The sequence below is a fragment of the Vidua macroura genome, chromosome Z, assembly GCF_024509145.1.
Source record: "Vidua macroura isolate BioBank_ID:100142 chromosome Z, ASM2450914v1, whole genome shotgun sequence".
Taxonomy (NCBI): domain Eukaryota; kingdom Metazoa; phylum Chordata; class Aves; order Passeriformes; family Viduidae; genus Vidua; species Vidua macroura.
Window position 1 is genome coordinate 52,881,640 of NC_071611.1, and position 102,177 is coordinate 52,983,816.

The 102,177-nt window shown below is 41.1% G+C and overlaps 1 protein-coding gene and 1 long non-coding RNA gene across 5 annotated transcripts; one reads left to right on the forward strand and one right to left on the reverse strand.

The window, feature by feature from the left end:
- Positions 1-5,117: 5,117 nt before the first annotated feature.
- On the reverse strand, positions 5,118-100,604 carry LOC128821670 (A-kinase anchor protein 2-like). 2 transcript variants are annotated; one of them, XM_054002858.1, is made up of 5 exons: positions 100,573-100,604; positions 24,761-27,149; positions 17,893-18,071; positions 14,660-14,698; positions 5,118-8,621 (listed from the first exon to the last, which is right to left on the reverse strand). In XM_054002858.1, the coding sequence occupies exons 2-5, from the start codon at positions 27,039-27,041 to the stop codon at positions 8,529-8,531; spliced, it is 2,592 nt and encodes an 863-aa protein (XP_053858833.1). In that variant the 5' UTR covers positions 27,042-27,149; positions 100,573-100,604; the 3' UTR covers positions 5,118-8,528. The 2 variants fall into 2 exon arrangements, with proteins under 2 accessions (XP_053858833.1, XP_053858832.1); XM_054002857.1 differs by lacking the exons at positions 14,660-14,698; positions 100,573-100,604 and adding an exon at positions 44,881-45,019.
- On the forward strand, positions 45,087-48,306 carry LOC128821673 (uncharacterized). 3 transcript variants are annotated; one of them, XR_008441201.1, is made up of 3 exons: positions 45,087-45,147; positions 47,504-47,641; positions 48,240-48,306. It is a non-coding gene; the product is annotated as an uncharacterized LOC128821673 (long non-coding RNA). The 3 variants fall into 3 exon arrangements; XR_008441200.1 differs by having other exon boundaries at positions 45,108-45,320; XR_008441202.1 differs by lacking the exon at positions 45,087-45,147 and adding an exon at positions 45,955-46,059.
- Positions 100,605-102,177: the final 1,573 nt, after the last annotated feature.

Sequence of the window (102,177 nt, forward strand, 5' to 3'; positions counted from 1 at the left end):
TCTTCCAGCCACTTTACCCATTTCAGCATGGCTTTGTACCTTGGTCACCAGCCTAGAACCAGTGATGCTCTTGAAAGGACTGCCAGCTATACTCACCTCCTGAAAGACTGCTAACACCAGTCATTGCAGGAGCTGAGACACTCTTGTTTGCAGAAGACCAACAGGACACAGCTGAGGGTCATGTCATGTGCCCTCCAGAGGACCGTGCTCTCCTTGCTCTGCTGTGGATGAGGTCTCTGCTGCCGCAGGGCCAGGACTTTGTGTGGGGATGTGGGACCATGCCTCTCATTGCCACATGTGATGTACTTCCACACCATCAGTCTCCAAGGGTAAAAAGCTGTCACTTTCAGGGATTTTATGTTGGACATCACCTCCAAGATGCCAGTGGGAACTATTAGCAGCTAGCAAGTCATGTCTAGCAATGAACTTTAGAGCACTCTCTGCAAGGACTCATAACTGGAGCAGCCTAGGGCCTGGAGAATAAACTGAGCTCCTGATATTTTAAAACCACGCTGATTTAATATTTCTGTACAGGAAGGGAACAAAAGATTAAGGAGGATTGGAAAAACAGAGTCCACTGGGGTACTGAAATGCTGTTTTGATCCTTTAGTGCTTGAGCATGTTTATAATAAATTCCTCAGAAACACCCAGCAAAGCATAGACAGACTATATTGACATATCTTTTAATTTATAAACTCCGAGTCCTCACATCAATAAATTGTGAGGCTCTTTAAGAATTATATTATTCAGCTATTTCCTGATTCCCTTCTGCTGAAGACTGACCCAGCAAACAGTGGCTAAGAAAGACAGCTGAGCTGAATCTTGTCCTGTACCACCACAGTCCAGATCTGGCAGCAGGTAAGACTTATGCCGTAACTGACAAGAGGTTTTTTTGTGGTTTCCAGAGCTTTTTGCTGTATACTTTCCACCCCTGCTGAAATATTGCCTGATCATGCTTTCAGCTTGCTTCTGAAATAGCCTCATCCATGAAAAATTCCCATCAGCAAGATTTTCACCTATTAATCTTTCTGTTTTCCACTGTTTATACCACTCTGACCTGCATTACTAAACCTTACTTTCTTTATACAGCAAGTCCCACAACTTGAAATTACGTTTTTCTTTGAAAACTGCCCTCTGCACCATATACAAGCTCAGCCTGCCTTCTGTTCAGCAGTTGTTTTCCTCAAACACAGCATTATAGAAAAGCAGAAATCATGCCCTTTTGGCATGAGCAGTACAACAAAAAGAATTTTGTTTCATGTGGCTCTCCCCTAGCACCCCTTCCAATCAGTCCCACTAACATATCCTCATCATTTTATAGTACACTGGCACAAGCTCAGTCCATGAGCTTCCAGCTGAGTTGAGTCCTGTGTGGCCCTCAAAGAGCAAGGCCCTTACAGGTATATATAGAGCTATTTAAGTACTTTGGTACATTTGGATTTACTCCATTTAAGGTTTAACTCATGGTTCTCAGTTTATCCATCTTCCATGGGATAGATAATGAGATGATTTGGCAAAGAAGTGTAAATCCAGTAAAATACCTGAGGAGAGGAAACCAGCCTGGGAGGGAGTCTGTCTGGAAGCTGATGGGGCCTTGCAGTGGTGGTCAGTCAGGAAGGCTCAGTGTAGGCGAGGTGAGGTATGTCTGTGCCCATAGAAACCACCTAGTCTTGGTGCCCAAAACCAGCCATATTTTGGGGGTAAATAGCATCATGTGGAAACCAGAAGGGAACAGCAGAAGGCAAGGAGATGGCAGCAAGCAGGAAAGGGTAATACTGTGAAAGTCTGGGTCCACCTTGGGCTGGTGCTGTACCCCAAAACCATGCTTCTAGAAGCAAACAAGCCTCAGAGAGTGAGCAAGTGCCCTACTTTAGCATCTTCCTTCTTTCACTCCAATTAAATAGGGCTGAATACTTTCTGCCACCTCCACACAATGTGGGGGTGACAAAGCTGTCCAGAAAGTCAACTCCCATTGCATATCTGGAAACTCCACCTTTCTCCATGGAGATAATGCTTCACCAAGACCTCTTTTGCCCTTTCTAATGACTGCAATAATTTTGAACACTGCAACATTGTTGCCAGCAACACTTTGGAAGCCTTATGTGAGTCCTGTGAAAAGCTGTTTCATCAAGGTTGTGTCATTATCCATGTGTTTTTTGTTAACATTTTCCTGGTTTTGTATGTTTCATTTGCAGCTTGAGGACTTGATGTTCATTTTAATATAAGAAAGTTCAGGTTTCTCAGATACTACAAGAGGAAGAAGTACTTGTGGGGGTAATTCGTACATAAGCATCCTGGCTCACTCTGGGTCACAGTGACACCCCACTGGGGATAGCATCGCCCTGGTCTGTCTGCTGCGGCTCAGTAAAATCCTCCCCATTTTGTGGAGCAGTTTCCAGCCTCCTGGTCCTTCCTCCTCCTCTGCATCCACCTTCTCAGCCAGTAACAGTCTCCCTACAAGAGTTCAGTGCAGTAAGGCCCCTTGTCAAGTGTTCTGTGTGTCCAGCTATGGTCCTGCACCAAGCTGCCTGCCAAGGCAACACAGAGCCTGCAGTTGTTCCCAGCAGTGGCTTTCTGGCAGAGCTGGTGTGCCCCAGGAGCTCCTGTAGGGAGGGGCATGACCACTGCATGCTAAGCACAGCAGCTTTTTCTGATAGGATGCAACATGGGACCCCATCCCAACTGTGTCCCCATGTGAGGCTTGTGAGATGTGCCATGGCTCTCTTCCTGATCCTCTGCTGGCTGCAGGAGGGCTTCCTGCATTAGTGGCAGGCATGCTACTGCAGTGAGCTCGGCACTGAACGGGCCCTGGGACTGGGGCATCACTCAACACTCATGTACTGGCTGCCCCCAGAATCTGACTTCCAGGGTCCGTGCTTGGAAATTAAGCTCTCACTACAGTCAGTGCAGTTCCCCCCTGCAGATGTCACTGCTGCCACACAAATCCCCACCACACAATGCTCCCCATGCTGTTTGCAGTAACAGAGAATGGGACAAGGTAGCTTTGCACATTTTTCTTTCTTCATCTATTTTTCTTGCCACTGCTCCCCACTCTAGATTGGAACAAGGCCTGCATAATTTCCAGCTCCTGGTGGCACAGCATTCTTAATTCACTGCAGAGCTGACACAGGAGCTCTCACACTACTTGCCATATTTAGTGCTTAGTGCAAAAGCTCTCTCCCTAAAGACCCGATTGATAAAGCAGTGGGTCACGATGCCAATTAATCAGTGCTCAGCCAGAGCTAGCAGCAGACCATGAGGTCTAGATGGCATTCTGGTTATTTTTCTGTGTTGTTTTTTTGTTGTTTAGTGTTCTGTTTGTTTGTTTTCCCTCTATGCTATTGCTGAAGTAATAGGATAGCTCTTGGATCTCAGTCTTGAGCCATGTGAAACACCAGGATGCTTTCAGCCTTTAGCCTGGGAAGGAGTGGAGGGCTGGATGCAGACTGCTAGTAGTTTCCTGCACTGCTCCCCAGTCAATTCAGCAGCTAGAACAGAAGTGGAAGTCTTTAGTGCTGAAATCCATGCTTATATTTGTAGTTCTGTCCCTACTTAGCCCTGTCCCTCCACCCTGTTACAGCTTGTGGTGCTCTGACTTGCTTTCCTTACACTACAGATCCCTATTTGTATGTTTTTTTTAATCTCCTGTGCCCATTCACAACTGAAAACACTGTATTGAATGCTCTCCCTCCTTTTAAAGCAGTTTCATCAAACCTAGCTCTGTAGAGGAGATTCTTTGCCTCTCCCTCTGCTTTCCCATTGTTCTGGGGCCTCTTAAAGCCATCTGAAACTACATTAGGAGCAATAGCTTCTAATGTATGGGGCTTCTATGGGGCTATGCCAGAAATTATTGATAAAATGCTCTTTTATAGTCCTTACCTACATTGTAAAAAACACTCTAAAGTTTGGCACATGCCATTTCAGCTATGCAATGGGGTGACAGGGACTTTAAGTGTCCTGAGTGTGTTTTGAAACAGATAACAGCTGATAACAGCAGAAGCAACCACGAAATTCCTGACCTGCTGCCACCCACTGGTGTCATTGAATTACTTTTGCAATGTCTGAATGCTCCCTTGCAAAAGTCCGGTTTTCACTTTTAATTCACTTAAAATCCAAAGAAGATGCCTAGGATTTCCTTTTCCCACTGCGTGCCACTAAGTCCAATACACCAATCCTTCCTGGCACAGAGCAAGGCAAGGCAGAGGAAGACAGAAAGCCTCTCCTGTGTTGAGAAGACAGCAACACCTTTTTTTTCAAAGACAGAGGGATTGGAATTGGTGGGTAAATTTTCAAGCTTGTTATCTAGCCCACTTCTTGATTTCCATTTACTAACTGGAAAGTAAATCCACAACTGATTTTCTTCATAGGCATTTCTAATACTATCTGCACAAGGAGAAGAGGGCTGGTGTTAATGGAGATCATGGACTGGAGGCAGCACTTGTCCCTAGGCAACTCCCACCAAAATCACCAGTGTCCTCTGCTGCTTCCCAGATGGTTGTAATTAAATACTTGACTGTTCCTGGCACAGGGAGGGGCAGAGGTTGGCATGAACCTGGCTAGATCCCAACAACTCCCTGTGACCCTTTTGAGGTGCACCCAGTGCTCTGGCACCTCCCAGCTCTTGCAGAGAAAAGCTGGCAGCAGCTTCCTCGCAGAGGTATGAGAAGGGATTTCTCCTCCAGCTGACCATGAAGGGGGCATGAAGGCCAATGTGCAAGCAGCTGGTTGCTGCAGCCAGGTGAGTGATAAATGGACAACTGGCTGAAGGGGTGTGCTCTGCTATGCAGGACAGTGGGGTTCCTGCAGGGGTGAAGGAAGCAAGAAAGAAAGGTCATGAGATTCATCAGATTTGGCCTCTGCAAACCTCCACAAGCATGATAATGGGAAAGAAATATGCAGGGATGCTCTTGTTCCTGCAGTTGACACCACCAAGTGGGGAGAGATCTCTCCCACCTGTAGACAAAGAGAGAGACACCAAGTCAAGAACCACAGGAAGAGACAGACTGACTGCCATGGGAGGTAGGACACAGGCCACTCTCTTCCAGCTACATGCAGCTTTCATGGGCACACCTTCCTGCAATAACATGAAGAAACAGGCAGTTTTATAGAAACACAACACAGGTTTCTATTTTAATGAGAAAATAATTATATACTTGCATTGTAGGCCTCACAGTCACTATAAAACAGAAGCAGGATAACATTTAAGTGGTTAACATACAGAAAGCTAGGTATTGTTGAAAGTGGTTGATAAGTCATGACAAAGATGCTACCTTTTGGTTGCCAAACATGTCAATACTACTCTATTTTCCCTCAGAAATGTCAGTATAGAACAAGATGAAGCCCAAATCGGCAGCTTTAAAAACAAATTGTTCAGAAAACCTGCACTGTAACCTCAAACCAATTATAATCACAAAGGCTAACGCTTAACTATTTTTCAATACACAGTTTCATTAAAACCAGTCTTTGCCATGGGAAAGGATCTGAGCATTTCTTTTGTGGAGACAAAGTTAACTCTGCAATACTACTCTTTTGTTGCATTTGATATAGTAATATATAGATAGATATGTATTACTGCCGTATACTTATAAACGCCTAAGCTTGGTAGCATGCAAATGAAGTAACAGAGGCAAGTAAACTGCATCTCACTCTTGTTACCACAGCACTAAATGTGCTGCTGACTCTGTCCATAATTTCTGGAAGAGAAAAACTGCTGGGTGAAAAGTCTATCTGTCCTGGGCTGAAATACTTTTGTTGCAGGGGCTGAAAGCAAATGCTTCTATCACACAGAACAAAGCAAGAAAAGATGTCTTATGATGGTTGATTATTGTCAGTAGCTTCCAGTGAGAAAGCTGGAGGGAAAAAACAGGCTTCTAGACTAAAGAAAATAAAGATGCAAATTCCTGGGAAGGCAGTCCAGGGCTGACCCAGGTTTTAGGAGCAAATACTGGGAGAAATGCTGATGAGCGCCACTTAATGCAAGACCACCACACCACAGAGGCCATCTCCTAGTCTCAGAAAACTCCTTTTTCCCAGTCTCTCTTAGCTCTCCCCAAAGGCCAGGAATCTTCTTGATAAAGGTGTGTGGAGCTCACATCTGCAGCTATGTGACACATGGTCTCACTACTGCTGCACTGGTGCTGGTGCTTTTCCTACAGCTGTATGGTAACAACCAGCCTTGAGACGGGAATTACCCTTGATTCACCTGTGATTACCATGCCTGAAAAACAGGTCCACTTCATTCGATACGTAATTCTTTCACAGGCATGGAACATCCCCATGGTGCCCCTCCTTGAGATAAGCTTGCTGCCCTCATCACAGGGAACTCTTGGTTCAGCAGGTTTTCTTCAGTTCAGTAGCACTTACAGAGAAAATGGAAAGAACTGAGTCAATGGGTAGATATAAATGTATTTACTACAGTTCCCTGAAAATAAGCCTGAAAATCCTAAGTGTCCATGGACAGAAATCACATGCTGGAGGAACTGAAGGGTGGTGGTGGTAGTGAATAATTTGGTTGCAAGCTCTGTGTTTATTTTAAAAAAGCACCAGAAGTATGTTCACAGTAACAATACTCATTTTAAATGAGCTCACTGTTTCAGGATAAAAAAGCACAGCATGTCATGAAACTAAGGAAAGGCTTAGGGAGGACACAGTATCCTGACTGATGACTTTTTAAAAGCCATCAAAATAATAACTGATTATATAAAAAAAAAATATTTTTTTAGAGAATAATGGTTTGGTGTTTTTTTCCCCCATCATCTCCCAAACTTTTTGGTTTCTAGTCCAGAAATTATGGTTCCCAGTTGTAAAATATTCCTATTGTATTGCTTGGTGATAAGAAAGAGTAAACCCGCAGCCTCTATACTACATAGAAATACAAAGCACAAGAATAAATACCACATTTCTTTTCCTAATTGTCAGCTTACAAAACTGGTCAATACTTTGCAATTGCAACTCATGCAAATATCATGTTGGGTCAAATTTTAATATCACAAATACTGCATTAACTCAGTGCCTTATTTTTATATCCCCTTTCAGAAAAAAAAAATAGCAATCACCCCTATAGCTGGTAAACAGCTGTGGAGAAAATAATCAGTGCACGCACTGCCATACACTTTATGGTATGCCAGCCTCATGCACTCCCCCACACACTCACTCACTCACACACACACACCCACACAAATACTTCACTGCTGCTGATCCCAAGCCTAAGCAATAACTAAAGGCTCTATGGTTTGCTTGTAGCGCTGAAAACACTGGCTTAACGGCTAAAATAGTATTTTCTTCCCTTGTCTGTTCTTCCTTGCTCATTCCTTCCAACTTCTTATGCCCTTTAGCTTTTTTGTTGCCTGGAAACATGAAGACTGCCACAAAGCACTCTACTTCAAAGGCTTTTTAAGTTGTATAAATATAGTTGAAGACATAACTCTCTTTCTTCTTTATTTCATACCTCTTTCTAGACCAGAATCTGGCTTAGTTCATTTATTGCCTCATTTAAAAATTAAATGTCCTTTATTTGTATCCCTTTCTCACTACCTTTCTACTTCATCTTCAAAGATTTTACACACATGCCATTCTTTCCCACCCCACCATCAAAAAATAGTTGTCATCCGCTAAATACAGATTTTGTACTTAGAAACTTTGTTGCGTAAATATGCTCTGAGAACCTGGAGTTCAGGTGATATTGCAAGCATATAGTATCCTAAAGCTAAGGTAATCCATTTGGCTTAGCTCTCATCCCCATCTATTCCACTCCTAAATTGTGATGGCTTGTGTTTGCAACACAAGGACTGTTTGAGTATGCTGGATTGTACATTTGCAGTAACTGCCTCTCTGTTTGTTGGGTTTTTCTTGTTTTAAACAGATAAATTACTAGAAAGGGGAGCAGAACCCACCCCCCCAAAACCAACCCAATCCCAAACCCAACCCTTCAGTCTCGTCAAAGAAACAGAACAGAGGGCAGTATCTTTGTGTTTTGTGGCTGGATAACAGTATGCCGAATTAATGCTGATGGTCTTGTGCAGTGGCTGTGGGAAGCGAAGGAATTGCAGGAAGTTCTGACAGGAGCTGCTGGGTGGACCGTGGTCCTGCGGGAAAGCAGGGCTGGCAATTCAGTCAGCGAGAAATACAGGTGTGAGCCCTGGCCACAGACTCCTCCATGAATGACTTCCTGACAGATGCCTGCAGCCTATCTGGTCCATGGGCACAGTCACCCTCCTGTGCCCACCCCCAAGGGCTCCCACCCCCTGCACCCTCTCCATTGCATTATTTCAGACGGGAGATGGAGGGAAGAAGAAGGGGCTGTTTTCTAGGTGTGTTTTTCCTGTAGTTGTAGGATTGCCAGGAGCTGGATCATTTCTGTGTCTATGTGCATCGAGTTTGTTGTATATTTAATAAATATTGGGCTAAAATGGTGCTGCTTTCATGGTGGGTTTTTGTGATTGTGGTGGTTTTTTTTTTTTTTTTTTTCTTCCTTTCTCTTTTTTTTTGGTTCCGGCGTGCCTGGTTGCTGTCTTCACACTGCAGTGTGTTTACTCGTCCTCCTCTCGGTTGGCATAAATGCCAGCTTCCCAGCGCAATGCCAGAGCACTCTTCCTGCGGTTCACCCTGGTTGCCTCGAGGACCTGGTCAAGAGAGAAAAGGAAAGCACAGGATGTCACTCAGCTGGACCTGCCCTCAGGGTGTCCCACATTGTGCACCCAGGCAAGCAGATACCAGCCAGGTGGGCAGGGACCAGCCAGGCCAGCCCTCCCCACAGGGCTCCAGTGCTACACCCTGTGCAGAAAAGGAAGACATGCAATGGAAACACTCGCTGATGTGGAAGTGGGGGGGTGGCACACAGGAGCAAAGCCACACCACAGGAGGACAGAAGTGGTAGGAGTTGTCTGGCAGCATCCAGCTCTCGGCCCTCTCCCCAGGGCCAAATTTAGTTTAATTTCAAACTAAAACTGCACACCTTGAGTACCAGGAGCCAGCAACCACCCTGCAGCTGCGCATGAGGCCCAGGAAGCGGAGAGCTGCCTATTTCAGCACATCACCCTCTCAGGCAGGACTAGGCAGCGCCTGCCCCCAGCCCCTGACCCTGCCCCTTCTCATGGTCGTGGGGCTGCAGCTACGGCACACTGTGATCAAAGTGCTCCTGGAGTGAAAAATCATTCCACATACATGTGAAAGGAGATTTACACGAGGAAGGCCTACAAAGCCTGGTACGCAATGGGCCCAATACATTTAAATGTATTTCATATGCACACATCATACACACGGGTATATGCACATACTATGTATCTATTTATACATATTTGCACACATTAACAATTAACTAAAAGAAACAGTTTTGACATGTGTTTTGAGAAAGGCAAAAAGAAAACAAGACAACACCAAAAGGCATTATTGTGATGTGTCTGAGGTACTCCTCAGCAGATAATGCAGAGCTGTGGGTGTTTTCCACACAGCAGAGTGAGATATAGAGAGGTCTGGAGCCTTCTTACAGAAGCACATGACAATGTTCTTTTCTGACCAACACTGAATAACAGCTCCATGATGACACTACAGAGCTGACAATGTCAATTGCCCTCAGTGTGTTTTAACCATCCCTCCCAAAGAAGCAAACTTTTGAAGCTTTTTATGTCAGTTAAAAAAAATCCCACAACAAATACGTGACTTTTCACTGAAGCAATACTGGCCATCCTCGTCCCTAATGCTTCCTGCAAGCTGCTCTGCACACTCTCTGACTGCAGAAGAGTAGATGACCTTTTGAGATAGGATGATGATATTTTATTCTTCCGTGAAGAAAGTCACGTGCAGTGAGGATTTAAGCCTTGACTAGAACAAAAGTAAATAATTAAAGACTAAAGAAATTCTTCTTCCAGCTTGTCACAAGCTGTGGTTGGAAGAGTACATAGGTGCTAGGCTCCTGCACAGGCAGTATCAGAAAATCAGCTCTGAACTCCATCTGAAATTACAGGCCACTGTAACCTTGCTTATGGGAATGAGAATGCACTACTGCATTTATGCCAATTGTAACCTCTAGATCTTCATTCAGGAGCTGAAGATAGGACAGAGTTTTGCCAGAGTTAGTATTTCTTTGCCCTCTGAGTTTCTTTTAACTATAACTCTAAACAAGCCAAAGAACGAATGACAAAATCTGGCCAACTGAGATGAATTTTAACAAAAGCTCCATCTCATTCACAGCACTGACCATGGCTACAAAGTTAGTCCAGGTCCACCAGAAGGATTTTGTTCTGAAATTTTGCTCAAAATCATGTCTCCTTTTTTTGCAAAACAACCACCAGAAGGAGGGACCAGGGCTGAATGGTTTCTGTTTTTCCTAGCGGAAGGGCAAATGTGCTCATAAACCTACCAATTAATTTTTTAAAAAGTAAATAAAAGAAAAAAATCAGTAGGAAAAAAATAAGTCTGAGACATCAGCCTAAAAGCTGTGTACTAGAGTTACTCCCACTGCAGAATGCCTAAACCAAAAAAAGACACTCCAAACCGAACAATGGAGAAGCAAAACTGGGAGTCGGTATCAGTGCATCATTCAGCATAAATTTCAAACTAAAACTGCCACTACATTTTAAAATAAGGTCTGTGGAATTTGGCCTGCAAAAATATGCCAGCTGAAAATGAAATGGATTTTACATCGTTTAGAACAGCCTGAAATCAGCAGCTTCTTTGCTGGACATCACAGTATTGTGAGAGTCTCTGGTGATGGATTGCAACAGTCAAGACACTTAAACTTTGAAGACTCCTGCTTTGGATCAGTCAGCTTCTATTTGTCTTAAAAGATGGCAGTAGGGTTTCTTCCGTTTATCCCCGGTCTGCACATCTACCCCAAAGTTTGTTGGCTTCTACAAATGCTGCTGGCTCTCCAAGCAAAACTGTATCCAGATTCATATCAGAGGTACCATGAGGGCATAGCATGTGGACTTGCACCTTGCAGGAAAGCAAGTCTGGCTCAGTATTAACACTAAATGGTACAGCATATAAACTAAAGAGACTTTTGAATAGTTATTCCAGAATTATTCTTCTGATCTATTGAAAAGAGTGTTTGACCTAAAACAACCCTTGTTTTTACAAGGCTGTGACAGTGTTAGACCCTCTAGAGGAAACAGTGGCATAATTATAGCATGCAACTGGAACGACTTGAATGGGGAATTGGGACTCCTCAATGAAGCACTGAAATCATGACCCAGGAAACTGCTTGCCTAAAAATAGCCAACTATCTCAATTTTAAAATAAATTTGGCTGGTAACAGGGCTGACTCTAGACCCATAATAAGTGCAGCACACCCAGGCTCTCCATAGCAAGTCAAAATTGCTATCTCAATGCTTTACAAGCACCCTCCTTGATAATGCCCTGCATCAGCTGAGTGGGTGCAGGCAGGGCCAGTCTTGGTGTTCAAGGTATCTGTCCTACGGCAGCCAGAGCCAGAACTTCACACAGCAGGAAGATCAGGAAGCAGAAACTTCACTTAAGCTTAGGCTACTTCAGCCTGTAAACTATGTCCTAATGAAAAGGCCACACTAGGGAAAAAAGCAATGTTACATAAAATGTCTTATTTGGCAGAGGTGATTTGAATACCACCTGTAGTAGAAGAGGAAGAAATTGGAGAGCAGAAGTAGGTGTGAGGGAAAGCCAAAAGATATGTAGGGCTGTAAGAACTGCTCTTCACCTCACTGCAGAAAATGTCTTTCTGGATCTTGTCATTGCAGCTCAAGGTCTCACTAAGAATTGCAGAAGGTTCTTTCCTTGAAGATTTAATTTTTTTTTTGAGGATCTTGGGGAAAAAAAATTTGAAACAGCTGCCACTTTTAGGTGGTGTATGAATAATTTTTCTATCCATCCTAGAGATGGAGAGTTTCTATTGTCATACTGAATTTCCCATGATCAGATTTAACAAATCCAGTACACAGCTTACAGCTATAATAACTGCTCTCTTACTGACAACAATAGTAAGCAATATATATATATATATATATATATATATATATATATATATTCTTTAGCCCATATTTATCACAACCACTGAAATAGTGGTGTTTTTTGAGTAGTCATAAAACTGACTGCTATATAGTACATGACAATTTTTGTTGAACAGTAGTAGTAAAACTGATGTAGAAGCAAAACAATTTTTCTGACGTTTAATACTTAACTGATTCTTCCCATCTGAATCTGGAAGAACTAAAAGAAGAAAAGAAAACAGAAGATGCAAAGGTCTGCATGTCTAAAATCTGTGAGTACTATGTGGTAAAGTTGCTGCAGAAAACACATTCATGGAGCACAGTGTGCATAAAGAGATGGAAGCACAAATGCAGGGATCAGGCTGCCTGTTCCTGCAGATGTGAGCATTCCTGCTCAGGAATGATAAACTAAATGCTTTAAATAAAACTGGAACTACTGAGAGAACATCTGTTTCTCCAGCATGAAGGTATTTTCTTTACTGTACCCACTTAATGCTGTTTACTGAATACCCAGACTGCTAGTAAACACAGTGAGGAGCTGGGTATCTGAGATTAAAATGTGTTTACTTGAGACAAGACAGTGGCAGTATTAAATTGCTGATTCTCAGTATTAAAACATGAACTATGTGCCCCATGCCATCAAATCTAGTATGTTCATCTTGTTTTGTAACACAAAAATTTTCAGCAGTAGCCTTTAATGTTGCATAAATGTCACCTTACTGAAGTTACCTGCTACAGTATGACTGGTATTAAGGAAACTGAAGTGTACATTTGAATATATGTATAGCTGTAAGGCCAAAAGCAGAAGGTTTTGAGGATAAAAATATCCTATATAGGGGCATGAACATAAATCTCTTTAAAAAGCAGTGGGATGTGCTTTTAGTACAGACTGCAGGAATCTGGGGGAGATGCAACATATCACCCTAATGAAGCAGGATGCAGTTGCTGTGGTAGCTGAACTTCAGCAGTTACTGTGCCTTGCTGGGAGGCTGTCTTCTGCTTTCCAGAGAGGAGCTGTCAGGATGACTGCATGGATGCCCCTGCTCCTAAGCCAGTGCAAGCACAGCTGGCACAGCTACTGTGCTGCCAACAATGATTAAAACTGAGCCACCTGCCTGCACCAGAGTGCATTTTGGAAGGCTCTGGTGAACAGGAGAAACAGGTCAGCTGTCGGGTTACTAGAGAGTAGGGGCATATCATGCCTTGAGTCTTGCTGCTGTGTCTGAAACAACCTGCCTAGTTTCAGCTGAAGATTTCCAGTGAGAATCACATTGTTTCTTCAGTCTGAGGTTGGACGCTGGGGAATAGCCAGAGAACATTCCTTCACCTGCGTGACGAATTGCTGTGTCCTACAGTCTTTTTTATTTCTAGCCCCTTTCCCATTCATGCAGACTCTTTTCCAGCTCCTTACTCTTTGTATCATTATCATAACACAAGGTGGACACAAAACTCTTCCCAGCAAAAGACCATGTCCTGGGCCTGTAAAAACTACACCTGAACTTCTGCCTCTCAGGTAACATCAAACACTCTGTTAACTACTTAATATTCACAAATCTTGATTTAAGATTATATGTACAATATATTGTGCATGTATTATGGAGGAGAAAAGGCACAACCTCTGTTTAAAACCAGGACTCTGAAAGCATACTGCTCTTACACTGATTTAATTATCTATAAATACACAAAGATCAATCACTGGCTTGTATCAGTGTGATAAAACCCACTCTAAGTTATTTAATGAATAGGTAATGGCATAGACTTGTCTTTGCTTTACTCTCCAGGTCAGAAAATATTCATGTACTTGTCTTGAGGTAGCTGATGTGGTCAAATATATTATGGAATAGGGAAAAAATTGAAGGTTCAGGTTTATAAAAAAGTGCTGATGAGTATCAGTTATTACCACAATCTACAGAGAAAGTGACATGCACTTGAAATATACATATTACTGAGCACCTCATTAACAAACATTGCAGAAGTGTAGTTAGTATCAACTATTGCTCTTAAAATTACTTGCTTTGGCAAAGTCCTGCTTTGGGGGTATAAGGACCATCCCGATTACTACTTTGCTAAAATACCAAATGTTGCTGTAAATACCCTTTATATGGCAGACTTGGGTTTATTCCACCCTGAGACAAACACTGATGCTAAGTTGTGGGACTGTGATCAGTCATCACATCACAACAGACAGGGACATGGAAAGGTTCACAACCTGAAACAGGCTGAGGCCATGCACTCAGATCTGACTGTTCCACGTATGAAAGGATGGTGTGAAGGTTTTTTTTACAAGATACTAGAGATTTTGATAGTATTAAATACATTGTAATCAGAGACAAAGGAAAGCCACAGAAGTTTCAGGCAGCATCTGAAGATGCTCAAACCCAGGTTTACCTTTGCCAACTAAATGGTAAGAGGGATTAAGGAGAAGTTCTCATTTCTCACCTCAGGAATGCTCCAGCCCAAGGCAACAGCTCCCATCCCTTTAATTACAACTCCTCCCATGGCAAAAAGTGTAACTAGAATCCAAGGGCTAGAAAACCAGCCACACAAATATTTGCTGATGAAAGATATAAGGGAAAATCACACACATTTTTTAATACGAAATGGCACTGGCACACACTATGAAAATGACAACTGCAGCAACATGCACTTGGAATCACCATGCAAGAAGAAGCAAAAATAAACAAGCACTTGAAAAGTACCTCAGAAGTAACCCTGCTAGACAGTAATTTACAGGTGTACTGGTAGAAAGGGAAAAGACCAGCATTAGTACATTGAACAAACATGTTATAACTAGGAAACAAGAACAAATTACAGAAATTCCAAGAACTGGCACATTCCACAGTATAAAACTTCAAGCAACTTAGTGTCATAAAAAATAAAAAAAGTAAATATTAGCCAGTTTGGTGTTATTTTAATGGTGTTGCTTGGCCAGTCTCAGTTTTGTTTACCATCAGTGCTTGACCTATTTCCTTGCTGCTGCTTTTTCTCTTTCACTCATCTGCTGAAACCTGTACTTCAACATCCTCTGGAAGAAACTGACCCCATTCCTGAGCAGCACAGCTCTTCCAAGATGCACTTGATTTGCCCTCTCTTTCTGAAAGGCATAACCCACAAGCCTTGACCAGAGATGCCACATTGTAGCCACTAAAGCCACTGAAGCCAGACATGAAACAGAAGGTGGTGATGCCTGAAGGAGAGACTACAGAGGGTAAATGCCCTACTGAAACCACCCTCCTGTCTTTTGTTGTGTCTAATGCAGGGCAAAAGTGGATCTCTGTACATCACTACTGCGGGTGTGCTCAGCACAAAAGGGAGTTCCCATGGACATGAAACTTTTCCATGGACATGAAATCTCTCCATTCAGGAGACCATGGCTGCTCTGCCAGGCACCCTGACTGCTTCCAGTACTTGAGGAAGTCTCTGGTTCTCCTCACTCACAAAGAGCAATGCTGAGCTACATTCAGCTCTCATGACATAATACTCCAAGTAGCAGCTGCCTGTCTGGTTGTTAGTTATGCTCCTTCTCCTGCTGTATTTAATGTATTTTTAAAAATAGTGCAGTGATTGGCTATTTCGTTTCTTTAGTTACAGAAACCCTTTTTGTTGAGAACACTGTTCAAATGCTCTCTGCTAACAAATTAAAGCTATTTGATTTTTAAATAAATAGTTGCTTAGCCTGGACTGTAAAATATTCACTCAAACTGACAGTGGTACAAGTGCAGCACTTCTTACTAAAATTATCTTTCCCTTGTCAATGGCAGAGTTGTTTACCAAAGGAGAGCGGACAAAGCCATGGGAAAGAAACAAAACACTTCTGCTGATCTCAGGAAGTTCTTCTTGGGCTCTGCAGGACACAAACCTCTAATAGGATTTTGGGTGGGCAGCAGCAAAAAATCTTGTTTGGCTTTATGCAGTGGGCTTACAGAAAAGGAGAATGACAATGAACCTCAACACTGTGGGACTTTGGTGTGCACTGGAACTTTGCAAATTCACTGAAGCCTTGAAAATTCATGCAAGAAGAAGATCTATTTCACAGGTTGTCTAAGTGGTACCAATTCTCTGGCAGTGCATCTTTGGGTCATCAGTGCCTGGGCAGCTTTAGAGGCAGTGGAGAGCTGAGATGGCAGCCAGAGCACACCTCTGGGGTCAGATACTGCCCAGACCACTGACCAGTACTCTGGACAGGACATCACTTCAAACTGTAGCAGAGACTAGGTAACTGTGGCCAGTCTACCTTCCAGGGAGCACATGTGCAGCTCTGCAAGCACTTGAGGAACTGTGCTCAGGTCAATAAATGAGCAGGACCTAAGATTCCAGCCACAAGCCACCACTTCACGGGCTGGCCAGGTCACCTTCACTCTTAACAGGGGTAGAGGAAGAGCACAGGGTGAGTACTCACCCAAGCTGAGTGCCACCCTATTAGCAGAGCAGCTGCTCTGAAGTTTCCAGCCACCAGGCTGATGGTCTCAGTATGGGACTCTAGTGCTGGTTTGCACAGTGGGTGTTTTATACCCAACTCTTTTTAATGTTCCTATCAGCTTTTGCAAAGGTCATGAGAGTTGCCCTGAAAGCCTCTGAGCACCTTCAGGGACAGATGCTTTGGGGAGATGGCAGGAAACAGCACTCACCAGAGCAGGTGGGACTACTCCATTTCACTGGGTGCTTTGGGGAGGGAGAGGAAACCAGAGAGTGGCTCCTTCCTAAGATGGGCCCCCAAGATGCCACTGCCAGAATGAGACATGCTCCTGTGCACAAACTGTTTTTCTATTTGCTGTAGAAGTCTGATGGACAACAGAACCTTGTTTTTCAGTGGCCTCAGTAGAATAAGGGACCAGAAATTTTCTGGTGTGCACTGGAAACAAATCTATCTGCATTTTTAGTTAGCCAACAACAGTTCAACAAGACCCCTCCATTGTCCATTCCTTCTGATTTTTACTGCCTTTTGTTACTGTGCAATATTCACAATTACTGATTAAAAGCTGCCACACTGGTGCAGTATTCGTGTTACAAACCTTCACTTACATCTATACCCCTAATAAGAACCTGCCTTTAGTGAACATTACTAGAAAGCAGTTTGTTGGAGCATCCTTGGCATTGTTCAGACATCTTTGGAAAATGTCTGGAGGACTTTGGCTGCTTCAGCAAACACTGTGTCCTTATAAGGAGTCTGGCACTGAACTTGTATCTTACTATCTTCTTCACTCATTGCACAGTAATAATGACTCTGAGTAAGAAACAGCTCTCTTAGGAAAAAGAGATTTTCCTGAATTTTGATACTTCCAGTTACAAAATCTGTAGCTCTTCTTATTAGTGTCTCTAATAAAGAACACCTTAATTCAGATAAACTCTACTACTGCTCATGTGGAAGGAAGACAACAAATCTAGCAACAACATGCTAGCTGTTGAAGGATCCAAGTTAACTTCTGAGACCCTCCCAGTCTAGTTCCATAACTGGTGGTTTCTGGGGAAGTTATCATCTTACAGTGAAGACTGAGCACACTTGGATTGGACTTTGCAGGGTGGGGGGTGGTCTACAAATCACATATATTCACAGGTGTGAATACATGCTTGATCCACAAATTTCAACATGCCACTGAAATAACCCATTGGAGGGTCTTGGTGATGTGTGAATTAACAGAACCTGCCAATTACAGAGTAGCTATACACTGCTCTTATTATTAGTTAACATAATTAATGAAAATTAAACATAATATGAGTTGCCTTTAATACTTGGAGTGACACACTCATCCTCTTCACTGGCCTGCATCCTTCCATTTTGAACACCTGCCCCTTGCAATGTGTTAAAATCCTTACCCACTTGCAAGGTGATCTGATCAGATTCTGGTGAAATAACCTGTTTCAGTGTCTGTTGGTTCTTGCAAGTCATGGTCTCTATCACAGGGCAAAAAGGGAGAAGGAGAACCACGCTTACCGCACTGTCGTCCATCCTTTCTCGTCTCTTGGTTTTGTGTGTTTCATAATCCTCCATGAGGGTCTGCATCAGATTCTTGGGGCGCTGGCCTCCTGCAGACTCCTCAGATGGAGGGTCCAACTGTGTAGCAGGGCCTTCTGTGGTGGGGGATGGAGGAGGCTTGATCTTCTCAATCTTCCCTGCAATGACATGAAAAAGAATGACCCTTTCTAAGCTGAGGACTCACAAGTTGCTTACCAAAGATGACAGCTGGAGAAGTATTTTCAGCAGATTTTGAATGAAGAAACAGTTTGGAATGAAGTCTATGAAACAATCTGGTAAATCAGGATGGCCATGGACTTTAAAAAACATTCTTCCTCTTCCTGTAACCTACTACACCAAAACACTACAAAATCTTTTTACAAAACCACTGTTTATAAAAGTACCTGCTTGAAATACCCCCATTTCCTCCTAGAGAATATATTTCTGTGATTTGGAGATGTTTGTAAGATTTTGGAAAACCACAAGATGATTTTTTTCTCACTCAGCCAATGCAACACGCAGGGACCACGCACGAGACATCCAAAGAAGGCATCTTGTTAACACAGCTGTCTTCTCTTTTTCCAGTGCTTTTTGTCTGCTTGGTAAGCAAGAAAGGCTTTGGGTCAATCCCCAGCCCTGCTCTTCCCTGCAGCAGTTTCCTGCAGGTTGCACAGAGTGCTCCTGTGGCAGAGTAGGATCAGGTCTCTGTTCTATAAACTCTTGGTTCAGATAGGGCCTTTGAATTCCCTCCTGGTTGAAGGAAAGTCAGAGAGAACTCATTTTGCTCTCTGGCTGAGTCCATTACACTCCATGGAAGGTCACTGTTTTGAGCAGAGTGACCCCAAAGGCAGGTAAAAAGCACACCAGGACAAGAGACTGCTGCTGTAAGCTGTAGGAGGGCTCACAGGTGGACAACTCATGCTTCTTTGGGAAGGACAGCCTGCCTTTCTCATCACTGACTTGGAGTGAACCATCCATCATGTCCTGCTGGGAAGAATGAGGATGACAGTAGCAGGTCATGGGAATGATATGTGGGGGTTCTCAGCTCTGACAGGAGAAAGAAATGCTGAACCAAAATTGCATTTCCTTTTCCACGAGACCATCATCAACTCTTTGAAATAAGACACTTCAATGAATGTAAAAAAAAAAAAAAAATCACGAAAAGAGAAAAATACCCACTGCAAATCCCTTAAAAATAAGTGAAATAATCAGAAGGATCATGCTGATTTTCAGGAAACCTGTTGCTGAAATAAAGGAAAACCCTAGCTGGTCCTTCAAAAACCGTCATGACAGTTGCAGCCACCAGAGAGCAGCCTTGAAATCTCCTGTAAAAATCAACATCATTTATTCTTGAAAGAAGTAGTGAGCCAACACTGCAGAGGTATTTTTACAAGAACTCCCCATGCCAGGCTTTTCCATTTCTGATCAGTGTTGAAAAACCCAGCATGATTAGTTTCTCATTAATTTAAGCTTAATTTTAGCTTAATTTAAACTGAGCAGTGATGAGGCTGGGAATCCATCCTCTTCATAACACCCTACCAGAGATTGAAGGGGGGGTCTCTGTGAGCACAGGTTCTTCTCTGGGTTGCATCAGGACTTGCTCCACAGATAAACAGGAATCCTGCTTCCAAAGCAGGGGCTAACAATAGGTCCTGAGCTGCCCAGCTGCACCCATGTGTGACTGCTTAGATTGCTCAGCAGGAGAAGACTTGAAACTACTGACACCCTGCCAATTAGGCCCAGTGTGTAAAAAACATGTGGTGAAAATGAAAGGCCTGATTAAGGGTCAGATATTTGCTGATTAAGGACTTTGTCCTTACACTAGTAATTGCCTTGGATGGATGTACATAATGGGGGAAGCATGAAGCTTCTCAGATGTCTGCCCAACTTGTATCTTCTCCAGGGATACTCACACCACAGGATGCCCAAATCTGTGGACAAGCCTAATGGCTGAAAAGAGATCCTTCCACTCCCCTTTGCCTGGAAAACAATGCAAATTGAAGGTTTTGGGGATTTCCATTTAAGAAAGGGGATCTCTTCAAGCAGGACTGTTCGTTCTGGATGCAAGGCCCAACAATTTTCATTATCACAGATGAGAAAAACATTAATGTTGGAAGAGACCTTCAAAATCATTGACTCCAAGCTTTGTATTGCATGTGTGCATATATATATATCAATCATATATAATATATATACACACTTATTATACATGCGTGTATTTATATGAAGGCTACAGCATCCCAAATCTACAAATACACATTTACTTTTTACTTAGAGATGCTGTTAAAATTTTTTAAGACATCTGCATAGCAGAGAAAAAAAATTCAAAGTAAGATATTTCAGCAGGACAGACTGTTTTAGGAAACTAGTCAGTGCTGGACTCAGGGGATTGCCAAAGTACATCCAAAAAAAGATCCCTCTAGTAATACAGAGCCTCATTACCACTCCAGGTGGAATGTGGGCTTCTTTGCTCTTCTTGAGCATCAGGTGAGCAATGCAAATACGCAAAACCACAAACAAGCAAACAGTAAATAAAGTGCATCTCAAAGATTCTCTCACTCTCTCACTTCATAGACATCCTCTACTAGGGAGGGAGTAAGAAAGCAGAGGGCAAATTAACTGGGTTGATATGTTGTTAAGGCACTCCTGGGGCATCCTGGGAGAAAATTATTAACTTTCTTTTTTTCATACCTGCCTATAAAGGGGTAAGGAAACAGCATCTTCCGTGAACATTTCTGCTCTAGCCTGTCTCAAAATTCTGATTTTAAAAGGGAGTTCATACATATGTTATTATATCTGATCCTTTTTCTGTACATGCATACTAGGCATTAAAAATTTTGCAATGACCACAAAATATCTTGCCCCAAAGTTTCTACTTCTCTTCCCACCACACAAAAAGTATCTGCAGGCTATGGCTGAACCTGAGAAGCTTCCTAAACATAGGTCTTTATTAGAGAAAAACTGAAGTGGAAAATGGTTTTGAGGCTGAAGCGGATTCTCTAATAGAGGCTTAAGCTCCACAGCTGCCACTCAGGGTAAGAAAGTAGAGAGAAGAAAGAAAAGCACAGCACATACACATCCCTCAGTTACCTACAGTTTAGAGGTATCTGACTACTTGCATCTCTAGTTCCCCACTAGGCTTACACCATCCACTGAAATTCTCTCATTTAGTTCATCAGCTGAGGGCAACAAAAGATGGGCATGGTGGGCAGTTCTCCTAGATGCTTGTGCAAGTGTTTGAGTGCCTGCACATAAGCACAATGCGCCTTATGCCTCACCTGGCAATATTTTAGTGACAAGCACCAAAAAGGCAGGTGTGGCACCTTCCCAAAGTATCTCTCAGGCATGGCTTCTGCTAGGTACTCCCCATCCCTCATCATAAGATAGCAGATATTGACAAAGGGTTTAACTCTAGGTGAAAAGCCTTCACTGAACCAAGACCTCCCCTATAATGATTTTCACATCTCCTTTTGAGGAACAGGATTACTCAGAGCCAGGCACTACAGGAACTTAGATACAAGTCCTTCATAGTCAAAGTTACTTCTAATTAAAAAGAGTACCAAAAAACATGGGAATTACATCACCATGCTTATGCTGGATTCCTCTCATGTCACACACTCATCATCCTGCTCAAATAAACTACAAGACAGCCCCAAATGCTCTGCCCAGGAGAGATGCTGTACCATCTTTCCTCCACGTTGTTGGACGAAACCACTATCTTGCTGTGAAGCTGCTCACACCATGCCACGTGCAGCAGGAGCTGCAGCACACAAAACAACACAAGAAACATTCAGATTTAAATAGGGAAATATTTTGGGATCCATGGTGACTATCCATACCGTAACTGTAGGGATACATATGGATAACATACTCTGGCACTTCTTTGGGCTTTCTTGAATCTCCTCATGCAGGAAACCCAACTTTTTTGGGAAAAATTCAGATAGGTTCTTCACCTTTCCAAGAGTGCCCTGGAGAAGAGTGTACATGTTCCATTGAAAGTACTCTGTGTCTCAGTTCAGTGATCTGAGATGGGTTAAAACGTTGCTTCAAAGCATCAAAAACAATTTTACAGGATAATTGTTAGCAGCTCAGAAGTTTATTACTAAGAAACCTTTTGGATTGTGCTGAGTGACTGGCAGACAAACTGAGTGTTACTATCATTTTTATGAAGTTGCATGTCAGGCTGAGTAAAGCCAGCCTGTTTGCTATATAAAGTAATTAGCAATTACTGCACATATACACCTACTTGAATTGTGCTAATCTGCCACACTTCAGTTAAATTACAGTGCAGTTCACTGCAGTCCCTTTTCGTGGTTCGTCTTTCTGTTACCTATGTCAGTATCCACCTGGTTCAAAGCAGTGAAGGGGAGCAGCAGTAATAAATAGTCAGGAAACACCAGGAGTCCTAGTAAAGCAACTCTGCCCAGACCACCACTTAAATACAGTCTGACTGTTAGGCCATTGTTAATTAAGTTTATTATTATGCCTTCTCAAAAGAGTAAGTGTGCACTTCCACACTTAAGGATTAGAAACAGATTTCTCAAATTTATACTTGACTCCTTAATCCCTTTCTGCTGAGGTATCCTGATGTTAGTGCCAATTCTTTCTTTGGAAAAGGCAATTTGCTGACAGAAATACCTGTTTCTTCTTTATTATTATTATCATCAATAGTAGAATTGCTATTATTTTTCTTTGTGAAACTAGATATACATACTACAGTACCAGACATATTCTACAGCATATTCCTTACTGGGCCCAGCAGAAGCATGTTTTCTTTTCTGCTCTGTATGGCACCTCTGCTCTGTTTATCCTAACAGCCAGATGTTTGTGCCTCTGCTAAATTGTATTTTGCCTCTTTTCACAAATATTGAAAAGATCCTGTAACTATTAAAAGGGAAGCTGCTGCAATCTTAAGAGGGATTATTACATGGTATTCCTCCACCCTATTTCTAAGGATGCCTGCAGGTGTTAACAGCAATACAGCTGGCTAAAGGGACAGCAAAGAAGAGATGAACTGAGGTTTATACACCTTCCAATGTTAAGGGTCCTGCAGCTGAGAGCTATGCTGAGCACATCTGCTGTTCAGCAAGCACCAAAAGCAGAAGAACTAGGAACTCTGGCAACGTTCTTTGTGGGTTTTTTGATCAATGATAGTCTTAAACACTGCCACATATTCATCTTTTCCTAAAAATTATTTCTTTGCCTTGCCACCACCTGCAAATTGCAGTAGCTTGAGTCATTGGCTAAGAGATCCCAATTTTCTTTCTTGAACATATGGCAGTTGGACATTTAAAGGAAACTATCTGGAATGATTCATTATAAACAGAAGTTTATAATTTTCTCTATGCAATTTACAACAAACATTTTTACAGACACAAAGTAAATGCCTTGTTGTGTAGAGAAAGCAGAAGTATGTTGTTTTCCCAGAAGCTCTGTTAAAACAAGTATTAGTGTCAGCAGCCCATCCCACACCACTTCTGAGAAAAATACAATCATTACTACCCCATTTTGAGTACTTTCAGCTACAGATGATGCTGTTCTTGAACACAGTCATGAGCACACCTTCATTCAAAAAGTCCTCCTAACTAACATCTGTAGTGCCCCGTATCTCACATCTTGTCAGACATTTCTCATAACACCTCAAATTAGAGAGGATCATTATGAAAAATGTTATATTAGAGGAGTTATAACAACAGTACTGCAAAGAAAACACTGGTATTTGCTACATTTTTTTTTTAATACATGTTAAGATCATCCTCTTTGCAGAAGAAACAAAACTAAATATTCACTATTTATGTGCTCCATAAAACTCCAAGTTCACAATCATATTGAGTAATGGGCTAAGTCTACATCTAATTCAAGCTTACCATGATTTTCAGAAGAAAATTACTATCACTGGCTTGTATTTACACAGTGGAAATAAAGACATCATTTAAGTACTCTTGGTAAAGTGAATACTTTTTCACAATGACCACTGTTAATAAACCTCACAGGCACTTGCAAAGCATATGCAGGTATAGGCTTAATAAAAATCACTACACAGTAATAAGCCTGGTGTGTGCTTCTGGGGTTTTTAAAAATGTATTTTTCCCTCTATTATATTTAGAAGGCATCAGTGCTTGACATTATTTCTTGAGAAAGGGAAGGAGGAGACAGATATGCTGTAACTGCTGTGAATGTCAGCAAAAGAACCCAGAAACTGATCGGTCAAGAGGACTTCCACTGAATCTATTGAACAATTTGTTGCTTGTTTAGTTCAGTAGTGAATAACACCAGCTAAAATACATGGCAACTCATAGCTCTGGATATCATTTTACAAGACAAAGCTCATTAAGACCAAGACCTCAAAATAGGAAGCAAAACAAACAGAAAAAGATATCTGATTCATACCCCAAAATCTGCACATCTTCACTAATTTTGCACTTCCCTAATGATGTGCAAGAGAAGAGGAAACCTATTAAGGATGGCCTTAGATGTTTGTCTTTCAAATAGCCACACAGCTGTAAAAACTGCTGCTGTGCTTCCTAGAGATGATCCTAAATTTCAGGGTGGTCTGAGCAGCACAGCAATGGACACGTCACCCTACAATGTGGCAGTGGGTGAATACAGAAGGAGGTTTACTAGGGATGATCAGCACCTCTGCACTGTATTTGTGAAAAACCAGAACCTTCTACAGGTGTGCTCACAGCTAGAAAATTAAGTTGTCCCATGCAGTTTACAGGTAGATTAAGTCATTTGCCCTCCCACCCCTTGCAAAACAATATTTTCATTAAAAATGACATAAAATGAAACCATACTTGACCCTTCAGTCACATTTCACTTCTGCTCTGACACTTTGGGCTCTTACCTGGTGTAGTTTTATAACACACGGTTCTGGTGGGCATGGGTGGTGCACTCTTTGTAACAGGGCTTGGTGCCATTTGTAGACCTTGCCGCTGCCTCTTCAGCTCCTCTTCTCGTTCCTGGGCAGCTCTGATCTCTTCTTCTATCATCGACAAAGTCCGCTGTTTCCTCGACCGTAACTTGAAAGGGCCCACAGTCACTTCAGGCTCCTGTGTGGCCAGGATGGAGGCGGTGCTCCGAAGCTCCGCTGCCTCTGAATACTTGCTGAAATAGCTGACTTCATGCCTGTTTTCCTCCACAAGGAATGGTTGGGTGGCTGAGTACATGGGTGACTGCTGCAAACTCTTCCCTTCCCTGAGTCCTGAGTCTTCCTCTTTTGAAGTCTTTGGTATGGTGTCCCTTTTTTCTTGAACTGGTGAAGACACCTGGGGTGGTTCAAACGTTGGGTTCTGATGCTCCTTAGAGGCTGGAGCTGGCCTGGTGCTGGCTGGCTGCTCTTTGGCTGAGACCTCTTTCTCTGCTGGGATTTCTTCTTCCTTCGAGTTTCCTTTATCCACCTGCTCAGCTATGGCTTGTTGGATGGCGTTTTGAACCAGCAGGCCAGCGTGGTAGTCCAGTTGGTCATCCATCAGCATGGAGTCTGCCAAAGTGGAGGAGGGGGAATCACAGCCTGGGTCACTGAAAGACTTGGAGATGCCTTCAACCCTGCACTCTGATGGAGTTTCAGCCTGCGGGGTCTGTGGCAGAGAGAAATCCGCTAGAGAACTTTCCTGCAGGGCGCTCATGGTCTCATTGGAGGCACCGCTGTCACTTACGTTATCCATGCTGAAGTCATTGGAAAGGGTCTCCAAGACGGTGGTATCCTGAGACCTGACAGACAAGTCATCCAAACCAGAGTCAAGCTCCTCTGGCGGCGAAGAGGCACTGCCTGACTTTGGGAAGTGATCTAGAATTCCCTGTCCATCGTCCTTCACCATTGTGAAGACCGCCCTTGCACTCATGAATTCTCCATCCTCTGACCACAGTTTTGAGGCTGGTCCAGCTCTGGGGCTATCACTGCAGGGTAACTCTCTTGCTGTGTCAGCTGTGGTAGTCTGAGTACTTTTGTCATCTTCTGAGCTACAGGAGACTTTCTGTGCTTTGACGACTGTGGCGTTGTTACCCTCAAGTGGTCCACTTTGCCTGCACACTGAAACAGGTCTTGTCACAGAGAACATCGGCCTGTCCACGTATGGAGAATTGAGGCTTTTGTAGAAGGGTTTGACGGAGAACATTTTGGGTGTTACTGACCGCCTTGGTGCAGCCTGACCCTGAGATGGACCTGAATGCTCCATCAGCTGGAACTGCTTCCTGGCAGCCGAGAAGTCAATTTGCTCTGTGACAATATCTTCTTTCTTGATATTGACTGGCTCTGGGGATACAAAGGAGCAGGTGACCTCTTTGGGGGATGTTGGTGTCGCACCTTGCTGCTGCTGCTGCTGCCTCTCCTTGCGCTCCTTGTACTTCTTGTGAGACTCCAGATGCTCTTCATCCTCCAGGGGCTTCTCCTGAGGAGGGTTCCACCATTTGGCAGCAATGTTGGGGTTTTTCTTGACAGCCTGGCTTTTAATGAGTTCCCTTCTTTCTTTTTCAAGTTCCATCATTTCTTCTGATGGCCTCACTTTGCGGACTCTGTATTTTTCCTTCTCTTCCTCATCTTCAAAGAGCTTTGAGGGCTTTTTATCTTCATGGAAGGCTCGCAGTTCAAACTTTGCCTCTTTCTTAAGGGTTGTAAGAGTTGTTTCTCCATCCTTAGAGGATCTTCTAGAACTGTTTGAAGAAGTGGGACTTCCTGGCACCTTCAGACTCTCCCTAGTGTCTTCTTTCAGACCACTCAAGGAATGGCCATTAGATTTCAGATTCTCATCTGTTATATTAGCTTCACATGGCTCAACCTCCAAGGATACCTGCTTGTCTGCTACATTTTTTTCCCTTTCACTAGATACTGACTCTTTATTGACATTAGCAGATGCTCCTGAACCATCCATAATCGAGACTGCACTTGGTTCAGGGGAGGATGTCCCATTAAATGTACTGTCTGCAGCAGAATCACAACAATTTGCCTCCAGCACTTCATCTAGGTATCTGATCTCTTTAGCAACTTCACTGTCCAGAGATTCATGTCTGTCCCTAAGTCCATTTTGGCTAGAAGCAGGCGAAAAGAAGTGGGTTGGATTGTCTATGGGATGTGGTGAAGCCACTGTGGTGATGCTTTTATGTTCAGAAACCGGAACTTCAATTTCCATTTTCTCTTCCTTTGTAGCAAGCACAGTAGATGGCTCCAAGAAATTGGCACAGTTTTGGTCTCTGTTTTTTCTTAACCTGATGTCATCCTCAGGGATTCTGGAAGATTTCTAAAATAAAAGAGAGAAAAAATATGAAGTCTTAAAAAATGAACACGTAAATTTTTGCAGAGCAAACGCCATCTGGAAAACAAATCCTAGCACTTCTTAAAGTTGAGATTAAAGCACTCTCTCAGAGTGTGGGAAAGCAAGGCAAGCCATTAACACAAAAAATAAGAAGTTACCTTACCATATGCTGGAAAAGGTACTAAAACAAAACAAACTTTCGTTTAAGAATCTCCCACTTGCTTACCATCCTCACTTTGTCGTTATTTCATGCCTGTGTCTTGGTCTGTTACTAGGAATAAGCTTTGAATTTCTCAGTTAACAGTAACTTGGCAGTTTAGATTCCTCAAAGATTTGCACATGCAGTACACAATACCTATCATCTTGGTACTCTAAAAATGCTTTCACATCTGAAAGAAATCTCATAATGCTTCTACTGATGAAAAGTATTACTACCTGTGCTTTGCAGAAACAGATGCTAATATGCTGAAAGAGTTGGTGACTCACACCAAGTTAGGAAAAATGATGTGGCAATGGTAGGGAATGTTCAATTCTCAATGGCTCAATCCTGATCATCAGACATGGAGTAGAATTACACAGTGCTGGAAAGACATGGGGTCTTTCTTCCTCCCATATGGAAACCCACACACAATTGCACTTGGAAGACAGGAAGCATCTGCAACTCCCATAGCATGAAGAACACCACAAAGACCATGACAGGGACCACAATCCTGGTATCCCCCCTCCCTCTTCTTTGATCTGTAATGCAGATGTACTGGATTCATGTGATGTGATGCCTCTGGTCACAAATAAGTTATTGACATAAATACTATTTTTGCTCATATATAGACAAATTTTAATGGTCAAGCAGCCTAACAAACTTACTGAGAGTAAAGTCTGAAGGAACTTCTCATTAAGTTGGTAACACATCAATTAATTTCTCAATAATTCTATACTGCTAAAAGGCAAAACCAATCCAAAACACCCCAAAGAGGACATTTTAAACATGGTTCTTCAAAAAGCACTTGGTAACTTCCTAAATCATGAAACCCAAAAGTGATACATTATTCACTTTCACTCACCTTTTAAAACATAAAGGTGGTATCTGAGCACTCTGTCCTGCTTTCCATATGTATTTCTATGTGTGAGGCATTGATCAAACCCCATGAACCCAGTGGCCACCAACAAGAGCACCATTGTCTAGTTGTCACCCCTGCCTTGCTGTCCCTTATCCAGCATGCTATTAACACACACCGCAGCAGCAGACCATCAACAAGGAGCACAAAGGCACTTACCAGTGACCTGAACAATCACACTGTTGCTGGATTTATATTGGCAGTCAAATGCATTTATTTGACACACCTTAAGGAATTACAGCCAGAAGAGCTCTTTCTAAAAACACTCTGGAGATCTTTCTAATTATGTAGTTGTACACAGTTGAAGATAATGATGGCTTCAGCCATTAGATATTTTCTTCTTAATTGTGCTTAAACACTGGAAAAAATCTTTAAAAACAAACAACCTGCTTTTCTCTACATATTTGACTTGACAAACTTCACTGATTTTATTTGCTTCATTTCTTCATTTTCTGTTGAACTTATAAATATTCCAGCTGAAGTTTATAGCAGTTCTTTTCTTAAAACATACTGTATTTTTCATCATTTAAATATCTAAATGTGGCCAGTTTCTTTTTTAGTCCTGTTAATTTTATATATATATATATATATATATATATAGTCCTGTTAATGATACATCAATAAATCAGATGCTCTGCAAACAAATATAGAGTAAGTGCAAAAAGTGCTTACTTTGTAAAATAGGCACAGATGGAATGAAAGAATCACAGATAAAGGCTTCTTTTAACCAGAAAGGGCAAGAATTGCTCTTGATTTGCTGGCAGAGCTCCATGTACACAACAGGTATTCAGGTGACAGGATTTAAGACTGCAATACCTTTTTGATATTTGAAGTTACATCTTCCCTGCTTGACTTGCTGGTACAAAAATGAGTATGGTGGCACCTAGAGCAGTCTGTGCAAAGTCCAGGACTGATAACTGTCCCCTTTCACACAAACCATGGGTATGCAATTATGCTCCCACTAATATTTGCTTCTGATCTGACAGATCAAAGCCACTAGTGACATTGGTAACTCTGTAGCTACAAAAACATATCTTGAATGGACAGAAAATCAGTTAATGAAGATGGGCTCTCCTGCCACCAAAACACCTCCCTGCAGAGCCAAGCCAGAGCCAAAAGGCCCTTTGTTCCTGTGCTTCTTGTACCTGCACACCATGGAGCTGGAAATACATCTGACTGTCCCAGAGACTGCCTTCACTAAAGCACATCTGTTTCCACCACTGCTCTAATGTGTGAACTACTCCAGTTCACATAATATTTGGATATTCAAGTTCAGTAAAAGAACCATAGGTGCAGTTTTTTTGCCAAAACCTCTTAGCAAGTAAGAGCCCACTCTGTCACCATAGCTGCAATCCATAACTCAGAATTAATGCACATGCATGTAACAGTCTAATCAGGGCGTGCACTTGTGACAGCATGTATTTCTGGAAGTGCATGTGTCTATGCAATTAGTGTGGGACATGTAATTATGTAGCAAAACAGAAAATTATGCAGTAAAACCTACGAGAAAACAGTGCTTCTTATTGGAGGAGCCTTTCTGGTCTAGGGCTTAGAAACTGAGCATGAAAAAGGACTCCCAGCATGGCAGAGGAGCCAGTGATGATTGCTAGGAGAGTAAAAAAAAAAAAACCATTTAAAAGAATCAACCATTTTATTTCCTCAAAACATTCTGCCAGAATCTGGAGATAACTTTGTGAGGTCATGGCAATGAAAATTAAGCTCTAGACACTCCTGCGAGGAGGAGAAATCAATCTACTGATGAATTACTTGAAGAAAAGAATTGAGATAGCTAAGGACAGAAGCAGATGGCAAAATAAAGCTTTTCAAAACAGTCCAGGCTACAGCACCTGCCTAGGACAACTGACTGTGTGTGGGAAAATGGCACATGTTAGGATGAGCCACCATGGGTGGGAGGAAGTGGGCAGTGGGATACACACAGACCCCCATGCTTTTGCTGTTTGGTGGAAGGAGGTGAGCTTTCCAGGTGGCTGCCTTTTCTCCTCCTCGATAAGCCTGGACCAGTAGCTTTGTATTTGCTGCCTACAGGAAGGCTTTTCAAAGCCTGCACCACTACAAAGACCTGTGAATGGGAAAAGGGCTGCATTCAAACCTAATTGTAGTCAGTCATAGGGCATTCACAGTCATGCTCTAAACCACTCATCTAGACCCAGATTTTCCAGAAGTTGCTGTTACATTTACACAGTCTCTGAATGTGCGTTCATTTCTGTCTAAGTCAGGATGCAACAGGGCAATTAGTGTTATTTCTACAAAGCTGCTGCACTTCAGTAAACTATAGTTATTAGCAGCTTAGAAAATTATTAGCATATTTTCTCTTTGGCTGAATTCTTCCTCTACAAAAGTGTAAGTGTTTGGGCAATCAGCTCTTTTAGAAGGAGTAAAATGTGGGTGTGCTACTAGCAAGACCCAACAAACGTGCTGCCAGTGTCTTCCTTTGATGCAACAAAAAATGCCTACAGAAACAAGTGGGAGGAAATCCTTCTGAGTCAGATCAACATTCTTCTGAAGCATCAGTGGGAAGGGAGAGGAAAGGATTAAACAACTAAGAAGTTTCATGGTTTAAGAAAATCTGGAAATTTCCTCATTGTGGGCTTTTACAATCACTCCAGCCAAGTTTCAAGACAGCTGTTGATGCTGTTGGTGTCCTGGCTTCATTAGTACTGTCTACCTTCCATTTCTTTGGCTTTCATAGGCTTTTGAAGACTCCCTGTACTTTATTTGCTCCTCCTCCCCCTGCTTCAGCACTGAACCAGTGTTTGGTTCAACCCTTTCCCTCTTCAATCTATCAGGCCCACCGTACATCAAGCAGTTTTAGTAGTAAAACCTCATTTGCAGATGGTTTACTGGTTAATCTATACCTCCTTGCTGATGTCAGTCATCTTCTCCCTCTTCACCTACTGTCTTGGCTGGCCTGCCTCTCTGATTGTCTTATTTGCAATTAAGAAGGAAGCAAACGATGGATTTGTTAGGAGATTGACTCTGGCAAACCTTCAAGAGAGCATCTGCTTTCATTCACCTCACCCTTTTAAAGAGCACAGTCACCACCTGCATAACAGATGGAGCCAATCTGAAACACTGCAAAGACACAAAAATCAACTGAACCTCTGTGGTTCCAGACAGACACACAGTCCAGAGACAAAACTCCTAGCCTGCAGAGGTACTGTCCCATGCTTGCTAGTGACAGTAAGTCTTTGCAGAACTCATTTTCTTTAGGACCTGAAGTGTTGCAGTTCATAATGAACCTGAAAAGCTACACTTGTAAAAGGTGATAGCATATATCCCTCACAGCCCATGTTCCCTATCACACAACAGGTGCCACCATCCTACCCCATCCCAAGTGGGAATGACAGTCCAAACCACTGTGGCAGCTCCTGTTTCACAATGGCTCCTGCACTCCCTCCTTCCCTCAGCAGGGCCTCATGGGGCAGCTGCCACCCCATCTAACTCCAAAAATGTGGTGAACACCCTTGACACTGGAGGAAGAAGAGTGTGACAGTGGGAGCCATTGCACAAAGGAATCTAAAGAAATGGGTCAAACATCTGTGTTTTGGAAACTACCTATTTGGGTGAGTTAAGAGAAAGCAGTAGCAGGAAAAAAAAGGTACAAAAAGATCCTAGAAATGGAGGGGGGAAGGGGTGAAGATGATGATGTGGAACTCAAGGAAAGAAAGGGTTTCTACTCACATTACTTACAGAAACTATACATTTTGATTAAAAAACCCCAAAACAAAACATAAAAAACCCCAAATCCAAAGTGTTGTCTTCTTACTTTTGTGCAAAAAGGTCTTCCTTTTTCATACAGTATTTTATATTGACACCTAAAGGTTTTTAAACTACTAAGGTAAATGTTGCCCAAAAAAATTAGAGCTTTTCTCTTAATGAAATAAAATTCAAGTTTCAGGAAAAAAAAAAGAAACCCAAAAAAAAAAAAAAAAAAAACAAAAAAAAAAACCAAACCAAAACAAACAAACAAAAAAAAAAAAAACCAAACAACCCAAACTCAAATCCTGTCACCAAATTTTGAATTTAAGACATGTCAGGCACATGCTGACACTGCCTTGAATTGTTCCACTCACAATCCTACTTGCACCCAAAAAGCAAAACCTGGCCTGTTCCTCTCACAGTGCATTATACAGTGTCTTCAATACAAAGACTGAAACAATAACTGGTTACTAAAATGTGTTCGTGTTGAGTGTCACAGTGACATTCTTTGCAAGCAGCTCTCTACCCTCTTCTGTGACTTTTCTGAGGCAGCCAGACAGTACAATATTTTCTTTGTGAAATGCTGGTTTGTCTCCTAAACACTTCAGAAATCACAAGAGTACATTCAAATGCAACAAAAATCAATGCAACTTCCTGATGGGGTTCACTCCCAGATTGGGGTGACCCCGAGAGGTGGAAAAGTCTTTTTTCTAACTTGTGCCTTCAAAGAAAGACTCAGTAGTCTTCAGTTGTCCGGTCTCAAGGTAGTTTATTGTATGTTATCTAAAAGATTTTCTTCCTGAACTGCTGTGGTCCATTCAGCAGGTCAGACAAAGGCACATACACACACACTGACACTGTCTCTGACACCCTCTGATTGCCCAGGGGGCTGGTGTCATCTTTTATATCACACATTACGTGTTAAATGTTTATAGTTTTTCCCCAATGCCTATCACCTATACTGAACAGTGACTTTCTACTCTAAACCAAATCTGTGAGTGCCAACATCACCAAGAACAAGGAGGATAGGAAGGAGAAAGAAGGAGAACAGGGCACGCCCAAATCCCTCCATCTTAGAACTTCTGACCCCCATGTACAAAACTTAGACCCCTCTGTACAAGGCCTAAAACCCCCCTGTACAGCATTCAAAGATTCTTCCTTTCACTTTGTGACTACTTCTATTATAATATCTAAACTTTTGTGACTTCTTGTTCTTCCTGCAAGGTTGGTAAATTGTTCCATGGATCAAATTCAAAACCACAGGGGCTTCCGGCTGCCTGCCAGGGTCTCAGATGCTTCTGACCTGAGCCCGGAACATCCAAGAGTGTCTGAGAGACACCTTGGGTTCCAACAACTTCCTATCACCTCCTCCTAAGAACCAGTCAGGAGCACTTTTGGACTACAGACAGTGATAAGTGATGGGGGGATACAGTGCCAAACAAAGCGCTTACTTGGAAAGCTTGCTGTGTGACATTTTTTACATGGTTTTCCTATTTCCTTTTTTCATGTTTTAGCAAAGAAGTTGTGATTGCATTCATTCAGAAAACATGTGAAAGGCTTTGCAATATTATTTTCATTCCATCTGAGCTATAGGCTTCAGCTTCCCCATGTGATACACTATAAAGCTCTTTTATCAAATCAAACTCCAATCTTCTTTTGCTGCTGTAATAAATTAAAGAGGGATAAAAATGGCCCAAGAATTATGACTACTTTAATGATAAACATATATTGTGTGACAGCATATTTTAATTATGAGGACATACTCACTTGATACTGTATTTTTCCGTATGTGCCTCTGTAGCTCCAGGTTTTATTTGTGCCCTCAATAACAAATAGGTGAATTTTTTTCTGGGTAAATCAGGATCCAAATTTGTAATAAACCTTACTATTTCCTACTAATTCCAGGGTACATCAATTGAAGAGGTATTCTTCTGATAGGAAACCAGCTGGTCTTGTATGCCACTTATTTTCTCTGGCTTCCTAAAAACACAGATCTCATCCCTCCATGAAAAATTTGCAACCCTAATAACTAGATTTCAACCAGTGCTAAAGCAGCAAGAAAATCAAGTATCTTCCTGTAATGCTTGTACGGCTGTTGCAAAAAAGCAACAATAAAACGCTGAGTTCTTTATACAAAATATTTTATTTCCTGCAAAGAACTGAAACTGCACAAAGCACCTGTATGGACAAAGTGATTTATACAGAAATTAATATTTAGAGACAAAGGGCTGCTAACTGCTGAGTGAAAGAAATACCACCTCTGATTAAGAAAAAACAATGCAGAGTTTATTACAGAATGATGGTTACATAGCTGGTAGTATGGAAAGCAATATATATTCAAGTAGTGTAGATGCAGATACTACTCTGTGTGGGGCTGGTTAGCTTTGCTATGAAAGCTCTGTTCAGTTTTACATCATCAAGATGGAAATCTGAAATTACAGGAAGCTGTGATTATGCTCTCATAAAGAGAGTGCAGCACTGTTTGGTACTGACACACTCCACACTCACACCCCATTTTCAATCACCTGCACATAGGGAGAACCAGGACCATGAAGAATCCAAGAGATCAGTAAATTGGCAATGATTTCAAGTACCAGAAGCTGCAGTCAAAAGGCCATTCTCCTGTTCTCTGCACTGTTGGCTTCTTGTAATGTAGGTCAGCTTGAAAGTGCAACTGAATTAGAGCAGTAAATGCGTGCAAAAGAATGCATTTCATCCAGAAAAATGTAGTTTTATCATCACTCTCATCAGTTCAAATCCCACTTCTGATGCTCCTTTCACCTGCAAAATTATTTCTACCTCAAATTAAAATGCACCAGTAGGTATTATTATTTCTCATACTGCTTCAATCAGTTTCCTAGGACAGAAACGACAGCACACTCTGTGTGCAGGCATGGGAAACAAACCAATGCCACTGAGGGATAGCACTAGACTCAAGGTCAATACAAACCACGTTAGAGTGTTAATCAAGCGCACCACCACAGATGGTTAGTACTTTTTAACTTTGTTACGCATTTTTCCTAAGGCTTATTTTTCCATGGCTTGTGTGTAAAATCTGTTTTTGCTGAAACAAGATTGAATTCCAACAGCCGGGATACTTGATTTAAAGAGGTTGTGGTGCTAAGTCACTCAAATTGGTAAATATGATCTTGTGAAGCAGCCTCCAATGCTGCCTAAGGAAGCACAATGGTCTGGTGGAGAAATAAAAAGCACCCCATCCAACTAACACATAAGGAACATGGCACAGTTAGAATTGCCTGTCCACACCTGGCAAGCAATTCAATTCACGATAAAATCCTTATGGAACAGGAGAATTTCTCCTTTACAACAGAAGGTCACAGATGAGGTCCTGTACCATTGCACTTACAGAGTCCACTTGGCTAGGCTCCCCACTCAGCTGGTGCTGGTGGAGCTGAGCTAAGGGCTTTCCTGTTTAGTAGCACTCTCTCACACTCAACCTCTGGTTTGACGTTAAATGAAAGAAGAGAAATCCCAGGTGAATGAGGAAAGAGAAATTTTCAGCTTAACAGAGAGCCTAATACTGATACTGAGTTGAGCAGAACATGACTTCTGAATGTATGCATGAAAAATCAGTTTCACAAAATGCTGCAGTTGAAATCTGCTCTGCGCATGTCAAGGATGGAACAATTGCTCTGATAGAGCATGATCTAATCCCAGCAGGGAGGGGAAAGGACGCTAAACTAAGCCTTGCTCTTAATACTCTCTAACCCATCTAGATAATGTCAGCACAAGGAATGAGTGACCTTTATGGTTGCTTGCATGAAAAAGAATAGAGACAAGGGAAAAATTCCTTAGTCTTTTCTTCAGGGGCACAGGGTTCCTGTTCCAACTAAAGAATGAATCTACAACTCCTATGTAAATGAAAGAGCTCAAGAAAAATACTGGCATGTTAATCATTTTGGTGAATAAGAAAGGGACCTCCTGAGGAAGGAATTTGTGTTAGGCAGGGGCAGGAAGAAGGCAGTAAATGGAGACAGAGGGCCATGTAGTTCACTTGCTCTCTGAACAGGTACTATGGTTGCTAGGAAAACCTGCTTTAATAAATGTAAGAAACAGAGATAAACCTGCTTTAAACAAACAAATAGGCTTTCTGAGATGTATTAGTATTAAAGTCCTCTGAGGACACAGTCTTTCATCAGTTGGTACAGTTTGGTAAATATTTCATAAATGACAGCCTAACCTGTATTTTCTGAAAAAAGATACATGATCTCTATGCTGGAGTTCTTTGACCACTTACTTTCAAGGGCAATAGAGTAGGAATTGAATGATTTAACTGAAACAACCACCTACAAACCTTTGCCAATGAAGACTAAGATTTTTCATTTTAAATCCTGTTTCACAAGTGTTAACAGTTGGAGGTAATACTGCTTTTAACTATTTCCTAAAGCCTAATTGATACTTGCTGTACTTCTGAAAGGCATGGCTGTTCAATACCTATTGGAGTTTGACAAGACTACTGCCGCAGAGGCTACACTGGGCTAAAGGAACAAATTATGCTCAGAAATGTATGGCCAAACATCTGTTTCTCTGACAGCTGAAGAAAGTTAAGAATTATTGTTGATGTTTTGTCTTTATCAGTAGGACTTGTTACAGCTGCTCTCATCCATTAGATTAAGACTCACGACAGCAAAATTTCCTTAAATGAAGATATGCCTACGTAACTGTGCTTGGTGCAGTGTGTCTCACCAGTGGTAGCCTCCTCTGCCAGGAGCACAAAGAACAAGGCAATGTTTGTTCACTGCAAGCAGTGAGTCTTGGGAAGGTTACAGTCTGAGGTCTCAACCAGCCAGCAGGATTAAGCACTCTATGGACTGCTTTCTTCCCAGTTTTTCAAGGAAATTGAATTATTTTAAAGCTAGAGACCTCTAAAATGCTCTACTGAGAGAGAGCATGTAGTGGCTTAAAAAGGTTCCTATTTAGAATTAGCTCTATCCAAAATGTATTTTACGCTGCTACCTCCAGACTCGGGCAAAAGCCCGTAACTGGAACATTATAAAAAGAAAACTGAAAGGACATGAAAAAAGAGGATACCTAGCCTAGTACTAGCTCAAAAATCTCATTATGTCAGTGAAGAGGGGGAAATATGATGGTGGTCCAAGGATATAACTCAAGTCTCTGCCATTAGCTGTTTTATACACACAACTGGGAAGAGAAGCCACTTCCTACAAGAGTGCCCACTGTCCATCAGGGAGCTACCACAGAAGAATGCTTTCACTCCCAGTCCCTTTTCCCAGAAACAGATCATGGAGAAAACAGCATTTGGAGACTTTAGCTGAAGATTTTATACAAGAGCCAAAACCCTTTAACTCTGATGCAGTGCAATTCGCAGGGTTCTCCCTCTAAGGGCATGCATGTAATTTAATTTTCTGGATGGTGCACATAGAAAAACCCCACTTTAAAGATATATATCAACAAAATGAAATTTGCTATCATTAAATGATGAATCCAATACAGCCACGATGTTGGACTTTGACATACCATTTCAGTGGACTTTGACACATCATTTTAACAAATATCCAGCAAATAAGTAATATTTAGCAGGAAGTCAGACTACAGAGTCTACAAAACAGTTTTGCTAGTGAGAGGCCAAAAGTGTACAGCCTGTAAGAAGGAGGATGTTGCTAAATTCTCCACATGCCATTGCTGTCCCTAGGCTATAAATATGACATACCATGTGAGTTTGGGGTTGTGAACAGTTAGCAACTTAATCTATGCTTTGCTCATAACAAAAACTACACACTTCAGTCACCTTACTATTTCCTGCAGGAGAGTATTTCATTGAAAGTGAGACTTGCATAGGTTGGGTTTTTTTTTTTTTAATTCCTTATTTGGGGAAGGTAGTTGAGAAATCCCTGGGATGTCTCCTTTCAGCACCTACCACTTCCTGTGCCTCTGCCTGTTTCCCTCCCCTCTTCCAAGCAAAAACTCATTATTCCTTCTTTTCCTGCTGAAAAGGACCTGATTAAAATTACCTACAGCACATCTGGACTACATTAGGATATTATTTGATTAAGGCATTCATTGCTTTCTCTTTGGGCACGTGGAGAATTAAGATAATGGTGGAGGAAAATATTAACTCTACTGGCTATTCCAGCTCACACTGCTCTGCTTTAAAATTCCTTCAGATTGCCCAGTCCCTCAGCTGTGGGTTCTTTTTTACTTAATAACAGAAAATTAAAATAAACAGTGGTTAATTCATTTAATGTTAGCAAGATCACCAACAAAACTGTTATATTAAGAGTTGCTGTATTTCTCAAACAATTTGCTATTTGATAGGAAATGCTTGCTTGGAGCTATTTTAAACAGTCCTAAAAAGGCTTGGCATTAAATAGCAAGCAGCACCTCGCATTTCTGTAGAAACACAAATTTGACACATTCCAGATCAAATTGCTTTAGAGGGGGGGAAAGACCAGACCTTCTCAAAAGGGTATTGTTTACTAGCATATCACATAAGCAGTAGCTTGGTTTTCAGCATTTGAACTGACTGCATGAGACTTCAGCTATTAGGAGTCTGTCTACCTGAAAGCCAAAGCACAGGCTAGTAGGAGACAGCAAGTCATCTTGGCTTCCAGATGCTTTCTCATTTCTCAGGAGTTAAAGAATGTGCTGTCCTCTGTGCATGCACAGAGGTATCAACTAAGTGCCACAGCATGCATCAAATGCCATAAAACCCAAGAATACTGTTGCTGCTAAATATGACTGCTCACAGTACTATATTTAATTTCCTCCAGTGTTAAAGAACTAAAAGATGAAGCTGCACAGACACCCTGAAAGCGTCTTCATGAACTGAAATTTGCTTTAGTGTCAAGAAGGGTAACACATTCAACTAGTGAGAAACATACCCCTTCAGAGCAACTAAAAGCTGAAGCCAGAAAACTTTGCAAGTGCTGCAAGAATACAGACACTGAATGTGCTGGGTGGTTCTCCTAGTTATCACATGCACAGGATATACAAAAGTGTATTTTCTCCTTAGAATCAATATCCTCCTGTATTATGTCTAGTAGAAAGTTGTAAATTTCACTACTGCTCACAATGAACAAACCAGCTACAATTCAAAAAATTCAACAAGTATCACCTGGAAAATGGTATTTTAAATACTCCTCCCAGTATAGAAAGATAAAGATTAAATGTGATAGATAATGTGTGGCAGGTCAGAAACCTTAGCTTGCCCTTTCTCTCTGTTTCTGTAAACTCTGAAGCAGACTCCAAAAATGTTGTTTTCCATAAAGGCCTTAGCTTTTTTTGGCTTGTTAAATCAAATTCCTTCCCTAGCTCATTACAGTACTGTGATGTCACAGGCTAAGGGAGACCTGGTTAAAAAAAAAAAATAAGCCCATAACCTCAGTCCTTTCACACAAAGAGTCTTTTTTACAAGGAAGATGCCAGTTCACACTAGTTGGAAAGTGCATGACTTCACTTAACCTGTAAAGGAGGCATCGCCTTAGAGATACTTTCAAAAGCACCGTGCTGTCAAGAGACCTGTTTTCGGGTAGCATAAGCAGGAGTTTACTGTTGTAGGTTTTTTGTGGGCAGGTTTGTTTGGTGGGGTTTTTTTTTTGTTTGTTTGTTTGTTTTTGTTTGGGTTTTTGGTTGTTTTAGTTAGTTGAAATTTTTGTTGTTGTTGTTGATTTTTGGTTTGGTTGTTGGTTTTTGTTTCTTTTTCTTTTTTTCTTTCTCTATTTTTTTTTTTTTTTATTTGGATGTTTTGGTTGGGGATTTTTTTTTGGTGGGAGGTGGGAGGCTGGAGGGGGGCTGACAGGGAGAGCCACAACTCAACAATACATCATGTGGCTGGCTTAGTACTAAGAAACAGCAATTACATGAAGGGCTGCTGTGAAAGACACAAGCTCCAAGTGGTAATTAGCAGTAATTTTTACTTACCACTAAACAAAAAAAAAAGGCTTGACTATATTCTTTCCAGAGGAGAGGCTGAAATGTTAATGGAAGCACTTAGGCCACCTTTGGTAAGCTGTTTCAGAAGACTCAGGTCAGGGCAGGGGTGCACAGCTTGTATGGAAAGTACCAGCCACATGGAAAAGAACTGGATACAAGGAGTGTAAAAAAATCCTCAAAACACAAACAAACAAAAGAAAACCCCACCCAAATTTGAAGAGTGATGGAGAAAATAGGCAGCACTTTTTGAACAGCACCATACCTGTTCATTACGGCTGCCTGTGGGCTAGTAACATTTGAGAACCCTTGGATTAAGTTTCCTGGAAGCTTGACAGTTTAAGGTAAAAACATGAGCTGTGCTGACCAGACATCCCCTGCAAAGGCCCTCTGGACTTTGGGTTAAAATGGCTTGAATTTAGGGTCACAAATGATGCTAAAAATGACATCGTTCAAGCAAATTTTACTCACTTGAGGAATTACATAATATATTGATTTGCTTTCTTACTACTAGAGCATCAGCAAAGGGAAGGCACAGCCATTCTTTACCAACAATGATGAAAGTGACATTTTTGACAGGAGAACCCTTGAAGGCAGTGGTAGCTCACTTCACTAGATGCTCCATGACCTGCCTGAGCCACATTAAATGAAGCATGTCAAGCCTCTACATTTTTTAAAATGGGTAGTAAGAAACTCTTTGTCACCTGTTGAATAAGTCTATTAAAAGAGAATGTAAATAAGTTTCTCAACAGAAAAAGAAAAAAAAATTAAAAAGGCACTCAACATCCCTGTCCTAAGCTAAGAGTGGCTTTGGTGAGCCTAAAGTGACAGGAAATACCATGTGTCTTCATGTAACACTTCCCAAACTGTCTGCACAGTAGAAGGATATATATTTTAATACACAGTTAAAGAACAGTATGAGACAACCAATATGAGACAGAAATAAAGATTTTACAATTTTAGCTATTTTACAGTATTAGCTAATATTAGCTATTTTATTCCCTTGGATCGTCCCAGAATTTTACACTATGAAGAGGGATAAGTGTCCCACAGAGAAATAAAATATTTAAATAAAGTGCCAACAGATTTAAAATGCAATATCTGTAGCTGATTACTGATTAAATACAAAGTTTAGGTAACCTTGCCTCATTTGTGGTCACTGAAGGAGCAGAAGGTCACATGATCTTTATCTTCTGTACTCTTTGTGACACCAGGTGTCTAAAGCCCCACATGCCTGGGAGGTCACTGGAGGACAGAGCTGTAACTGGAGCACTACCCAGGTGTGCAGGAGGATGGAGCTCAAGACCCTTGTTTGATAGAGACTCATGGGAATTGTCCATCTGACATGCAAATGCTCAGTTTTCACTGAACCCTAAAGGAGTTGCTCTATGTAATTTTTTTGTTTTTAAAATGACCTGTTTCTCATACCAACTAGTTTTGGAAAATATACTGGTATATTGCAAGACTGAATGGGCTAATTATAATGACGTGTGTTCAGTACAGCAGTGTAGCTTAGTAGCAAAGGTAGCAGATACCCTGCTAAACCCTTTTCTGCTATACCTGGCCTCAGATAAACCAACAAGCTTTTTCCCCTCAGGAACTCAGACTCACCATTGCCATCAACTTAAAGTAAGTTGAGGTTTTTATTATTTTTTGTTGTTTGGAGTTTTTTTTCCCCTTAAAGCATCAGTCACACTCAAAAGAACCCAAAGTTTATTTTAAAAAATAAATAAAATTGTAGTGTTCTTGGTTGAAACAAAAATTTGAACAGAAACTTGAAACAGCTGAATGATCAAGAAACAAATAAAAATAAATAAATCTAACTCAAAGTGGTCCAAGAATACTTAAAAATTATTCCTTTTAACTTCAGAATGATTCCTTTTAACTTCCTGAAGTGCAAAGATTCTTGACACATCTAAATTGTTAACCAACTCTTCTGCATGACTATAAGCAGTATGCTTCTGGGTCCCTTATATCATGCCATACTGAAATGAAGTAAGTCTACAAAGACTGAAATGTTTTTCTTTCATAAAGAGTCTGTACTAGTATCAGAGAGCCACTGAACAATCAGCAATTATTATGTCTAGAGACATCAAGGGCAAGATTACAAAAGACAGAGTGCTGACCTCAGTATCTGGAAAAAAAAAGGACCCTTACAAAGTAATTTACCTGCTTCAGAATCCAATCTTCTAAATTTGCAGCACAAATGCACATTATATCCAAGGATTCTGGGTTTCATGTCTAAACCTGTGTGTATGCAATGTTTGTGTAAGCAGGCAACTCCTATTTTTTTTCTGCAGATCTGAGGATTCTCAGGCCTGCAGCATGTGGAATGCTGGTGTTGAATGGCCACAAGACTGCTGTGTCCATGCCAAGAGGCCACCTGTAAAGGCAGATGAGGTGTGTAAAGCAAGAGCTCAACCAGTCAAAAAAATTATGTAGGTGGCACCATGTTCTGCCAGGCCCTTCACTTTGGGAGACTTCTTTGATCTGAAACAGTCCCCCTCTGAGAACGTTCACAATACATGATGAGGCACTGAATGTAGGGCACAGCTTATGCTGTGTTTCTGGGAGAGGCCGTCCCAGAAACAGGAGTTTTCAACTTATGGGTTTGGTTCAACACAAATTATTTAAAAATGTGGCAGAACCAGTGATCTGCAGTGCTATATCTCCTGATTAAGTCGTAACAAAATTACAGCATTCACAATCCCTTTCAGCTACCTCAGGCCACAGATGCTTTATAAACCGAGACACCTTCCCACACTGGAGGTGGCATGACTTCAACCACAGGGTCATTGCTACAATCTTGTAAACAGCTAATTCTGCTCTTTTAACATATAGGAAAAGGGAAAAAATTAAAAAGGGGGGAAAGGGGTGGGGTGGGGGGGAAGGAAAAAAAAAGTGTTCCTCTTTATAAAGTATACACAAGCTTAACATAAACCAAACAAATCCTCTTGTGCATCCCTTTCCTGTTCGGGGAGTAAATACCCTACCTGACTTTCTCAGTCTGTTGGACTAGCATAGCATCCTACATGACTATTAAATACAAGATGTGCAATTGCAGAAGAAAAAACAAGTATTAGAACTCTTCCCTTACCTCCTTCTGTGTCAACAGTCTTTTCATGACACACACCTCACTGGAGGAAGTGTTATTCCTCTTCCCTGTGTGACAGCAAAGCTGCCTGCATGTGAGGAAAGGTCTAGAGGGCCCAGAGCCACCATATCTGCACATTATTTTTAAACTATAATCTCCACAGACATCTCTATCTGGGACTGTAAAATGAAGAGTGCCTCAGAATGCTGTCTGCTTGAAGCAAAACTGGTGCTTAAGCCTACAACTGCTAGAGTTCACTAAACATTTTAAGGATCTCCTTCTCATTTTTAATACCTCCTCTAGAAATCTACACTTACCAAACCAGTGGAGGATTAATTACGGGTGGTGAACCTCTGAGGGCATCCTGTGCAAGGGACCAGAGTAAAACAACAAAGATACAGGACATATGGTAAGGCTTTTAATGCTAGCCTGTCACTTGCTGGTTCAGTGCTTTTTCACTTTTAAGTGAACTGCTCCATTCCCCAGACTTCCTTCCAGGTCAAACATTTCTGACCTCACTGCATGGTTCCAGCAAGATGAAAAGGGGAGGCACCTCATGAGAGGGGAGGCAGTTTTCTGAGCAGGTACCCATCCACCTGTGAAGCCAGTCTGAGCATGCTTGCTCACAAGCTAATCTTCAATTTTTGGCAGAAACAACTCATAGAAGCAAGGCAAGGCAGTTTTTCAAGAGAGAATTCCTTTTTGCAACAAAAACTTTTTAAAAATAAATGGTTTTCTTGGATATTTACTCATGTTTAAGGGGCTATTTGAAAACAAGCAATTACAAAGAATTTAATCTGTTGAACAATCTTAATTGTTCTTCCTCCTCCTTCCAAGGAAATTGCACACTTTAAACCCAAAGGCCAGTTTTATTTATTTTGTGAGTACAAATTGGCTCTGTCAGTTCAATTTCCCCATGTGCTATAACCAGGCCTCCTGTTCTTACAAAGAAGAACAGTATGAGACAACCAGTATGAGAGAGAAATAAATCCAGTTTCAGATATATGTGGTAAGGACAACATGCTCACATCTCAAACCTCTCCTTTTCCAGAGAGTACCCCCACCCGAAACTCACATTTCAGACAAAGTCTTCACTGCTGCTGTAGCAGCAGGAGAATAACTGCTTAGCATGAATTACCCAAGGACGGCCACCAAAATAAATTCCAATAGGAAATTGTGACATTAAACCTTGATGGGGGAGCAGAGGGCTCTTACATTTCACTAGTGCTTTGCATTTTGCAGTGAGGAGGTGCAATGCAGTTGCTTTTTGCTGCCCACTTTCACAGGGGAAGGGGTCCAGTGCCAGGTTCTGATGCTGCTTACTGTCAGGGCTGTGTCTTATGACAGAAAATGACTACAGCTTCTTTGGGGAAAAAATGCCTCCAGCATGTACTTGTACTTATATGAATGTCTACTCACACCAGCTGCTGCATTAGGTAACATAAGTAGGAAACCTTTAACCCTGGTGAAAACTAAGTGTTCACCCAACCCAAAGAATACCTGAAGGCCCTCTCTTGATGCTGTTTTGATTGAAATTAATTTCCAATGCTAAAACTGGTCTTCATTCATATTTCCATATTGAACAGGTAAAACTTAAATTATGTGTTTGCACTTAACTGCTCTGGAAATTGGGGCTTTGAGGGCATTCTCTATTTAGAAAAAAAAGTGGCACATGACATGTTTACTACCTCAGCACAGCAAACGTAAAATACCTTGTCAAAATTACTAGGGATGGAGCAATAAATGCCAATCAGCAGAGAATGCCATGAAAAGATGAGGCCAGGAAAAACAAGTTAGAAAGGTCATACAGAATCCCCCTTCCTTCTTTTCCTCAGATACTCACAGTTAATATTTAAGGACCTATTCATCTCCTTACCTGCTGTCACACACAAACAAGGAATCTGAAATGAAAAATTACTTAGGTTTGCTGCAAGCCACTTGGAGGGGGAAAGACTTCCTTTCGTCTCTTCTCCACTTTTTCAGTACCTCTCAAAAGCACTGTCTTACCCACACACTTTAGTTGTGGGTACTGAGGTGAGTGAAAACTCCTGTGACATCACGTGTGACCACTGCCAGCACCCAGTGTGATTCCATGTAGCCACGTACCATGCTCACTTCACAGTAAACTCTTCACTCTTCTGAGGTTTAAAAGTCTAAAACTTACTTAAACATCTCTTACTGGAGGGGCATGCAAACAGATGAGTGCCTCCTTAGTCTTCAAGTTGAGATAACCCAAGCTGGCCTGCCCTACACTCACAGTAGGTGTAGGAAGCTGGTCTGTGCTTCTAAATCATCTTTAGCTGCTCCATGCTCCATGTGGGTAGCTGAGCAGTCCTCTATCAGCTGCCCAATGGCAGTGGTCCTGTGCAGGCTCTTGCCTCTCCCTAAACACAAGTTAATTTGAAGAAGCTTCCTCTGGAATAATTTTAAATGTTGCTAGCATTTCAGATGACCTGTCATCCTACATGCTGAGGCTGTTTCTCAGGCAAACACAAAAGACAAGAAAAATACCCAAAAACAAACTGGTCCACAACCACCCCAGTTAAAACAAGCAATTTACTGTGGTAGCAAAGAACCTGTGCACAGTGTTTGTTTTGATTTGTTTAGATAAGGTGGCTGGAAACAAAGACCATCAGGAATTTTGAAAAAGCTGATAGAAAAATGTTTGTTTTAAAACAGAACGAAGTGTTTAGATAACTCCCAGACTTCCAGTCTTGCAAGCTGGAGTTATGCTTGTTAATTTCTATTAATTCAGACAAAATCTAAAGCTTTTTAACTCTGGTGCCATCTTGCAAAGTTACACGTCCTGCACTGGCAAAACACAGAGAAATGTTCAGAGTTATGGGAAGCATAATTTCTTTAGTGTAATCAAACTTTCTCCCATATGTTGTTCTTCCAGATGCAGAGATGCAGAGCTTTGAATAGACACAGTACTTTAACTAAACACACAGATAGAAAATTAGAAAGGAGAGATCTCAACAGTCTAGAAAAAAACCAAACATTTATTTGCAAAAAGAGCACCCACTGCTATCTGCCATCTACCTAAAGGAGACCAGTAAGAAGCACAGGACAGCTTATTAACATAAATTGATTATGACCAGTCTATTAAAAACCAAGATTTACACTACAAAATGTCAAATATCCCCAAGCTTAGAAAAGATGTGTGTATTTCAAGTTGCATTTAATGCTTCTTTTGCTATAATTACTCAGCTGTTATTTCTTCTACACTTAATATTGGCAAATTGGTCAAAACACACCCAACTTTGTTCTATAACAATTCATTGTTTTTAATAAGAGGATAGCTGTTTTTTTTTATTCTTAATTCTTATTAAGAATATTCTTAATAGTCTTAATTTTTTATATTCTTAATTCTTTATGCCACAACAACAGTAGCAGCAATAAAATTACTTTATGTCAGGGAAAACACACTCCAGATTTTTTCCCCCTGATTTCCTCCCTCTCACCCCAAACCCTGAACCTCCTACATTTCACCATTATCCAGCACCAGCAGAGTATTCAGAGGGAATCCTGTATGGCACCATGATGATGCTGACTTGCCAATTATGTTAAGTTTCTCCTGTGACAGGCAGCAACTTCTGAGGCTAAACTTTGCCAGAGCTTTGCATTTTCCTTGAAGAACTGCTGAACACAGCTTAGGAGGTGCAGGCAGGCCATTTCTGGCCTAAAACCACAGCTTAAGCTCATTTCATAAAGACCTTCAAGAAATCCATATTCTTGCTTTCCTATGACACCAGAAGGATGTGGCAAAGGCAAACACAAGGGAGATGTCTACTGGTCACAGCTTAAGTCTTAGAGATAACATCTATCTCCCACACAGAATCATGCCATTCCAGCAGGACTTCACACAAACACAGATAAGAACTGTGATGCTTAATCAAATGAGCAACAACATTTCAGGAAATGTTAAGGCATCTTTAACTACAAGAGAAACACAAGCATGCATTCCCTGATTACAGTGGTTTTCTAGCATTTAGAGGCAATTACTTAAATATTTTCTAGCAGTGTGTTACTGATAAGCTTGTGTCAAGACACTGGCTTATCTTCCAAGTCATTATAAATTTCTTCTAATGCTCCCTGCTATAAAATTAAGCTTCATTGAACTGATGGCAATGTGCAAAGAAGCGTAGATACAATTCCAACATAATATCCTACATCAATTCAGAATTAAAACGTAGCTCATTCTTCAAGTAAATAATTGAAGAATTAATAATAATTAATTTCTCTCTCAGCAAGTGAAATGCCATACAACAACAAGAATTCCCCTGAAATTCAGGATCCCCCTGAAATTTCACTGCTTTCTGAGACACAAGATTCAACTGTAATGCTAAATAGGAGAGGACAGGAATGAGCTTGCTGACAGTAAATGCACTGAAACAAGCACCATGTCCCACTATAAGCATATTCCTCCTGTTGAAGTAATATTTTCTTATTTAAAAAATGCTAGGTTGGAAACATCTGAACTGTCTTTCGCATTTTAGAAGGGGAGGTGAAGAAGAATGCGGAAGGAGATTTACCATAGTGAGGCAAAAAGCCCTCATAAATAAAGGACATTTCCAAGAAGCACAACTTGTCCTAGGACAAGGCAGATGCTCAAGTTCACAAACATGGAAGAAAAGGTAAGGTACTCTGAAAGTCAACATATGTGAATACAGGTTTGCACATACCTAATTTTGAAGTCTGTCTGAGACTGTGAAACTCATGGGCACTTTAAAGTAAATATCAATATGAACAAAAGATGTATAATACCAAAACCTTGTTAAAGAGAGGGCTACAAATCTTTTACTTGTGTGATAACTGATTAATTCATAGAATATATGGAAGAGCCTATTTTTATTTATAAGAATGTTATCTGATTTTTTAATGAAATGATTTTCATTTTTTAAAAATTGTCTTCCAGCAAATTTATTTCTCCTTATTTAAGAACTGATGGCGAAGAGCTCTCTGTAAATCTATATTCTTGTGTGAAACAGAGAGCCTTTAGGACTGCTGCTGATAGCCTGCTGGGCAGTGTTGCCATATTTGTCAGTTTCTTGTCATTAGAGATTCAATATATGCCACTGTGCATAGACAGTGCAAATTGTTAAGTACTGACAGACCTCAAATCTTACTATACAAATGCTGTGCTATTGGTTGATAGTTTACTAATAATTTCTGGGACAACTGTTTATCTCCTTTTTTTTTCTTTCTTTTTTTTTTTTTTTTCTTTTTTTACAGAGTCTATTTTCCTTCACACTAAGACTTGCCTACATCTTTTGCCAAGAATAAAGGACACTGCAACAGCTGTAAATATACCGTGAACATGTCTTGTATACACACATTATGAAGCTCTCAATATACTGCTAACACTCATTACCTCTGCTTGCAAGACTCTAGCAAATGCAGTTTTGGCAGTCTACACTGCTTGAAGCAGCAGATGAGAAGACATACAGTGGCTCCCTGGCTGCTGGAGCCCACCCTCCAAGTGCTGTTCTCCATCTGTGTGGGGCATGAGCACTAGTGCACTGCTGTAAGCTACACCTTCAAGTCAGATTAACGAAGAGGTTCACCACTTGCCAACTGTGTGGCAGACCCTGAGACAACAATCAGTGACACGAGGACTCCCATAATTTCTGCCACTTAAGAGGAGCTTCCTCTTGGCCAGCCTTGAGTACCACAGGTGCTCCATGGGGCACATCTGCCAGAGGCCTCTCATCACTGCTGAGAGACAAACTTCAGCTGCTGCCTCTTGGAGACAAGAGAACTTGGAATTGATTACCTATGTTAACTTGTGTGTCTGAAATTTTTCCGAGTTTTTCCCCAGAATGTTTTCTCTTCCTTCTATTGATCATTGAGTTTCTTCAAGCTTTCTCTTCAGTGCCAGCTGTTCCTCTTCTTCCTCTGGCTTCTTCTATCCACCACCTACTTGCATCTTGATAAAAAAGGTCATGCTAAGCACATCAAGCAACATTCCTTCCACATAGAATCTTGTAATAGCAACATCCTGTGATTTGAGCCCATTCAGCCTGCCTCTGCCCAAGCTCACTTCCACTGAGGTTCTGTGTATGGATCTCCTTAGAAGATAATGCTGAAACGCAGCTCATCAACTGCCCAGCAGTCCTCCTGCCTGGCTTTTTCCAGGCATTTACAGATCTGTCGCTTGCTCTAGTCAAACATCAGCACTGAAGCATTTGTTTTTAATTCCCTCCTCCTATTACAATAATAGCAACAATAAAATCAACCCATAATGATTTCCTGGGCTCAAGTCAACTGCTCAGCAAATTAGGGCTCTAACAATGACAAGAATGCAGTGTTTTGGAAAGTAATTGCAAATGTTCTAGCCTGTGTCCCCTGTCGACAGCTGTCTGTAGGAGCAGTGAGAAGCTCTCTGCTGCAGCATACATTTGGGAATTGCAGTAATCAAACCTGCAGGTAGAACGAGCTTGTCCCTTCCTTTTTCTGCATACACATTATCTATCTATCTATCTATCTATCTATCTATCTATCTATCTATCTATCTATCTATCTCCACATTTCTAGAGGGAAACAGACAGGAAGCAGTTTCCACTGTGGTAACTCTGTGGGGCCAGAGGATGACTTTACACTGAGCTTTATGCACATAAATCTATGCACATAACAATATATGCTATCTCATGGCAAATTCTAAGCCAAGGAAAGGCTGCCCAACTTGAAGTGTCTTCCCAACCTATACTCCTGCATGAAAAATTGCACAGAGGCAGCTGGAGAAACATGGGATGGTACTGCAATTTCATATATTAAAATATGCAATCTGGAAAGTACAGGCAAGAAGAAATCCATAAAGCCATTCTGACATTCATTTACAGGGACGATGGGCAGAACAACACCTTGCATATTTCTAGTCCCACCATACAAATGCCTCTAACCACACTGTGTTAACCACACCTATGTGTTTCACAACGTCCCAGGAAATTACCTTAATTTCACAGAGTATTCTCAATCAATATTTAAAAAAAAATATTTTCTGTAGCATATCACCCTTCTAGTCCATTTTACAAAACCATGGACATTCAGCCATTAGGCAGTCATCAAACTGGGACAACCTAAAACTGGGGAAATACTTGAAAAAATAACAAGCATTAAGCAGCATGTCAAATATTTGACTCATGGCAAGACTTGTGAATTAGATGCCAGGACATTAATGCCTTAGTGTGACACTGTACCCAAGATGCTATAAAGACTGAGATTTTACCTGGGACCTGCTGCTGAATTCTGTGACAACACCTCCTCTCCCTCCAGTGCAGTTGTCCTCTGCTGCAATATATGGCATAAACTGGTCCAAAATGTCACATAAAACCCTAACATGGTTCAGGAGGAAAGGCAGAGCAGCTTCAAACTCTGGGAGGAAGAGCTGGATTACTACTCTGTGAATTACTTGTAGAGCATTACCGTCTGAAAGGTAGCCACCAACAGGGGAAACCATGCGACTCCTCCTGTTATAAGATTGTTACTCTAGAACGAAATTCTGACAAATTTGTCCACTTGTCCCCCCTCACAGACAACCCTTCTTCACACAACCATAGGGAGGGCAAGGATGGCTTGTCAGTAAAAAACAGTGTGGGGCTTGTGAGAAATTTCTTATGACAGCTTTCCTTTATGCACCAATCTAAACACTCACACAGCAGTCAGTCTTTTCTTTGGGTTTTGTATTGGTCTTTCTTCCATCCATTGCTGAACAGAACCCCTTAGAAAAGGGCAACAGTGTAACTAACCATGGAGTACCCCAAGGACACCATCTGCTTTTCCAGGATCACAGCATTAGACCATGTATCAGCTTCGCTTTTATTTCTAACTGTCGCTTCTTTGAAAGACTAGGTGGAAATCAGGGATTTAGCTTGCTGGAAACAGTTAACATCAAGATTTATCTTGCATTTTTAATACATAGTGTAAAAGGACTGGAACTGTAATTACTTATAGACTAAATGTCTAAGGTTTGGAGTACAAGCTATTGGTTTGGTCTTTGCCTAGCTCTGGTCTGAACAGGATTCTCAGGTCACACAGCAGATTTGGGGCAAACCTTGGATGTTTACTTTCTTGAGAGCAGCCAAAGGGTCCGGGGAAGCAACTGGGGGAGTGGCAGAGCTCAGCTGAAGCAGCCACGGGTGCCTGTGGCTTCCCACTAAAAACTCCTTTCCCTTGCTGTAGTCTCCTAAAAAAGTGCTGAAGCACCTGTCTAATTTTATTGCCTCCAATTGGCTTCTCTAGTTTTAATACAGGAGAGCTTAGAAACTCAGGGTGCCAGGAAAAATCTCAAACTGATTTTCACACAACAAAAACATTGCAGCAACCCCTGCCTGCCCCCTACCCCCTCCCAACCCTGACTGACATGTTTGTTTGGTGGTTTCCCTTTCTGACTGACAGGTTAACAAGAACTCGGTGTCCAAAAATAACTTTTATGAGGAAGATAAAAATGTATTTTATGTTTCTTTTTACGTACTTTGTAACTCACGAAGTGACAGGAGAGTTTTGTGAGGTGAATATTATTTATCAAAACTGACACATTCAAACTGAGACAGGGACCTAAATTAGTTAGTACAACTAGAAAAAGAAATACAACAGCTAGTCTCAAAACTGAATTTGTATTCCTTATGAGGATCTAAAGCTGGCAGTACTCACCATGTGAGAACTCCGACCTATAAATAATCTTAGCTTAGAACAAATGAACATTTTTGCATAATGCATTGCAGTTTTCTGGCAGAACAAAAAATTATACCAGACCAAAACCATGTCTCATTTTTAAGGAAAAGAAGCCAAGCCAGTAAAGTCGACCTCCAAAAAAGGAAATGTCTAATCTACAAGTGCAAGTATCCAAGCATGTCTCCAACCCTTCTCATTCCATTAATAAGAGAGGAAACCAGGCCACCAGAAGTTTACAGACTAATGCAATTACAGGGTGGCTCAATAAGCACTGATTTGTCTGTTCTCTGTGACATGCAAGATAAAGCTATGCTAACAGGTCTGGCAATTCACGAAGCTGAATACTCACAAATCAATCACAATGGATGTTTTTCAGGAGGGAAATAGCAATCAGTTGTGCACAAATATATGAATGACCAGTTCTTATAGCTATTTTTAAGATCCATTAACTAAATAATTGGATTTACCTATAAATAACAAATGTATTTTCATTAGATAGCTTTTAACATTTCTTACATCACAGGTAAAAAAAAAATCCTCTTAGCAGTATTAAAAGGTAAATAAAATTAAACTCATAATCACGGCACCACTTCAGAGTCACAATGAACTTTGAAAAATCTGTGAATACAATGATACAAGTGTACCATTAAAAAGTCTGTTGCTGAAAAAAAAGCCACTTGAAGAAAAAACAAGTTGTTCTGCTATTTTCAAGTGGGATGAATGTGGGAATCGACCTCTCGTCTGGAATGGTGAGCAGCAGTTTGCACGTGGACAACAACAGAGATCTGGACCAGCTTCAGATGTAATGAAAGCAGAGTTCATTTGTTTTTAGGAACCACAAACACTACAGACCAGGGCTTTTAAAGAAAAATGCTGGAATCCTGATGCTTAAAGTGAAAGTTCCAGAACTGGCTCCTGACACCTGTTTCTGGGACAGACAGATCTAGATGTTACTGATGTGTATACATTCAGGTCTGAATGCTAAATTCCAAGTATTCAACAAATGGCAAATTTGGGGTTGTCAGTGCCCTATCAAGAAGAAAAATAAAATATACACTAGAAGGCCAATCCAATCACTAACTTAACATCCAGTGCTTATGAATCTCAGATTCTGAAAAGAAAGGAGTAAAGTACTACTTCATTTTCATCACAACCTATATAAGAAAGTTACCAAAACTACTTCAAGAGTTTGCTGATCGCTGAATCTAAAACACTGTCCAAGGGCTGACATTTCTCATAACCAAGGACCATCATTATTCACACAAGGGAACCATCATTATTGACTACAAGGGAAAATACCCAGCTTGCAAAAGGATAATTCAGCTTGACCCAGGCAGGACCTGAGCGGGACCTCTGTGTTGTTCTATGAGGGCATGGAAAAACTCTTGTTTTTCTACCCAGAAAAGCCCTTCATAGCATGCTGCTATTCTGCTCAGTGGAAGCCATCATGCCTTGCTACACTTTCTGACTTTGTACTCTGTACAAACATGCATAAAGCAATATTTTGTATTATGTCAGCTGATAATTTCAGGAAATACATGTGGACAGAGCACTGGTAAGTCAGCTAAATAGAAATTACCCAAAGGAAATAAATGGCTTCAATTAAGGAATCCTGAACATCTCAGCAACTAAGTAACAACATGGCTAATGTGCTTATCAGTGCCTTAGCACCGACATCTCTTCTTACCAATCAGCATCTCAAAAGAGTTAACGAAAGATCATAGCTTTCTGAGATGATTTGACAACCAACTATTACAGAAGCACTGCCCAAACCTGCAGCATAATTAAGGGCATGTCTTCAAAGCAGAGCTCACCCAGACTCACACCTCTGTGCTGCATCCCCCATCACCACCCTGGTTTGCACACAGACACTTCATTACTGAGTGTGGAAGAAGCACCCTTCTGGCCTAGTAACACAGGCTGGAGTCCACATGGATCCTGGCTGCATGTTGGAATTGCTGTGGGTGGATAAGTGGTCCTTATCCAACCCTAAGTATGAGTCTGCATGTGTCTGATGTCAATGCACATGCCAGTTTTACAGTGGAAATCATAATATAAGTACAGCCCTTAACTATGCTGAAACTGTGAAAAGAACTCTTAACCAAGGCACTTCACCTTGACCATTTCATCAGGAAAGCTGATTAATGTTCAGAAGCTCTCAGCACAGCTCAGATGGGGACCTCAATGTACTAGGTTATACCCTAGTTTTAAAACAGCAGTAATAACCTGGTCACTGCCTCCAATGAGAGCTTAACAAAGAGGTGGGCATGTGAAGGCAGGCTGCAATATCAGGTGACAAGAAGATGAAAGCAATATGAATGAAAAATGGAGATCATGCACATACCATCAACATTACTATTCTCAGCCACATCACTGTATGTGCTGGCATCACAAGGGTAAGACTTGAAGGAAGAGAGTGGCAAGGTTTTTTAGATAGTTAGACAGACTGTAATTAGAGCCATAAGCCAGAACTTCTTCCAACCTCACAGGTTATGCAAGGTAAAAAAACAAATAAAAAAACCTCCCAATCACTCTGCAATCCTCAGACAAAGCCTATCCTTCAGAGGAGGAAGGAGCACAATACATTTCTGATTGCACTGGGGAGTGTTCAGGGAGACCATGAGTAAAATAATGCCTATTTTCTAACAGGAATATATTAGCAATGATTATAATTAATGAATGGAACAATTTATTAAGGGCTGTGATTAATGCTCCCTTATAGGACATGTGGAATCAAAACTGGTTGTTTTTCTAAAATATAAACTGTAATCCAAACAAAAATCAATTTGGGGAAATCTACTAGTCTATGTCACAATGCCAGTCATAATAGGATCACAGCTGATGCTTTAAACCTTATAACCCATGAATATAGTGAGTCATGAATATCAACAGTACTGTTCCTTCCTCCAGTGAAGTGTCTGGTGATATGATACCTAGACTGTGACTTTGTTCAAGAACCTTTTTCCCTGATGATTGCCATGGCTTGGACAAGTTCTTTTTCCAGGAATTATGATTAAAAAATTTACTTCAGCAAAAGCTCCATCTTTTTGTATTTATACCCATGTATGCTTTCCCAGCAAAGGTATTATAATGGGAACTGAAGAAAAGTTTTAATTATTTAGAATTTGTACCAAACTGGCCCAGAATAAATTTATGAACATATAATCAGAATTTTTAATTTACTGCCAGAAAACAGAAATACAGGTACACAGCAGCTTAAATGTAACTTGAGAAGGGGCCCTGAAAATCTTTCTCATTGAATGAGGACACTGAACATGGTGACACAGCTCAAAACAGATTAAGACACTTCTGCTGGACAACTTCGGCTTACAGGTCAGGCAGTCTGGTCATATCATCACTCCTTTCCCCAATTTATTTCATTCTTTTCTTTGGCAATCTCCAGTCTGTTGGTCATATGAAAAACAAAGGGCAGTGAGAACACACCCATGTTCCACTGGGTCAGCATTAAAAGAGTGGAAACTAAGAAGGGAAAAAGAAGTTGAAGAGAACTGGGAACACTTTTGAAAGGCAGAAGGGCATCACGTAAGAACAGAAACAACAGCCTAGAAGTGGTTTAAATATAGTGTGCAGCAGTGTGACTAGCAACAAGAGAGATGAAATGACCCAGGTTGCTATAACAATGTGCACAAACTGGTATTGCTGGCACTTGATGGAACTAAAGCTCCCTAATCATACAGCAATAAAAATAATCCCATTTGCTCAGATGTCATTATTAAAGTCCCAGGAAGCCAAGAATTGCCAGCACAAAAATGTGGCTATATAGCCCTTTTTATTTTCCTTATGTTCTTAAGTTCTTTGCAGCGAGTCTGACTTTTTTTCCAAGCTTTTCTCTGATACCAGAAAAGGCTAAAATCTTTTCTTTACTTTTGAAAATTCTTTTAAAATTCTTCTAGATCATTAGATAGCTACCTTTTAAAAATTCTTCTATGATCCTTCAGTCACATGAACTTTGATTTTCAGCAAAAGACTCATTTTCCAGCACTCAAAACAAAAAAAGTCGCAGTATAGAGAGAATAGAACCACTTCTGTGCAACCAAGTACTATCCAGCCATGGTGGGCATTTGTGGCTCATTCTTCTGTTTACCTTAGAGGACACTGAGGTTCTTTGCTAGGACCTTTTATGATGAGAGGAGGGCAGGCAGTATGCGATCCAAGTCTATGCAACTGGAGTCATCCGCTGCTCCTGCATTATATTAAGTGCAAGTCAACTCCTTGCAGGATGCTTTTGTATTTACCTGCTATCAAGACAAATTACCAGTCTGAAAACACCACTTCAGCTGTAAGACAAGACTATTGTTTTTCACTATGCAGTGCTATTTATCTGCCATGGAACACAGGCTCTTACAAGGGCTGGGGAGTTATGTCAGATACCATGTGCAACCTTCTCCTGCCTGAAAAATGTCAGGAAATCGTATCAGCTCTTTAGTCTGAAGAGAAGCAGCCATGAGTTGACTCATCTGAATCACTGGAGACATACTAAGAACACTTTTGGTTAAGTATGAAAATGTATTGGCTTTCAGTGCCATAGTTAATACGTGGTAGTTTGAATCTGGGAACCACCAGCTAGAAAAGTATTTGCGTGTAATAATAATGAGCATTTCTTCCAAATCTTACCTTTATCACATCACATGATAAATATGAAAATCAAGGGATGCTAGGACTAACAGATGTATGTGTAAAAGAAAAGCTCAGCCAAATGCACCTCAACAATATCAAAGGATCACATCTACCTTTACTGTTAAGATCTTTCTGGATTTTTTTCTGATCTAATTCAAAACAATTCAGTGCAACCATACAGTCTCAACAGATCAGTAAAAATCAGAATACCAAACTCAATGGAGCAACTGCAGAACTCTGATGATTTACAGCCTTTATTTGTTTCTTGTAAGGCTTATTATGTCCTTTAGTCACACACCTGGAAAGACTGTGACTCTGCTTTAGGGAATTTATGTTCTTGCAGTTCCTCCTTACTTCCTAAGGGCTTTGCACAAATTACTGCTTTTTAAATTAGCAGCATTCATTAAAACAAATTACCAGTACTGCTGCACTGCCTGGATGTGCTCCTAATGAGCCTCAAAACAGTTTTGCTATGTACCAGGAGACTAGGGGTGGCCCTGCCTCTTCACTAATCATACCTATGCTAACCCCAAAGCCCCCAGTAATAATGTTTTGGCAAAACTTCTCCATTTTTGGGATCACTATAAATAGTACCTTCAAACTACTGTCACATTATCTTGCTACACCCAACCCTGCACTAATCTAAATCAAGGAAGTTTTGCTGTGGACTTCAGCAGAAGCAGGCTGTTAAGCCTGAATGCTGATCACATGCAAAGGTGAGCTGGACAGTCTTCCAAGTATGACATGCTAATGGTGACTTTGGCTGGGCCCAAGAGAGAAGAAATACTGCAGCCTTCCTACAGCAAGGTCAACAGTATGCTTTCATCAGCTGTCTAATTAATATGATTTAATAAATATTAATGTACAACAATACCTGCATAGGCAAAAGGTAATGTGAAACTTATCACTGGCTTGACTAGATTAACTCACTGCAATAGAGAAATGCAAATAAGTAACAAATCCAAATATTTATATTAAACTGTACTGTTTATTTCAAAATCATAGAGGGCAGATTTGTGCATGCGGGGCTATGGACATCTTCCACACTGCTGCCACACTTGAAGTTTTAAACCATTCCAGCATTACTCAGAGAAAATCCTGTGGAATTCAGACTTTCTGAGCACAGCTCTACCTAACACTTCCCAGCTTGATCCTGGATAGTAGTCCATGCACATGTATAATGAATGGCTGGTATGCAGACAGCAGGCTATGACTTCATAGCCTGGCACAGTCATAGCAGGCATTACTTCATCCATATAGGGATGTAGTATCACTTTTTTGGGAGAAGCTATCTCTTGCTGATTTTGAGTCAACAATTGTGGAAAGAAAGCTCAGAGTATCACTGACAGTATCACTTCATCATTTCAATGAAGTGGCTGTCCTCCTGAGGAATTTAAATTAGAACAGAAATACACATATTCCTGTCTGAGCTGGTATCCACAACCACAGCATTGCACTGCAAGGACAGTAAATGCATTTAACCTTGTAACCTTTTTTTGACAGCAAGTACACACTTGGTTTCATTTGATATGAGTGCTCCCCAGGCAGTGTATTTAATTTTTAGCTTCGGCAATACTCTGAGCTGAAGCCCAGAGATTGAACTGCAGCCAATGCTGGCAGCTGGCATTCTGCTTTCTGACACCTATCTGCATTTGGATACAAACATCCAAAATTTATTATCATTGCTCTAGTACTTGAACAGCTCCGAACAGCATAAAATTCAATGAAGAATGCCATGCCTTCGGGGACCCACTGGACGCATGGCCAAATTTTCTTTTCATCTGTAGCTTTGGTAATATATTGGGTGTCTCAGATATGCTGTAACTTATAACTGTGGAGCTATGTTAAAATAGAAACAGGACAAAAAAAGCATTTATTGGACTTTCTGAGTATTTTTTTTTTTCAGTGATGCTTAAGACAACAGGGGGAAAAAAAGGAAGGGAGAAACTTCTGAAGAAATCTTGGTTAGATGACTGCTAATTGTGTGAGCCATACATTGCAGATTCATAATTATCAACAAGTAAGCTTTTATGATATAGTAAGGAATAGCTGTGAAACTAAAGTCTCTGCTGAAAGAGACCCCAGAGCCAGCTAAGAACCTGCTGCAGGGGGAAAATCTGCAGGAATACCAACCCTTTGGAAGCCCTGGGCTATCCTTTTTACAGCACAAAATCCCACCTCCATCCCAAAGAAGATTACATAATGACTGACAAGTGATCTATACAATCTGTATAGTTGGATCCTTTAAGATAAAAGGATTAGAAAGAGAATAGTCAAAATGAACTTAGCAACACATGCAAACTGTCCTCATATAGGTGTACGTAGGTTTTGCTCATTCTGTTTTTAAGCATACACTTTCTAGAGAAACTGATACAAAACAAAAAATCAATCTTCAAAAATTGCAAAAGCTAGTGAGATACAAGACTCGCTATATGTAAGAATAAAATGGTGTAAATAACATTTTAATTTTGATTTGCCTCTTTCAAGCCAGGAGACAGAAAAACACAGATCAGGAGACATTACTTAGAAACCCTAATTTCCAGTATTTTGTTGCACCTTCTGAACCTATAAACCTTTTTTCAAAGTTTAAAGGTCTTTCTGCCTTTGGAACTTTTGGAAAGAAAACCCATACCAAGTATTTCAAGAGTTGTGATAAAATCAGAAGAGCCAGGAAATGCAATATTTTTGAATTGCAAACTAGCTCTTTCATATTAAATGCCATCAGAGACTAGTAGACTGGTTTCATGGAAAAGAATACTGCCATGTACTGCAAGAATAGGTGTACAAATAATGACAGCCAAATTAATTTAAGGTTACACTTTTCAGATGTCAATCTTGACCACAGTTGATCTACTGCTACACTTAATGGTACTTTCATGAATCCTCAACACTAAAGGTTTTTTTAAAAAATCAATTTAGAAGACAACTAACAATTATTAACCAACTAGAATGACTTAGAATCAGAAGTTCTGGATTTCATTCTCCTATCTGCTCCTGACTTGCTGCATGACCTTGAATAAAATACTTAATTTATCCAGACTGCAATCCTACCTTAGCTTTGTCTCCTAAGACTCTTATAAGGTTTAATTAATTAATCCATCTCCATAAATCTTTCAAAAGCTTAAGGATAGAAAGGCCTATGGAAATTAAGGTTATTAACAATATTTTATTACATAGAGGTAAACAGTGATGTATGTTTGATGTATGAATACAAATGCAGAGACACATAAACATACACAGCATGTTTTCACAAAACTTCTGACTTGCTCCCTCAAGTTACAGCAATTTGGAAGCAGTGAAGGAATGAACAAGACATATCCCTACAGATCCTTAATTTCCTGTGTAGCTCTAACACTGCCTCCCCTTCACAGCACATTTATACAATTACAAATTATGGTTGTTTAACATTATCAAAATAAATCATTCTTACCCTCAAACCCTGCTCCATGGACAAGCAGAGGACCTGCCAGGGTGCTGTGTACCTGAACATGTTTGGCCCCTTTTGAAGACAGACAAATAGCAAAAGGCACACAAGTCTCTCAGGTCTTCCTGTTGCTCTGCATCTAAGGGATGCTTAAATGACGAGAAATCTTTCAGATGTACTCTTCAAGGGCCACTCCAGCAGACTCTAAGACAGTGTTACAGCCATTCCACTTGCACCCCGAGGAACTGAATAACTAATTCAATAAGAGGCTTCTTTTCCTTGGGAAGAGCTTAGCTCAAACTCAATTAGCATAAATAGGATGATAACTTTTGAACCTCCCACTCCTCCTCTTGAAGGAGAGGATGGTGGACAGCATGTCATGGTAGGGTTGCTCCTTCTGCAAATCTTGAGTTTGTATTTCCATTGCAGACATGTGACTCTACTTCATAAGTCCAGAAGCAGCTATCAGAGATAATCTGTAGCTTTGCTTTCTTTATTTTTGCTATTACCTTTTAGCTTGACTGAAAGGAATTTCCTCTTCCTCCTGTCAGGAGGAATTCCCTCCTGTCCCTGCCTCTGGCATCCTGACCTCTATTTTGCAATCAGCACAATAATAAATAATAAATTCACACAGAAGCTTCTATGATCACTCCCATGTTTCAATAACCACATTAAAAAAAAAAATACCACCCTAAATGAGACCAAAAGGTTTCCTCCAAAATACCCCAATGTGAAGCCTTTGCAACACTAGGAATAAGATATACTGCAGCCTTGCTTGTGGTTAAATTTTTCTTAATGGATTATAATATTTCTTCAGTTAGAGAATAAGGCCTATTCTCAAAGACATCAAACTGGTAGAAGAGCAAAGTTCAGTTATTTTCTACTTTTATGTTATTTCGGTGATGAATCAAAAAGGCACTTGAGAATGCTACTCCTGCCCAGAAAACACTGGGATGCTGTCTATACACCTGTACCGTGTCTGCTTTTCTTTTAAGGCAGTTGTTTGTAAGCATAAACCACCACAGATATAAGTCCACACAAACAGATCAAGCAACTAGGTTATCCTGGTTTCTTTCTTTAGCTTTGACAGAGGAAGAAGTAATTTTCGATTTTTATTTACTCAAATCTGACTCACTGAACCTCAATATTTTATCTCCAGTACTTGTACTGCAGCAATGCCACCCAAATAAATTACAGGGATGCAGGAAGAACTGTACAAGAATTGTCTCTATAGCTACTCCTACCAGAGAACTGAGGCTGTGCAGAGCACTACTCTGCCCTCAGCTCATGTACAGAAAGCAGTCATAACAGAGTTCGGAGAGTCCTATTGGAGCACAAAAACCAGCAGAAGCATTCTCACACACTCAACTGTTTTGAAGAATTTTAAGAAAATTCTCTGAGAAAATGTACGTCCTCATAAATATTTTGCCTTTCTTGACAGTGAAGGGACAGACAGCCAAGCAAAACACCTAGACATGACTAAAGCACTGATTTCACCATGTACTTGGCAAACAACAAACAACAAACACACCTGAGGTCTGGACTAACACGGATTAAAGGAGAATTTAGATTAAAACACAAGTTAGAGGAAGTGCTGCCTTTCTGCTAAAATAACATTAAGTTACTTCAGTATGGCCAAGGGCAGGGCTGTGGATTTTGGTGAGAAATGGTCATTCTACACATCTTTTGAACCTTCCTATGGCCAGATTTGCAAACAAATGATGTGGCAAAGAAAGGAGCCTGTCTGCATGCATCTTCATCTTGTACCTTCTTAATAATTTTTTTTTCTCTTGTCAAAGTCTGTGTGCCTTGATCATTACCTATACAATGAAGTTTATACCACAGTATTTAAGTTCCACAGTATTTAACTCTAAATACCACAGTATTTAAACTCTGAAGTTAGATGAAAATTTAGATACAGAATGGATCAACCTAAGTACCAAGATACAGTCCTGCAGACTTGACAGTGAACTAAGTATGCAAAAATACTTGAAACCAAGGAGATCCTCAGGAAGATACTAATGACAAAATGTTTTGTCTTTATAATAGAGTATTAAAAAAAGCTTCCTAAAAAGAAGACCTCTGATCTTTGATTTTTGTAGTGAAGAACTGAATGTTCCTGAACAGCTCAGGAAGTAGCTAGCTGAAAATATTGTGATATATCAGCCATATTTAAAACAGTTCAACACATTGAAGCTGCTTTTACATCTTTTGCATTAAGAAGAATTCACGCAAGTGAACAATTAAAAATGCATAATTGGAACTTTTATGACCTTACATCCCTGCAAATATAATTTGCTTATTTTCTACTAAAGTAAGCAATCTTTTGCCCCCTTTGTTCTAAGCTTTCCCCCCTTTCTTTTTAATTTCAAAAGAAACCAAGACAACTAAAACAGCTTAAGCCCACAGCCAATTTTAAATGAGATCACAGAGCCGCTGATGCTAATATAAACATTCACATAGGAAGATCAGAAAGTCAATGCAATCGTTGACTTGTCTTCAGGGAGAAACATGAACAAACAGACACACTAAAAGGGAAGCTACAGAGATATGACTGTGCCATCCAAGCCAGGTCTATTTACAGAGAGTACATGCTAATGAATGCCCACTGTGTCTGAAAGACCATCATTCTTCCCTTTCACCAAAAATCGTTAACACCAGAGGAGAGCTTTCCAGGGCTCTGAAGTCAAAATGCTAACACAGTGTTTCTCTCCAGCGGCTTGCTGTCAGAAGAGTTAGTGTTGAAATCTTCCTGGAAAAGGTAGGCAGGATTTACAGCAGCAATGCAAAATTCTCCTCAGTCCTTGGAGGAGAATGCAAAGCCCGTACCAATAAGTATCACGCCCACATTCTGTGGTTTTTGTTTCTCAAGCAAGGGTCATTCGACTTCCTGTGAGACTCTGACAGCACAGCATTTGCTAGTGCTGCCCTTCTACTCCTCCTTCTTGTATTTCCCAATAAATACAAAGCCTTAGGATAAGGTTAAGAATTTATTCAAGCTGATGAAGCCAGAAAAGTTTTTCGTCCTCCAGTTGTCCATGAGTAAGGAAGACACGACACTGCATCAAAGAGGTAAAACATCCTGCTGTGAAAAATGCATGTCTCTAAAATATTAGATTGGAATTTATGAGATCAAATTCAATCCCAGGCTCTGACATCCTGGAAAAAATAATTTAATCTCAGTGTCTTTTATCAGAAAGGTGTCTATAGCATATTATGAGCTGTATGCAAAGAGTGTGCTTATGAGGACACCTGCTAATTTATCTCCTTCTTTGAAGACTTCAGGACTAATATCTCACATAACATCAGTGAATGAGGTAAGTATCCATATGGTATCTTTTCCTTTTGGTATCCAAAGAACCCAAGAAGAAAAGGTACCCGAGATTTTCAATTTTCTTTTTCCATTTTACTGTCCATTAAAATGGTTCATTACATTTTCCTGGTCCCTCAGTGCACCACTGAAATGCAAAGGCTCATGCAGTAGAGCATATTGCAGATAGAGTACCAGAAGTGTGAAGAAGACCTCCGCTTCCCTTCCTCTGCTCACCATGCCTGATACTTGACACAGGGGAACTTGAAATTTCCTGAAATGCCTTTGTTTTTGTTCATGTTATATACATGGTGTGAGAAATAAGGCACCACTGTGCTCTGTTATTCCCTTAAAAAAGGGAACAATTTGTACCTGTCCTACAGAACATAGCCTGGCTGGCAAAGGACACTGCCACATAGGAGCCAGAGGTTCTCTCAGTGTTGGCCATGAGCATTTAAAGACTTTAAATAATCACAAGATTTGACAATTGAAAAATACATGGTTTGATGATCTGAAATTTGAGCAAAAGTACTCAGCAGTCTAATCCTGCCGAGTATCCATCTGTAATTACTCAATGTCATGAGCACTTTATTGAAAAAACACAAACTGCAGAATTGAACAAGAAAGCCCAAGAATTCAGCCTGGTGAGCTCCTCAGGAAAGAGTGACAGGTATTTCTAGTATGCAGTACTACTATACTGCTGCTCTTCCGTTCCTAGAGCAAGAATTCTCCTACAGGTATAAACCCCTCATTTTTCATTCCTGCCTCCAGGTTAGAAAGGAGTAAGATAGAAATTTTAAAGCAGCCAGTCTCTAAATCTCCTGAATTAAATGTATCATTTTGTTCATCTTACCTCTTCTACTGCACAACATCTCATAATCCCCATTTTATACACGACACAAAAGAGCAGATTCAAAGCTATCTTTATCATCAGACTATATATGCATGATGTCAGATAGTATACCAAAAACATGCAGTATCAGCAACATGAGAAGCCTGTCTTTTCCAATCATATATCTCAAAGGCTAAGCAAATTTTCATAAACAAATGGAGAAACTTGGAAAGAAGCAGCAAAGTTTTGTCCAGACCCTGTATATGAAGCCTGGAGAATGAAAAGCTAGAAAACACCCTGCTGCTTTGTGGGAGAAAGTCAAATTGTTATGCAGGTGTGCTAGTGATTGGATGCTGAGACCACAACACTGGGTTTTTTTCCTTTTTTTTCAGTCAAACAAATCTAATAGAATTAATTGTTTCTTCCTACATAATCCATCTCCATTGTTTTCTGGTGAACTTCTGTGGATACAACACTGCTACTGTTATTCAATGTCTATCTTCCTTACATAAAAGTGCCATCTCTGGGAAAACAAGAATGTGTAGTGATTCAACCAGCAGCTAGTACTAGGTGCTCCAAGGAGTAATAACATAAGGAGTATTTCAGTAAGATCATACACAAGGAGTTGTCCAGTACTAAATAATTTTCTCAGTACTTGGAAAAACCTGTTTCATCACAAGAAAAATATTTTTAAAGAGTATTTTAAAGTGAAAACATGTAGTTGACTATGGGCTGGATTAACACAGTCTAGAAAGATTAATTGAGATAAACAGAAGGAACTTGAGGAGCACAGTTTTCTACCTTCTGTCTTTAAGGAAAAGCAGTAAGAAAGGGTGTAAGAAAAGGGTATTTTGTCCAAATGCTCAGCAGCTATGCATGAATGTGACTCTTGACTGCATTTTTCAGAAGAAATGCATGAGATCATGAAGGGTAAGATCTTAGCAGTTGCTGATTGCAAAACTTCCCTTGAACACATCCATTTGTGCACTGCAAACAACTAGTGATGTTGAGGCATGATCAATGAGGTTTTCACATCGTACAGAAACTACTTGGCTTGGTGAAGATATGTAACAGCTTCCTAGCATGTTGTCAAACAAATCCTGCCACCAAAAACACAGGAAGAAGACCTGCAATCCCCACTTCAGCTTTAGGTTCTCTAGTTTAGCTGCTAAGGCGTGGCTCACAACATAATCTGTGTGGGTATCTGGCTGTAGAGTGCAAGGAGCTTTAGACTGCACTCATTCACTGGTATTCACATGGTTCTTCCCTAAGCAGGAAATTCCTAATTCTCACTCATAATCTTTTCAAAACAGATACAACTGATGCTTGACCACCTTTTAACCTCTGAAAGACCAAAAGCCAAACATTTTTACAAATAGGAAAGATAACAAAAATTCTGAAACTATAGTAGAAGAGGAAACTCTCTTAAAACCTTCACTGAAACTGCTGTGGAGGGAAGAGAGATCATCCTGAGACAACTTATGTAAAAGGAACAACAGGAACAGAATATAAGACTGAGATTTATGTACATTATCTGTCCTGGAAAATACTGAGTGACTGCATAACAGTTCTTTTCAGCTTTTCTAAGGTGTCCCTGTCCAGGTAATATGCCAAGTGTATCCCTGGGCTTTCTACAAAATGAATTATGCACTAATCATAGAACTGCAACCTCTTGTGGTTTAGCAGAAAATATAACAAGCAGTTATATGACAACAGCTGGGATCATGTGTAAGTCACCATGGAAAACCAGGCTTTTCATTAGCCTAACAGCACTTGAAAGGTGCTGGCACTATGGTTTTGATACTGACACAAGGACAGTAGGCAGCCACAGTCACACAGCAGTGACAAGCCAGGCCAAAGGAGCTGCTGTCATCCCGCTCACCTCTGCCCTGGCCATGCTGGGTTTGGTTGTCTGTATGATGATATGACTGAAGAGTAATCTCAGTAAAAAGAAAGGGAAGAGTGATTTGTATCTAAATTCAGATTCCAACTGAACAAACACACACATTACCCAGCATAAATTGACACTGCATAGCCTAATCATCATACTTACCTTGGGTGGTCAGCTAGCAAGCCACAAGCTCAGCTTCCCCCCTCTTAATCCTGTGAAATTTGTTCAGCTCACAGTTTGAAGAAGTGTTTGTGTACAGTTCAAATCCACAAATGTGCTTTCCATTTGCAGTATCTTATGGCCCCACTGCAAAACTGCTTCAAGAACTTTAACAAATGCATGTTATGAAATGGACTGACAGAAGAAGGAAACAAGATTTCCTATGTCATCTGGTCCCATCCCCTATTATGGCAGGAAAGCATGACAGTTTATTATCTTCATGAAATTATTCAAATTCAGTCTTTAAAAAAAAGCAGAGAAAATTTGTCCCTACTGTTGCCATGGCAGTTGTAGTCTGATCCTCAAGGGCTGGGTTCTAGTTTCTAGTGGACATCTAATATCTTTTGTTTTTTTTGGTTTTGTGTTTTTTTTTTTTTTTTTTTCCAGTACTGACCATTTGATTTAGTAACCTACTGCCCTTCTTGTTGTTTCCCTCCCTGATGCACATATAAACTTTTGATATATACCAGTCTGCAACTGTCTAGACTAAACAAGTAAAGTTCCTTTGATCTCAAATTGTACATCAGGCTTTCATCTCTTGGCTGTCCATGCAACCACTGCAGCGTCAAGTTATGCCCCTATCCCTTTTGCCCTGACTGGCAAGTAATCATAGTCTAAGAGGGAAGAAATCCTCTTTGTATTGCCCCATAGGAAAGTCAGCCCTCAGGGAAACACCTGGGCACATAAGGAAGGTATTTATACAGAAAGTGTATGGGCAAAAACAGGTTCATGGCACAGGTGGTGCTGGCAGTTAGTGGCAGGGCAGGAGATGCTCACAATTGTACTTCCCTCATTCAACAGGATTATACCAATTAAAAGATGACAATAGCTGCAAGGGGATGGGCATTTCAAATACAAATTTTTTCTCCGAGACTGGTAGCAGCAGCAACAGCTATGCCGAAATGGCAATGAGTCAGTGCACCGAGAAACACAGAAAGTATGTTGTCCTTCATGGACTGTCTTACACCTGCTCCTCTCAGACAGCCGGACACAATTTCTTACCCTCTAATTGTCTTCCAAGCTCAACACTGAGCTAATGAGTGAATGATTAAGCATCAGCCTATGCTATTCTATGCCCTGGATACGATTACCCAAGTTACAGTGCCAAGCTAAACACTTGCAGCCCATTTCCTCTGCACGAAATGGCATCAGAAGGGAAAAACGAAACTGAGTATGCTCATGCGACCATTTTGTTTACAGGAGAGAAAGTTTCAGCAACTCAAACTGGGGGACTGAAAGAGAAAATCCCTTCTCCCTTTGCACCATGCTCTAACTCTTTGTGTTGGAGCAGTCAGCACCACCACAGCCACAAAATCAGTCGGACTGTCAGTTCCATGGCACTGCCCTGCCACAGGTAATTTCAGAATGCAATAAATAATTCTCAGATATATGGATCCAAGCCTCTCTGAAAACCAACCCCCTCACCCTGCTATGAGCCCCACCCCCTGGTCCTACCAGCTCCATCTCTCCTCACACCTGATTCCCTGCTGTGCCCTGGTCCATTTGCCAGCATCTCTTCTACATGCCTGAGCATGGCAGGGGCACTACTGGCACTATCCAGAGGCTCTCTGCCTGGCTGATTTTGAGGCTGCACAGCCTTCTGAAGGTTTAACAGAGGTTAACCCTGCACGGGTACATGGATCTCAGTGCTGCAGAACAGCAGCACAAACCTGTGAACTGCTGTTGTTGAACTATTGGCACAAACTCTTCTCAACTATGGCTGCAGAACTGGGTATAGAGGAAAACTTCAGCTTTTCTTTGTTCATTCAATTCTCAGCCTCCCTCCTAAAACTTCTCATAATGCATACATCTAGGTCTCATACGTGCCATTTTTGCACTACAATGGAAAGAGGGGAAATGGAAAGTAAAATCCCAACTAGAAAGCCCCCAGCACCCCCAGCCACATGAAAATGTTCCTGTTCACCAGCTTGTCTGAGAAAGCTCACCAGTCATATGGCATGATTTTATAATGGCTTTTACATTTGCTTTTTTCCACAAGAGTAATACCTTACATATTTGTGCCAAATAACGTGTAACATGTCAAAATCTTAGGAGAAAAAGCTGCCAGTTAAAACTTTAGCATGAAACTCATCTGATTTTCCTTGGAGTAGGTAGATGTTGCATCTTTCTACAAAAAATACAGTTTCTAAATGCAACTTGGGTAAGTCTGGTGACTGGAGACCAGCTCCACTCAATCCAAAAATCTTAGGAACTTGCAGTGTATTAGCTTCATCCCTCCTAAGTCTTTCATGGTTTGTTCCCGCCGTGTTTTGATCTTTCATTTTATTGCAAAACTGTGTCTTTTACTGTCTAGGTTCTGTCCTTTCAGCAGTGAACTCTCACAGCTGATGGTCTGTGCCCTGCTGAGGTCTTTGGAAGACAAGCTGTGTCTCCAAAGGACATATTCAGGCACTGTATCCTCAGATAAAGATCACTGAAGAACCACTGGTGGATGAAGAATGAAGATCCATGAATTCACCCCATGACAGGACTGCATATAGAAATACATCTTAAGAAGAAGAGATACTATGACAACACCATGATCCTGGTAGCTTGCTCCTCACAAAAGTGAAAAGCAGCAGGAGAAACACCAATATAATTCCAGCTGTGTCAAATTCTTACTTGTCATTTCAATTAATAAATATTCCATTTACTTTGGTCAAATATCCCTCCAGGTGTGTCAGGTATTTTATGTAGAGTTTTGATGAATGCTCAGCATTAATGTAGCCTACCCTTGTCATTCCGTCATTTTTTATCAACTCACAAAGTCTTGTTCCACTTAAAATCTCAGCAGCCACAAGAGCTTTCCATCATGTGCAGAACACTCAGCTGCCCCTGGGCATGTTCTTTTCCTCTTAATTCTCCAAACAATGCTTCTTTTCTTCTCCCTTTTAGCCCAATCCCTTTAAAAATGGTGAAATTTTGCAACAGGATTTGTACAAATCCCCTAATTTTCTGTTAATTAATTAGTTATAATAAAACAACATTTATATATAAACTATGAAAAGTTACTGCACTGCCTCTTGAACTCTTCTTACACTGAAAGCTTAGTACTAAAAGACCTTCTCTGACAGTAAGTCTGGACATCTGTGCAGGGTCCCCTGCTCCCATCTGCTGACAGACGCTGTGAGACCACTGTGAGACCGTTCCACTAACTTCACCCACTTCACATTTCCAGCATGCAGCACAATCTAAGTTTTCCTTACGGCAACTGAGGTCTTCCCTTTCTGGTGTTAACTGTGCTGAACGATTTTTGCCCAGACCAGGCAGAGGCTGAGCTTGTCCCAGCTTTCTCTCACATCAGATGTTGCTGCTGCAGGGCACAATTAAGGGAGATAACCTTTGGGAGGGGAAGGGGGAAGCAGAAGGCTCCTTTGGTGCATATGCAGTTGTCTTTGAGTGCTCACACCACACACACACACACACACACACACAGACGTGTGCATGCCTATAGTGGTGTACAAGAATATATATTCCTGCCATGTAGACCCACAAGTGGGTTTCTGGTGCATTGTTAACAGTAACTTCGTGTAGCTGCCACAAAATGTCACTTTGCCCCTGGCAGGATGGATAAAGGCTGCTATTGCACAAGAATCTCACTTAAGATGTGGAGCATTTTCAAAGATGAAAGCACTCCAGTCATTGCAACTGCCTAGAAACCCAGCAGTGGGACTAATTTCCTGACTAATGCCATACGGTGATGCCTTTCTGGAACCACTAGTTACATGCTGCTTTTTTGCCCACACTGATTAGCCACCACACACTAAGGCAAAATACCTGCTACTGAACTCGTATTGAACTCATAGCCATATGTTTATTGCACCACTCCTCCATCCAACTGGCTGGGTGGGTGGTATGGATATGAGGAATGGCTACGCATTACACAGCCACAAATGCTCCTCTGGCTCAAGACACTGAGACCAGTTGTGCCTTTCATAGAGGTCTGTTATGTCTTGAAATGTCTTAAGAGCACATGTGAAGAGAGATGCTGAAAAATGATTCTAAAATCCCAGATGAGGTATGATGCTGTTTGCAGACTTGCAGATGCCATCCATAGTGAGGTACATAACACAAAGAGAATTAAGATGTGCTAGGTTAGAGCCATTTAGACAGAGAGACTGATCTAACCTATCTTTCACAGACAAGACAAGATCCAGATTTGACGATGCTGTATATGGAGCTAACACTTGCACTTGGAGAGCACCTACATTTCACCTCAAGGTATTTTTTAAGGTGCAAGAATAAACAAATGCTGATGTATCAATCCATGAAAGTCAAGAGAACTGCAGCTATCATTCAGCTGCACTCATTTGAAACCAAACACATGCATTTTGAAATCCGGTAGCTAATACAATAATCACTGAGCACAGATACAGAATGAAGTAAATATAAGTTTTAAAATTCAGTTTTCAATTGAAAAGTTACAAAGAAGAAAAAAAGTCAATTCACTGATTTCTCTTCCTTAATCTTAAGTGCAGCATTGCATTTTTGCGAGTCGCTCCTACATGCCTTCAATCTAGATCAGAGACACTTCTGCCCTCCTGCAGAGGGAGAGGGTGCTGCGTGCTCCTACTGTTGTCAAGGAAAGCAAAACACCAACACTTGCTACCTCGTGTAATTTGCAAACAATAGCTAAGGACAGGTGAGAGTCAAAGCTGTGTGGAAACAGACGTGTGAATAACTGCAGCACCTTTTGATGTAACCAGCCAGAGCACTGGCCGGTCGTGAGCCCGCCTCTTAAGAGTCAAAAGCAACATTTAAAAGGAAACCCTGACACTCTTTGATTTGCATTGTTTAAGAGTGCCTTGTTAAGCCAGAAAGGAAGCTGACACTTGGTTTCTAAGGAGCACCACCAAACAAAATACCATCTAAACAAGATAAATGCAGCAGCCTGAACAAGTTTCTCGGCATAGAACTCCACCAAGGAATTTCTCTTGCGAAATTGGTCTCTCCTGTGCTTCCAGACCCATCTACTGTGATAGACCCAGCTTGAGGGGGCAAGATTTGACTTCTACACAGCTTATGTGAATGAGCTTTGTGGAGGTACGTGCAAAGCTGTGCTCCTGTAAAGCCTGCACACCGGGCTCTTACACAGAGATGGTGCCAGCACCAGACCCTGCAAGCCTGGACAGGGCAGCAAGACCTTGGAGGGAGAAAGCCTCTCCTTCCATGGAATTCATCTGAAGAGCCCTTCTCACCCCTTGGATCTCCATGGGCACTGCTCCAAAGCACTGGGTGGAACGCAGAGATAGCCCAAGACTGAGGTGTGCAAAGCCCACCCAAAGGCCATCCTGAAGGCACAGCAACACTTCCACACCCTCTTTCCCCACTCCCTGCTCTTCCCTGCCTGGAAGTGACCAGCTTTCCTTCCTAGAAACTGCTTCCAGTAAGGTCTTATTCATATGAAGCATGTCTTGTTAGTGCTGCATATGTGGCCTGGGAGAAATGAAACGTTTTTGTTGCTTAACAGTTCTCTGGTGGAAGCAGATCCTCTGAAATTAGGTTTAATACCCAAATCAGGTAACCCATGCCAACCTGTGAAGACAACAGCAAGCAGCAGGGAACCACCTGCATCTTTAGAGACATTGCCTGACTGACACCATATTCTCTCTCTGAGACCACAAAACCATTTAGGTTGGAAAACACCCCTAAGACCACTGAATCCAATCATTAACCTAGCACTGCCAAGAGCACCACTAAACCATGTTCTTAAGTGCTATCTCCCAGCTTTTGATGTTTCTTCAATGGCTTCTCCCCTATTTTAGGAAACAAGTCCCTTTCTGAGGGACCATCCAACCACATTTTATGTATGCTAAAAGCGTCAGACAGAAATCTTGCCCAAGCTGTATTTGTGTTTCCACCTTTATTTATTCTTTAAGAGTTGTGGCTTGTTTTTAATGGTGTTTTTACTCCATTGCTTTTTGTATCAAGTGCAACAAAGGAAATTTAAGGTTTGTGCAAGGTTTCTTTGTGTAGTTAACTGAAACATGTTTCTGTTACAATCGAGCAATAAAATGTCTGCCTTCAAATGTGCTGATGAGAAAAAGCAAGAAATGGAAATACATGAAACAAAGTTTGAACTTCTCTTAGAGCACTTCTCCATGGCTGTCATTGAACCTTACTTATGTCCTTATTTCTAGTAGGTTAAGCATGTAAATCTTCTTGGGGAGAAAGGTTGCAAGAATGGCCCCGCAAGTGCTTTCTCTTAAGTTAGTATCTTAGTCTATGGCAGAACAATTCCAAGGGAATATGATGCTGTGGATGTGGTGGTGACACCTTTCTCTGCATCTCTCTGCAGGCCCCAATTAAAGAATGAAAGCAGAGGGAAGAAGCTCAAACTTGAACAAGTAGCACAGGCATGTAAGAGTCAAAAGGGAACAGACACAGCAACTTCCCTTCTGAGATGAAGGCTGATACTGAGACTGTAAAAGTGTACAAGCAAGAAAACAGGGGGCAAGAAGACTAATTAAGATACAACATTTGTAATATTCAGTTTTAACATAAAATTTATTTGGTATGTAGTTGTCATGAAGGTATTGAAGAACACCAGACAACTGGAGAGAATAATTTGCCATTGTGCAACTAAAAGTTAAAACCAAACAGAAAATGGGGAACATATTCCACTTTATGGCTTTTTGGTTTTTTTGTTTGGATGGTTTTTTTGGTTTGTTTTGTGGTGGTTTTTTTTTTTTTTTTTGTTTGTTTTGTTTTTTTTTGGTTTTTTTTTTTTTTTGGTTTTTGGTTGGGTTTTTTTTTTGGCTTCTTGGTTTTTTTTTTTTTTTTCGTCTGAACTGTACATATTTGTGAGTTTCATAAGTTTTTCTGACAGACATTCTGGAGTATCCTGGTTCCTTGCGGATGCCTGAATGTGCAAAGGGCTCAAGAGACTTAAGTGAGCAGATGCAAACGCTGAGCACGTCCACGCTCAGAGACATGGTGCATTGCTCAAGTGCACCAAAGTGCATCAACGAAGAGGACATGTTATTCCCAGACAGAGCAGGCTCACAAAGTCAAGGTCTTTAAGATGGTTCATTCACTGGGGAGAGTGGGGCAGGAGGTGTTTTGATCATATCCTTTTCTGTACGGTGGCTAATGCTCTGTACATAAATAATGGCAGTGTCCTGTGCAGTTGCTCTGTGCTTAAGGATGGCCTTGGGCCATCATGCTACAAAGGGCAGGGACTCGTGTGAAATGCTTTACAAGCACCTCAGCCACGTGTTTAGGAGGCGCAGTAACTACTTCAAATTGCAACACATAAGTCCTCCAATTCCTCCCATTTATCGCGTCGTTAACTCTTCACAAATTGCTTATCAGGATGAAGGACCTGGGCAGCACTTGACACATTCTCACAATTGAATGATAAAGAGTATTACCACTCCGTGTTGAGTATAAGCATGCTTGTTGGTGAGTCAAAAGGAAAGCTGTTATATTTTACTCTAAAGGACAATTACCAAAGAAATGTTCACACAAGGGGAGGACTGGTTATTTGCACTGCATGAAGGTGTGGGGCTCTGTCCAGTGTTTACAGACAGCAGCTGGAGGTGCTGGAAGGCACGTTCCATTGTGAGCAAGCACAAGGATTTGTCCCAACTTAAGCAGGAATGTCTGGGTATATCTGATGTGACAAAGAACCATCTGAGGGAGAGACACGAAACGCCGTGTCCCAGGTCTCCTAACCGATCCAGCTGATAGCCTGTCACCCCCTCCCCATTTTCTCCTTTGATGCTAGCCTTTTCTGACTGCTTAGGCAGAGATCTCCCTGTCAGACGTAAGGGATGCTGTCTGCTGTATCTTAGAAACACTATGAGAACAACTCTCTTCAAAAGCACCAATATTAGTCAGTTTTGCCTAATCGATGGGTCACAATTCATCTCACTGAAACTAGGCGCAGAACTTCACATGATGTCAGTGGGCACAAAGCAAAGGCACTGCTGAGATGTTAAACATTTTTGCTAAACCCTCAGCCCATTTTATACAGAAGAAACAGGCAAAGGCAATATGAATTCCTGGGCATCTGTGGCAGTCCTAGGGAACGTCCACACCGTGTTTTTTCCAAATGAAAAGAATACCTGAAGCAAGATTCTAAAAGCCATGCCTGATGATCAGTAGGAAAATGCAGGAGTGGATCCAAGTAGCAGTCCTGTCTCCCCCTGCCTACATCCTTTCAGAGGTCAAGTCATGGAGGATGCTTGTTTATTAATGTTGCTAAAGATCAAGACGAAGGTCCATCCATGTTAAATAGTAGCACAGACACATGGTTTTCTGTCTAGGTTTATCGTTCCTCCCCACACCACATCCTCATGCTAAATGAAGCTAATTTTAAAGCATCCCCAAAGTGAACCTTCCCTTGATCCACAGGCATACGACTGACCTGTGTGACTGCCTCTGAGATCAAGAGAAAGTGGGGAAACAGTTTTTGAGTGTGACTAAAATATTTTAATAGGTTAATTAAAAAGCAATGTTATTTCACACAAGGGCTGTCCTTACTGACAAATGTTCAACTATTCTCTGCTCTCATGCTGCATTGTACCTTTGGCATCCTCTCTGATTCCTTGAACTCCATTTAAAGAATTCAACGGGTGTACATTAGTTATATTAGTCAAAAAGGGTATTTCCCATGTGCTTTTAAGAAAAAAGCCTATGTTGGGTTTTGTTATAAAAAGTATGTATTCTGTGGAATAATGGGTATGAAAACAGAAGGAAACATTTTTGAAAAATTACACAAAGTAAATATCATTAGAAAAAAAGTTCTTACTTAAAACAGCAACTGCATAAATACCTGTGACTTTGTTTATATTAAGCTTGTTCATAAGCACACCACAAAATCTAGGAAAAGGATTAATCTTCTTGAGATTTTTTACTTTGAAGACATGGAACAGTAAGACTAAAATGATGTGACTCTACAGAAAAACTCATGCATATTACCAGATATGGTTAGGATATTGAATCAGTTAAGAAGGCTAAATAACAAGGTTCACACTTGCTCACAAATTCACAGATGTGCTAGGAGAATGTTTCCTCACTTGGTTTTGTTCTCTTGGGTCATATCACTATAATACGTAGATCAAAGAAAACTTGATCTAATTTTCTTTGCCTCACTTCCAATCCTTATCTTGGCAACACTGCCTTAGGAAAAGCAGGTAACTCTAAGTCCAAAAATGGCAGGAGAGATCTTCTGCCTGTCCTTGAAGTGCACTGCTGATCTTTCCTGCCTGTTGGAGTGTTTTCATCCACTCTTTTCCAAGATGAAACTGACAGTGCCATGAAACAACTGGCTGACTCTTTTTCCTTTATCCTTATTTTCCTTCTTGTTAATTTTACAATTTCTGCCTTAGACGATTCAGTTTGATGACTGTGTGTCTGCTTCAAGGGTAACATCACTTGGAACTGCAAGGGAAGCAGAAGTGAGGGACTGAAGCACAGCACCACCTCTCAGTGAATGGGGGAGACAGGAGCAGTCTAAATATTTAAGTCTCAGAAGAACATTCACAAGAATGGACTGATCTATGTTCCTCAACATGTATTCCCTTTCTTTGAAGGTCCTTTCAACGAGGTACAGGTAATCACGGAGTCTCTGAAAGTTCCATGCCGTTATTTAAGCATCTTAAGTAAGTGATTTTGTTAGTTCTTCTGGTGGACTTACATTCAAATAGTTTACTTGGAGGGAGGTGAATTATATTTTGACACACTTTTAAATCTTGCCTAACAAAGGGCACATCCTCTTCTCCTGACCAGGAGCTCAGCTGCTTAGCTGCTACTAGTTCATATGCAGATGATTGTAAATAACTCCTTCCTGCAGGATGATGAGATAAGGAAAGCATTTGCTCCCTGATTTTCTGTGCAATTATTTTCAAGGGAAAGGGGCTTTTGTAAATGTGCAAATGAATCACAATCTTCAAATGCAAAAAGAGAACAAAGTCTGAAATGAAAGGCTGGCTGGCTGTGATCTGGCTGCCTTGCCTGAAAAAGTCTCTGGAGAAGGCCATCCTCTATGAATGAAAAGCCTGATAATTTCAATAGGCTTTTTTTTTTGTCTCACTTAGCTTCTTCCAGAGTTCCCTACACTTGAGTTTAAAAAAAAAAAAGTATATATACAAATATATATCTATATACATCTACACACACACATAGACAATGAGAAGAAAACTAAAGATGCTCATGGAAGAAATTCTAAGGGATTAAAACGTTGCATCAAGCCATCTAGAGAATCTTCCACTTTTCCTCTGCTTGAGTCCTCTGACAAGAACTGGAAGTATTTTTACAGTTCATAAAATTTCAGTGTCTGATTGGCAGCATTGTTCTTGTCTGTCTGATCTTCACAAGATACGGGAAGATGAGCTAAAACTTACACTCTAAATATGGAAACCCTGTATTTAACCTGGTGCTACCCTGCTTCAGCTAACTTCTTTTTGGATGGAACACTGCCAGCAAGTTGGCCTCTTCACAGACCTGTGTACTTGGAGTCTATTCCACTCCAGTGCACCTGGAGTCTATTCCACTACATGTCTTTCTGAAAGAACCATCCGGAGGAGGCCCAGTGTACCATCCCCTGTAGAAGTAGAAAGTAGTCTGTAGAAAGCACTGTTCCCACCAGCCCATCAGGTCTCCCTTTAGATGATTGAATTTGATTGACAGATATTACATATATATAGCTTGATGTGTCTTGCACTGCTTAAGCTGTTATGGTATCATGAATCACAATTGTGGTATTATTTTCATGTCCTTTTAGACCCTGTTAGCACTTTATCTATGTTGTGGTGCTTCTCATACATTGAACAATTCCCCAGTGAACTAGTGTCGTGGGGACAGGACATTTTCATGCTCATTATCCCAATCGTGGTTTCTGTTCCCTGTTCTCAGTTTGTTTTGTCTTCCTTCCCCCCCCCCCCCCCCCCCCCGGCTGGCTGCTGGCTTGCTGCTTGGCTTGCTTGCTGCTTTTGCTTGCTGCCTGCTTTGCTGGCTCTGTTTTCCTCTCTTTTTTCTCTGCTTTTCGCTGGCTTGCTTTTTTGCCATTTTTTTCCTTTTCCCCGGTTTCCGTTGTTCCCTCCCCCCCCCCCCCCCCCCCCCCGAAGACATCGGACCTACTCCGGGCAGGAGCTCCCCCGGGGTCTGCGAAAGAAGCTCCGTACCCTCTGCGGCGGAGATACAGCTCAACCCCCTTGGACTGGTGAAAACATCTGTGGTCATCTTGGGCTATTTCTCTTGTGCTGGGGAGTGTTTTTTGTTGTTCCTTAATAAACAAGTTTTTTCCACTTCCCCTCTGAAGGAATTCCTCCCGAACCTGGTGGTGGGGGGAAGTTGCGGAGGGTTTGGTTTCCTATAAGGGGCTCCTTTGGAGATGTTTTCCCCTAATTTGTCCTAAACCAGGACAACTAGCATAGCCCAAATCCTCTTCACTTTAAAAACTCCTGTAAATTTCCAACAATTCCTGCCATAATAGTTCCCTCACTTTGCCAAAGCAATGAGCAACCAAAATCCAGTTTTACAAAGGCCATTTGAAGCAACGATAGATGTCTCTGGTGTTTCTGCTTGTCCTGTGTGAACCTTTAGTGTTGGTAAACACATGGCATGGTGTTAATACACGGCATGGTGTTAACACACATTCTCCAGCAATACAGCTGCAGTGTACCTATGCACCATGCAAACAATACAAAATATAACCTTTAGCCTCAGCTGGCCCTGAGCCCTCCTCACTTACCAGCCCAGAACAGTATCCATCGCAAAACACGTGCTTTGGCATGCAAAGGAAATATATATTTGTTCCTACAAAAAAGGACACCTAAATTTTTGTTATGTGGCAGGTATATGTCATGGTATGAACCTTTTGTGACCAACAAACAGTAAGCTGCACATCTTAATAAGTTTCTCTTTCCTCTTCTCACTATATTCTTACACCTGACACATTTTGGACATGTGTCAGGGCATGTGAAAGGCACCAGAAGCATCTCCTATCACCTAACTTGAAAGTCTGAAGGGGCAGACATGCATACAGAGAGATGGGATCCTTCCACTTTGTTTTATGATCAGTGTGCCTTGGAATGTGTGACTAGAAAGGGGCTGTGGTCCCACAGGGTGAAAATTGCTACAGCCATTCCCCACTTGAAGGTGGTGGGGGTGGGGTGTTGCTTCCGAAGGAGGCATCCATCACAAACCACTCTTCCTTAATCCGCCTGTGTTTAAGGGTGCAATCTGGTGCAACCTTACCCTCCCGGGAACCAGAAACATTCAAGCCCTCCCTATTCAGTCCACTTCAATATGCAGTCCACAGTCCACTGCTGTAAACCTCCTCTTTTGCAGAAAAGGTCATCTGTAAGTTCTGTAGACTATACTAGCAGCTGCTCCAAATGTTGATGGCATTTAGTCAACTCTGACTTTGTAAAGAATTAAGGGCCCTTTCAAAACTGTTCCATTCCTCTGGAAGCAAGCACCACGAAAGCATTGCTCTTGGTCTGTCATGAACAGGTGTTGTATTTGTTGAAAAAATCAAAGGTTAATGATCCATTTATATTCTTGCAAAAATCCAAGTTTGCTCCGATGGACTTACAAAACCCTTCTGAAAAAAAAATAAATAAAGCAACCCAACCCCACAGGCAATTAAGCTCTGCCAAAGGAGACACTTCCATGGCTGCAGTTTTTAAGTGAGGTAAGAATACAAGAATATTTAACAATATGATGCACTTTAAAATTCATAGGTGCACATCTACTGTAGTAATCCAGTCATAAATCCTGAGGGCACACAGAGAGCAAATAAGAAAACATGCTCCACATGAAGAGTCCAAATTTACCTTGTGCAACAAAGTGCAGGAGGTTTTGTCTTTAAGGTCACCTCAGTGAGAAGTTATCCATTCTATTTAAAAATACACTGTATGTCCCTAACCAGATATAAAATCTTCTGCAAGACATATGCTTTAAGCATGCCTTAAATTAGAGCAATCTTTGTGTGCATCAAGCCTACTTCATTAACACCCTGAAACCAACTGTGTGTAAATGTTGATACAGTGGTCTGTATGGCCAAGTTGAGGCCTTCAAACCTTAAGTATACTAATAAAAGCTAAGAATGTTATATGCAAAAGCAGAACATAACCGAGAAGGTGTAACGGCAATTTTATGGAATAAAATCAGGTTTATAATATTAAAAATATGCAACCAAATTATTAATGGAAAACCCAAAGACAAAACATTTTGTCTTGACCTATTTTTGTTCTCAAACATGTTTCAAGAACTGTTTCTGCCTGTATGTTTCAGTAAATGTGAGGTCTTAGCCATATGCTATAGCTCTGGGTCTTCTACCTCAAAGAACAATACAAAATGTTCATGACAGGACTTGTACTGACAGTATCCCAAGAGCAATACCCACCTCTAAATGGAGCATAATGCTTTAACAAAGCTTTCCCCTGAATTCAATAAGACAGAGGTAATAAGCAGGAGTTATCTTGAAGGTCTGTATCATAGCCTAACATCATGATAATATTTTGCTGCTGAATTTTGCTCTACAGGCACACCTAAAGTCCTGAGTACAACTTCTCCATTTGCCCTAAGTGACAAGTTGCCCTCAGTTCATATATCCTTGAATCAAGAGCATGGTTTGTTTTTATCTGCTTGAGGGACACTTACAACCAGAGGACAAATTAGCATTTCACTAAAAGAATGCAAAGAAGGTTAAAAATACTTCATGCACACAAGTGCATGAAAAGTTCAAGTCTGCTTTTATTTCAGCCTGTGGTCAATGTCTTTGCAGCATTTTTCCTGTTCCAATTTTATACTCATGATTCCCCCAAGATTCTCCTCATGTTATGCTGAAGGCTCTTCAAGAGATGAAGGGCAGACACAGATTAAGTTATCTCAGGGCACTTGGGTATATTAGATGCCAAACCCATCTCTTCTAAACCTGCCACAAAAAGGTTTTGCATCACATTTCTTGGGGTCTCCCACTGCATAAGGGCTCTCTGGGGCTGGAGTGGGAATGACCGTGCTGTGTCCCATTCTCGGCAAACACCAAGAAACATCAGCAAGTTCATAGATAGTCTGCTACAGTATGCAGTTAATTGACCACATTGGCCAGTGACTTTTCTTGCTTGGGTCAGATTCCGCAGCAGATGACGCTGGATTAATTACAGCAATATTACAACAATAATAATTACAACAGCATGCCAAGCTGGCCAAAAGTTAAACTTCTTCTTCAGTGTCTCTTCTGTGAGTTTTCTGTGAACACCAACCAGGACATTAACCACAGCAGAGAGATGTTGCTAAAAATCCTCCCGTAGCACACGAAGGATTTCCATCAGTGCAAGTGACCAAACACGCTGAGATGTATGTCTCTCTTCCTTGATTAGTAAGAACAAGTTTGCAGGTAGAACTGCAGGAAAATTAGGTATGGCACAATAAGGACTGATTTTCTCCTTCTATCAAGGAAGGAATTTGTGGGGTTTTTTTATTCACTCTCTGGAATTTTGGTTAGGAAGGTATAGGGAATTTAGATTAGTAACACTGTTAACAGCACAGGGAATAGTCACAGTAACGAAAGATATAAAACCCCTTCAATCTTATTATTCTCCAAACTACTAAAGATACCTAGTTAGCAAAGGTTTTGTTTTTACTACTGAATGAGAATTGCAATACACGAAAGAAAATTTGGTTTTACTTTCACAAAGACTCTCAGATGAGACTTTAGTTTTTAAAAAGCAAAACATAAGTATCTCTAATCTTTCTTCCTCCCTAACCAAGCTCTTGAAGTTGATGAGGTTCAGACAGACCTGGTTTTACTTACTTCACTAGCAAAATAATTTACAACTATTTGAGATTTCTGACTGGGATGCTGCTATACAAGCAAATCAGATTGTGAATCACTGTACTTCTTAACTTTGCCAGAGTCCAAGTAAAAAAGGCATCTGAGATAAGTATTTCTTGATTTATTTAATCTTTAGCTAGTAAAATAACAATGTTCCAGAAAACATTCTGGTTTTAAGTCCTAACTTTATTAAAAACAAAAAACCAAACAAAAAAAAGATGGCAAGCTGTGCAGGAAGAAAGCAAACTGTTTTGTGTTTTCACAATACAAAACACATATTTTTGAGCTTCAAAAAAACATAATAAAATTTCCTTTGTTAAGTTTTATCTTGCATTTTCCCATATATGTAAGCTGGTTTTTTACCTTTTATCTAATAAAACATTTTTTTTTAGCTTAGAATAGTGTTCTTTCTGGGAATTGGACATGAACAATGTACACAAGCAGCATACAGCACCATCAAGGCACGTGGTAATAACAACAAAATACCCTGAGAAAGGCAACGGCTGATATTGTGGTTGATGCAGTATGTGCCATTAACTGATAATTAATTAGTGATAATTAATTAGTGAGGGCTTTGCCTAGTGTTCCTGTTGGTCTCCAGGGCTGTGCAGCAGGGCAGAGACACAAAAGCCAGTAAGCTGGTAAGGTTCCTCCAGCTCCAGACTCACCTATTTCTTCCCTCTCTTCTTCTTCAAAATGGAGTGATCATGTTTTTAGCAGGGGAGGGGGGAAGGTTATTTTTCTTTTAAAACCCATTCTCTAAGCACTCAGTCCTTAAGTTCACACTTTACAACTTCACATAAACAGACATAAGTCCAAGGGACTCGAACAAAAGGCTCAGGCTTGATGCAGGTTTGCCTTTAGTCTGGGACTGAGAAGATATCCTAGCATTTAAGTTCTCCTAAATAGCAAAGATCATCAGCTTGAATTTTAATTTCCTCTTTCATCAATGCCTTTATCTTCCTTCATCAAAGGCACATCAGTATGGAGAAGGGCCTCTCTGAATCTCAGACATTTTTATAGCATTTTAGAAGTGTGATATCATCCTATCATTTGCTGATAATTCTCAAATCTATTTTCTTACAGCACTGTTAATGGCACAGCATCCTATCTGTATGAGAGGAGTTTGCAACAAAAGCAGGATGTACCCTCTGGGATTCACATGTTCTCATTTTAATTTAAAAGAAATCTCATTAAAATTTGCCATTGCCACAAGTGAATCAAATTAATTAAAAAAAATTAGAGGATGGGAACAAAACTTTTTTATGAGGCAACAATGACAGCTTAAATCTGTATACTTTTAATAGCATAAATTAAAACGTACGATTTAGAAGTATCTTCCTTGGGTCTCAGGAAATCCACTGAAGTGGTGGTGTAACCTTCCACTAACTCCACCTCAGGGAGAGGAATGCTGCTTATTTTTACATAGAGTTTACTCAAAACTGCACACATGCTAATAATAGTCATAAAAACTTTACTTCAGATGGAGAAACTGTTTAAATATTTACTTCCTTAATAAAATATCAAACCCCAAACACAGCAACAATCCCAAAAGCAGAATGAAATTGTTCTACTTAAAAATGAAATCACATTTGGGGCATCTTTGTTTTAAAGCTTCCAGTATCTGAGGCAAGATGTGTTTGCTTTCAATTTCCTGCTTATTAAGGAATATGGGTCTGACCTGCTGCTGTACATGATCTTTGCAAATGTGTACAGTTGAACTGGGTGAAAGATGGCAGACGATTAGACACAGATTAGGTTCTCGATGGCTTTGCTGATTGCTCAGTCTTGGCTTCACCTGCAGCTGAGGAGCCAAAGAGATTGCAGAGAGAGGAAGAACGAAAGGACAGATGGATGGCCAGGTCCTGCTCTGGCTGATAAATGCGGGAGGCCAGGAAGGAGAACATTGCACAAGCAACACAGCAGCAGTTTTAGAGGAGCATCCATCGGTCCTATCGGGGTGTGAATCTCTGCACTATCAGGGGCAAGGGTGTGAACTATTCCAGTGTGAAACAGAGCACGCAGATGTGTCCCTGGGGAGGAAGGCTCACTTCCCACTCAGCAAACTCCAGCCCATCCCCAGTGGTCATCAGGGATGTGGGAGAAGACTCACTGGATTCCCAGGGAGGACAGCCTAGCATGAGGTCATGAAGAGGCTGCCTGGGAAGAGGCTATCTCCCAGGTCTGAGGGTGAACTCACAAAGATGTTGGGCATGTCTGCACAGTTTCAACCCCTTGGCCACTGGTGCCTTGCTTTTTCTATCACTTGCAATGCTGGTTGAACCACAACAGCCACAGCCTTGGTGCAGGACAAGATACTAAATTGAGCAATGACTTGACAGACACATCTTCAGTGCAGAACACAGTATTAACTTAATTAAGCAACAAATTACTAAACCAGATGAAAGCTATGACAGCAGTCCAAATTTTGTTGCATTATCAAGCAGCTGAATAAGCTTTCCCCTAACTCTAGTCACAGGGGAGAGAAGCCATAGCAGGGGTGGAGACAGCAGGAATAACTTCTTCTATGGAAGTGGCTGTTTGGAGTGGGAAGATGCTGTTTGCACCACGGCTAGCGGAAAGCCTCTGGTTGACTTGGCTCTGGATTTTGCCAGCTCAAATGTCAACCCTGGTTATGTTTCTACACCCTTCTTGAAACTCCTACACATCATGACCACAGCTTCGTATCTCCCCACTCTGCTCATATAACCAAATAATTGGAAATAATGGACTTATTTCCAAAGGTTGCTGGTTTCTTCCAGTGAGGAAAAAGGCACCATGTGAGCACTCACACTGCCATAATGCAACCATGCCTCCTCCAGCTTCCTCACAGACACTCCTTCCCAGATGGTGGTCTCCGTTCAGTTATCTGCTGTGGCCACTGCCATGCTCAGCTATGCCTCCCATAGCTCTTTGTGCTAAGACTTTCCTGCAGGCAGAGCAGATCACTCCCAGGGTGAACCTGAACATCTCAAAAGATGAGCACACCAAAAGGAGTTAAAAAACCACACCGTGCAATATATATGTAGGGACTGATTTGGAAACATAAACCAAACCAAACCAAACCAAACCAAAACAAAAAAACAAGTAGAGCATGCTATCTCCAGTTTTTGAAGGATGCAGAACTTCTTTCACTTATTTTTTTTAAAAAAACTATGAAAACTATTGTACCTACACCGCTGAAAATGAGCAAATGCTGGCAGTAAGCCTTGCTACCAACTCACTTTAGGAAACAACAGGCTGCAGACCTCTTACTCTGCCTTCTCTCTCCTATCCAGGCACTCTGAAACTTCACACGTTAGGAAAACTCCCAACCACTTGGAAAAAAACACATTAAGTATGAACCACCTGCTCTCACCTCCCCTGGCATTTCTGGTTTTATACTCTTACTCTTTAATTTATTCATGGTCAAAACCAGGTGAAACAGAGTCATGAATGCCTCCCTTAAAGAAAACAGAGAATAAAAACCAAAACTCTGGCAGAACAGTGGTTTTCCATGTGCATGATTGCTGCTGCAGCTGCATTCATGACAAAATATGTTGTTTATGTTACATCTGCTTCTCTCAGTGCCTCCTTAGCAAGGCTGCTGCTTGAATTTGGGTGACAAGGCTGGATGCTGACTGAAGTAATTTCAGCAAAAACAGCAGCAAAATTTAACACAAATTAATCTTCATTATAAATGGCAAAGAATCCTCTCTGCTCTACAAGACCCAGAGAGTGCTTGAAGTGAGAAGTGGCATGCTTGTAAACTTACAAAAGTATGACAAAACAGCAGAAAGGATTCTGGTTGGTTCTCAGAGCAGTCTCTGTTAATGGAACCCGTTGACTCTTTCCGTTCTGACCTTGCATAAAGGCAGCAAGGTCCGGAGCTTTAAGGAGGCAGAGAGCAAAGAACAGGGGGTCTACTCCTGCTTGCCAGAAGGCATAATCAGAGCCCCATGAACAACCAACAAGACATGTTACTATCACTCATTAACAGATTAGGAGGGGTATATGATGTTTTTTGTAGAGAATGGATTAGGGACCATTTGTTGATCCATTTCACCCTGGGAAGCATACGTGAGCATTTCTGATGGACATAAAGCTGGACAATGTGCTCAGCCTGCATTCCTTTGACTGCCTTTCTCCCCGTGGAGACACAGTTCATCTGAGGTGTGTGACATTCCCTTCCATCCTCTGCAAGTCATTTTTCATTGCTATCAGCTATCCCTTGGCTGCCTGAAGTGACAAAAGCTGCTTGTGGAAGAAAGTGTGATGCTCAATCCCAAGGATTAAAACTGGGCAGTGTTGGACTTGAGGGGTAAGCTTTCAATGCGCACAGAAGCCTAGGGAAGAATAACCTCCAGCATTCTGCAGACAACCAACAGTAGCAAAGCACATTTTGAGAAGAGCTAACAACTCATTGCTCTCTTTCAAAACAGACTTGAACAAGAAAGTGCTTCCTTTTTGCTAATGCCTTTCTTCTAAACCTCTTCCCCTCTGTCAGCCAGTTGTTCATGTCTACTACCTCTACACTGCTATTTCAGTGATGCTCTAGTTTTAAGCAGTGTGTGTAGGAGAGTTAATTCAGACTCAAGAGACCTCAGGCTACTCATGCTAATTAGCTGTCTAAGCAATGAGTATATTAGCTTTACAGCAGCACTAACAGATTTGACTTATATCAGAAACAATAATACTGCCACATGAAGCTGTAGGGTGTATATGGTAAGAAACCGGTGTAGAAATGAGCAACAGAAGATAATTACCCCATTATAAAGATTCCAACTTAATGGTGACCAGGGTCAAATTAAGGTTTTATTACATATGGATTCTGACCACGATATTCTTTACCAACTGAACTAGGAAGAACAATTTGAAATTCAAGTGAACACAAACTCAGATCTGATTTCAAGGAGAATTTCCATCTGGAAAAATTGTGAAGAACTACTGACAAGTAATGGAGGTATCAAGGGCTAATAAGATTGCAAGGTGGAAAATGTGTGCATGACAACAGTGAAATTTCCAAAAGCTGAGAATTAAATCTAATAGGATTTGAAGTTGCAGATAAAAAGCCTTAAGTTTCAAGCCAAGTGAAACTGTATTTGAGTAGAATCCTCTCCATCACTGCCTTATTCACCTAATCAAGTTAACTGCCAAATCTACATGTTTACAACCCCTTACTAATTCAAAGTTGTGTTGTTCACTGCTGTGCCCCAGGGATTTTCAATCACTTGTACAGTGCTGTCCCACGTATTTTCCATTTAATTTCTGTTGTCAGATGTCAACCTGTAAGATTTGTTCCCCCTGAATGTTCAGCAGTGTCCCAGTTACACATCACCAGGGAAATTTCAAAATTTTTCCAGTGAGGTGTTTTAATTGACTTAAAAACATAAGGGTTGTATAACACAACACTTTCTTCTGGCTTTAGATTCCTCCTATAAATTTGATCAGCCTTATTTTTGATCTAGAGTTACCAGCAGATTGATCAAAAGCAGAGTGGCCCTAACCAGATGTTAGACCTCCATCCTCTCTCACCAATTTCAGCTTCTTACCTTAAATCAGTCATGCCATCTATAGGAAAAGGGCAATAAAATCAACCTGAAATCAACAGAAAACTCTTCTTGTTGGCTTCACTGTTCCTTTCAAGCCTTCACTGCCTGTCAAGACTGTTGGGAACTATTCTAGAATATTACATATCATGGATGCAGTTAGTTAGTCAACTCTTCTTTAGTATGGAACAGGCTTTAAAGAATACATTGAAATGAATATTAAATCAAGGAAACTATAAATGCTGATAACCAAATATTTGGCATATACAAACTTTTCCAACTACGTGAGTGTTCTGAAGATCAAACAAAATCGTGTACCATGCACACATGCTTGTAAATAAAAAATACTCATCTGCATTTCTTCAATTAAAAAGAACCATTGGTAGTCAACATCAGGCTCTAAAATATTGTGTTGCGTACACACAGCTATATGAAAAGAGTTGCATTGATACGGACAGCCCTTTGCAAATCTGCTTCATGAGGTCTGCTTTATCAAGATGATGAGCTGACATGGAACTCATATGTGTGGGAAAAAGTCAGAAGCCATTCATTTTGTGATAATTAGCCTCTAACAAGGAAATTACAGGGAACTTACTTTGAAATTAAATAACTCTTCATCTACAGGAACCCCTCCCAAACTGTTCTTGCTAAATCTTGAGTTTGATTCAGCCTCAGTACATAGTTTATTTTAGTTGAACTGTGGTGCTGCATTTGGCCGGGGCAGAATTAACTTTCTTCACAGTGACTGCTATGGGGCTGTATTTTGGATTTGTGTTGAACACAGGGTTGATAATACAGAGATGTTTTTGTTATTGCTCAGCAGGGCTTACACAGAACCAAGATATTTTCTGCTGTGTGTACTGCCATGCTGGTGAGGACGTTGGGAGTGCGTGGGAGGCTGGGAGGAGACACAACTAGGACAGGTAACCCCAACTGACCAAAGGGATTTCCAGACCATGTGACATCATGCTCAGAAGATAAAGGTGGGGTGAAGACGGAGGAAGGAGGGGAGTATTTGGAGAGATGGTGTTTTTCTATGCAAGTAATTGTAATACATCATGGGGCTCTCCTCTCCTGGAGATGGCTGAACACATGCCTGCCATAGGAAACAGTAAAATAATTCCTTGCTTTGTTTTGCTTTGCTTATATGTGTAGCTTTTGCTTTCTTTACTGAATGGTTTTGACCTCAACCCATGAGTTTTCCAGCTCTTACCTTTTCAATTCACTCCTCAGCCCCGCTGGTATGGGGATGAGTGAGTGACTGCCTGGTGCCTGATTGTTGGTGGAGGTTAAACCATGACGCACTCAAATCAGGTAACTTAAATAAACCAATTTGAGAAAACAGCATAGATTAAAAAGGTTAACTTTTGGTTATTTCTACTTGCATATGTTCATATTTTTGCAAGACACAAGTGATGTCCTACAACTTCTATACTAAAACTAACATCTTTGAACTTAATGCGCCATACTTCTTTAAACGCCTCTTCAACAGATCAGAGCATCTGGTAGACAACAGACACACTTTATGAAAGCCTAAGAACCAAGCACAAGGTAGTGTTAAGTCATTTGCTATCATGTGCCTCATGTGAAAGCTTGCCTTACCACAGCTCCACTTAAACTAGAAAAAAACCTTGAACTCCTATTTTGCTTCGATTATCACTACATTTGGTGACAGAGCTACAGTCCAAGCTAACAAAATGAAGGACTTTGGATCTCACTCTCCCTGCTTATGTCATCCTTGAGTCTTTCACGGTAAGCCAACAATAATTGAGGGGGCAAGTCACTACTGTCCCATGAGTCAGTGCAAATGTGGCACACCACATTCTCCCCGCCCATGTCAACTCAGGATGCATGAGTAAAGCTAGCAATTAAGAGTACAAAACAATTATTGTTCCTGACATCATCCCAGCTCCAGACCATAAGAGCTTCCTTTCACCCTGCCTCCGCCTCACTGTTTTCCTCAATTTCCCAGGCTTCATCTTGTGACAGTTTTGGGGTAGAATAATGCAAGTCCAGAACCACCAAAAAGGCTATATGTTTAAAACTATGAATACCTGTTCCACCAGGAGCCAAGGAATACCTAATTCTACCAGTGTAAAAGTCTAAATAACAATAAGCAGTATGCTTGATCCTTCTGTGCTGCAATAGGGGAAAAAAAAAGCTGCAAATCTTTGAACACTTCTTTTATCTTCTGGGACTGGCTGGTCCTGCAGGCAGGGATATGGCTGACTTTTAAAAGTATAGCCACAAAAGTAAGAGTTAACCTAGGAGGCTGGAGTTAAGGATCTACCCCACATTTTACATCTTTCTGCACTTCATGCATAGAGGGGGAGGTGACTTGTTACCTAGAGTCAAACCAAGACTTATAGAAACTTCAGCCTGTCAATCACAACCATTGAAAAGGTTTTAGGTTTGAATTTTACTGGAACTAGTATGCAGAGACAAGGTAATTTTGTTCTTTGCTAGTACTTGTGAGCTCTGTGGAGTTTATCAGTAGCAATGCTGTCTACTAAGCAATGAGCTCTATCTGCTGTCTTTATTCTCTATTTTGTCTACTTGAGATTTTGGAACAGAAACTGTATCTTATAACAAGGTTTATATAATTACTTAAATCCTATTTCCAATATTAATTAGGGATGTAACAAAGAACTATTAATAGTATTCAGAGCAGCATTAATCTATCCCTGCTCTTTCACTTGAATGGTAACAGGAACTAGACCATCAGGGAAATAAATTAAAGACAATTTGAGTTTTGAGAGAAATGGCTGAACAGGAGCTTGGGATCTGCATTGCTTCAATAGCTTGTGTCTACAGGATATCTCAAGGAATCAGGAGAAGGTGATGGTGAGCCTACTTACAGTCTGATAAAGTAAAATGCACACACAGGACATCAAAGGACTCACACCCTGATGCTGAGCAAGTGTTTCAATAAAAGTGACTTCAACACAAACTAAAAGAGGGTAATGTCAAATCCTAGTTTAGGCATCTTGCCTGATAAATACAAAAATGGAATACACCCCACCCCACTACCACTCTTAAAAAGCATTTTCCCTTTCCCTCAATGGCAGTCAGGCTGGATCACAAATTAACTTCTTGCACCAGGTGTCGGATGCCAATGACACTTGGTTACGAAGCCTCTAATAAAAAATCAAAATGCTCAATACATAATTGCTACTGACTAACAAAACCAAGTTGTAGTCATGATCCTCTGAAAAAACCCCACGACTTGGTCTGTGTGGCTTCACTGTTTTTCCAGCGCAAACTCATCTATCTGCTGGAGTAATTACCAAACTGTTTCAAAGAGAGTGCCATGAAAGATATTTCATTCTCACGGAACTGTAAAGCTAACCCAGGGAATTGCTGAACCTTCAGAAAGGGATGTCTTTTGTGAAAAGTAACTGAACTGATTATGCTTTAAATTTAAAACAAATCAGGAACTAATTTTTCAATTCTGCAAGAAACCAAAACCTTTAGAGTGACAGTCGTATCTTTAAAAGTTTTCACTAAGATCACACAATAATATCCTGAGGAACACTAAATCAACTTTTTTTCCCTCTCAACAATATCAGTTTACAGCTGAACAACAGAAGGGTGGAGAAGGAAATTCCTTTATTCTCACCTTCCAAAAAAAAGTTCCTTTTCAGCAAGCTTAGTACAATGAGTTTGTCATCAATTGTTTGCAGGAAACATCTCACATTTTTTCCTTCTATGCAATGAGTTTAATCACAGAAGGTTGACTTAATTTTATAAAGAAAACAAGGCAAAGGAAAGGCAAAAGCTATAATCACATAAGAAATCAGAAATCCCACCAATCTCAGTAAAAGAATCCACACAATGCTCACAGAAGATCCAAGCAATGTATAAACACAAGACCAGAGCACCACAAGGAAGAATAATAGCACATGGACAGCATTCCCACTTTATGCTGGGACTAATCAGACTTTGTAAATACCTTTTTAATTTTGTTTGTTTAAAGCTCTTGTGAATAAACTACTTGGTCTGCAGCAACAATACTGCAACTGGCAAGAACAAGAATTCCAGAGCAAAAATTAAACTTTTAGTAATTTCTTTTAGAGGTTTTCTAGTTTTTCTCTAGTGAAAAGCTATTTCTGATGCAGCTTTTTCTGACAGAATACAAGCCAGTTGCTGCTCTTCCATGTAAAGCTCTGATCTTTCCTTGAAAGAATAAACAGTAATGCAGTAACACACAGCTGTTTGAGAAGGTTATATTCTAGAAGGAAACATAAAGGCATGGTTGAATTGCGCTTTTTGGCTGTTTAAATCAACCCCTATATAAGCTTGTGTCAGATGGCACCCTGGGGCTTTACTCCCCAAAACCAAGGCACTGCTCCTAGTCTATCCTTCAGAAAGGGGAAGCAGCACTCCGGGCCTTTGCAAATGTAGGCAATATCTTAGGAGCAAAAATATAATCCAGTCAAGCTGCCCAAGGTACAACGTGAACTGTGAATCAGACTGAAGGACTGACAAAACTAGGGTTTGTCACAGTTCACATTTGATAAGGGTCAAATCTTTTACTCAGTCACACCACCAGATCTGTATTAACTCTCCAGCAGCTCAGGCAGCTACGGACTCCCTGGTGCGCAGCTAGCAAGAGAACTTGGTTCAGCTGACAAGGTTCTTCTGTGTCCTCCCACCACTACTATCATACATCACACTGCTTTTTAAACACACAGCTCTGTGTGAGAAAGGAACTGACAGTATCAGCTGAACACTCAGATCTCTTCCCTGAAGAAAATGACTCAACCTTCCTCTCAACTTCACATAAATCAAACAGTGACCAGAGCTGGGAAAAAGTTAGGATATGTACACTTTACCCTTTATTTAGGCTCTTGACACCCAGTGCCAACAAACACTTAGAAAAACCCCTCATGTAACACCAAAAGAAGAGAAGCAAACGGCTAAAGGTGGAGGAAGGACGCATGTTGCCCTGCAGAACAAAAGCCCAGAAATTCAGAAGTGGGACAGACATTGCAAATGTAATGCAGACTGGAAAATACAAAAGCTGCTCCCTCCCACTGAACAAGGGTCTGAGCTAACACCATTACCCTGGCCAAGCTGACTTGCTTGGTCAGTCCCCTGAGCAGAGCTGCCTGCTCCAGGGCAGTGATGTTACCCACCATCTCCTTCCCATCATACATCTCAGGAGAACCAGGATCCTGCCCTGCCACTCAGAGGACAGCTGTTTTTTGATGTTATCCTTTTAATAGCCAAAGCAAAGAAACTCTGGCAACGCTGTCACAGACTGTGGGAAACACTGAGAGAGACTAATAACATATTTCTCTGTTATTTGTGTTTTAGCACAAAGGAAAATCATAGGGTCTTCTCCTGCCAATCTATATCCATTTGCATTAACTGAAAGTTTGGGCCTTGGGTTTGAAGGATTTGGGTTTGCAGGAGTAGCTTATTTCAGAGCTTTACAGAGAAGGCTTTATAAGCCTAGCATCTGAACAAGAACAATGAAAGTCCCAGAGAAGTCATTCTTTTGGACCCATCAGGTCTTCACAATACACTCTGAATCTAAACATTTTTGTTAGTTTTTAACTCTGCAGGCCAGGAAATGTTTTAAAACTTTAAAGATTAAAAAAAAAAAATTACAGTTAACAAGCCCAAATTTGTTACCAGTGAAGCTGCTGTACAGTTATGTAAAAGAGGACTTTATTGATTCCTGAAAACTGCAGGAGATAAGCTCCATATCAAGCCCACATAATCAAAGTAAATACGAATTAACTAGAAAATTTCAAATATTGTTCAACAGCATGAATTAACTGATGTCCAACAACAGAATATACATACAAAATCTGTTTCACCAAACCAATACAAACTGTATCACCCAGCATCTAGTCCCATATGTGAAATGCAGCAGAGGCCTGTTTTCATACTGCCCAGCTATTTAAATGCCTGAGGTCCTGCCTGACTAGGAAGAACCTGAGAAATTTTGTGATCATGACACTCTACAGTGGGAGGGTCCATTGTTGCTGTAGCCCACTCCATGTTCTTGAGGAATGAAACCATCAAGCCACTATAAAATCTTGGCATTGTGCCTAGCAAAGTGAAGTTTTCCTGCTTGTGAAACTGGGTCCCCTTTTCTTCCTTAAAAAAGTCAGGCACACTATTTCAAGCTCACATTTGCCACAATAAAAACTGCAAGTCCTTCAGCATCTCTGTTTTCATTTATTCCCCTACCTTTTGCCTCCAAAGGAAATTATTCATTAGATCCAGCAGCTAGAAAGATAATTTAAATGGCATGATGCATTTCCCAATGCAGCTGCACTCTAACAGGTGACTAATGCCAGTGGGATACTGGACAAAGCACCCATGTATGTGCGTGCCTTTTAACTACAGAGTCAGTCCCCATCCACAAAATACTCGTGTGTCCTACTGCTACAATTCTACTAAACTTCCAAGTCCTCGCTACTTAAGAATGCACAGCCAAAGAGCTGGTAAGTACCTGCAGAGATAACTTGGCATTTTGGTGTTCAGATGTCTAATGTTGACTCTCCCAGTCTGGACCAGCAGTTGCATCTGTGCCTGGAAGATATAAACCCTCAAAAAGGTATGAGCAGTGAACCCTGGCCTGACCTTTCACATTTTCTGCAAAAGTGTCAGCATCTGCAATGAGTGGAATATTGAAGAACTAATTCTTCACACAAAATTGAGTGGGGCTCAACCTGAGCCCAGCCCTGCTGTTCTTCAGATGTTGTACACTGTAGCATGAGTGCTGTCCATGTGTCACAGGCTGACATAGAGGAAAAGAGGGCATAGGTTATACCGGTAGAAGCGCTTTAGTCTTTAATTATCTCAGATCCACTGCATCTGCAGATGAACACCTCTGGGCAATGCAACTTTTCCACAGCTTTAAATATCATCTTGCTCTTAATTTACTGAATACTGGCATAAGTAACCTCTTCTCACTCTCTTACTTTCACACTCACCACCATTTTTAATAGAAACTGAGCAGTTCATGTGACAAAACTTATGTACTCTTTTTCTTTTTTACCTCTGGGTTTCTTACCAGTATCTAACATTATGACAGACACAATCACATGTTACCCTCTGCACCTGCAGGATTCCAGTTTTATTCTCCTTTCTTCAGAAACACATCCCAAAGGCATGGGAAGGGGAATGCCTAGAAATACCATTTACATGATCCTAAGGACCTACACCCTAGGCAGCTGGTGATCAGTTGGTAATATCCCATTGGAAAAGTCCCTTTTTTGACTGTTCACTCAGCCAAGAACTTAGGGAGTTGGCTTGATTTCTCTTCAGAAAGCTTGGATAAAACAGAGTCTTGGAGCATGCAAGAGAACAGTCCTATAATCCTTTTCTTCCAGAAAGAAAACAGGTTTCCAGCAGGACACAGTTTAATAGAAGCCCTACCCAGCTCTCCACAGCAAAGTCACATCCCTCAATCAGGCCAGCAAGATTCAGCAAGATGACTTGCCAGAGGCAACAAGAACAGTAGGCAAAGCGTGCCCGACAGCTGAACTTCTGCATTTTCCACACATCCCACTAGAAACAAAGAAGAATAAAGCAATTTTGCTGTTGAACTGTTGCTGCTATACAGATGAAATCCCTGAATAATGGAGAAGCCTGGGGAGTGAATGACAGGCAGAATAGCCTAAAAACATTTTATTCAGAGCAGAAGTTCATTTGAAAATGACATCTGACAAAAAGACAACAGCAAAGAATTTCCCCACAAGAAACATTAATTCTATTGTAGTCTCTTCTTTTCAGCACACTTCATCCTGAAAGCTAGTTTGGCTCAGTCACCAAATATTTGGAATCCAACTCTACTGCTGACCACCAGCACCCAGCCCCAAGAAATAAACAAAAAGTCAGTGGAATTAACTGCCACTCAAAGCTAAATTCTGGGGAGTCCTGCTTATGTGCTGATCTTATCACAAACTGGCTTCAGGACGTCTAAATCTGCCAGTAGCTGTTGTCAGCTTTCCAGTGACAACTCCAAATGTGATTTTTTCCCCTAAGAGTGATCCTCCTAGAAATTGCAAAATTACCTGAGCTATCTCTAAGTTAATTAGATAGAAAAAGATTTTTCAAGAAGTTTAAGCGCTTAAAATGTATCCCAAAATGCAAAAAATGTCAACTAATTTGATGAGAGAACTATTCACTAGAAGTCTGTCAACACACACTCTGAGCTGCTATGCCATGCCACTTTTCATTAACCAAGTCGATAAGCACCTTTTATACATCAAAATGAGCATAAACCTGGGCCTTACAAATGTATCACTCCAGAAAGCCAGTCAACAGGACAGGGGTGTTCAGAGTGCCCATCAAAAATGCTGTTAAAATGTCTCATTTTCAGAAAGTGAATGGGCACTTCTTCAGTCTATGTTGGTTCCTCTTTTAAAGTACATTTCAAATTTTAAAGAACTCCCCAAAAGTGTGGCTGCTGCTTTCCTTCCTCAGAGCTGCTGTTCACCAGAGATTCAGAGGGGACTTATATGGATTTGAGAGAGGAGGAACAAGTTTTCATTGGCAGTAATGTAAGAGGAAGCTAATATGTCTCTGTTTGACATTTTTAAATTAAACAAAGCCAGGAACTGAACCAGAAGAGTGTTAGTGAAAGTACACATTATAATGTGATGATGGAAGGAAGTATTGTGGAGACTGGGAACATGAAATGGATGCAGGACAAGCTCAGGCACCTATCAAATGAAAGAACAGCATCTAAAGCCAGCATAGGTTCTTTTGTGCTACTCTTTAGATCTAACTAAATTATCAAAATGGTTGGTTTGATTAAGCCAGTTTCCAGTGATACACTGACCAGTGTGTTCAGTGTATCTACTGCTTTCACAACAGAAAAAGACAGATTTGTCATAAATAGTTTTACTGTTGTTGTTCTAAGGGCCTTTTCCAAACTAAATGAATATATGACTCCATTAAAATACTGAAAATACTCAATCAAATGGAAAAGTCAGACCATAACTTTGTCTCAATTTCTCTTTTTAATGATTGCAACCAGCAGCAGGAGCAAGGAACAATGAAGAACTGGACCAGTCTCTGCTCTGCCAAGCTCAGCCAAGCCATGCCAAAATGATGCTGCTGGGAACATGCCCTGGTGTGTCCCTGTCTCAGCCACACGTTGTGTAACACAACGTGGTGTTGAGGCCTGAATGGGTTTGAACTCTCATGGCTACATTTCCCACTAATGCATCTGGTCCTCCAGATCTTCCTTGTTATTTTGGCCATAGTCATCCTCTCCTAAGTGCAAGTGAGCTGTGCCAGTAAAACATCTCTTGAAAACATAGGGACAGTCAGAATATCAAACCATGGCACAAACCACAACAGTTTGTTCACCTTGCATATACTTAGTTTTAAAATCAGGTTAAATGACTCTCTAGGTTTATTGATAGTAGTTCCCACACCAGCACGTGGGTTCTCAAGAGCACTGCCAGCAAAAGCCTCTTCTTGCACTCACTCTTGGGGCAGGGTAGCAGCTAATAGGGAACTCTAAAATTGGAAATAAATGACCTATTTCTGAGGAAAGCTGATAGAATAATATTTAAAGGTTTGAGACTGGCTTCACACTGTCTTCCTTACAAGGCTACAAGAGTAGTGTGATACACGCCTAACAGAACAGAATTAGAGAGACAAAAGATCTGTACAAACCAACTCACCAACTTTAACAAAAACAATCTTTACTTCTTTACTTGTGCAAGCTTTATTAATATATGTACATCTATTTAATTAGTTTGCCAGTAGAGTTTGGCTCAGGATGCTAATACAGGTATACATTTCATCTGATTCCTTTTTCTGGTCTGCCATTTTTCTGAAACCTGCCATAGAGAAGAGCAATTAGACAAAAAAAAAAAAAAAAAAAGGGAAGGGAACTTCTTAAAAGTCAAACTTTTTCAAAGATGGGTGGATCTGGTTTGTATATTAGGAATTCTTTTAGGGAATTATTCTCAACTGGCACTACTAAACTTGCTCCACATTTAATGAGATACCAAAATAGGGCAGTCCAAGCATGCATACTGATGGAGCTTTATTTTTCCCTGGAGTGCTACGGAAAAAATGGCTGTTATTAAGCTCAAGTCAAACAATGCTGGTGTCACTATCCCAGACAATGAGGCATAAGATATCCACTTGAATTCTTGGATTTAATGGTTAAAAAAAATATCCCTGTTCTCAACTATCAGTCCCTGAGAAGAACTGCTAGGAAGGAAGCTGCATATGTCCTCAGGTGCATTTGCACCCAGGCCCAGTCAACAGCCACACCTACTTAGTAACTCAGCGATTGAAGCAGTGGTGTTTGAAGCGGGTTTGGTGGTGTTTATTTATCTGCTTGGCTGGTTTTGTTTGCTTGTCTGTTTTGAGGAGTGTGTGTTTCTGTGTGTGTGTTTAAGTGAGTATAATCCTAATGTGCCACCAGTTTAAAGGTATTTGAAAATTACTACGACAGGAGATTTTTTTTTGCACTATTTTGTTGAAGTAGTCAACTTTAGTGGCTAGAAAGGGAATAAATGAGATGCATAAAAGTCACCCTTTCCTGCCAGTACTGCACCAAATATACCCTTAGAAACTTTTCCTGATTCATGCGTGAATTATACTAACAGATGTTGCATAAAGCAACACAAAAACATGCAGAATAAAGCTGGTAAAACACAGAGAATCCTTCCCTTATGAGGTACATATGGTGATGTGAATTTATTAATTTATACACACATTTTTTCTGCTTTTTTCCCCTTTTAAATCCAGAAACACGGGAGAACAGGAAAATTATGATGTCCAGACCCCCAGAAGAAATCATTGTAACTAACAGATTCTGGAGGAAAAAATCCGGAGCTTTGGAAGCATGCTTTCCCCCTGGATCATGATTCATCTCTTTAGTCAATTAGATAAAGACGGAAGAAAATTTCAAAATGAACAAGATACACTTTCATGATTAAGTAGCACATATCAAAGTTTTCCCTAGAGCTTGTGCATGTCTTTTAAAGCAATATTCCTAACTATTCTAATACCTATAGATAGGTCTTGGAGGAAATCTGATTTATTTTAAATACAATATTGTTTTTCTCTGTTATTAAGAAGGGATTAAATAAATAATTCTCTGCCATAATACCTAGGGAAAACTCTCACTTTCATAGTGAGAGTACACTACACTACATGCATGTAAATATCTACACTGCATGTAAGTCTCACATTGAGCAATGTAACACTTGAGTCTTGTTACAATACAGTATTTTAATAAAATTTCTGAGGAATTATTCCGAGGATACAGTTCTCTTTTCTCCTGGAAATCCAGTATCTTACCGTCATCACAGAGTATGGACTTTGCTAATTTACTGGAGCAATGCATGCCAAAGTCTTACAGTTAGCTGAGTAGATAAGACTTAAAATTTTGGAGATGTAGAAGAAAAAGAGCACCACTTTGACATATGGCTCAAAGAAAACAACGCAAATTATAGATATAACTGCATTTACTGGCATTCATTCAGTGCTGCTGCTGTATTTCAAAATTAAACTTAATTTTATAGAACTGTACTCTAGTGGTCTAGGTCAGCAATCAATTAAAGAACATCTCTCTACAGGACCAATGCAATATTCAGGTAAGCCAGTATCATCATCAATTAACAGGCCAACTTTTTTTTTTCCACCATAATTTGAATGCCAAGCCCATCCACATCAATGGACTTGGTCCTAGTGGGTGGGAGTATTGGAAAAGACTTTTCCTCAATTATCTGTCCAGAATTTCCTAGAAAACCTTCCTCACATTTCAGCATTGAAACAAATACAAAAAAAAATCCACCTAAAAATGGGAAATATGCAATAAAAAATGTATCAAAATAACACAGAATTCAGGTTGAATTCTAGGCATCCAAGAAACAGGGTACGCATGAGAACAAAGATCTGCCCCTTCAGCACAGCCTGCTAGGAGAGACAGCTGCCACAGTTTTTCATTTTTTAAAAGGGGATAGGAGGAAGAAATAGAGACTATTTTGGCAGCTTGAACAACCCTCTTTATCCCACAAACATAAATGTACTGCCATCAGTTGAAGTCAAAACTGCCTGAGAATCAGTACAGCAGCACATCAACGAGAGAAAAATCACACTGTGAAAAGTAACAATAGGGACAGTTCTAGATGTTGCTTTATGTAGCTCTTCTTGTCTTTCAATAAATGGAGTATCAATAGCAGTTGCTAAATCAGCAAGTGTTTCCAGTAGTAAAAGTGAATTTTGCAGTTTAGACAAACCAGGCATGAATCAAATTATCTTATGATCAAAGTATACCTCAAACTGCTCAGGATTCTGCTGGCTGTACTTTTCACGCTGCAAGTCATACAGTCCTGTGTTCTTAACTTAGCCAAAACTCTGGCTGAAGTCAACAGGAGTTTGGAGTAATTTAAAAGGACTGCACACACCCCTTCCTACAGAAGCTGCACATCCACAGTGAAGGGAAATAACCATCAGTTGCCACAAGATCTATTTTTTACTGGCACTATTACAAAATATCTATAAATATGGCTTAACTTACTTAAGAGCTCACCTGGGACTTGTACTCTTTGGACAGCTAGGAAAACTAATACAAAATCAAGGTATCAGTTCTCAAAAGCCAGTATCTGTATGTAACATTTTAAATTTCTGAACACTTATTTTGGCAGAGGCTATGGCAGGGCAGCAAAGGGACTGGCATTCAAATATAAAATGAAGATAAATCGACAAAAAAACACTTAATACTGGGTCAGAAATGCTTGCAATTAATACATTTAAATGAACACAATTTCAGCTGTAACTTCTGCTGTGTGCAGAGACATAAAAACTGTGATCTACAGACATGAAAAAACTTTCATAGGAAAAAAAAGTCACACACTATAACAGATACTGATATATATACATATATATACACAACTTCTTTGGGTTCCTGAGGCTGCTGAGATCAGAAAACATAATTGTGAAATTGAAATAAATCCCTGCAAGATAGGCAAAACCTCTGCAGAAAACTTCCACAGCATGAATACAAATTGACATACCAGAGCTATGAGACAATGCTAAAATCAGAGAATATCATTACAACGTTGAACTGTTAATCACCACTCACAATAAAACAACGTATTTATTTCATTGGTAAAATCACAACGTGGGGAATAGGCTTTAGCTCTTCTAATAGCAGGCTGGTACTTGCACCTAATGGACATCTTCTGGGACCTGACAGGCAATTCATCTTAAGATAAAAACCTAACTTCAGTATGATGACTGCTCTTTAAGGCTAATGATTAATGTCATCAGGAACTCAAACACTGGTATACCCACAACAGCTGCCGGCCTGCTCACCTCAGTAATAATTCCAATAACTTTTTTGAAAGAGACACCAGAGTTTCGGAAGTTTACACGGCAGTGGTCCTCAGCAGAGGCCAAATAAAAATGAAATAAAATATTTAAAACTCATGAACTCGCTTTGCTGTTACAGAGGAATCTAAAAATAGAAATACGTGGAACAAAGATACAGAGGCTTTTCTGTTCAAAAAGGGGAGTCCAGGAAAATTTGAGACCGCCATGAAAAACACACACTGATTAAAAAATAATTACGTCACAGGTTTCTCAGGATCTTGCTGAACCCCCTCCACGCGCCCCCTCCATGTCCACAGCCTGGCCGTCTCCCGCGCACAGCGGCCGCCCCGGGGAGGGCAGCGGAGACCCCCGGCGCCCTCGGCCGCAGCTGAGGCGGGGGCAGAGCCGCCCCCAACGTGCGGACATCGAGGGGAATGCGCGCACAGACCCAGCTTTCTGTAGGCGGCCCCCCCGCTCCGGCCGGCAGCTCCCGGCGGTCCGCGCCTCCCCCTTCCCGGGCCGTGCAAGCCGGGGGATGCCGCGGGGCTGGCAGGCACACCGCGCACGGCTGCCGGTGGCAAAGGTAGAAATGTCCCCCTTCGGCATCCCCTCTTTCCTCCTGGCCTCTTCCCTTCCCCTCCGCGCATCTGCATTCTCCTTTCCTCTTCTCCTCTCTCCCTCCCCGCGATTCCATCTTCCCTCCTCGCTTTTCCCCTCCCCTCCTCGCACCTCTACCGACACCCCCTTACCTCCCTCGCCTCGCCCTGCCTACCCTCCTCTCCCTCTCCCGCCCGCAACCCGCCGATGGCCAGCTCGCCGGAGCCGCAGCCACCGCCGCCTCCGTTCCCTCCGGGCTAGGAGCCGCGCTCACACACACACACACACACACACACACACACACACAGAGGCAGGCAGGCAGGCAGACGCCGCGCGGACACGCGCATCCTGGCGTACCTTATCCAAACCGCTCCCGCTCCTCCGACTCTCAGCGTGCGCTGCCAGCTCTGTGCGCAGCCCCGGCACGTCGGGTCCCCTTCCTCCTCCTCTTCCTCCTTCTCTTCCTCCTCCCCCACTTCCCTCGCCGCCCGCCCCCTTCGCCGACGCCAAAAGAGGGGGGCAAAGCAGCCGCCCGCCTCGTCCCGCTCCGCCCCGCCTCGTCCCGTCGTGCCCGTCCCGTCTCGCAGGGTGAAGCGCTCCGTGCGGAGGCTCCGCGGCCGCCCCCGGGGCCCCCGCCCTGCCGCGCTCGGGTTACCCTCCGCCTGCGAGCCTCTCCTGTTACGATGCTCGCGGCGGGCGGGAGGAGAGGGAGCCGGGACCGGGGGGGGCGAGCCCCGTCGAGAAGGAAAGGAACGCGACCCCGCGGCTCGCATCCGGAGGGTGCACAGGGCGGGAGCTTCACTCCGCCGCCACCTCCGGGGGTTTCCAAGCCGCGGGTTTCGGGTTTTTTCTTTTTGTTTGGTTTTGGTTTGATCTTCTTTATTGGTGTGGTTTGGCTTTTTTTTTTCTTTTTTTTTTTTTTTTTTTAATAGGTAGTGCTGCTGTCCTGGACTTCTTCAATGTTGCCTTGAACCCAAATATGCTTGCAAGGATTCCCATTGATGTGCTATCCTTCCTGTCAAGAAGCTCTGCCTTTAATTTTTTGTTTCAATACAAGCTTAATTATCCCCTCAGCTCCTGTGCTGGAGATGAGGAACAACTGACTCTTTCTTTAAGCTGGACATGGGAACAATTAACTCTCTCTTAGACCTGCTCATGGGTTTGTAGATCTCATCTCTGCACATCATTACATTTCCTGGCTGAAGAGCTGTAGGTAGCTCTCATGGGGACCTTTGTCCACAGACTGCTCTGCACATCTTACTGTCCTTGATGCACTCCTGAGCATGACCCTGATCTAACAGATCTAAATTTGAGTTGAAGAAATACACAGGATTTAAGATGTGATCAAAGCATGGATTCATACAGTGGCACAACAATATTTTTCCTGGACAACACTTAATGAGGATCTTTTGAGCACAGGAGGTGATGTCTAGTATAACCCTGAGATTTTACTCATACCAGCTCAGAGCCCACCATTTTTAATGACTGTTTGTCCAAGTGTGTTATTTTACATTCATCTGTACTGGATTTCTGATATTGAACATTCCGTCTCATAATGTCCAAGTATAATTCTTCACAATCTTTCCTCTTGTTACTGCCAAATAAATGCATTTTGATGAACTTTGTTATTTGAGTCCATTCCCAGGTAAGGCATAAGTACATTGAACAGCACACTGCAACACTGACTCTTGAAGAACTCTACACCATCCAGCACCTCCCTCTATTGTGAGAACTGGTGATTTATTCTTGTACTTTGAATTTTATCTTCTAAGCAATTACTGAGCTATACTAGGGCTTTCCCTCTTGTTGTTTTCTCTGCTTAGTCCCCTTAAAAGCCTTTGTCAAGAACCTTTTAGACTCCCAGTCTGATAGGACATTAGATCACCCTTATCCACGTTTTTGTTGACCTTTTCAGAGCCCTCCAAAAGGTTTGTTTAAGGCAGGACTTTACAGCAGCAATGT

What these genes read in the sequence shown, in the direction of transcription:
- LOC128821670 (XM_054002858.1), bottom strand. Translation starts at nt 27,041, where the DNA reads ATGGAAATTGAAGTTCCGGTTTCTGAACATAAAAGCATCACCACAGTG. An exon ending in GTGTTATAAAACTACACCAG is followed by an intron (nt 18,072 to 24,760) that starts GTAAGAGCCCAA and finishes ATGTCATTGCAG; the next exon opens with GGAAGATTGAGAAGATCAAG. An exon ending in CTAGCAGGGTTACTTCTGAG is followed by an intron (nt 8,622 to 14,659) that starts GTACTTTTCAAG and finishes TCTCTTGACCAG; the next exon opens with GTCCTCGAGGCAACCAGGGT.